We start from the raw sequence: 107,515 nt of genomic DNA on the forward strand, positions 1-107,515 counted from the left end.
AGAAGGGCAGTCCCGGAGACCCCTTCCCACTGAGGCTCCGCCTGTGGGAGTTGAAATCATTTAACCCTTTCTAGTGGATTTTTTCTGCTGTCTGGGTTTGTCCTGCCCTTGTTACCGAACTGAACTTCGGTCCGCTTGCCCTCCCTGCAGCAAAGCCAACCTACTGACACCAAGTTGTGGTGAAGGAACGTAAGTGCTTACTGCAGGACCAAGCAAGGAGAATGGGCAGTTCATGCTCAAAAGACCCGAACTCCCCGATGACTTTCAGGGAAGGCTTTTTAAAGATAACATTTGGGGTGAGGGCTGCAGGTTCCCTTGAACCAAAGGGTGTATGTTTGTGTGTGTGTATGTGTGTATATGTGCATATCTGTATGTGTGTGTATTTATGTGGGTATGTATGTATTGCACATGTATGTATAGGTGTGTGTATCTGTGCATCCCTGCAAGTGTGTATTTATATGTGTATGTATATATGTGGTTTGCATGTATGTAGTGTGTGTGTGTGTGTGTGTGTGTATGTGTGTGTGTTCCCTTGAAAATCTTTTCAGGCCAGCTCCTGTTCTTCAGGTCTCAGCTTAATGGGTATTTCCTCAAAGAGGATCTCCCTGACCACCTTATTTGAGCTGGCTGCTTCCACTCCCCAGTTTCTCTCCACTTAGCTCTTACCACAATTTGTGATTGTTTTATTTACTTCTTAGTTCTCTTTTTTTTTTTTTTTGTGGTACGCGGGCCTCTCACTGTTGTGGCCTCTCCCGTTGTGGAGCACAGGCTCCGGATGCGCAGGCTCAGCGGCCATGGCTCACGGGCCCAGCCGCTCCGCGGCATGTGGGATCCTCCCGGACCGGAGCACGAACCCGTGTCCCCTGCATCGGCAGGCGGACTGTCAACCACTGCGCCACCAGGGAAGCCCTACTTCTTAGTTCTCTTGCTGCAGGAGACCTGCCTGAAGGCAGGCCTTGTGCCAATCCTGTTCACTGTTGAATGCTTAGCACTAACGACAGCACCTCAAACGAAGTGGGCATTAATTTACTCAACAAATAAGGACAGAATTCCCTGCCTTCCTGGAGCATTGGAATGAAAGAATGAGTAATGTATTACTCTCAGTTTGATAATGTAAACTCAAATTGCTGGTAGCCAATGACTTAATATATTTATGAATCCATAGATTTTTTTTCCCTTACCATCGATGATCACTGAGGTAAAAGAGAGTGGCTCTGAGAAAGACTCAGAATTTATTGAGAATAGTTAACAAGATATACACAGGGTTGGAAAAACCTGGAAAGGAGCTCATATTTGCTTGGCAACCTGTAGGATAAACTCCAATTTTGTGCTTTCCTAGAGCACAATGCTGGGATGAAGACGAAGATTTCCCCTGAGAGTTCAGCCTACCACTATGAAATGTGCCTGCTCTGTGGACTTGCCCACAGCTGGATTCCAGAGAAGTCTCCCAAAGTACTCTGTGAAGTTGATTAGATTCTCACTCAATGTCGAACTGCTGGAACCTGTTCAGTAGCATTGCTGAGCTAAGACAATTATTCTGAGAAAGGGGGCTTCAGAAGTGAGCAGTGAAGTGAAACACGAACCCTGAAGGAGTTCCATCAACTCGATTCACAACTCACGGGTGGAGAGCCAGGGGGAAATGAACAGAAGTAGGAAAGGCAGCCTTTTTATAGCCTGTGTGTGAGTGAAAGGAACCAAAGCCAGGAAGATGGACCTTGAGGGGACTCAATCCCTACGAACCAGCAATGAGGGATACGCTCTCTGAAGCTGTGCTTCTTGACGGCCCTGCATAACAAACGGGCCTTACTCGTGATTACAGCCTAAGGCCATTTCAGTGACCATCTGCCCCCTGCTTTACGGAGTAGGATTTGCTATCAGAACATGGCTCAGTCCTTCTTACTTCATTGGCATGTTTCCTGGCTCTATAAGGTTTAGTGCAGCCCTTTGAGTAAATAGGTCCTTCTAGTTTATCAGCCTTTGCCAGTGGTTTTTAACTAGTGGTGGGCTTGCCCTTCAGGAGACAGCTGGCGATGTCTGAAGACAGTTCCGGTTGTCACAGCTGAGAGAGTGCTCCTGGCATCTGACAGGTAGAGGCCAAGGACCCTGCTAAACATTCTCCAATGCACAGGACAGCACCCACAGCAAAGAGTTATCTGGCCCAAAATGTCAATAGTGCCAAGGTTACCCTGGGTTATCCTAAAGCCGGAAGTTTTCTTGCAGGGAAATGCATCACTGTAACTGGAAAATGGGTACAACAGCTAGTATTTCATCTTCTTGACTAGAATACTTTTTTTTTTCAGTTGTAGGGAAGATTTTCTTTCAATTTAATAAAGAGAGGTAAGATTGACTAGAAATACCCCATATTTAAGTATATTTTCAGGAATGTCCTTTGGCATTTTTGATACTCCTAGATCTTCCTGATAAGTAAAGGGTTGATAATAGGAAAGCAGCTTTGGGTTTGGACCTGTGAAATTTGAATTAACTTAAACCTTATAAAGGAATCACGAAGTCTCTTGGAAGCTGTGCTTTGTTTTCTCGGGGAATGGGGGGTAGGAGAGTAGCAGGTGTATAGATCTTTTAATGCATTTTCCAGTAGAAATTATGCTATAAATGGTGATATCCCAGGTTAATCTCTAAGGGTTGTCTTAACCCACAGAACAGAAGTGTGCTGGTGATGCAGTGATGGCAGTCTTACTGACTATTGTGTGTAAGATGGTTTCTGAGGAAACGGATTCTGAGCTGCAGCTCAAGCGTCCGTCCAGTAGCTAGAGGTGATTTCAGAGGATGGTAGATGCTACTAAACTCTGGGGCCACCTGGAGCTGGGCACATTGCTGCCTCAATGCAACCAGGATTCTGTCAACAAGGAAGAAAGGAGAGGTTAGGTAGGAAACCAGCATTGCCTGCCATGGCGACGTCTGTTGTGTGTGGGTTGGCAGTTAGGCTTGGAATTTTAGTTCGACCGTTTCCTGTCTTTCTGGCCTTGGGGAACTTGCTGAACCTCTTTGAAAGTCTTTCTACATTTATCAACTGGAGATGATATTAATATCATGGTGGAGATTAAATGACAGTAAATACCTGGAACACAGAAGCTTAATACATGTCAAATTTTCCCCCTCCGACTGCAAACTTTCTTATCAATACTTGGTTGATACCACCTCACATCTTTAAGGCATGTCAGTATTTGCCCAAGTTTGTGGTCAGCTCTAGCCACATGGTTAAAACTACTGCCAATGTAGAACCTTCTAGGATTGATGGAACAAGCTCATAACTTTGGGAACCAGTGAGCTATCAAAAAGCCTGGAGCGTTGCAAGCAACCACTGAACAAGGACAATGAAACTGGTCCTGGTGGCTCTGGTGTCTTTAAGGTCATCATGGCATGGAGAGCTAAGGGAAGCTTGGCGCAGCTGGAGGCTGTGACATCGTCTCTCCATGACTGACACCTACCATCCTCCACACACTGCTGAGTTGATGTTGAAAGAGATGAACTGAAACAGGGTGGGACTGACACCACGAGCTCACTCATCCTTCTCTATCTTTTCAGGATTTCTTTGATCCAAGTTAAGTCCCGCAGACATCATCTTGGAGAAGCAGGGACCTTGGAGGAGTTCATGGAAGGCCACCAACCGTAAGTTTTTGCTTGTAGACATCTGTGATGCTTCCCTCAGGAAGTCTATTTATAGGAGAGAATGACAGAAGAGCAGTTATGTGATTACAAGACTATATTATGTGAGTAGATTGGGGATCTGGAGACATCTGGCTCTGAAAGGCCACAAACCAACCTGGACTCCCCAGAGGCTGTGTTTTTCTCTTGTTGGAGAGTTTCTTTCTTTAATTAAAAAAAAGTGTTTTTTTGGCCCAACCAGGGATCGAACCCAGGCCCTCAGTGGGGAAAGTGCGGAGTCCTAACCACTGGACCACCAGGGACTTCCCTCTCCCATTTACTTTTGGAAGGAACAGTGGCATGGGCTCAATATTGCTCCATCTCAGGTGTCTTTGAGACAGGAGGGCTTAGTCTGAGTCCTGGTCAGTTAGGATCATATTGATGGGATGGGGTTGATACTGCGGGAGGGGCTCCAGACTTGGACTCTGCAGATCTGTGTTTGCATTACTCTATGGCCTTGGGCAAGTTGTTGAACTTCTTGCTCTTCTTTCCCTCATCTGGAGACAAGAGGGTTGGACCAGGTGGTCCGTAAGGTCCCCATCAAGCTTGGCAACAGGGACTTCCCACTGCATCACTTTGGAGTCATCAGACATGTATCACTCAGCTGCAAATGCAGGGAAGTGTGGGGTAAATGGAGTGGGGACTGTGCTTAGAAAAACATCGTTGTTTTTGCTTCAGTTTAAATTCTGGGACACTAAGTTAAAATGGCAAAGAGCTTGACCCAGTCTCCTTTTGTGTAACCCCCTCCGAGACAGTTAGGGGGGCCAGCATGACAAATGAAAAGAAGATGTATAGGGTTTGGAGTCAGAAAAATTTGAGTTTGCATATCAGGTCTACCATTCAGTGGGCAGAAGGTAAACAAATTCTCTGAGCCTTAGTTCACTTACCTGCAAAATTGGAATAATAACACCTACAGCATGGGATTGTCCCCAAGTCAATACAATAATGTGTTTAAAGTATTTTGCACACAGGAGATGCTTGAAAAGGGTTAATATTATTATCCTCTTATTATTAATGTTATTATTAGCTGTTGGGTTATGTTTATTCTGAGGAGTTCTAATAGATGCCCAAGTGAGCTGAGCCCTGAGCCAGCTCTGGGGCTGTTTCTCTCAATTCCTGGGCCCTACCTGGCTTCCTGGTTTGGTGTTGGGAAGACCTAAAACTGACCGGGCCAACTCTACATCCTTTTGGTTCACTATCTACTCTCCCAACTCCTCCCACCATGATGATTAAAACATAAATTAATCCTACGGTCTCTCAAGCAGATATTTGCTTCCTTACAGCAAAAAAAAAAAAAAAAAAAAAAAAAAGTCCCTTTATCGGCCTTAAATGGTATGCTTTGAAATGTTGGCAAGATGCTATTGTTTGAATAGTCTTATGTCCTCCTTATGTACAATGTCTTATGCCTCCCTTCCTGGGGCAGAAAGCAATATCACACCGGCTTCTCTCAGCTGGGGAATGAGCTGGCGTTTTACAAGTCCTTTGATTAAAAGTTTTCGATGGTGGTCTACAAACCTGCAGAAAATGAGCCCTAAGGCAAACCAGTGGAAGTGGCTTGTTGTTCAGCGGCTATACCTTGGGACAGAGCTGGCTTGCTCCTTTGTCAGAAGAACAGCCCTGAAAAGAATGCCTTTCTCTAAAAATAGGACAGTTGGAGGCATAGCTGCACCAGCAGATAGTCTTCCCAGCGGCTTTGGGACAGGCCAGCTGATAAGGCTTTCTGCTCCGGGTGCCCCAGATTACTCACAGCTGTTTTCTAGACCAAAGGGCGCTGGGGATGCTGGCCTCACGCCACACGTCAGGTGCTCTTCATCACACACTACCCGGGAGGCAGCCGTCGGCTTCATCAGCTATGGAGCCTTGCCCGCCCTCTAGAAGGGATGAGGAAGGGTTGGCAACCTGAACAGTAGGCACATTCCAAAACCCAGCAACCTCTCTGTTTTACTTTATATGTACATATTTTTTTCTTTTTTACTTCAATCAAAAGTTGGGCTGCCCTTCCATTAGAAGTTGGGAGATGGTATAACGCGGTGGTTAAAGGGGTGCGCTCTGGAACCAAACTCCTGGATTTGAAGCCTGTGTTTTATTTGGTTTTCTAATTAATACACTGTATTTTTTTTTTTAATACACTGTATTTTTAAGAGCCGTTTTAGGTTCACAGAAAAACTGAGCAGAAAGTACAGAGAGTTCTTATCTACCCTGCCGCCCGCAACCTCCCCCATTATGGACATCCTACACCACAGTGTATATTTGTTACAATCAATGGACTCACATTCACACATCATTCTCACCCAAAGTCCATAGTCCAACTGGGGTTCACTCTTGGTGTTGTACATTCTTTGGGTTTGGACAATGTATAATGACATGTATCTCCTGCTGTAGCATCGTACAGAGTAGTTGCACTGCCCTAAAATCCTCTGAGTTCTGCCTATTCATTTCTCCTTCTCGCATGATAGGCAACCACTGATCTTTTTATTGTCTCCGTAGTTTTGCCTTTTATGTCATATAGTTGGAATCATGCAGTATGTAGCCTTTTCAGATTGTCTTCTTTCACTTAATAATATGCTGTTAAGTTTCTTCCATGCCTTGTCATGGCTTGATAGCTCATTTCTCTTTAGCGCCGACTAATACTCTATTGTCTGCACGTACCACAATTTACCCATTCACCTACTGAAGGACATCTTGGTTACTTCCAAGTTTGGGCAGTTATTTATAAATATCTGTGTGCAGGTTTTTGTGTGTATATAGGTTTGAGTAAACGTCAGGGAACATGATTGCTGGACTACATGGGAAGAAAATGCTTAGTTTTGTCAAAAACTACCAAACTGTCTTCTAAAGTAGCAATAACATTTTGCATTCTCACTAGCAATGAATGAGAGTTCCTGTTTCTCCACATCCTTGCCAGCATTTGGTATTGTCAGTGTTGTGGATTTTTGAAGGCTTAGATGATCTGAGGCAAGTTACTAAACCTCTCTGCCTTGGTTTCCTAATTTGTGAAACCCGGAAAACAGTAGCAGCTGCATTATTGGGTTTTCGTGAGGATTAATTAAAGTAACCCATGTAAGGCATGTAGGACTGGGCTGGCCTATGTAAATTCTCAATAACCATTAGCTGTGTTGTTTGGATCAGGTTGGATTTCTGTTCTAAAAAGCACTTGAGATTCTTGGGCACAAAATGATGTTTAGGTTAGGGGTGGATTCCACAAAGCTATTTTAATAATAAGAGTCAACCGCATGCCATTCACCATGCTGAGGACTTCATATACCATCTCATTTGAATATTACAGAGTAGATACCAGCATTGCTCTCCATTTTCAGATGTGGAAATTACCACCTAGAGAGGTTGAATTAACTTAGCTAAGGTCACCCAGCTCAGAAGTAGAGTTGGGACTTGAACCTGAGTTTATACAGTACCAAAATCCAGCACTTAGCCCCTTGCGACACTGTCCCTAACCTGGCGTCCCTGCCACCTTGCACCTTTGGTTTGGAAATTTAGATTTACAGGGTTACAGTCTTCCCAAACCATTCTCTAGTTAAGCATTAAGCCAGGCCCACGTGTTAGAATTAATTGCACCCCAAACTTGACACATTAACATGATCATATTGAAGTCCAGGTCAACTGGTTTGTTCTGCTGAGGGCTCAGCCAGTCTCTGGTCTTTGCACATGCTGCTCCGTGCTTCCCCCACCTCTTCATCTGGCTAGCTTCCACTCTCCCCTCAGGTCTTGTCTTAGACATTACTTCCTACAGTGAGACTTCTGGGTTAGGTGCACTCCTTTGCTGCCTTAGCACCCTCTCTTTTCCCTATTGTAGCTCTTGTCACCCTGTATTATAGTTTTATGTCTGGCTCCACGAGTGCAGATACCCTATGGGTCTTGCTCACTGACGTATGCCCAGCCCACATGACGTGGACTTAATGAGTATTAGTGGAATGAAAGACTGAATGAATGCAAGGGGCTGGTGTTGGGCTGCAGTATGAGTTTGGTGTATTCTTACAGGCCCAGTCTCTGGGGTTGTCAGCCCTGACACCCGACTGCAGAAATTCACAATGGTGTTTGACTTAGGATCATCCAGCTTCTGGGTCCCTTCGTCCTATTGCTTCAGCAAGGCATGCAGTAAGGAATGACATGGATAGGGGAGTTGTAGCACTTGAGTAGACTCTTGGGCAATGAAGTCCTTTTCCCCAACTCACTTACTCTGCAACAAGGCATGGGCCCCAGATGGGCTTAACACAGTCTCTGGTCTCTATGTTCTTCAGGGGTGTCCCACAATGACCTTCCCAGGGTCTCACCTCGGGGTAAATCAGTTGGTACTTGATGGTTTGGCCATATTGGTTGTTAAAAGGTAAACTGATATTTCCATATCAGCTGGTAAAGAACCCTTTCCCAGAGGCTGCTAAGTATTCTTTCCATTGCTCCAGTTTCCCTGCCCCTGTCCTAGGACCCCTCACCTCCCCACAATCCAGGAAACAAGGTGGTAACACCTGGTACAACAGGAAGCTCCCAAGACCCTGTTTCAGCTCCATGGCTGGCACCATATTGCTTCAGTCTGAGTCTTTACATCATTTGAGTATTACCCCTGGTATGGTCCGTCTGTATTCTTGGGAAATGGCACAGGAAGGAGGGGAGAGAGGTGAGGGGAGCAAGAGAGAACTCAGGCAGTGTCTCTGCTCCGCTGGCACTTGCACAGAGCTAAGAGGATGCAGGAATTTGGACATGCCAGGTGAATGACTAGTTGTTTACATGTGGTGTCCAGCTACCCACTGCACAGACAGCTGCTCTACACCCTCCTTCACTAGCTCTCTGTAGAAGATTTCGAGAACAACAGCCACCATACACTGAGGTCTTTCTGTGTGCTCAGTACTCAACTAAATGGCTATTTACTTTTCCTGACAACTCTGTGAGTATGAACAATTATTATCCTCATTTTCCAGATGAGGAAACAGGTCTGAGAGGTTAAGTTGGCACCCAGGTCACGGAGCTAGTAAGTGACAAAGTTGGGAGTCTGACTCTGGAGGCCCCGCAGGGACTGCATTCATAGGGAGTATCTTAGTTCTAAGGTAGAGGCACAGAGGCTTCTGGTGAGGGGAAGGCGCTTTTCAAGAAACAGTGCAGAAAAATGGAACAGGTTCATGAGAAGGCTGCCACAGAACCATGTCACTATGGTGGCCAGAGGAAAACTTCCCAAGAATCCTAGGTCCTGTGGATGGCTGCCCTGGGGCTCTCCATGGTCTGAGCCTCTGTGCTGACAGAAGTGAGTCAGCTCCAGTCCCCAGAGTTCCCTCTGGGACACCTCCCCTGAGGGCAGTGCATTCAGAAGACTGAACCTGTGACCTGTCCTGAGGTTTCATGCTCAGTCTCCATAGCAACCCTGGCTCTCTGGGTGGTGCCCCAGGGCAGGCTAGGGTATTACAGAGCTCCTGGCTGGGAGCTCTAGGTCAGACTCTTGCTGGATGTCCAAGTAAATACCTGTTGCTTTGAGTAAAAAATGTGAAACTCACATCTAAGAACAGAAAATTCTTGAAGGAAAAAAAATCTTAAAGAATATTCTTCAGGGAATTCCCTGGAAGTCCAGTGGTTACGACTCAGCACTTTCACTGCAGGGGCCCGGGTTCTGTGCCTTGTTGGGGAGCTAAGGTCCTGCAAGCTCTGCAGCACGGCCAAAAAACAAAAACAAAAATTCAAACCTTTTGGGACTTCCCTGGTGGCACAGTGGTTAAGAATCTGCCTGCCAATGCAGGGGACACGGGTTTGATCCCTGGTCCAGGAAGATCCCACATGCTGCGGAGCAACTAAGCCCGTGCACCACAATTACTGAGCCTGTACTCTAGAGCCTGCGAGCCACAACTACTGAGCCTGTGTGCCGCAACTACTGAAGCTGCGTGCTGCAACTACTGAAGCCTGCATACCTAGAGCCCGTGCTCCGCAACAAGAGAAGCCACTGCAGTGAGAAACCTGCGCACTGCAACGAAGAGTAGCCCCTGCTCACCGCGACTAGAGAGAAATCCCGCATGCAGCAACGAAGACCCAACGCAGCCAAAAAATAAATAAATAAATGTTAAAAAAAAGAATATTCTTCAATGAAGAATTTATATTATACCTTGCTCATAATTAAGGGAAAAAAAGATGAAAAGGAGAAAAAAAAAGATTGAAAGAAAGCATTTTTAAAGTGCTGATATGGTTTTTATAATAGGCAATTTATTTTTCTTTCCAATTTTTCCAAAATATGTAATGTGTTTACTTTTAAATGAAAAACATAGATATTTAAATTCCCCCTTAAGTTCTAGGATGGCTTATGTCTTTCTTTAGGAGTTAGAAAGGGATAGATGCCCAGGAGGAGACCAGCCAACCTCCTCCGCCCTTGGTGACTTTTAGTAAATCACCTGATTGCTTTGATCAATTTCTCCTTTGTAAAACGGGGAAAACAGTAGAATAGTAGGACTTCATAAGATTAGGATGAGCAGGGAATGGGTTAATCTGGGTAATTTTTATTAGGTCTGGCTCATGGTAAATGCTCCTGGTAAGTGTCAGTTATTCTGATCACTGGCTAACTAGCTCATGGTGTTAGTTATTCTCATAATCGTCAGTGTTATTATGACCACCAGAGGGCACTCCTGGCTCTGGGAGTCTGCCTGGGGATACGGTGTTTCATGGGACACCAGGATTCCAGTGTTGTGTGCCTGTCCTAGGTAGGTAGATGTGAGAAGAAAGCACACAGATGCCCCTTCCTCCCTTGTTGATCTCTAAGTTTCCGGCCATGTGCTGAGAAAGCAATCAGCTTTAGAGTTGGAAGGGCTGACCTTCTCTAGCAGTGGTGGAAACTGACTATGTCGTCACTTCCAGAAATGCACATGGCATTCAGATCTTTCCTCTAGAGTTCCCACAGACAAGGAGGGCAGACGTTTTCCCTTCAGTACCTGACAGGGACCTCCTGGGGATGGTGAGGGTGGATGGCGGGAAGGTGAGCGGGCCTGACAGAGGGAAGTTAGGTGTGGTGGACAGAGGAGAGGCCCATATTCTCTGTTTTACAGGTTGCTGGCTCTGGGAGGCCACATGGAAAGAGGGTAGAATCCCCGATTAGTTAAATTCCTAGGCAATTTCATGCAATAACGTGGCTTCATTCTCTGTGAGTTGGTGACTCCACGACCTCTCTCCAGCCCTGAGCTCTCTTCTAAGCTCCAGACTTGTCTGTCTATCCAGTTGTCTATTTGATTGTCTTCTTGGATGGGGTTTAATATACATGAAATAAAACTGTTCCTCCTGACTATTAACAGCAAGTACCAACTACTACTGCAACAAAAACAAAACAAAGAGTGAGCCTGTATTCTCAAAATGTCATTCATTTACTAAACAAGTACTCCTTGAGTGTCCACCCAGTGCCAGACAGTGGACTCGTCTCTGGGGGGGGTGGGCGGGTAGAGCAGTGAACACAACAGACGCACCCCCCCCATCACCGGGCTACATGAAGAGAAGCCGAGTGTCTATGGCAAGGAAGCTGACTATGCTGCTCTGCTGTGCACTGGTGAAGAGCAAAGCACACAAAAATATGAGGAGTGTTGCGCTCGCTTCTGGGCACACATTTGAGTAGAGCCATTGTGAAATTATGACACATCCAGCAGAGAGAGATCAGGATGTGAAGGGACTCAAGATCATGAGATGCAAAGAACAATTTGGGTCTTGGTTTGGCAAGATTTGGTCTCAAGAAAACACTGTGTGTGTGTGTGTGTGTGTGTGTGTGTGTGCGCGCGCGCGCGCGTGCTCTGGGAGCTTGTATAGATGCACCATAATGGCGTTCTTCAAATGTCTGAGGCTAGTCCCGAGTGTGGAGAAGGATGGACTACTTAGGTATGGACTCAGAGGCAGACTGAGAACCAGTGGGATCTGGTTGCAGCTTTCCTTCCAGGGTGGAGAAGGCCATTTCCCGAGTGTGACGTTCCAGCGTACAGTGGCTCGCTTTGCGGAGGTGAATTGTCTTTCCCTTGAGGGATTCGGCTAGATGAATCTTGGCAGGGATATTATAGGGAGAATTCTATCACACAGTGGGGCACCGAACTAGGTGATGCCAAGATTTCCTTTCCACCCCAAGGTTCTGGGAACTGGCAGATCAATGGCATAGAGACCCAACATGAATGCATTCACTGTCACCAGCCTGGTGCCAGCGGGCTATCAGCAGCCTCTGAGGTCTGTTCCTTGGTGTCCTGCAGATGAAGAGACTCTCTATTCAATAATGTCCCATTGATTCAAAAAGAGAGGAGCAGCTAGATCTGAGGGGCCCCAAGATATGATGAGGCTGAAGCCCCCAGCTCGGCTCAGACTGGGGCATTAGGCTTCTTTTGCTGCAGCCTTGCCTTCTCTGTCCCCATCCTGATCTACCTCCCTCACCTGGCTAACATCCCCAGGCACCGGCTCACCCAGGACGGGAAGGAGCTTGTTCAGTCACCTCCTTGATCTCAGATAACACACTCATCTTTATTGCATTTTCCCTCCTGATAAGCCTCTTAGCTGCCGATTTCTTGGTTGTTCTCTTTGGTAAACAATGTATTTGGGGCTTCCCTGGTGGCGCAGTGGTTGAGAGTCCACCTGCCAATGCAGGGGACACGGATTCGAGCTCTGGTCTGGGAAGATCCCACATGCTGCAGAGCAACTAAGCCCGTGTGCCACAACTGGTGAGCCTGCACTCTAGAGCCCTCGAGCCACAACTACTGAGCCCGCATGCCACAACTACTGACGCCTGCGCTCTAGAGCCCACGAGCCACAACTACTGAGCCCGCGCACCACAACTACTGAAGCCCACGCGCCTAGTGCCTGTGCTCCACAACAAGAGAAGCCACCGCAATGAGAAGCTCATGCACTGCAACAAAGAGTAGCCCCCGCTCGCCGCAAGTAGAGAAAGCCCGCACACAGCAATGAAGACCAAACGCAGCCAATAAATAAATAAATAACAAAAAAACCAACCTATATGGAAGAGATTTTAAATGTTAACAGAGATTTTAAGAAATAAGTGTGTGAGACGGGCTGTCCTCAGCCCCAGTCTGGTGACGCCCCTGGGATTACTGAGGCTGTGTGGGCCTGCTGTTCAGTGTAAGGAGGGTCCAGGCCACCCACAGCCCTGGGGGCACTGGGTGGGCCTGGGAGGTTGTATGGGACACCCTTTCCCCATTTTGGGCTGCTAGGGAATGCCCCTGCTTTCATTCCTCTCTGTGGCCTTTGCCTTTGCAAGTGGAGTTTGCTATATGCTGTTTTATCAAATGGGCTTAAGGCAGAAAATTTAAGAAATTATGTACCTAGATCTTTGACTCAGCAAGAGTCATTTTTGTGCTTCGGGGAAGAAACCTTAAACATTCTCAAATCTTACTTTTGTTCTAAAGTCAAGCCCATTTCTTTAAATAACAATAAAGATAGTTAACAATTATTGGGCCATAACTTTGCACCAGACCCTGAATTAATTGCTTTAAATAAAGTATTTCATTTAATTGTAAAAACAACCCGATGAGGAAGGTACTGGCATGAATGTCATTTTACAATTGATGAAATTAGGGCTAAGGCACATTGAGTAGCTTGACCAGGTTGCACAGTTAGTAAGTGTCTGAGCCTGACTAGAACCCGCTACCCCAGTTCTTAATCACCATGCTATTTAATAACATGATGATATAATAATGAGAGCAAACATTCATCAAGTGCTTACTATATGATAGGCAATGTACTATGAGTTTTGTATGTACTAACTCATTTAATACTCACAATAATAGGGATTACTATTATCCCCATTTTATCTGTGAGGAAACCAAGTCACAACAAGGTTAGGTAACTTCACAGATAGTGGTGGATCTGGGATTTGAACCCATGTAATCTGAGTCCAAAAGCTCACATTCTTACTCTCTATGTTCTCTTCTTAACACAGGTTGATTAGGCCACATTTGAAGTTTAGTTTTATCAGTGGAACATAAAGTAAAAACAAGAGCTCACTCTGTTTTCTGCACCCTTGGTATAGTGTGGACCACAAAAGACGAATAACTTACTTAACCTTTACCACTGACCAACAGAAGTGCACCCTGTCTACTGAACACCACATCAGAAAGGTGTGAGCGTGGTACCCAGCCAGCCTCGTGTTGTGGATGCAGGGTGGCTGTGATGCCCACATGACCCACGTCTGCTCTTTTTGATTCCAGGAGGCCCTGAGGCATGGGATTGTGTGTATCCGCAGCTTTCACGTTCTAGATGTCACCACCAACTCTGGATGGCTCTGGATCTTAGGAGCTGTGTTTATATCAGAATTGTACTACATGTTTGATGGGGTACCAACAGGGTGGGGTTTGCAAGAGCTGTGCATGGGGGTGGCATCGACCCCCTTGGCCTTGGGTAGTGGGTGAGGAAGCTTCCAGAACCGCCCTGGTGGCTGTGGGGCTGACCCCCATAGAGGCTGATGGGACAGAGGGAGAGGGTCACTTCTAATCTGACGCTGGGCTTTCTACTCTTTGTTCTCAAACTCCTCAGGGCTCTTCCCGCAGGCTCTCTGAGTATCCCTTAGAGTATATTCTGAGGAAAGCGACCCTGGACTTGGTGTTGGCTAAAATACAAGCCAATGCCCTTCTGGGAAAGCACTACGAACAGGGGAGTGTTCTTCTCTCTTGTATTTGGTGCTTCTCCGGACATCCGGTCTTTTATCAGTTTCCTTTATGGCTTTTAGAGGTTTTATTTCCCAGGCAGTGAGTGGGTTTGATCTACTTCCCCGCCATCACTTGCCCCTACTCCAGCAGGCTTTACCAACTATGGCTTAGCTGTTTCTTCTTCTCCCACTTACTGACTTGCCCTTTTCCCTAGGAGAGTGAAGTCGGCTTTTAAAAATTACACATCCTCTCCCCTCCCCTCCCTGTGGAGCAGCCCCTGTTATTCAGTGCTCCGTGCCACTTGCTCTGGAGCTGACCTCAGAGTGACTGATGGGTCCTGAGGTCGATGGCTGGAAATAGCAGGAGGGCTCCAGGCTGCCTCTGCCCATAGACAGTGACAACCAGCCTGCTGGTGACTATGACCAGCAGCTGCAGCTACGCAAACCCCAGTGGAGAGGCTCAGGTTTCTCCAGTGGGAATGACACAGAAATGACATGCTGTTCTTGGGTCATCTGGGATGTGACAGCCCTACAAGGCCTGCTGCCAGTGGGGCCTGTCAAGCAAGGTTGGTTAGTGTCATGAGTCCCTGTATCTCAAATGATCTGCACTGTTGTTGAGCCAGGGAGAATACTGAGACTGTACAGTTCTCCTGGAGACACAGGTCAGAAAAGAAATGAATGCAGGTTTAACATGTCTGATTGGCAGCGTGGGGCTGCTGGGGTCTATAGCAATCCGTAGAAAGATGCTCTGAGATTATTGGCTTTGCATCTTCTTATTCTTTCCCTCTTTTCACAGTTTAGGGAACTCACAGTGGTTGAGGTCTCCATGGAGCTGGTGATGCTTTAATAAAAGAGTTGCACTCTCAACTTACCCACCAGGGCCAAATAGGCAATGCAACTGATTGAAGTGGGCCTAGCATAGGGCAATGGGGAGTGGTGGAGACTGTGGTAAATTGGAGAATCCTGGCCAAGCAAGAGCTATCCGAAAGTCAGACTCAAACCACCAACCACCACTTTCCCACCACAGACCAAAGCTGTGAGTCTAATTTTGTCTCAGACTGCTAAGTAAAGGAGCTTATTAGTAAACATTAGTCCACTTAATGTAAAAAAAAAAAAAGACAAAAAACCAGATTCAATAAAATTACTTTGTTTCTACTGGTGCACTTTCTCTTCATGGAAACTGGTACTTCCAGGATGCCCCAGTATAAACACTTGGGTAATGAACATGTCACGTAACCTTACACAGAGTTTAGGCCCTTAAGTCAGCAAACGAGAACACTGGCAGAGTGAAAATTACCGTTGAAAATCTCTTAAGGAGGTTACACGGCAGGCACTTTATTAGTACTTTTTCAGGAAGTCCACATGCCTGGATGCTAAATGTTGTTGGAAGTCTTTCTGTTGAACAGCAGATGAAATGGTTGGCTTGTGTTTAGGAGCCAAGTTGTTTGGGAACTTCTAGTGCTGTGCCTTTAAGCACCGGAGTCACTCTCAGCACATTGGAATTGGGGCTGATCGAGTGGGCTTTACATCTTGCATTTCCCACTCGCTCTGAGGGCTGTGTTCCCTGGGGAGAGGGTGAAAGTAAGGGGGGGTCTTTCCTTTATGTGTGTACACAGTGCTTCTCTTTCCTTTGCCAAGCTCACTTGGTTGAATTCATATGGGTCACACACATTCAATATGATTTCAGCATTCGGAAGGATACACGTGTACACCTCACATGTGCGCAGAGAAGAAGGAATTGGCAGTCTTGCACTGTATCCATACACTTGTTTCAGGCTTTGACTAGTGGCAAAATACAATCCTAGATTGTAGACAAGAGTTTAAGCTTGTTTCAGTGAAGGCAGGGATCATGCAGGCAGGTTTGATTGCAGGGAAGGTGTTTACAGAGAAATAGACTCTGGGGTTGGGCTATTCTTTAGGGAAACAATGTATTTGCCTCATAGTTTATGTACAGACCTGATTTTGCATCCTTCCTCTGCCCATTAACAGCTCTGTGACACGAGTACACTATTTCACTTCCCTGGACCTCAGTTACCTTATCTGTAAAACGAGCATAGAGACACCTCACAGTTTGTTAAGAGAACTAGATATGATAATGTACGTACAGCATTTAAACCGTAGCATTTGGCGCATAATAGGTGTTCAATAAAAGCTGGCTCCCAATGTTACCCACTAGTCTCTGAAGGCTGTCAGTGGGGCTGCTCGAGTGGTTATGGCAATTGACTGCTCAACTACATACAGAAATTTCTGTCCTCCCCTAGTTCATTGTTTTTTGGATGCAGAATAGGGTAGTAGAATCAGCAATGCACCTTAGAGACCTGGGTTGAAATCCCAGATTGAAATTTTAACTGTTGTGAAACCCTTGGCAAGTTATTTAACTTCTCTATTTCTTCCTACACAATGGGTAGTAGTACCTTGTGAGGGTTGATTGAAATGATGTATGTGAAACACGAGGTGCACCCCAAGTACCCAACAGGTGTTAATTCTCCTCTCGCTCGCCCCACTCCCCTTTTTGTTTCTTTCTGCCACTTGGGTCCATTCTCTTAATATTCATCGTGAACGTCTCTTCCTTCCTCCCTGTGTATAGAATCTTCAGAAATGTTATTGGAACCAGCCTTTGAGAGGGACCTTAAATCACTTAGTCCAACCACTCATTTCAGAGCTGAACAGGATGAAGTCCCAAGGTCTGAGTAACTTGACTGAGTCCACACAGCTAAGGTTGTGGTCGCATTTGACTGAGATTTTCAGTTTTCCTAACTTTAGATCCAGGTCTAATTTGGTTTATTCATTCATTCATTTTTTTCTTTATTTCAGGCATTCATTCAGCTAAGGTTTTTTTTGTTTTGTTTTGTTTTGTTTGAGTCATTTCAGACACTGTTGTAAGCACGGGGATACACTGGTTGAATAAGACAGTGAATGGAGCTTACATCCCAGTGGGCAGGGCATGGCTGCCTCCTAGGACAGGTCAGCATACGCCCCGTTTCCACTCTGCCTACGAGACTGACCTCTCACAGCTAAACCCGAACCTTCTTCCTTGGTATATAGCCTCTGAACGGGGACCAGGGGAGGCAAACTTATGTCGAAGGCAGGTGAATGTGTCATTTAGGAACTGGCCTGTGTTCTCACATTCTTTCATGATGAAAGTAATCAGAATCCACTTTTACTGGCAAAAAATATGACTGATCCTTTGTTCGAAGGTGTTTTCTAATCTTGAAAAGTGCTTTTCCCTTTGGAGTTTGTAGGGTCCCCTGACCATGTGTATGAATAACAAGCTTATCATTAGTGTCAAGGATGCTGCCCATTTTGGAAAGCTTTGCTTCTTGAGGAATAATGAGAAGGTGAGATTAGTTCTTTTCTGAAACCATCTGCAACTGTCTCAAGCATGGCAGCTGATTCCTAAGGACAGGGCCTGGGTAGCAGTAAATACCTGACATCCACCATCTTTGAGCACAGCCTGGTACAGGAGAGTAAAGACAGACTGTGGGAAAGTCCCAAAGGCCCAGGGCAGTCTCAGCCAGTGAGACAAGTGACGCTGGCCTCCTAGCATAGCACCTCCTCCTCTCCGATCCCGGGCCCTAAATATAGTTTGGTCGTGGACTCCACCACTGTGGATTCGATCCTGCCTCCTTCTGAGTGTGGAAGGGTTCCAGACTATCCCTGTGACACCATCACCTTTTCTTCTTTAACAAGAGCACCTTATGTATCAAGCTTTACTCTTGCAGTTTAATCTCAGCCTGATCAAAGAGATGGCTTATTTTTAGTGGGCTTTTGTGCAGAGGTGTGTCGGAAGAGTTTACACACTCCAGGCACCAAAGGGGAAAAATCACCAGTTGAAAGATAACAAGAGGGGGATGCATTTAGGAGAAAACTTTATTTAGTGGGGAGGAGCATGAGTTTTATGAGGTTAAGGGTCGGCTTTCTTTTTTCCCATTCATACCACGCTATCTTTCAGTTCTCTCCATTGCTATTTTGTTTCAAACCAGTGCCTCTGATTTACAGGAAATATGTAGAACTTATTAGATGTGATTGTTTAGTAGGGAGTATTGGGGGGAAATTGGCTCACTCTATGGAGAAAAATAAACCAGATCCCTACCTAACATTATAAAGATAACAGAGGGCTTCCCTGGTGGCATAGTGGTTGAGAGTCCGCCTGTCGATGCAGGGGACACAAGTTCATGCCCCGGGCCGGGCACATCCCACATGCCGCGGAGCGGCTGGGCCCGTGAGCCATGGCCGTGGAGCCTGCGTGTCTGGAGCCTGTGCTCCGCAACAGGAGAGGCCACAGCAGTGAGAGGCCCGCGTACCGCAAAAAAAAAAAGAGATAACAGAAAAAAGGGTGGGAGAATATTGTGACATGATGTGGAGAAAGATTTCAAACAACTTTCAAAAACGTAAAACAAAAAAAAGGATGAACTTGATTATATCAAAGTTAAGGATTTCACAGCAAACGATACCATGGACGCTTTTAACAGACACACAAAAAACTGGAAAAGACTATTGCAACGTCCAAAATTAACAAGGGTCTGCTGTCGTTCTGGAATATAAAAGGGACTCCCAAAAACAAACAAGAAAGATATAGAATCCCCGTTAGATAAAAGGGCAAGGAATTTGAAAAGTCAGTTTTCAGAAGAGGAGTCCCCAAAGAATGAACAAGTATATGAAGAGATACTTGATGTCATTAATAAATCAAATAACTGTCATGCAGTAACCAGTAATGTATAATTGGCAGGTAAATGTCAGTTAAACAGCAAGTAGGTGCCACTTTACACTTGTTAGACTGGAAAAATTAGAAAGCTAGGTGATGCCAGGCATGTGGTGGGGAAGGGGCAGTGGAGATACGATGTGCAGTTGGTGGGGGGCTGCCACTCGGTGCCGTTATTCTGGAGCGCCATCTGGCAATAGCGGTGAGGTTAAATATATTCCCACCCTGTGACCCAGTGACTCTGCTCATGGGTTTACACCCCAAAGAAACTCCTACGGGGCCATAAAGGAATGCCTCTGAGGTGCTTACTGTGGAGGGTGGGGGGTGGAGGCAACCTGGGGAGTGGATAAGTCAGCTCCCAGACATCTTAGAATGTGCAGGACTTAGAAGCAATGGATGAGACGTACACAGGGAACTTGGGAGGATCTTAAAACATGGTATGGAGTGAAAAACAAACCAACAAAGAAACAGATGAAGCCTACAGTATAAACATTTACAGAAGTTAAGAACCCTTGCACATAAAACAGTAACACACCTTTTGTAAGACTGCAAATAAAGGGCTTTACATTAAACAAACTAAAATGGTTGGGAGGGGGAACAAGATTGGGGATGAAAGGAAGCAAACAGACATACAAACAAGCAAACCAGCTGAACTTCAGAGGGCATTTTGATATTTACCTAGACCTGCAGAAGAGAGTGACAGATGGGTGAGGAGGGTGAGACGGATGGATCGCCCACCCACCCAGTTTTAGCTGAAACTGTAGTTGCTAATGTTTCATGAATGATTATGAATAAAAGTCCAACTGGTGACATCATCCAGAACTGCACTAGTCCTCTGATGTTAGCCTCCTGGAAGTGCTGGAGAATGCATGAGGTGGAGGAATCCGTGAGTTTGCTTGGCCCATGGGGAGCACGTATACTGATCCTACCCATTTTAACTATTTTCTACTGAAAAATAAAGTACCAGATTATCCGTCTAGAAGATACGGTTTATTTCTTTGGTCCTAAGTAAGACATATATAAAGGCCAAAGCTGGATCAGGTGTCTATCCATGGTCTAGCAGTTTATTGGCACAAACCCTTGCATAATATTTGGCAAAATCTATTGTCGTCACCCTTTATATAAGCTACATTCTCAGAAAATTATAGTCATGCTAGCAATGGTGTTTAATTCACCTTACTGGTAAGAGCCATCCAAGGAATTCTCTAAGGGTGAAACTCAGGGTTTCCATCCAGTTTTTCGGGATTTAACATATCAGATCCTTTAGCATCGAGGGAGGAATGGTGATTAGTTCATAGCTTGTACACAGAATAAGAATTTCACCAGTTGCTGGGTTCATCTGTTCTCTTTTAGTTCTATTTCTTTCTCTGGATTATCTCTCTTCATTAATCTCCTTGGTGGTTGTCTCATTTACACCTTCCTGTTGACCTAAGTCAGATTTCCCAATCTCATTATTTTTGGGCTCCACAGTTGTTGTGCCTGTCTGTCCTGTGCATTGCAGGATGTTTAGCAACATCCCTGGCCTCTTTCCACTAGATGCCAGTAACGCTCCCCAGTGTGACAACCCAGAATGTCTCCAGACATTGCCAAATGTTTCCTGGGTACAAAAGTGCCTCAGGTTAATAACCATTAACTAGACAAAGAACTTGGAACACATCAGCACTTCTGTACAAAAGGTATTTTAGAAATGTTCTTATCCTCTTTCAGGAGACAAGATACAGCATTCCTTTTGCTGCTTCTGTTATGTAAATATCTAAAACTAGAAGTTCAGAAAAGATGGTTCCAGGGAACCATCTGGCCAAATCTACTTGTGGTGAAAGGAAGAGTTGGGCCCATTTTCTGAACTAATTCAGAAACAAAACACAAAAACTGACTCTCCACACAGAGTTAACAGGGTACTTAGGGCAAATGTGTTTTTTGTGCCTCTGTTTTCCAGGGTAATTGCTTCCGTTTTCTTTTTGCCACATCTAGGGTTCTCTAAGATTTGCAATAGGAGAACAATTCTGGTATTCTTGAATTGGTTCCTTTGACTCAATAGCCACTGCCATAAATACTGTCTTAAAAATTAGGGTTCACAGAACTAAGAAACACAGAAAGCATGTGAGGGGACTTCCCTGGTGACACAGCGGTTAAGAATCCACCTGCCAATGCAGGGGACATGGGTTCGAACTCTGGTCCGGGAAGATCCCACATGCCGCGGAGCAACTAAGCCCGTGCACCACAACTACTGAGCCTGTGCTCTAGAGCCTGTGAGCCACAACTACTGAGCCCACGAGCCACAACTACTGAGCCCGTGTGCCACAAATACTGAAACCTGGGCTCCTAGAGCCTGTGCTCCGCAACAAGAGAAGCCACCACATGAGAAGTCCACACACTGCAACGAAGAGTAACCCCCGCTTGCTGCAACTAGAGAAAGCCCGCGCGCAGCAACGAAGACACAACACAGCCAAAAATAAAGAAATAAATAAATTTATGAAAAAAGGAAAGAAAGCATGTGAAAGGATTGAGGATCTACCTGAGAGTATTCCATAAGACAAAATGAGGAAGATCCTTGCTTATTCCTATTGATACCACAGCACTTCAGAAAATGACTGATGTTGATCATATAGATGATGATTGTGAAGAGGAAAAGGAATTAGATTCTAAACTGGCTCCTGCTTAGGAATTTTTTACAGTTGTAGTTATTATTCCCCCTTAACTGATATAGGACCAGGTTTAGGGAGATTAGATGCCATAAGAGGGTCCTCCAACTGCAAACCAGAGGTGCTAAATCCTCTAGAATTATAGTGGAAAGAACAAAGGCAATTGATTTTTTTTCTAGTTCCATATTTTGATTGAGGAGATTGATACGTAAAATGGGTAAGGAGCAGAATTTATCACCATGATGATGAGGCCGGCTTTTGTGGGGAGTGAAGGTTTGAGAAAAATGCTGGAGAAAAGGAAGATGTGGTAGACATTGGGAAGCATATGAAACAAAACAAAAATAGAAGCCCAAAGAGAAATGGCAAGCTTTCTGAATGAAAGAGCTCAGCAGCCTGGAGAACAGGGGATCCCGATAAGCAAATTACTCAAGTGGAAAGGGAGAAAAGAATGCCTTTTCTCTGCAGTTCGTGGTGAATCCACGGGGGCATCAATTCCCAGTCGGGCCAGTCACCCACACAGTGCTGCCTGGGGCTCCCCGCCTTTTCACATAAACTCCCTCAGCTCCTCATGCGGCCAGTGAGGTGGGGCAGAGAAGAGCCCATTTCACAGATAAGGATAGGAGAGATAGAGGAGGGGGCCTTGTTCAAGTTCACAAAGCCACTCAGAGGGAAGTCACACACCGGGTTTCTCATCCTCATTCCATCACACCACATGGCTGCCTGGGCTCAGCAGACTTTATGATAAGAAGGTCTTAGAACAATGAATGAGGATTGAATCAATTTCTCTGGAGAAGGAGGAAGCTAGAGGGGAAACACTAAATAAGAGGGGTGTATAGTTAAGTGAGTCTTTTCTTTAAACTAATGGTAAATTATATATTTCTCCATTCTATTGAAAATATGTTTTCCAAAGCTTAGCTGAACTGGGCTGCAATGGATGCCTGGAGCTGTGGAGGCGATGCCCCAAGAAATAGACGGTACCGTTAAAGAGGGGAGAGAGTAACCTTTGTTCTGGAGGGGCAGTCATCCCTAAATTCTTGGATGACAGAGAAAAAGCTCCTGGGCTTTTATCTTTGCTGACCTGGGGATCCTGGCATCAGGGCAGAGTCATCATCTCTGGAGAAAAGAGAGAGAATGCAGTAAGTAGGGCTTGGCCTCATTGCACCTCTGGCTTGTGGATTATGTTTAATGCAGAGCAGAGATGAGCCTGTTCTTGGAATGGATGAGCCCAAACGACTAAGCCGCTGGACGTTGTGACCATTCATCCACCGGGTGGAAGTTTCCAGAACTCAGGAGAAGATGGGCTAGGCAGGCAATACAATCAGTCACAGGAGAAGAAATCATTTTGTTTTTGCAACTTCAGTCTGCATTGGGTAAAAACTCATGTAAGAGTGAAGAGAGAATTTCTTCATCTGATCTGGGCAACTGCTGGCTTGAATTTATAGCTGAATTCCACCACCTGGGCTCATTGAATGAGCCATTATTCAGTTTTCAGTGCAAGGAGGAAATAGAGGCCACCTCAAATTTTGATGAAATATTGAGGAAATTAAATAATTCTTTGGACAAAGATGCATAAGGGATGGAGGGAAGCAGAGATAAATGAACTCTCCTGGTCCTCCACAAAATGTATGATTCTATTTGTGTATAATATATCACTTTGGATTTAGGAACACAAATTGATTATATTTCAAAAGCAGCTAAGTAGAAACTTATTTGAATTTGAGCAATAGATAAAGCCAAAGAGAAGAGAATAGAAGATTTAAGTTGAAACATCCAAGAAAATAGCGTTAGGAGGCTGGGAGAAGGTTAGGGTTCCTGCGTTTTAGCAGCGTTGCATTGGGGCCTGATTGCATAGTCCATATATAATGCTCCAGGAACATGGGTGCCTTTTCCAGGTGCTAGCACTATTGACCAACACAGAGAACCATCAACGTAGAGCATTTCTTCCAACATTATTACCTTTTAGTCCTTTGAGAAAAATTAGTTCAAGAAAATGTCATTGCTGTCATGTAGCTGGGATGGCCCAGTTGGATGCAATGTCTTGTAAAAATGTGCTAATGTTATAGCACATGATAACATTGCATAATGAGAAGAGCTGGGGAAGGAAGGAGAGGGTTCTGCTAACTTTCATCTGTCAGAAAAATGAAGAGGACCATGGCTAGGCTTCAAGTTGGAGCACTGCCCTCCTGTACACATGCATATAAGGTCCAGGTGGACTTAAGCAGGGAGGACCCAGAAAGGCCTCCAAGGCTGGAGAGACTTAGGCCTGGCTCCCGTGGGGCATCCTCCGGAATTCTGGGCAAATTGCTGGTAGATTCAGGGCCCTACAGAGAGCACAGCATTGTCGAAGTGCACTGGACAAGAGTGTGGGCTCTCGAGTCAGATAAACCTGGGCTTGAACCCAAGCCCTGCCACTTCCTAGCTATGTGATTTTAGTCAAATTACTTCTCTAAAGCCTCTGTTTTCTTCATCTTTAAAATGGAGATAGTGACTTCCCCGGTGGTCCAGTGGTTAAGACTCTGCGCTTCCACTGCAGGGGGGTGTGGGTTTGATCCCAGTCGGGGAACTAAGATCCCACCTGCCGCGCGGCCAAAAAGAAAAATAATAATAATAAAGAAAGCATTGGTCTGCTAAGGTATATTATTTGGATAAAAGAATAACAACTAACATTGAGAAATGAAAGACTCTTTTAAAAAATAATAAAGTAAAATAGAGATAATAGTGTATCAATTCATAGGATTCCTGCGAGGATTGGTGGGATTATCTGTTTTTACGCGCTATTGTGAACACTCAGTAAGTGGTAGCAATTAGGGCTAGTTTGTTTTTGAGCTCGTAGTCAAGCTTCATCATATGACAGAAATAGTGAGAGCAGCACTCATTAGCATGGCCTTCCAGTTAAAGTTGGGAGCTGCCAACAAACAGCCACCCAGGAACTCCTTGGAGGAAGTTAGTCAATGTCCCATCCCCATCATACAGTCCTGGACCCCCTTAACCTCCCAGCTCCAATACCCTACTTCATCCCAAACAACCTGGCAGACACAGTAACTGGTCCCATGTCATGACACGATGGGGATTTTTCTTTAAGAGTCTGAGTGAAACAGTTTGAAACCTTGTTATTTGGTTCCATAGCATTTGGTTATGCAGGTCTCATGCCCTCGTGGCTTCTCCGGTGTTCAAGACCTAAGAGTGGAGGCAGAGAGAGACGGTCACGGCTGAGAGGGCATGGGGGACACAGCAGGTCCCATGCCCCTTCCCTCGAGGCTGGGAGGAGCCCGGCTGCATTTACTGACACTTTGATCGCTCTGTAGGAGGCTTTGCCAATGCCTCGTGCTTTTAAAACTGTGGCAAGAAGTAAGCCACAGAGTTGGCAGGAGAAAATGTTACAGCCTGAAAGGTGGGATGGATGAGAATCACCGGAGAAGGAGCAAGACTAGGGGGACGAGAAGAACAATAGGATGAGGGAATAAAGGGGGAAGAGAGAAAAATGAAGTCCGGGAGGTCGGAGGTCGGAAAGGAAATTGAAGGGAGATGGAGCTTCCTGATGCTGATGAGGCTTAAGAATTAGGAAAGATAAGAGTTATAGAAAGTGGGGTGAGATGGTTAGAAAGCCTCAAACAAGGAATCAGCGTTAGGAAGGGGCTTTTGAGGCATCGTATGATCCATCTGCCTGTCTTTATAACTGAAGCAAAGAAGAAAGGGAAAAAAAAAAAAGGGAAGAGAGAATCCTTTGTTTCTCTATTGGCAAAACTGGGGGATTGGACCATGATCTATAAAGCCCTTTGCAAAGCTAACAATCTATGAATTTATAAGGCGTATATATTTATATATTTAAGGTTCCTTATTTGGTTAAGATACCTCACTGTGGTCTGCGTAACTTCCATGAAAGTCACTTTGTAGTGGGTGGCGTGAATGTGTTTGATTTTCTCAGGTCTCAAAAAGTCAGGATCATAATGCCCTTCAAAGTTTTAAGTAGCTTATACGGTATGATCATTTAAAAAAAAAAATTGACCAGCCCCCAGGTATGTTCTGGAACTAATACTTGAACTTTTGGGAAAGTAAGAATCTAGGCTAGAGCCAGGTCCTAGAACTTTCTGGCCTTCCTTTGGGTGACTCCTCCGTTTGCTCGTGGTTAAACTCTATGATATCCGTTTCCTTGGTGTCCAGGTTTTCCATTAAATACAGCACATCAGGAGAGACTCGAGAACCAGCCACAATGTTGATTCCACCGGTCTCTGAGGATGTTTCTGTGTCAAGTAAAGGAACTGGCTCAGGGCTCACGGGATCCAGACTTAGGCCTGCCAGGGAGGTGCGGCTGGACTCCACCAACCTCGGGAGGCTCCACCTTTCTGGGGACTTGTCACTCTCATGAGGGTCCTCCTCAGAGGCAAACTGGAGGAGGTTTCTCTCAGCTTTGGCTGGAACAGTCTGGAAACTGGGGTCCCTAGAAGGTGCCCCTTTCTCTGAGGGGAATGGGACTGACCCCACAGGGTCCTCCTGCTGCCCAGTCCTGCTCGGCTGAACCCCAGTGAAGTCAGAGCTCTGGATAGAGGCAGTGGAGTCGTGGTGGTCGTCCTCTGCCCTGGACACTGCCGCTTCGGCTGCTGTGACCAGTACCTCAGGGACCCGCGGCGGTTTGGTGGGGTAGCCCCTCACACTGGACGGTGGAGTCAGGCTGGCCTGTCGGAGGGTGGGCAGCTCTCCCAGGCTGGCGTGCAGCTTGGGGCTCCCCTCTGGGGTGCAGGGGTGCTTCCAGGTGGCTGAGGCATGGTGGGGACTTCTCGAGGGCACGTGCAGCAGGTCCCTGGCTGGGCTGAGGTCGCCCGGGGGTAAGAACGTGGAGCTGTCGCTGGCCTGTCTCCTGTAGCTTCTCCTCCTGGGGCTGGAGGTGCGTTCGTGGGTGCTCAGGAACCTCTTGACTCTTCCAATCATGGAGCGGCGATGGCCATGCTTCTCGTAATCCCACAGCCAGTCCTCGCCAGGCAGGTCGGACCCCGACAGGCTGAAACACACAAGGACAAAATGCAGGCAGAGCAGCTTCAGGGGCCTAACTTTGTGTTGGGGCCAGAGGCTCAAAGGTAAGGACTGAGTTCGGTATTTTCACATTACAGATTTTGAAAGGGAAGAGGGAGGGGGACTTTAACTGGAGATAATCTAGCAGAGGTTCTCAAACTTTTGGGTCACTGGACCCTTTTAAACTTCTAAAAAATTACTGAGTACCCTGGCGAGATTTGTTTATGTGGTTATAGCTATTGCTAGTTACTGTGTGAGAAATGATGACTGAGGAATATGAAAAAGCACAAGAATGTGCAAGCACTCATTCCATTAACTAAGTGATGACATCACTACCTAGCCTCTGGAAAATTCTACCGTACCCTCACAAAAGGACAAGAGTGAAAAAGGCAGATAAGTTTCATGTTATTATGAAAATAGTTTTGACCTTAAGGACTTGGGTCTTGGGGTCTTGGTTCTTGGGGATTTCCAGAGGTCCCCAGCCCATATTTTGAGAATCACTGATCTAGAGACTTAGATGTTAAAAAAAAAAAAAAGATATAGTATGTGTTCTTTCTCCCTTGTTACAGGTGAACTAAAGTCATGTTTTCCCAGGACCCATATAACCCCCCAAAACAATGGATCACAGCTAAATTCAAGACAGTCCAAACAACAGCTAACATTTGCTGACTATGCACCTTCCATGTATTAATTCATTCAATTATCACAGTAATCGTGTATGTTAGTATCATTATTATTCACATTCTGCAGGTGAGGAAACTGAGGCCCTGAGAGATTCATTAAGGCTATGTAGCTAGTGAGGGCTAAACCCAGAAGTCTGATTCCAGAGCCTTTGTTCTTAATCTCTTCTATATAAAGTCTGCTACGTAGATGTCAAGAGATGAGGTAGAGCCCGGGAGCAAAATAATGTGTAAAATACAGTCCTTGCCCAGAGGTCATTTGCTGACATTCCTGGTCCATGCTTTGCACTTCTGTACTTGTGGGAAAGAGTACATCCATGAAGGTGATGTGGACTCGCAATGCACTTGGGCTCCGCTGGTGACTAAGTCTGATGGATTTGTTGTTGCTAAGAATATCCTGCTGAATTTTTAACATTTGAGACATAAAACAAATAATCCTCCCATTTTTAATCTTCTCCTTCAAGGCTGAAATAAAAGGATAACTGAGAAAACAGTAAGGGATATTGGTTAGTAAGGCAGGCTCCTGCCTCAGATTCTGTGGTTATTTGTCTCACATCCCTGTGGATATACAGTCTTAACGAAGTTCCAAGAGAAAATGCTTAAAGCCCTGCCCGTGATCAGGCCAGCCTAGTCCAGTGTTCGCACTGACATCCATGGTGACAAGATGCTTTAACCAGGTGCATTTTATGGGACATAAAGGGAAAACTTGGAACAGCGTAATATTGGTGTAACCTGAAAGGGCAAAGTGAGCAGCCAAAGAAAACGTTGTTCCTCCATGTGTATGAATAAAAGATGGATGATTGAGATGATTAACTGGCTAAATGTCCTGGGATAGCATTCGATTACAACCTTGTGCTGTTATTCTAAAGCCTCGGCAGTGCCCTTGGCTACCAGATAGCCTTCTGGCCCACCTTCCACTGTTCACGGCTCGGATTCTGTTACATTGACTTGAGAAACGCAGACTCATGCTTCAGCAGCCTTGGTGGCGCTGCTTGGTGCATTTCATTAGGTCAGATCTCCAGTCACACTTCAGGAACCCATTTCTTTACGGAGGACACCAGAGCAGTTGGTCACTAAGATTGCTGTGCCGGATGTGCTCTGGGAATCCGAGGTGGAGCTGGCAGTGTCTCTTTATAGGACAGGCTTCTGTCCTCCATTTGGGATCTTCACTTTTTATTTGGGATTTGCCTTCCTTAATTACTCTTTAAGCCACACAACCTTGTAAGAATGACAAAATCTTCTAGGAAAAAAATGTTTGTATTATGGTTACTTCAAAACTTCGTGAACCCTAAGGAAAAAACTTTCTAACTATGCACTGATGTAGTGGATATGTACACTCAACTGAGGCAAAGGATTAAGGCCTTGGGTCACACACTGGAGAAAAACAAACCAGTTGCAGAGAGCAAACAGGCCAGTGCTCTTGCTGATGTTCTACTGATTCACCCACCGACGTCGGGCAGGACTGCCCATGAGGTCCTATTGCACCTTCCTGCCTCTGAGACTGTGGTGTGGACGCATGAGATTTATCCACATAGCCAGCTAAATGCATTGAGCATCTGCCATGAACACATTTGTTGCATTAAGTTCTGTATAACATAGTTTAGAAGGAGGAAGAAGGCGTATATAAATAGCTAAATTGGGGGCAAAGTAAGTTGTTGAGCTGGTCTTTGACACTGCAAAGGAAACAGATAAGCAGAGAAGGGACAGAATATTGCAGGTGGAAGAAGTGACTTGAGAAAATTAGCAGGGAACTTCAGGTGTTTGTGAGGAATGGGAAATACTTGGATTAGTGTACAGAATAGTGAGTGTCAGGCATAAAACTGGTAGCCTTGGACTGCGTCATGAAGAGTCTTATATACCAGGTAGAGGGATTAGGGCCTTCCCCCAGAGGCAGTGGGCAGCTGTGGGTTGTCTTTGCGAGCGGAGGGCATAACTAGAATTGTGTCATTTGGTAGTCGTGTCCAAGTGGGAAAAGCTACATGGAAAGCAACACTGTTGAATGTTCTCATCCAGAAATGCTTTGGATAAGAAACATGACTTGGGAACTTTCTTTCTTTCTTTTTTTTCAATAAATAAATAAATAAACATTTTTAAAGGGTTATTAAGAAATAAGGCAAATAAAATGAATATTGATAGGAATGAAGCAAAGAGGAAAATGAGAGGAGAAAAGGACTTCCCTGGCGGTCCCGTGGCCAAGACTCCACTGTTCCACTGCAGGGGGCATGGGCTCAATCCTTGGTCGGGATCCCGCATCCCACATCCCACATGACGTGTGGCACGGCAAAAAAACAAAACAAAACAAAAATCAGGGGGCTAGCAACCTGGGAGAAGGCGGACGTGAGTCCCAGAACCAGCTCTGGAGATTCTGCTTGGCCATGAAAGTTTTTAAAGGGGAAAAAGGGGAGGTAATCTTAATGACTTGGGAACTTTCCACACCATTAGTCAGAAAGACCCATTAGTGGGTCTTTGGAAGAACACTTTGTGGTCTGTGATCTGGGGGGGCAGTTTTCTGAATCTCATGCTGGAGTGATGAAGAAAGTCCTCCAGCTCTTCACGCTATCAAAGTGCAGAAGTGAAACTCCCCAGCGTGACAGACCTAATGACCTTTCTTCCAAATGTTTCTGTGATGGAGGTTTCATTGCCAACACACAAGACCCATCTCCTTTCTCTGGTTCCTAATATTACAGCAGAAACTGAGGTTTGAGGACAAAATGGTTTAAGGCTGAAAACATGCAGAATAGAATACATTAAAGATTATTTTTTTCCCAGTTGAAAGGATGTATCTTTTAGGTCCTTTGAGACTTTCTGCTCCTCCTTATTTGATTTTTATTTTATTTTATTATATTTTAAAGGGAACTTTATTATTTTTATTTATTTATTTTTGGCTGCATTGGGTCTTCATTGCTGCATGTGGGCTTCTCTAGTTGCAGCAAGCAGGGGCCACTCTTCGTTGTGGTGCGCGGGCTTCTCATTGCAGTGGCTTCTCTTGTTGTGGAGCACGGGCTCTAGGCGCGCGGGCTTTAGTAGTTGTGGCACGAGGGCTCAGTAGTTGTGGTGCACGGGCTTAGTTGCTCTGTGGCATGTGGGATCTTCCCGGGCCAGGGATTGAACCCGTGTCCTCTGCATTGGCAGGTGGGTTCTTAACCACTGTGCCACCAGGGAAGCCCCTTATTTGATTTTTAAAGACCTTTAGTATAGGATTAGTACAATCCTGAGGCCCAAATATAACACCACTTAAAATGCCCCAAAACAATTATAGCAGAAACATTGTATGATAGAATGTAATAACCCTCATTATATTGCTATATTTTAGAGAAGATCAGCTGAAAAACCTAGGTCTGATGTTCTGGAATTCACTCAGACTGAGATAGGCAGGTAATTAGAGACCGGAGGATGTGCATGGAAAGTGCCATGCAGCCATTAGTGTCCAGCAGGTGGAATTTGAGAATTGCCTCTGTGGTGAGGAGAATGATTTATTTCGGGGGCTTGCAGAGCCAGGTTTACTGCTGCCTAGGCTGACCCCAGCTGTATGACCTTCGGAGAGTCACTTAGCCTCCCTGTGGCTTAGCATCATACTTGAGTACAACAATACTTACTTTACCTGCTTTGCAAGGGTGTTTGGAAGTTCAAAAGGAATAATATACATGGAAACGCTTTGAAAAGTAGACGATATAAAAAGGACTCTGTCAATGACTGGCACCCTTTCAGAGATGGTTTCCAAATCATCATCGACTACGCATGGTTAGAGGAAATAATAGTGTCTGTCCAAAAGTCACTCCCTTTTCTCCTTCAAGCGTGTCCTTTAAAAATGCTGCTACATCTCGAAGCTGCCACCTAACAATTAACATGTTGGAAGGGATGACAACAACAGTTGTTTATTGATGAGACTAGGGTACTGAGTAGGTGGAGGGGAAATATAGGATGGGAGGAAGCTGGGTTTTTTGAGAGAAAGAAGATAAGACCAGTCAGGTGGTGGCACAATATACATCATCAATGCAGAAAAAGTGAGAATGAGAAAGGTTGTGGCACGTATTGGGCTATTTGTGAAAGGGAGGAGAAGTGTACGTGGCCGGAGAGAGAATAGATTATGTTAAGCTCGGCGGGCTAGTTGGTTCTAGTTGAGTCTGGAAGGAGGCAGAGCATGCATTATTTCTACAGGTCAAATCGATGTCAGGATTGGGATGTGTTCTGATTTCAATCTCAAGTGTTAAAAAAAGACCCCCAATTTTCAAGATGCCTATTGAGCACCTACAAACGGTCAACCCCTCAGTCTCCCTTGCCAATGACTAATGTCTGAGGGCTCCAGCAGCTGTGATTTAATTAAGGCCTCTTGAAAAGATGCTTGGATGCTCAGGGGTGCAGAAGAATACTTGTCACCTCCTGTTACCATAACAAAGAGGCAGGACACAGGACTGTGGAAGATGGCTGTAATGTATTTTTTTCAAAGCAAGCTTTTTGCAAAGGAAACCCCTTCTCATTAGTGTGATCAAGTAACTATAGAGCTTCAAAGACTGAAGAATAAAACTAGATGATCCTTGTCTTTCCTTCTCTGTGGCCACTTTTAAAGTGGAATTTTGACAATTTAAATTCCAATGATAGGTCATTTTAACAGAACTGAAATGAGGAATTTAGGAAAATGATCCTTAATACGATGAATTCTACTTCTCACATCAGATTTATTGTTTTCAAATTGCTTGTGTACTCAAAGTCAGGCCGCTGCCTTGGAGGAAGCCAGTAATTGCCTGAAAATCCGTCGGGGCAGAGGCACATGTGCAGGAACCTTTATTCATGGACAAAGCAAAATGTACTCTTCAAACCCATTAGAGGCACACACTGTAATTGTTAACCTTCTGCACTACAGAATCACCGTCAAAGCTGTAGCCAGGGATTTATAAAATGAGTAAATAACCCTCATGCTAAGCTGGGAGGGGCGGGCTGAGTGTTGTGAGAAAACTCCAGTGGACAGAACGTTGTATCCACCCAGCAACACTCCCCCCCGAGCCCCTTCCCCCAGCGCCCTGCCCCACTGGCTAGGAAAGAGTTTCAAGCTGTGGAGCATCAGTGGAGGTTGTTGAGGCCAGAGAGCTGGACACCACCTACCCGCTGCCTCTCTGTTGCCTCTCTGATAGTTTGGACCAAGGATTATGGCAAATCTGGTTAAAGAACAAGCATATCTAGCCTCACATTACCATTAGTCTCACCTGGCCTCCATTGGCTGTCACAAAAAGAAATTGTGGCCCAAAGTTAAAGTCCCCACCTTTCCGTACTCTTGTATCCTATGAGAGTTTTGTTAGAAAAGGAAAGTAAGCCATCTATACCTCTCATACCACTTAGAAGGTGAAAACTAAGCACCAGTGGTGACCCCATGCCGGTAAATGAAAGAATCCCTGAGCAAGTTCTAAAATTATGAACTTAATGCACATTCATCTCCTTGGGAGTTTCCATCTCTCCTTTCCCTTCTGGTACATTAAGTGAAAATCAATGTTCCAAGAATACGTTTTTGTAGAAGTTAGTGATTCACAATTTGAGATATTTTTGGCTGTTTATGGCACAAGCATGCAATAGTGTGTGTGTGTGTGTGTGTGTATATATATATATATAATCAGACTATGTTTTTTCTTGTAAAGTTAAAATATTTGAATATAGTTGGCTAAGAAGGGATTACTGAATAAAACATCCATCTAGAAATATATTTAACCACACTTTAATAAAGTCTTTGCTTGCTTCAAAATGTATTTTGATATATTTGAAGTATTATATCACTAAGAATACTTCTGACTCTACTGTAAAATCCTAAATGCTTTGTGCACATTAAATACATATACGTTTCACTGCAAAAAAAGTACTGTATTATTTCTACATATTCTTAGGACCTTGGGAATGAAGATAGATACGTAAAAGTCATTATTTCTGGGTATGTGGTTGTAGTTTCACAGAACCAAATAAATCTTAACTTCCTCAACTCCTAACCAGGAGGAACTCTTACAAAAATTTGAATATTACTCCTCTTTGTTAAGTGGATCCTTAATTCACATACCCATTCCTTAAGATCACTACCAACGTGAGGAAATTTTGACATATTTGAACCATGGCAGAAAGGCCAATAATACAACAGTGTTTTATGAACTGGACTGCAGTCAGCAGTTTAGGTTGCCAGGCTGAGAGCCTGCCTTTAGATTAGCAGGGCAGAGTGAGCACAGTCCCACGAAGACACCCCTCACGACACACTCAAGTGATCTATTTCATAAGCAGCTGCAGACTCTCTCCTCCAGAATTTCGAATCCTTTAGCTGTTATGGATGGATATTTCGTTAGGGTTTTTCCTATGCCTTTAAGGAATTATTGCTGTTTGGATTTCCAAGACAGGATTTAAAGGGAGTTATGAGACTTCAGGTCTTTAATTTCCATGTGTTCCATTCCTCGGAGCCTTAAAAATCTGTGCTAATGGATAATTCCAAGTATTTAAAAAATAATAAGAATTTTGGAGAGAACTCATGATATTATAATGTGAAGACAAGCATTCTACCTCAAGCTAGCTGTGGTAGGCTGGGCCGGGACCTCATTTAAAAAAAAATTTATTTTCAGCAATGTTGGCTTGCATTTGAGCATTCTAGGTTTGTTTTGGTTAAGTGAGGTTTATCAAGCATAAGTGTCCACTGTTTCCCAAAGAAGACCTTTTTCATTTTAGGGCTTGTGCATGTTTTCCTGATAGGCAACTTCTGGACAACCCTTCTTCTGGCTGCTTATGAGTGTTTTCTTAATCTTGGTTACTAGTGTCTCCATGGTTAAGCTAATGAAAAGATTCCTTAATTAAAATAGCAGATCAGAAAGCATTCTATATTATGACAAAGAACAAACTAAAGAGCTTCAACTGAAATTATCTCAGGTGTGGTAATGGGAACAGAGTTCAAATAGGAAAGATTCCTTTTCATTGTTCAGTTAATTCATAGGATGGTTTATTAAATGGAGATTAGTAGTTTATTACAATAATTAACATGGTTTATTAAATGCTTAAGACGAGTATATCTATGAAAGCATTTCTATTCTGGGTGCTCAGTTCAGATTTTCAACTGGCCTTTTTTCATTCAAAGTGGTCATTCTGAAACTGATTTTGTCTAATTGAGTGCTTTTTATTTATTTATTTTGGCCACACCATGTGGCACGTGGGATCTTAGTTCCCCCATCAGGGATTGAACCCATGCCAGCTGAAGTGGAAGGACGAAGTCCTAACCACTGGACCGCCAGGGAATTCCCTGAAGTTGATTTTTAACATGCCACATACAAAGATTGGGAGATGGAACTTCAGCATTGGTTTGGTGTTAGAAATGATAAAATGCTGTTTTAAAACAGAAACTTTTGGTCTTAGATTCAACAGAGAAAGATGGGCTTTGTTAGTTATAACTTCCTTCGGATTAAGACATGATGATGCTTGGGTGTGGTGAGAACATTGGTTCCGATTCACTAGCTGAACAGGCACCATCTCCCCATCGCCCTTTACAACATCCATCTTCAGCTCCCTCCCTCCAGCTCAGGCTCTGAGGCCTCCTCTCTCCCTGCCACCCCCGCCCCATGTCTTCTTTAGGCCCTTCTCTGTCAATTCCTCTGGCTCCTGTGTCTTCCCTCTCCTCCAGGAAGCTCCTTTCACTCTGCCTGTCCTTTTTTGTTCCTTTCTCAGAGCAACAAGAGTTATCAATTTATTTCTTCATTACATCTTGCTTCATCTTATAAAGGATTTGAGGTAGCTTATACAAATAAACACAATGCAATAATATATAAAATTAGGCTAAGATGATAGAGCTAGAATAAGGAACACTAACAAGATGAGACCAAAAGAAACATGCCAAAAAATCTCACAGACTGACTAAAGGTGGTCTACAACTTGGGTTTTCAGCTTTCAGCAGCCAAAATGAAAAGACCCTCCTCAATTATAAAATTCACAGTCTGTAAGAGAAATAGTGTAAGAGTTACCCAGAAGAGGCAAAACTTTCTTTTTTCCCACAGATGTCTGAGATAAATTTTCCCCCGTAGGACCTCTGATAAAAGGGATGCTAAGTCATACAGTGGACAGAACTACAGTAAATACCACAGGGAGTCTTAATGGGTCTGTCCAGACAAGACCGGGGCATAACGGTAAAGTGAAATTCAGTAGAGATGGTTAAAGTAATTCCAAGGATTGGTGGTAGGGTGGGGAGGGCAGGTTCCTCTTTCCCTCTAAACATGCTTAAGGTGTTCCCATCCTAAAATGTTATAAAACAAATAAAAAATATGACATTACCCTCGACTATGTCTCATTGGATACTGTCTGGTCTATCTCTTCCCCCCAGTCCAGACTTCTCAAAAAAATAGTACATGGATAATTAATGAGTTAAGGAATTATTGTGACTTTTTGGTCTTTTTTTTTTTTTAAGGCATGAAAATGGTATTGTGCTTATATTTGCTTCACAATGGTTCAGTGGTGGGTACTGTAAAGGTGGGTGGGAAGATAGGTGACACCAGGTTGGCCATGACTTGATAGTTGAAAGTGGGTGATGGCTACGTGAGGTTCATTATAGTTTGTCCTCTACTTCTGTATATGTTTGAATTTTTCCATTATAAAATTATTTTGAAAACAGTTTTCGTTGGCAATCTTGATCTCCTTGCCTCCCAATTTAGCTTCTGCTCAGCACTCTCACTTAAGTCTCCAATGACCTTAAAATGCAAACTCCTATGGTGTTTTACAGACTTTATGTTGAAACTTCCACCCTCGGTCTCTATGACAGGGCATTCTCTGGGTTATTCTCCTGCACCTGTAGTGATCATTCCTGCTCTCTCTCAAGGACTCCTTTTCCTCTGAGCACCCTTTAAGTGACAGTGTTCTACCCTTTGTATTTTGTCCTACTCACTTGACACAGTTCCTGGGTGCTCCCACCCACTCTTTTTTTTGCGGTACGCGGGCCTCTCACTGTCGTGGCCTCTCCCGTTGCGGAGCACAGGCTCCAGACGCGCAGGCTCAGCGGCCATGGCTCACGGGCCCAGCCGCTCCGCGGCATGTGGGATCCTCCCGGACCGGGGCACGAACCCATGTCCCCTGCATCGGCAGGCGGACTCTCAACCACTGCGCCACCAGGGAAGCCCGCACCCACTCTTCAGGTTGTAACACACCCATGTACTGATAGCAGTCAAATGCATCCCCCTGCCTAGACTTTGTCTCTGTGCACCCTGCCCGCTGGCCACCTCCATGTGAATTGCCCACAGATGGCTCAAAGGCAACCCACGCAAAAGGAAGCTCATCATCTTTCCCTTTCAGCAGCTCCTCCTTGCTACTCCCTATCATCCTTGGTTCATTACCAACCACCCCGTCATACTTCACTCCTTCTCCTTTCTCGAATCTGTCCCTTCTGCCATCTCCACTGTCCGCATCCCTGGAAGCGCCACCCTAGTCTGGCCCTTATCCTCTCCCGTCTAAACTATACTAAGGGCCTGCTCACTGGCTCTCTGGCTCTGGTCTTATCCCCAGGCATCCATCTTTTAGCCAGCTGCTAGGACAACCTGCCTAAAACACAAATGTGACCATGTCATTTAATAGCTTTGGAAAAAGGCTGAAACTCTTTACTCAGGCTATAAAGTCCCCCATAATCCCCCCTTACCTCCTCCTCCAGATTCATTTCTTGGCTTTTCTGCTTGCATATCAAATTGTTACTCTAATAGAAGCACAGAGTAGAAAGACAGTTGCCAGGGGCTAGGAGGTTGGGGGAAATAGGGAGAAAATAGGTAAAAAGGTACAAACTTTCAGCTATAAAATGAATAGGGTTTGAGAAACTAATTAAAACATGGTGATTGTAGTTGATAACACTATTGCATAATTGGAATTTGCTAAAAGAGAACTTAAATGTTCTCACCAAAAAAAAAAAAAAAAGATAAATATGTAAGGTGATGGATGTGTTAATTAACTAGATGGGGGAATCCTTTCACAATGTATACATATATCAAATCACCACAATGTGTACTTTAATTATCTTATAATTTTATATGTCAACTATACCTCAAAAAAGCTGAAAATTTTAAAAATTGTCACTTTGAATACACTATCATTCCTTTCTGTCTTTGCTCATATGGCCTGGAATGTACCTTCTGCTGAATCCCCTCACTCTTGTGTGCTAGCTCTAAATTCATTCTTTTTTTTTGCGGTACGCGGGCCTCTCACTGCTGTGGCCTCTCCCGTCGCGGAGCACAGGCTCCGGACATTCAGGCTCAGCGGCCATGGCTCACAGGCCCAGCCGCTCCGCGGCATGCAGTATCTTCCTGGACCGGGGCACAAACCCGTGTCCCCTGCATCGACAGGTGGACTCTCAACCACTGCGCCACCAGGGAAGCCCCTAAATTCATTCTTAAAGATGCACATTAGACTCCCCAACTCTAAGGGCCTTCTTTGATTCACCAGACCCTGTGAAGTGTACCTTCACTGTGTTCCCGTAAGACTCTCAGCGTTTCTCTATTGCTGCATTTACCACATTGTATTGTGACTTGTCTCCTCATTATGTCTGTGAGCTTAAAAGGCGTGTTTTTTTGTTTGTTTGTTTTTGCCTGTCTGTAGCATCTGGCATAGAACCTACCATATACTAGGCCCTAAAAGAAAATATTGCCTGAATAAATGAATGAGTACGTTCCACATGTGAAGATACAAGGAAAAACGTGATAATTTAAATTTGCACTTGAGATAAAAATGAGAGGGGGGAATTACTTTATTTCAGTAATGTATATTTGGTAAATGTATAGAAAATAGGGCAATATTTTGGCCATGTTCCTGAATATAGAGAACAAAAGAATTGTCTCCAAGGAATTCCCTTTTTATATGGAAATGAGTAGTGTGCTGAATGTGAAAGAATGTAGGAGGCAGCGTAATTTCTCAGGTTGCCCTTGGATAGTACTTTTGCTCAGTTATTGAAGGGCATTGCCTCGGTTTTGGAATTTCTGGGTCATGGGAATTGTGATTACAAACCTGAAACATTGATATGAAAAGATGAGGCAAATCTGATTTCTGAATTAAATATGCTGGGAACATATGTTCTAAATAGAATAAGAAAATAAAAAAACTCATCCAGGAAAGGATTTTTCATGTGCATCAAGCAGCAAACACTGAAATGTTTGCATCCATACCATGTTGACACCTAGTGTTCATCCTAATGCAAAGAACTCATTGGCTCAGTCATCGTCAACCACCTGTGCTACAGTAATCCTTACTTCTACCTTCCCTTTTCCCTGAGCCTCTTTCAGATTGTTTACTTGGTATTGATGTCGTATTTGAGTGAACAATTCAATGCTTAGGGAATTAGCTTTTAAGATTTTAGAGGACATCTATTGTTTCTGCCAGCCCAGAAAACCATTCACCCTTCTCCTGGTAATAGCACCGTCATATTTCTTAAGGTATCATTTACTCCGTATGGCTGGTTGGGGCTGACCACACTCCTTGGTCCAAAGATGGATGCACGAACCAACCTTAGCTAATCAAAATATTGTGTCTTCCTGTTGATAGTTATTAGTTCAGGAATGGGCATGTTAGCCAAGCCCAGCCAATCATAATAAATCCAGTACTTTAGTTTTAAGAGTTAGAAAGGAGGTGTGCTCTTTCCATAGGATTTGCTGAGAAGATAGGTTGGACATCTGGAGCTGCTGGCTGCCATCTTGCCTTTCTGCTGTCAGGAGGGGAGAGCCTCCTGAAACCTGAGCCAGTGGAGAGAAAAGTAGAACTGAGGGACAGGGAGGGCAATGCGGGTCTTGGTGACATATCTGAGCCTCTGGATCCAGTCACACCCAAAGCTAGACTACTTTCTGAATGTGACCCAAGAAACCCCTTGTTGCTTAAGTTAGTTTGAGTTGGTTTTCTGTCATAGGCAACCAGAAACATCTTGTCTAATAGCACAATCATTGAAAGAATCGACACTGATGGATCAGAGGGCATTCCTGTGAATGCTGGCTTCCAAAAGCCTGAATTCCTGCAGTGACCTTTCCTGGACTGTGAGGCTCCCCTTTAGGGTCCTCATTCATGCAGAAAATCAAGATCAAGTGAGCTTTTGCCTAGTTGTTTCTTTGATCAATTGGTTCTAGCAGAGTCCAGTTAAACGTCTCAGAAAAGCCTCCCCTAATAGACCCTGGCCTTTGCCTGTGCCTGGTCCATCCTGCTAGTAAATAGGCCATCTTAACTACAGGATTCTCTCTGACAACTGGTAACTTTTTGCTCCATTCTTTTTTTTTTTTTTAAAGTAGGTGATGAGTCTTTATTTATTTTTAAAAATCATAGACCTGTTTATTTTCACTAACATTTTGTGACTCTAGAACTAGAACATTTACTTCTTTTTTTAAAATTTATTTATTTTGGCTGAGTTGGGTCTTCATTGCAGTGCGCGGGCTTTTCATTGCAGTGGCTTCTCTTGTTGCAGAGTACGGGCTCTAGGCGTGCAGGCTTCAGTAGTTGTGGCACGCAGGCTCAGGAGTTGTGGCTCGCGGGCTCTAGAGCTCAGGCTCAGTAGTTGTGGCACACGGGCTTAGTTGCTCCGCGACATGTGGGATCTTTCCGGACCAGGGCTAGAACCCGTGTCCCCTACATTAGCAGGAGGATTCTTAACCACTGTGCCACCAGGAAAGTCCCTTCTTTCTTTTTAAATAATTTTTATTTTTTAGGCCGTGCCGTGCGCATGTGGGATCCTGGTTCCCTGACCGGGGATCAAACCCGTGCCCCCTGCATTGGAAACGTGGAGTCTCAACCACTGGCCCACCCGGAAAGTCCCTTTTGCTCCATTCTTAAACACCCTACCTCCTGGTTTCCTCTCAAGCATTTTATTTTCTTTCCCAAATTTCCAAGGTTAGTTTAATATGAAAAATAGCTTAGATTTGTTTAATCTTTCTGTGCCTCAGTTTGACATCCACAAATAAGAAATCTGTACTAGTTGATAATAATGCTCTACATTTATATCTAGAGTGTTTTTATGCTTACCATCTAGTTTAATCTTCCCAGTAATCATTTGGGTTATATATTTTCTCCAAGGTCTTGTAAATTCCTAATGCATGTTTCTGTATTTAGAAATAGGAGAAATATGTATTTTAATTCTTTCTAAAGAACATGGACACTTGCAAAGGAATGTAAAATTATGATTAGGATGAATATGTAGATCAAGATAAAAATCTTGAGGACCAAAATAAATTATCATTTTAACCATCATGCAAAAACAATTCAATGGACATTAGAAATGGAGAACAAGTGGTACTTGCAGTCCAAATAGAGTCATTACGATGATTCCCCGGCCCTATCAATGGTGCTGGTCTCTTTTCTTTTACAAGGCAAATCTTCAGATACTTTGCATTAATTAATGATGGGAGTGGAGGGGAAGTTTAAAGCTTACTCAGTGATCTAAAAACAAACTCACAGAAAAACCTCTCCTATTAATTTTCAAAATTGAGAGGGTTGCCAGATATCCATGAAACTGCCACTGCAGAATATATTGGGTTGGTCAAAAAGTTCCTTTGGTTTTTAAGTAAAAATAAAAGACACATTTTTCATTTTCACCAAGATCTTTATTGGACAACGTATTCACCCTTTTATTCCGCTACCTTCTGCCATTTTTCACGTAACTTCATAATTCCATCTTCCCCAAACTTTTTATCTTTTTGAGCATAGAACTGTTCCAGGTGCCTTTTACAGTCTTCCAGGGTATTGAAATTTTTTCCATTAAGAGAATTTTGTAAAGACCGAACTAAATGGAAATCCGAAGGTGCAATGTCTGGTGAATACGGTGGATGAATCAGAACTTCCCAGCCAAGCTGTGACAGTTTTTGCCTGGTCATCAAAGAAACATGCGGTCTTGCATTATCCTGATGGAAGATTATGCGTTTTCTGTTGACTAATTCCTGATGCTTTTTGTCGAGTGCCACTTTCAGTTGGTCTAATTGGGAGCAGTACTTGTTGGAATTAATCATTTGGTTTTCCGGAAGGAGCTCATAATAGAGGGCTCCCTCCCAATCCCACTATATACACAGCGTCACCTTCTTGGGATGAAGACCGGCCTTTGGTGTGGTTGTTGGTGGTTCATTTCACCTGCCCCACGATGTCTTCTGTTCCACATTATTGTACAGTATCCATTTTTCATCGCCCGTCACAATTTGTTTTAAAAATGGAACATTTTCGTTACATTTAAGTAGAGAATCACACACGGAAATACGGTCAAGAGGTTTTTTTCGCTTAACTTATGTGGGACCCAAACATCAAAGCGATTAACAACCAAGCTGGTGCAAATGATTTTCAACACTTGATTTGGATAATTTGAGTATGTGGGCTATCTCCCGCGTGGTATAACATCGATTCCTCTCAGTTAGTGTCTCGATTTGATTGCTATCAACTTCAACTGGTTTACCCGACTGTGGAGCATCGTCCAGCGAGAAATCTCCAGCACGAAACTTCGCAAACCACTTTTGACACGTTTGATCAGTCACAGCACCTTCTCCATACACTGCACAAATCTTTTTTTGCGTTTCAGTTACGTTTTTGCCTTTCTTGAAATAATAAAGCATAATATGCCGAAAATGCTGCTTTTTTCCTTCCATCTTCAATATTAAAATGGCTATACAAAATTTCACCAATTTCGGTAAGTATTTTTTAAATGCACACTGATATGACAGCTGTCACAATACAACCTAACAAAATTGTTTTGAATGAGGACTAAAGACAACTAAGCGCTACTAGAGCCATCTTACGGAAAAAACCGAACGAATGTTTTTGCCAACCCAATATTACAAAAGGCTGAGAACGTTTTTGCCAACCCAATATTACAAAAGGCTGAGAAGTGCACAGCAGGAAATTACTGTTTATGGAAACTGAGCAGTCTGCTGGGGTAGGGATGAGTACCTTGGTCTGGAGGAGGTCCTGGACAGGAGGGCCCAGGCTTAGCAGGCATCTAGAAGCCGAAGTAAGGAGTAGGCAACCTTCACCAAGCTGTGCTTTGAGGGCAGCAAGGTGAGCGTCCCGGCTCCTGCATCATCTCATTATTTGCCACAATTCCTGAGATTCCACTTTCAGTCATCTTTTTCTTTGGGTCTTGAAGAGGTTTCAGCCTCAGAGGTTATTTTGGAGGAGCACCCCAAACCATTATTTTTGAGGATTTGGAGACATTGAGCTAAAAGTAAAGCCTTATAGGGATAGGATTGAAGCTAGATATTCTCATACTAGTATTAAAAACAAGACAACAGGCCCAAAGTAGAGTCACTTATGCTAAGCCCCATGTCACCAAACGGAGACATCGTTTCGGTTCTTCCAGAAGTGGAATCTTAAACCAATCAATCAGGATTTGCCTGATCAGCACTGCTTAGGTAGTCTGCCTTCTAGACCCCTGCCATCTCCTATAGGAAAGTGACCTTGTAATAACCAACCCACTTTTTTGCCTGGTGTAACAGCCTTTTTCCTGCCCATTTCTGCCTAGACAAGTCTTTCGCTTGTATGGCCCCTTGAAGCTCCTTTCTGTTTGCTAGATTGGATGCTGCCCAATTCATGAATTGTTGAATAAAGCAGTAAGATCTTTAAAATTTACTCAGTTGAATTTTGATTTTTAACAGTAGAGAAAGAGGAGGGCTGAACTGTATTGGGGGAAGAGAAAGAAGGTCACAGGTGGCAACTTTAGACACGATCTCACTTCACAAATCTGCTTAGAACTGACCTCAGGGAAGAACGAACCATAGTTTTGCCAAAAAGTTATAAGAGAAACTCCGTAGAAGTTTTTCTTTTTTCTGTAATTTTTTGGAGGGGCTCTTTTTACTTTTCTAAATTTGTCCATACTCTTCTCTTTAAGTTACTTGGAAACTGTAGCATCTGCCTTCAGCAAATATACTTAAACTTCCCCCACATTCACACATTTCTCCAAAATCAGATACATTATCAGATTTAATAAAATTATTCAAGAACTGCATGATTTACTGCAGGCCTCAGCCCCTTTATTTAAAGCTCATAGTACATAGGGACAGATTGTTATGTTAAAACAACTGAACAGACACTGGCTTGTATACTAAACAAGTCAGTTTGATCAAAATATAATCTTAGAGAACACTTTTGATAAAATTTATCTTAAGGCTTGCTTGTCTCAGAATAGTCTAACACAGTGCCTACACATGGTATATACTCAACAAATACTTGTTAAGATGCATTTCATTATGATAGTTATAATTAAATAATAAACAACTGTATAATTAAAATATAATTAAAATAGTATAATTAAAATAGTAAACTACTATTAAATTATATAAATTAAATTAAACTATAAATTAATTAAATTAAACTATATAAATTAAAATAGTAAACTACTCTTCAAGTTGGAAGGAAAGACAGAGGATAGTTTCATAACTACTGGAAAATTTGCTGTGGTATAAAAGCAAGGTACAATGCAAATTACCTCAAAACACTCATACACACACACCATATTTAAATCAGAAACTACAGTCTCTTTAATTTCTCACTCTCTTGGACATATTAATTATGTCTGAAAATTTGAAAAGGCTACCATTGTAAGATATTAATAATTGAGAGTTCTTATGAAAGTAACTTCAGGACCACATCACAAAAAGATCAGAACAGTGACTTCTCTTCTAAATATTGATGATTTTTAAAAATGCGCTTACCCCATTTCAACTGTTGACCCCAGAAATGAGGGTATGCAGTAGTCAGCAGCTGCCAGTGTATACGGTGGTCGAGCAGCAGAATCGTCCCAGTAAATGTCCTTCTTCATTTTGGGTAAGCTCATGTGCATTTCATCCACGGCTAAAAGGGAGACCTAAAATCATCATTACAGTGTTAGAATAATTCAGATGTGAATTGTATTTATAAAGAAAGAATAAGTTTAGTGGGTGCTGGGGTTTGGAATGGGATAGAACACAGTGTGAATGAGTGAATATACAAATGTCTCTAGTTCATATTTGCTTCAACCAGTGCTGCTACAGAGAGTTATACATGTCGTTCACTGCATAAGAGCACTTGGCAATGGGGATAAGTGGAGCCATAAAACTGCCCAGACTAGATTCATCAAGCCGCATACCCCAGAGTGGAGTGCATCTTATCTGGAGACAGGAGAGACACCTTTTTCTTCTTTGCTCAAAGTTTTCTAATTGTCTAGTGGCTCTCCTGACAGCAACCACATAATCCCAGATATTGCAGGAAGCTGAAGATTTCAATATCCCATTTCATTGATTCCATAAACATATTTATACTTGATATCATTTCTTATGTGCCCTGAATTTTTGTTTGTTTGTTTAGAAAAATATATCAACAAGCCTATACTGTTTAGGGTTATAGTGGTCTTCTCCTTTTGACTTTGACAAACTGATGCATGAATAAATTATTAATCCTCTGGAAATCTAATTTTTACAAAGAGTGAGTGGTGTAGGCATTACACTTCCTCCTCAACAGGCTGACAATGTGATTGTTAGAGGTCAATACAGAGGTCGTGACCTGCCAGTTGACCTGTGAGCTGGACGAGAGTACTCGGAGGCTCCTCTCCCCTGTCCTTGGAATGTACATTCTGCCCACTGTTCCCACAGTGGGAGCTGTTTCAAGGACACAACCTTGAGAGAGTAATGTGCTGTTGAGACCATCTGGACTGAATACATGACTGAACCCCAGTAAGGCCTCTATATCAAATTTTAGGATTCTGGCAGGTAGATGTGGAGGTCTACTTGTCTTGTATCCACTGAAGACAAGCCTCTTAATTAAGTTCCTAGCTTGTTAAACCTGCGATCTACCAATCTGCCATCTACCAATCTGGAGCGGTCTGCCTTGCCCTGTGTGTACTGGGGCCAGTTTGTGAACCAACAGCAAAATGTTTTAACTTGTGTAAGAACTGAGTAAGGGCTTGAAACAGATGAGCAAGTTGAAGCCCTTTTCTCAGCCTGTAGTTCTCAGGGAAGAGAATGGGTTGAGGAGTCTTGCCTAAAAGCAAAATTCTCTCATGCTGCGTCTTCATGAAAAATCTCTCTGAAATAATGCTTCAGGGTAAAGGCTCTGGGGTCCATTTGGCGTGATTGAGGGAGATTTGAGACACAGGCTGGTGTGACCCATGTTTCCAGTGTCCAGCTGCTGGACATCTGACTGCAGGAACCTACACGATGTGAGTTGGGAACTGTGTGGCTGCCACTTTATGTCATTGTTAATTTTTTTAGGTGGCAATAGGAAACAGATTAAAGAATGAATTAAAATATTGGTCTGTACTGAGATGGAAGTGGCTATGTAAAGTTAGTAAAGAAACCTACAAAGAAAACTGGCTTGAAATTGTATTTAAAAGGGACTAAATTGGGCTTCCCTGGTGGCGCAGTTGGTGAGAGTCCGCCTGCCGATGCAGGGGACACGGGTTCGTGCCCCGGTACGGGAAGATCCCACATGCCACGGAGCGGCTAGGCCCGTGAGCCATGACTGCTGAGCCTGCGCGTCCGGAGCCTGTGCTCCGCAATGGGAGAGGCCACAACAGTGAGAGGCCCACGTACCGCAAAAAAAAAAAAAAAAAAAAAAAGGGGACTAAATTTTACTGGAACTGAGATCCAGGACCCGTGACCTCGAAACAACATACTGAATAGCCAAACCTCTTTTGTTTGTGGCTAACGCACTCAAGTTCAGGGGCCGGCATTCAGAGTCTGTTTAGATTATTAATGTTTGTAAAGGAATGAAAAACTCCTCTAACCTGCAGATTTCTGTCAATGCACCAGTTAGTTTCAAAGTCATCATCATCTTCTCCAAAAGGGTTGATAAGTTGCTCAGCTACCTGCAATTGAGAACATAGAATAAGTCCACTGTGATGCTGTGAAGACTAAGAGTGAAGGTTGAAGAGGATTCCTGTTTCACTGTTTGCTTTCTTGGGTCACCTTTCATAATAGGAAGCCTAGAGCGGAGTGGGTTGTTCTGCAGATGCAGATATTTATCAGCCAGTGAGAATGGACTCAGACCGTGAGTCATGCACCTGCAGAGTCTGCTCTCCAAAGACTCTGTCTATTCAGCTGGTGACAATGCAGGCCCCAACTAGGAGAAGCCATGGGCTGTTTAGGAGCCAAATGACTGATTCTCAGGTACAAATCAGCCAGCAAATATCAAAAAGGCATTGTGATAGGCACTGTGCTAGGCACTTTGAGGGGTACGTAGCCTGTGCTCTGAAAGAATTTACAAAGGGCCAGGTGATGAGATAAAATGTAAATGTGGGCAAGGTTAAAGAGCAAAGAAAGACTTCACAAAATAATACAAGGAGATTTCATAATTATTGGACATAACTGCTAAATGAATGAGTCACAGAGCTAGTAAGTCATAAAGCTGGAATTTTTCTTACTTAGTTTTACCTTAAAGGCTTTATGGCTATCTAGTAAGTTACTTTGAAGTTAAGTAACTTCTTATCATATATCTTCTAACAGTTGGTAAGTATTAGATGTTCTTACCATGTTCCTGAACTGAATACCTTTCTTGATGAGAGATTTATATGCCAAATATGTCTCACCTGTTAGTCTCTATTTTCATTAATTCCCTTTGATTTTTATTACCTGGACACGTGTGTGTGTGTGTGTGTGTGTGTGTGTGTGTGTGTGTGTGTGTGTGTGTGTGTGTGTGTGTGTGTGTGTGTGTGTGTGTGTGTGTGTGTGGTTTTACATTGGGCCTAGATGTAAAAAACTTACAAGTGTATAAAACAAAGGCACCATTGATTAGTTGAGTTCCTAGATTCTGAGACTATTTGGTAGAAAATCTACCTACTTTTTTTTAGGATTTAAGTCTAACCACTACATCAAAATCACCTGGAGAGCTTTTAAAGAAAATTGATGCCTGGGTCCGCACCCCACCCCCCTCCGAGATTCTGATTTAATGGGTGTGAGGTTGAGCCCAGGCATCATTATTGAGTAGAGCTCCCAGGAGTTTTTGATGTGTGGCCATTGTTGACAACCACTGACTTAGAGAAGGACATCCCTTTGTTCTAAGGGACAGCCTGTGGCAGGGCCCATGCTCCTGGATCAGTCACAGCAATATCCATTGTCAGAGTCCTTCATTGCAAGTTCCAAGGGGCTGTCTACCTTTCTTGTCGGGGGTTTTCCTTAAATTAAATGGGCCACTGGATGGGTCCTGAAAATATTTTTGTTACATCCAGAATTTCACTTTTATGGGATCCATCCTGCATATAGTATTAGAGTCTACATTTAACTACAAAAATGATATCCATGTTTCTGAATTGACTGTGTCACAAAAGTATCCTTTACTCACTTGGAGGCTCCATTTCCAGCAAACAACTGAGTAATACACCATTCATAAGATTAAGATGGGTTTTCACACTTTGAAAAGATTTATAAATATTAGAATTGTCAAGACAAAACTGTTTAGAAACTGAGATCCAGTCCACTGGGTGGGAAAACTCCCTTCTCTTAGGGTTACCTGTCTCTTAATAGGGCTAAGATTGTCTTTTCATATTTTGCCTTCAAAATATTTTATAAAGGAAAAGACTGTTAATATTTTAGAGAGCACTTCAGAAGGCAGGAACTGCTGGCTCTTCCTTCCAGGCTGGCTAAACATCTCATGTGGACACAAAGTGAAAAATAAAAAGCTCAGCACAACTCAGGGGAAAGGACAATAGAAGACCAGAGTGATTGAGTGTTTGGGCCAATTGTGGTGAGTTTGTGTTTATAGAAGTAGAGTCTACTTTTTTCTCTAATGGGAAATGAGAGCTATTAGTTTCTATTACTCTTTCTCTGTCTTAAATGGGTAAAAATAATTGAGTCACTGTCATCTGGTTAAAACTGTTTTTGCCATTTGTAAAGGAAATGCCTTTACTCTTTGGAGGATAACTTCAAGTGCTAACATATTTATTTTTCCTGGTTAAAATTCAAACCAATGAAAGTAAAGGCATCTGCAGAGAAAATGCTTCCACAACCTGGAAGGCCTCGACGATGCACTGTGGCAGTTTGGAAGGTCAAACATTTGAAATTCTATTTTATTAAAATTATCTTCAAACTGTCTTTAGATTTCAGTTAACTTAATGAAGCCATTGTCTTTGATCTTTTTCTGTCACATACAAAAGAGATGGAAGAATCAGGCCTCTGACACTTCTACATACATCTGGGGTTGGGGGAAGATGGTAGTGGGAACAAATAAAATTCTACACTGATGATTGGACTAGTTGTTTTCACTGCTCTGACCTGTTTTTAATTTCCTGGCAAACCAAATATTGTCATTAATCCTGGGGTTTCTGGTTTTGATTCCGATGAATTCCTTTGAATCTCAGTTCTGGTTTTGAAAATAGAATGCATTTAATGTTGTGGCACAGCTAGTAGGATTTCAGGGGATAGAAGCTAACTATCTACAGAGCTGAGCAGAACCAAGATAATAATATAATATTAATGCTTAAGTCTGAGATACAAGGCTTCTTATTTACTCTCTTTTACTCTGCTTAGTTGCTTGTTGTGGTATAAAGTATCAATGCAGGTACACTTATTACTTTAATTAAATTATTGTAATCCTAATGCGAGCACACAAAGACTTAAAACAATCAGTGGCCATAAAAGAGTAGCGTCTGCATAAATGAGCTGCTTCAGACCCCTACAGTACAGTACTCACCACATCCCTGCCACTTTAATGCCCGGTTGAAAAGTAATAACATCTCCGAGCTATTAAGTGTTAAATCTACCTTTGACTCACTCATGAATGAGTGATTCAGTAAGGGATCAGTGTGCAGAGTCTGGAACATGACAGAGATTACAGAGCAGGTCTCAGGCACTAAGTCTGTTGGCTACCTTGAGCCATCCTGCATAGAAGAAGAATTGTAGGAGAGTAAAGATCGGAATGTAAAGATCTAAGTCATGCCCTGAGTAGCCTTTGGTGGGATCCAAAAACTGGCGTCCAATCAGGCACGCAAAGAAGAAGGTATAGACAGCTAGCGTGACAACCTGAAACAGAGAGAAACCCGAGTGAGAGCACAGCGCTGGCTGCCCGAGAGAGACAGCATGCCAAAGTGGGCAAGTAGAAAGAAAAATCACATGCCAAGGATTTGATACCTGGGTGTAGACCAGCGGAATCCCAACCCAGTCATAACCAAATAAGAGGCTGCACCAGGAGCGAAATCGGTTCATTTCCTAAGCCAGAAACAAATTAAACATGATTTACTAAGGTGATGGGTGTGGTAATAAATATTTACTGGGATTCAGAATATGGCCATGACTTTTAGGAATACACCTGTAAAATGATGAGAGAGACTTTGAAAGGCTAGAAACTGGTTCTGAAATCCACTCCAAAAGGAAAATTTTGAAAATGACAAGCTATCAACATAATTCAACAATGTGCAAAAGGGATTAAGTATAGTTGGACATTTAAAAAAGTATTAAGATAAATCAGGACTATATAGAAATATCCCCTACTCTGTTGAATTCATAATTTCCAACATATATATTGGCCCCAAGTGGTGGTAGGAAGGCAGTGGTTAATATTTTAAATAAATCATTTCTAAATTATGTGGAGAGCAGATTATTTTTTGTTTCCTCGATTGCTTTTGAAAACATACTTACTGTAGATCTTAGAAAAAAGAACTAAATACATCCTAAACCGTTCCCCCAACAAATGAAGACTTTAGAATGCTTCTATTGACAGAAAATCTATCCCTGTTTAAAGCAGGAAGGACTGGGATCCATTGATTTCTTTTTTCTCTATTGAACACAAGTTATTATTTAAGACTGGGAGAAAGAGTATACGTTAAATTGGGAGCTATTTTTTTTTTTTTTTTTTTTTGGGGTACGCGGGCCTCTCACCGTTGCGGCCTCTCCCGTTGCGGAGCACAGGCTCCAGACGCGCAGGCTCAGCGGCCATGGCTCACGGGCCCAGCCACTCCACGGCATGTGGGATCCTCCCAGACCGGGACACGAACCCGTGTCCCCTGCATCGGCAGGCGGACTCTCAACCACTGCGCCACCAGGGAAGCCCGGGAGCTATTTTTAAATCATTCACTCCTTTTAGCCTAATCGAGGCAGGAGACTGTCATGACACAAATCTCTCTAGCCCTTCTATAAATTCGTTTCTCAAATGAATTCAGGATTATTTCATTTAATGAAAACATGGTTTTGTTTCCTGGAGCATCTGGAAAGCTGGGTTAACCTTGGGATATTCCTATTTTGGGGAACTGACTAGGGGGGATTATTTCTACTCCAGATTTGGTCTGGGATCCTGGAGCTAGGGATGGCAAATATGCCTTGAGGGTGCCAGATCCTTCCGAGCCCTGGCAGACATTGCTGATCAATCAAAGAACATTTTCTTACAGAGCCTATTACAAAGCCTACTTCTGTGTAAAACAGAGCCTCTAAGCAACCACCTGCAGTCAATCTGAGTTAAACTGTGTACTATTCTCCTCCTGCATTTGAGGGTTCTGATACTAGCCCAGTCTTTCTGGTTCCTTTGGAACCAGGATTGAACAAATTGGACTCGTCCAGGTCCAACCTATTGCATCCAGGTCCCTGTTGGTCTCTGATTAGCATCTTTTACTGACAGTTTACTATGTACTTACAGTCATCAATGATTGCAGATCAACACTGTCTCTGATTCTACCTTCCTTCCGGGCTTTAGCTGCAAGATTTCCAAACCAGATGAATGGAACCCAGTATTTCAGATGAGGAGATTTGAGGTGTTCAAATAATTTTCTTTCATCTGCTGTCATAAAACCTTTACACAAAATAAAAATAGCTAGATTATACAGACTTGGTTTAGCGCTAATATATTACCCTATATATTTCAGTGTCTACTATGTGAGCAAATAATGGGGGATATTCAAGAAATATAAAATAAAGGTTCCTGTCTCAAGTAGTTTTTACTTGTATCAGAGATAAGGAATGTGTACTCACGAGCGCGCGTGCACACATGCACACGCACACACACGTTATATATCGGTATAGGAGGCAATGCATGTGAGCAATCCCTAACAGAGGCGGCCAGTAGGAAGTGAGGTGACATTAAATGTGGAGTAGGACATCTGGGGAAGGTCTCTTCTTTAGGTTTTGGTTTATTCATCTAAAATTGGGAACAAGAATACTTAGAATTGTTTGGATTAAAAGAATAAAACGTGATAATGTATACAAAACACTTAGTACAGTGCCGAACATGTGAATCGCATAACATTTCATCCTGACCCCTCCTTTCAAACTCCTAATTAACCAGGACTTCTTCTTTGAAGCCTTCCTTGATTCCTTCCTTCTCCTTCCCCGGGGATTTCTCCCCTTCAAAGCTCCACCACGGTGCTTTCTCTTGCCTTGTATTATGATAATGTTAGACACAAATGTTTCCCCTGCTAAGACCCTTTGGAAGGGCAAAGAGCATATTATCTTCCTAGTCCCCACAGCATTTCGCATATACTTTTTACAAATTTTATTATTTATTTTATTTTTGGCTGCATTGGGTCTTTGTTGCTGTGCGCGGGCTTTCTCTAGTTGCAGTGAGCGGGGACTACTCTTCATTGCGGTGCGCGGACTTCTCATTGCAGTGGCTTCTCTTGCTGTGGAGCACGGGCTCTATGCACGCCAGCTTCAGTAGTTGTGGCACATGGGCTTCAGTAGGTGTGGCTCACAGGCTCTAGAGCACAGGCTCAGTAGCTGTGGCACATGGGCTTAGTTGCTCTGTGGCACGTGGGATCTTCCTGGACCAGGACTCGAACCCATGTTTCCTGCATTGGCAGGCGGATTCTTAACCACTGGGCCACCAGGCAAGTCCCATTCTTTCTAATGGCTGCATTCTAGTTAACTGTGTACAGTATTTTATATAAGTAGTTCTCTTTTGAATAGAGTTTTAAGTTGTTTTAATTTTCTTGCTACTAAAAATAATGCTGCAGTGACTATCCTTGTACTTACCACCTTGACTTTTTTTTTTTAAGGATTATATAGGGGCATGAGGAATCATTTTCTTTTATTTATTTATTTATTTATTTTTTGGCTTCATCGGGTCAGTTGTGGTACGCGGGATCTTTCATTGTGGCACACAGGCTCAGTAGTTGTGGCGCGAGGGCTTAGTTGCCCCACGGCATGTGAGATCTTAGTTCCCTGACCAGGGATCGGACCCGTATCCCCTGCATTGGAAGGCAGATTCTTAACCACTGGACCACCAGGAAAGTCCCCCCACCTTGACTTTTTAAGTGGACTTTTAAATGTTCAGTATGATTTAGTATAAATGTTTTCTGAATTAAAGCTTGTTTCTAAAACTGATTTTTGTTAGATATGAATTTGAGTTACTTTTGATTGAGAAATGCAATCATTTGCTTATGAAATTCTAACACATTCAGATGAAAATCAACTTTTGCCCTAATGTGACACAGTTTGTATCCTTAACCATCTGTAATCGGTTTATGAATCTGGTTTTCCTGCTTAAAGTAATCCTCCCTCCTTACCATGCAGACTGAGTTTTATTTAAGAGGTGTTGCTATAACAGAGAAGAACTCAAAGGAGAAGTGAGATATGCCATTTTGAAAGTCACTGACCCATAGAGCTTTGGAGTTACCTAGATCCTTGATGTGATCCAGGCCGGTGCTTTGAGAATATGGTCCACAGGTCGTGGGTGTCTGAATCACTTGTGACACCTATTATATATGGAGAGGGCTAGGCTCTACCATCACCTGCTAAACCAGACTCAATAGGGCAGGAATTCTTGACCCAGTGTTGCACCTTTGCCTTATCCTGAGTGCCTTTTAGAAAATACCAGTGCCTTCACCTTATCCCTTGAGATTCTGATTCAATTGGTCTAGAGTGAGGTCCAGGTATAAGCATCCTTTTAATCTTCCTGGGTAATTTAATGAAATTGGGTCCAGGCATTTACATGTTTACCAAGCTCTGCAGGAAATTCTGACCTACAGCAATGTTCAAAAATCACTGCCCCACTGAATGAAGATTCTGTTTATTCAGTATTTGAAATAAACAGAGTAACAACTACAGAACCAATATTTACCAACAAGAGGCTAGTTTTAGATAAAACTCAGGTTATTTATATTAGCTCTGAAGGGGTCTGCCCATGCCTGGGGAATTGGACTCTCTCTGGTGGTCAAAGAATGAGTCTGAGAATTCTTGTCTTGTTTCTCAGTGCATTTCAAAGTTGTTGCATGATCTAGATAATCTGTTTGGTTTTTTTTTAAGACTTGCAGAGTATGATTAAATCTGATGATAAGAAGTTAATAGATGAACTTGACCTGTCTTGGCTCTGTGCTTGAAGACTTGCAACCCTTCACCTTTTCCCTGGAAGACTATTCTCAGACATTTCATATCAATTGTCTAACAGTTATAGTCTTGGGATTCATAGTGCAGTTTCCAAAAATGCCTGCATTTATATACTGGCTGCAATCTCTGTCATTTGACCAAAGAATAACTTTACCTCTGGTTATTTTTTATTCAGGAATATGGATCAACTTATGCTGGCAAGTCCTTTCTTGGCTTCTTAGCAAAAAGTAAATATGCAGAGTGAGGGTTAATTTAATGCGAACCCTAAAGCGAGAGTTAGGTAACCTCCCTCCAGTCCCTGCTGTGTAGCACACCCACTGATTGGAAAGGGACATGTAGAGCTAGGAAAGCAGGTGGGGGGGGGTTAAATGTTCAGCCCAAATTTATTGCGTACTTTACTAGGTGCTGTGAAAGATGAACTAGACATTATTGTATCCTCCAAGAGTGTACAGGCAGAATAATTTTTGTTATTTCCTGCAGGGTTACACATCTTATCCAAAGTAACCCCATCTTTGGAAATTGAGTTGTTGGTCCATTGAAAGGAAAGTCTAGATTGTTAATCAAATCAATTCAAAGAGCATTTGTTATTACATGGAATGTTATCCTCATCAGCGCCTCAGGCCATTTTAACCAGAGACTGATGATATATTCAGAATGTGGTCATTATCCTCATCTCTAAGGCTGTGTTAACCACAGGTATTGATTTGCTACAGTTTGGCTGCACCATCAGTTGGCTGGTCCTCACACTACCCTGTCTCCTTCACATGTCTGTCTTCATGCCACGCTCCCTCAGACCCTATCCACACCCTGACGTTGCTATTTTATTCAATATCTTGCCATTACATTTGCCTTGAATTTCTCTTGCTATCTTTTTTCCTTCTGGTTTTCTGGCTAGTTCAGCTCTGCTCAGCAATTTTCATATTGCATATCCCGAAGAACCCTTTCTAATATTTCAAATCAGAGTAAAAAAAAAAAAATATATATATATATATATATATACACACACACACACACATATACACACACACAAACATACACACACACATATATGTTTGTATTTACTTGTGTCTTGAATTGTGGCTTGATGGAGTAGGATCTGCTACTTTAAGGCAAAATTTTATTGCCTTCAAACTGAAGGACCAGTTAAGTCCATTAATAAACAATATTCCGGTAATCGCAGATTCAGTTGAAACTGAGGCAGATGTCTTTTGCCTTTAAAGCAGAGTGCGTACATGAGGCTCTGTTAGGAGAAGAGCTAAAAGCTCTGCTTCTCAAAACTTTTAGGCAGGATGGGTTTATTGCCAGTTCTTTCTGAAAGAGAAAGTTGTGCATTCAGCATCTGAGCCCTTCTCAGAGAGGACTTTTTCAGGCACATTGCAACAAGCCTGGCTCATTTTCCTCTCTGTACTTTCCAAATGAATGGAATGAAGCCACCAGATTCAACTGCAGCCATTCTTTAAATTCAGTGGTTGACATTTAGAAATCCCTGTCAACCGGGAAAATCAAAGTGAGGCAAAATGGGATTCAGAGAGAGATGGAATCACACTGTGAAGGCATTGTGGAGGGCAGTATTGAGATATATATATATTTTTTTAACCATGAACTATAGTAAGATATATTTGTGGTTCCCAAAACAGTTATTGGCTCTTCTGTGTGAGGTGCTCTCTGATATTTTCTGTTCTGTTCCATTCCATTCCATAAAAAATGCTGGCTCAAAGCCATTAAAATGATTTAAGAGCCCAATAATAAGTTACAACCCACAGTTTGAAAAGCTTGAAATAGGATATGGTTGATTAAAATCAGTTTCTGGGTTAGCAATGCTGAACGGAGACAGAGAAACTCCTCTATTTTCCTAATGAGTCAAACACGAGTGAAACATCTCTAGTCAGCCGTATTCCTGTCTCTAAATTAGTATCCTGTTTGGTAGTTCACTGCCTTCTACACATGACGCACAGGAAATATCATTCACAAAATCAGTGCTCTTAACTCCTGGCCTGTCCAGGTGGCCCAGAATTCCATTTGCTTTGGGTAAATAGATCTGAGGCAATTTGCAGATAAAGTTAGAGGAGTTAATAGATGCACTGTGGTGCAGTGGTTCCTAGACTTTGCTGCACATTAGGATGGTCTGAGGAGCTTAAAAACTCCTGATGCCCAGGTTGCACCGTACACCTATTGAATCCTAATGTCTGGGGGTGTGAGCCACCATCAGTATTTTTAAAAGATCCCTAGCGACTCCATCTTGTAACAAAGTTTGGGAACAACTGCACCTAGTACAGAGTCACACAGCAAGCTGGCCATTTTAGCATCCTTGTTCTGGCTCAAACATAGTGCTTCTGGGGAGCTTGTTTAGAAGTGGATTTCTGGGTCCCAAGCCCCAGAGATTCAGATTTCATAGGCTGTCTGGGAACCTGCAATTTAAATAAACACCCTGATAATTCAATGAATGTGGTGGTCTATGATCATCCTTTGAGAAGCATTGATTGGCAAGCCATGATTTAGCTCCTAAAACAGAGCTGTGGTGAACCTTCAAACAGTGGGCGGAGACTGCCCATCCATGGCACTAATGCAAGGAGGTGTGTACTTTCTCTCCCATGAAGAGCCAGTGCGCATAGGTGAGTCAAGTTGCACTCACAAGACGACATTCAGTCTGTTCTGGGCTCATCACATGAGACTATAGGGGTAACTGACTCAGCCTGTAAAAGTTCAGCCAACAGAGGAAAAACTGGCACAGCCATGAATACCACCATCCCCTTGATCATCTCTCCTGTAACACAGAGCAGTGAGAGATTTCAGAGACCAGGGAACCCCAGTAGCACAGAATGCATCAGGAAAAACGTGAACAGCAGATCACAGGGCAGAAAGTCAATATTATACAAAATCCATTCGATTTTACTTAGCGAGAGAAGATTAGAGATTAAATGATCTAAGTGTGGGGCTAGCCTTCCAGACAGTGCATCTAAAGTTAGAACTTTTATCTCAACAGTCACTTGACAATTGGGAGCTCGTTCGGTTGTATTTATGCCTGTTAACTGTATGTCACTAAGAATCCTGATGGGGTCTCCACAGGCTCTCTCTCGTCAGGGCAGAAGCTCAAGGAACTTCATGTTAAGATTCCAGGCCTTTAAGAAAACAAAACAGTGTCCTTTCCTTAAAATTTACTGTCTTTTAACCACTCTTACAGGCTACCAAGCACAGAAGGAAACTATTTTAGAGAAATAGAAATGCAATGGAGTGATGTGAAGTTCAGCTGTAAATATATTTATGCTTGTCTCTGAAAGTGATTCAGAGAAGGAAACACTTGTAGTAATCTTTACTGATCCTCGAGGACAGGGACCTCGCTTTCAGCTGTGCTCCAGTGCTCAGCACAATGCCTAGCGTACCGTATACACTGAGTAAATCTTTGTTAAATGAGCAAAAGCATGACAGATTTAGTAACAGATTTAGTAACGTTTCTTTTAGAGGAATGCATATAATTTCCCATTTCCTTTTTTTGTGCTTCTGGTGAAGGATTTTGAAGGAAAATGTTTTCTCTCCTGATCACTGTGAAACCCCAGAAAAAATGTTTTGATTCAGTCTCATACCATAACGTAAGCACCCAATTAAGGCCATCACTTAAATTGGCAAAGATCTGGAATTGTGCACACGACTTGACTTAGAATGAGTGACATCTTCCAAGGCAGGTGATTGAAACGACTGGCATTTTCCAGGGCAGGCTTGTAGCCAAGAGGGAAAATAACAGAGACTCCTGGGTTCCAGCTCCTCTGCGAAGTAACTGTTTGATAACAGACCAGTTCAGGGAATTTCCAGCAGAATACACATTATTTTGCATTCAGCTGTTACATTTCTATTTTCATGGGAGCATAAATAAAGAAATTTTAATTTGAGAAATGTAACCTGTAACATCAAAGCATATGTATTTCCCAGAATAATGTAACTTGAGTGTCCAGCTTAACAGCAAGGAATGTCAGGGACCGGCGGGTAAGTGACCTAGCTCACAAGCTGTAGTCAAGCAATGGCCAGATGCTTCAGAAGGAGGTGCTGACCTTCATTCTCTCCATCCTCTCACTGTTTTAGTCCTGCTAGTCCTGAATCTTTGTGACAGGGACCCTCCCTGAAGCAATACAAAGAGTTTGGAAGGCAACTCCCATTGCCTTAAAGCCCCCTGTTTCTCAGAGTGTGATCCAGGGACCCCCTTCCTCAAAGTCTCCAGAGTCTTGTTAAACACACTCATTCCTGGACCCCAGCCTAGACCTACTGAATCAGAATCTCTGGGGGTGGTGTCTTCGGATCTGCGTTTTTAGCAGTATTGATTTTTTATTTATTTTTTTTGCGGTACGTGGGCTTCTCACTGTTGTGGCCTCTCCCGTTGCGGAGCACAGGCTCCGGACGCGCAGGCTCAGCGGCCATGGCTCACGGGCCCAGGCGCTCCACGGCATGTGGGATCTTCCCGGACCGGGGCGCGAACCTGTGTCCCCTGCATCGGCAGGCGGACTCTCAACCACTGCGCCACCAGGGAAGCCCCTAGCAGTATTGAGTTTTTAACACTATCTAAAGTGCACTGAAGTTTGAGAACATGTACTTTCCCAGACAGGTGGGTTTATGTAGGGAGTCACCTGACAAGAGGTTTTTTTTGCACCCTCAGCATTGCCTCCTGCCTTTGCCCCTACACTTTTGGGGCCGCTGTGCTTTACCACCAGCCCTCTCTGCCCTCAGGCGGAGCAGGTGCCCTGGCTCTGGGCTCAGGGCACCTGCCAAACATTTCCCGCCATCCCTGAACTTCCTGTTCTTCCCAGAAACGTTGGCACAGGCCAAGGACAGACAGAGAGAGGTGGAGACACGTACCCAGTTGGGAGAGCTTGGAAACTGACCCCACGTGCAGAATGAGTCAGCCTTCTCTGCTGGGGAGCGGGAAGTCTGGTAAGTCTGTGCGGCCAGCCGACAGAGAGTCTGTGCCCATCCATGTGGGTGGCCATGAGGCAGACCAGGAAGGACCCTGCCTGTGAATCATGGCCCCCAGCTTGGAAGGCAGTGGCTCAGAACCTTTGTCCCACCACCTAGCATGCAAACCTTGTGTTCCTGTTGGGCACATGCTGGTCCACTACCCCTTCTTCTGCCTTTCAAGAAAACACTTGGGGGTGAAAGAGAGTAGTAGAGACCTTTACACTGCAATCATCAGTGATGGCCCCAGAGGGCACCTGCCAAGGCTTCAGCCCCCTCCTGTCGCCCTCAGTACTCTTCCTCCTTCAGACACGGCACAAAAACTGACCAAAAACTTGAAGTGAGAGCGATGCTCGTTGTGTCCAGGCAGGTCTAATTCAAGTCCCCTAGATGGTAGTCTCTGAGCAGACTGCTCAGAGGCTACCATCCAGAGCAGTTCTGGAGCCTCCAGCATGGTCGAAACCTTGAATTCACCCTTTTCTTAACTGTTGCAGTTTTGTTATTAGTAATGAATTATTTGACGAATGCCAAAACCTTTTACCCCGGGGGTGATAAAAAGCGTTAAAAAAATAAGCATCCCAGAAAAGACTCCTTACTTCTCAAACTGCAGTATATAAAAAGAGCAACATAAGATCATGTTTAAATGCAGGTTTTCCAGGCCTTACATACAATGGTTCTGATTCAGTAGGTCTGACGTGGGGCTCAGGAGTATGCATTTTATTTTATTATATTTATTTATTTATTAAACTTTATTTATTTATTTGTGGCTGCATTGGGTGTTCATTGCTGTGCACGGGCTTTCTCTAGTTGTGGTGAGCGGAGGTACTCTTTGTTGCGGTGCGTTGGCTTCTCATTGCGGTGGCTTAGGCTCTAGGCACTTGGGCTTCAGTATTTGTGGCTTGCGGGCTCCAGAGTGCAGGCTCAGTAGTTGTGGTGCATGGGCTTAGTTGCTCCACGGCATGTGGGATCTTCCCGGACCAGGGCTCGAACCCATGTCCTCTGCATTGGCAGGCAGATTCTTAACCACTGCGCTACCAGGGAAGTCCCAGGAGTATGCATTTTAAATAAACAACTCAAGTTATTCAAGATGTAAAGGGCCCATGGGTTTGTGGATCACACCTTGATACATACTCAAGTAAATGCACCTCAAGGAGCAAATGATTCTCCTATGCCCTTGGAATGGTTGGGGGTACTGGTGGTACGGGAGAGAGGAGTACTTGAGTGTTCCAAATGCCTTGGAAAGGGGGAAAGTGTCGATGCAAGTACTGACCGGTGTTTGTGTAAGTTTGATAGGGAGTGAGTGTCGGTATTATGAAAAGTGCACCTAAAGGAAATGAACTCAGATCATTCCCCCATTCATTTCGCCGTTTCTACTTGCCCCTCAGACCTGAGCACAACTCAGGCCTTGCTGAGCTCACGTCTAACCAGAGGCCCTAAAGGCCTCTCTGTCACCAGCCACCCCCTCTGCTTTTAATATGATGGTGACGCTGAGAGGATAGATTCGCTCTGAGAATTGGGCCTGGAGTCTGATTCCTGTCAGAATGCGCTTTCTTCTTTCCAAGAATGTGTCAGGACTACAGAAATGTCACCTTTCTTCATCCAAGTAAACTTTAGCTGTCACTCATCCATTTGGAATGGGCCAAACGTTTCTCGTTTGTTTTTATGACTTTTTTCATAGGTCGAAATTCTTATCACATTTGATCCTTTAGACATTAGGGTAAGCAAAATAAGTTATCAAGTGGCATTTTAAACTTGGTCATTCTGATGCAGTATTCCACTTTTAAATTTGGAGGAAGGGTGGCAGTTAATTTTATTTTAAGTTCCGACTGGTTTTACATCATAATATACCTGTACATTTCCCAAGCCCTTTGTACCCTTCATCTGAATCTGTAACCGACTCCTTGCTCCCCATTACTTTCTCACATCTTGCTCTGTAGCCCTAACAACGGCCTCTACACTCCTCCTTCCTTATTTCCACCTTACCTTTCACAGTCTCCTGGTCATAGGGGATCAAGAAGACCTAGGATGTCATATCAAATGAGTCTTCTAAAGTGACCAAAGGACTATGTTATGCTGTTGTGCTAGATGATTTCATTATTAATAGCAAGAACTCATGTCACACCATGTGCCGGGTACTGCTCTAGACACTGCAAGTATTAACTTATTTAATCATCACAACAAGCCTATGAGGTATATGAGGTAAAAGGTATTATAAATCACTCTAAACTCACTCTATGAATGAGGGAACTGAAGCATTAGAAAGGTAAAGTAACTCAGACAAGGTCATGTAGCCGGTACGCGATAGAGAAGGATTTGAACTCTGTGTTCTGAGTCACTCTCTACGTCGCCATCTGAGAAGACAAAACCAAATCAAACAAAAGCCCCCAAACCTCCAAAAACAAACAAAACATGCTACTCTTAAATATATATATATATTTTCAAGGACATTTCAGAAAAGGAGACTGGATAAAGCAACCTAATTCGAGACTGTACTCAATATAAAGGCAGAATCATCTCGTGGTTCCTATATCTACTATATATTCATTTATACATTCCAACATACTCTCAGATGGATCAAAGACAACCCAGCACAAAACCCCATTTTTATTCTGTACGTGCCAACAATGATCTCATTTAATCCTCATCCCCTTGAAGGCTGGTTTAACAGCTTCTTTGCTAAGTATTAACACACCAAAGAGAACCATTCTTCAAACGTGATTTGTTCTCAGCATCCTGTGTCCAGAAGCCCAAGTACAAAACTGCATCTACTCTGAGGAACAGGAGAGACAACAGACCCCCACTAAAGCAGCCTTTTACTGCCACCTCTCAGGCTCTGCCTAGATGAAAAGCCGCATTTCTGGTTCCTACCAGAATCTTCTGTGTTTGGTAGGTGCGGGGGAAAGGATTAAGTTAGGAGTTCTGAGCCTGAATTGAAATTTTGGCTCTCCCACTAATGAGCTATGTGATCCAGGACAGGTAATAACCTCTCTGAATCTCTCATGGTTTTTTTGAGGTCCATATGAAATAATATTTATGAAAGTGCATAAACTGTAAAGTGCTAGAAAATGTAAGGTGATATTACAGAAGGTTTGAATGAATATGATAATTATTATATTATGGACCATGTGACTGTTTACAACTTAATTTGAGGTTGACTGTCTGCTGTTTCCTTTGCTCTGCCCCCCAAGTAAACTGCTTGAGGGCTGGAACCATGACATTCATTTTTACCTCTTAAGACTGTTTCTGGCACATGATAGGTAATCAGTAAATGTTTCTTGAATGAATGAATAAATAAAAGGCATTTTCCAAGGAACTTTGAAAGTTCTGATCGAGGTCAAGAGGAGACCCATGGAAGGAAAAGTCATTTACAGTACCTGCTTCAACCACATGGTCCATTGTCGGAAACCTTTTGTACACGGCCGTGCTCACCGAGCGGAAGATGAGCAGGGATGTGAGGTTGACGTAGCGCATCAGTGTCCTCCTGAGCAGGCGCCCGTGCTCGTCACTTCCGTGAACACTGCTGGAGATGAGGAACATCAGCCTGTCTGGCCAGGGCAGATTCACAAACTGGTTCCACCATCGGTTCACCACCAGAGTGACATAAAACCCTGTAGAGTAACAGGAAATTGTAAAGCAATTTCTTACTGTAGACATATTGTTGACACTGATGCTTTCAGCAGAATTTTAGTTTTTTTTAGGGATCGGGGTGTAAAAAATATGTTGTTATCCATATCTGATGATTTTGCCCTCCAGAAAAAAAATGTAATTTGTGCCTCGCAATGCTGTAGCACCCAGTAAGTGGCTATTAGAACTCAAATATTGATGGCAAAAATGGAGAGTTAGTGAAAAGAAAGCCGAATTGTCCAAGAGCAGATTATTACCTCAAACTTGTTGGTTGTTAATTTAACAAAAGCAGCCTTGAAGGTAAACCTTATGGATGATTCTGGTTCTATTGCAAGCAGTGACTTTTCAGGCATGCCTCTCAGCTTGGAAACACTCCCATGCAGAGTCATTGGTGTTATCCTAACGGAGACAGCTGTGTGGCTGCATTCTGCATGTGACCTATACTTACCAAGCACAAAGGTTACTGGAATTTGTTCAGCATATCTGTCACAGTAAATTGATAATTTTTCAAAGTAACGTTTTTGGGCTCCTGTAAGTAACAATCTGGAGCAAAAATAAAATGCACAGCCCTTTATGATATTATACTTCTGCACCTGCTTTGCAAGTGACATTCAGTGCAAACAATTAAGCGAAAATAACCTCAATTTTTTTTTTTAAGGAGCAGTAACTTTTTCTTTTCTACCTAAGCTGATGTATCTCAAAACCTTTTTAACTGCTGAATGTTTTAAGTACTAACGTTTTTAGTACATAAATGTTGTTGGTCATTACACAGTGGGACATAATAACCATTTTATTTTTAAATACTTCATATTTAAAAATTTTTTATATGATTAATGCATTGGATTTAGAGCAAAATACTTCATAAAAGAGTCCATTTTCCAATTATTCATCATATGTACTTAAAAAAAGAATGCCTTAAGTGGATGATACTTATTAAGTAATTATTGAATAATAACCCTGGATTCGACATCCTGATCTTACTTTTTCATGAATATGCTACTTAGTACATTCTTAATTATACATGTTGTACTTCAAGGGATGTTATAACTGTTTTTTTTTGGTTTTTTTTGTTTTTTTTTTGTTTTTGCAATACGCGGGCCTCTCACTGCTGTGGCCTCTCCCGTTGTGGAGCACAGGCTCCGGACGCGCAGGCTCAGCGGCCATGGCCCACGGGCCCAGCCGCTCCACGGCATGTGGGATCTTCCTGGACCAGGGCACGAACCCGTGTCCCCTGCATCGGCAGGCGGACTCTCAACCATTGCGCCACCAGGGAAGCCCTATAACTGTTTATTTTAAAGCCTACAGTTATTTAAGGGACTTCCCTGGTGGTCAAGTGGTTGAGATTTTGCCTTGTAATGCATGGGATATGGGGTCGATCCCTGGTCAGGGAGCTAAGATCCCACATGCCTTGGGGCCAAAACACCAAAACATAAAACAGAAGCAATATTGTAACAAATTCAATAAAGACTTTAAAAATGGTCCACATCAAAAAAAAAAAAATCTTAAAAAACATTTTCAAAATAAAAAAATTAAAAATATACATTTAAAATATAAAACAACACAGATTTAACAATTAGTAGTGAAATTTTTATAATTATGTTTAGTGGGTTTTTATTTCTATAGTATACATATAAAAATTTATATTATGGATCTGACACAAACCCATTTTCTGGTATTGTTAAACATAAATCCATTTAATGAAGCTATTATTGGTATTTATGTTGCAAGGAGGAGATTCAGAATCAGAAGAACTATCTCAAGGCAGGTTAATAATAATGATCAAAATCCAGAAAGAAAACACAGATCAATTTGAATAAATGAATGAATGCAGCTTTTCCAAGGGAGGAAGGAATCCCTTGAAAACACTCATCATAGCCTGTGTCAGAGGCCTATTTGGGTCAGTAGAACTTTGAAGAAGGACACAGAGAGATAATGAGGTGACAGTGAGCCACCGACCAGACTGCAGATGAAGACCTGGGAGCTGGTGCTGACCAAGAAGGTGTGTGGGTGCAGGGTGGGCTTGGAGTTCCTGCCTCAGCTTGGAAGAGGTGTCAGAAATTCTGAAATCAAGAAAAGCTGACAAGAGAGGCATCACCTGGTGGACAGGCCTATCAAGGTCATGCTGATGACAAGTTACAGCTAGAATGGTTTCTGGTACTCAAATAAAAATGATCAGGGCTTCCCTGGTGGCGCAGTGGTTGAGAGTCCGCCTGCCGATGCAGGGGACACGGGTTCGTGCCCCGGTCCGGGAGGATCCCACATGCCGTGGAGCGGCTGGGCCCGTGGGCCATGGCCGCTGGGCCTGCGCGTCTGGAGCCTGTGCTCCGCAACGGGAGAGGCCGCAGCGGTGAGAGGCCTGCGTAACGCCAAAAAAAAAAAAAAAGATCAGAGAGAATTTAAACGTGGAGAGCACAGACCGTAGGGTTTAACAGAGCCAGGTTTGAATCCCAGATCTGCCACTTAACAGATTTGGATTTGAGCATATTTTTAAATCAGTCTGAGTCTCAGTTTTCTCATTTGTAAATGGGGATAATTAATACCTATTGATATGTATCAGGAATGTTATGAGAATTAAAGAATATATGATATATAAAACCACTTAGCATATGTTGTCACACTTAATCAATAATAAAGTGGTTGTTACTATTAATAGTTGGCCAAAGGAAAAAATATTTAGCTGATAGACACATAGAAATTTTACTAGCTAGAAAGCACCACAGCGAGTATTTTGTCAAATCCATCCCCAAATAAAAAGAGGTATAGGGCTTCCCTGGTGGCGCAGTGGTTGGGAGTCCGCCTGCCGATGCGGGGGACGCAGGTTCATGCCCCGGTCCGGGAGGATCCCACATGCGGAGCAGCTGGGCCCGTGGGCCATGGCCGCTGGGCCTGCGCGTCCGGAGCCTGTGCTCCGCAGTGGGGGAGGCCACAGCAGTGGGAGGCCCACATAATGCAAAAAAAAAGAGGTATAATCAAACTAGTGAATTCTGGTTCTGTCTTATGATTTTTTTGCTAGGTATAACTATTTGCTTATAACAGGATTAAAAAACTTAGCATCATTAGTAGACATGAGAATGAAACTATGTCTGTATTTGTCTACAGATATGTCTGACTTTCTCGACAGATTCAACCTGTAGTTCTTGGTAGAGCTTTGATCAACATATAAGGGTCTATTTTAAAAAACTTTTACATTTGAACTTTAAAAAATGAAAAATGGCTTGAACTAATGATTATTGTTATAAATGTAAGCCCTCTTTGGTCTTTAGAAAACATATGTGCATACAATTTTGTGGGGTATAAATAAGATATTGGAGTCAAAGTTAAGGCCCCATGGAGCATTTCTGGCTACAATGCAACTGTTCTAAGAGCTATTCTATTCTAAGAGGCAGTAGCAGCAATAAATTCACATTAGTAAAAATAAACTAATTATCCTGAAACGTCATGTGTCTTCCACCATTTCATATTCTGAAGGAGTAGGTGACACATAAATAAATCATCAAAATAATACCGTATTTAGAAGACAAATCTGAAAAATTATTAGAGGTTTTTAATAAAACTTTCCTTGTAAAGATATTTTGCCAAAATGTATACCAATATATACAGTTGTTTGGAACTGTAGTTTTGATATGGAGCAAAGTAACTCTTCCTATTCTACTTTTGGTCATTATCAGCTATAGCCAAATTAAGGTCCCTCTTCTTCACATGGTGTCCTGTCGCTGCAAGGAAGAATGTAGGTGAAAACAATGATACACAAATTTATCCATTGTATGCAGAAGAAAAAGAACAAACTGATGAACACAGTAAAGGTGGAAATACAGCCTCAAAAACCTTTAGCTTTTCTATTTTAAGTTTTAACTTTCCCCAGAGAAGAAATGTATGCAATCAATATTAATTTAAAAAACTAATAAAGCTTCCCTTTTATAATACTGATAAAATTTTATTAAAACTATAATTTTTAGTTATAAAAGTATTTCTTGGACATGATGTTACTCATATTTCCTGTCAATTTGACAGGCAAAGTTTGTGAGGTTATGAAGAATAAACGTCTTTTATGAATATAATGTGCCCTGAACTCAGAAGATATAAAGAAAATAAATTAGTTTTCGGACCTTTTCTTTAATTGAGATATTGGTAAAGTTGGGGGCACCAACTTGGATAAGATTTCGTCATTCCAGGAAAGAGGAAGGAAAGTTGCCTGATACACACTATTCACGAACATGTTAACTATGTAGGTAGTCGCTGCAAGCTGTCAAATCAGAAACTCCAACTATGAATAACATAGTTCAGAGAAGCACAAATAATTATTTGTCTGTGGACTTTGCCATTCAAAATCATCACTTAGTGAGGTTCTAGGTATAAATCTTTCATTTTACGCCTATAGCAAAATTCTTGAAGCACAACTAATACCTCATCATGACCAATTAAAGTGGGGCTGGAATGAGAGCCACCTGAACATGACGGTTAGAGTCTATTTAACACCCTAAAAATGGTTAGGTGTGGATTAAAATACCCAGTCCTGGGGAGAAGTAGGCAACAGAGGATCATGCAAAGGAGGAGGTTACATAATGCAAAAAGGGCTTGGATTTTTGAGACTGTATTCATATATGCTATCTAATGGCCATTTAAGGACACATGCAAAGGAAAGTACCTGTACATAAAACTTATTGCTGTGTAAAGTACAGCAAAAACAATAAATTCCCTGTATAGTAGTTTGTAGATGCTGCCTCTCCACTTGAGGAGTAACCTATGAAATCCAAAAAAAGTCGCATTTGCTACTTTACTGGAGTAAGTGACAGTCATCTTGGATAGTTTTTCTTTTTTTTTCTAGAAGAGCAAGAAGACAACACACAAGTAAAAAGCAATGTTTAAGACAGCGCATAAATCTGTATCTCAAAAGAAACCCTAACCAGCAGCCAGTCAACCATCTCTACTTTTTGCCTTTCTCAGCTTGAACAATTTGGAATTTGGAGATAACCACCAACTCAGTGCTAAATCTTTTAGTAGAAAAAGGGAAGAAAGGAGTGTCTGGAAAAAGAAATATTAGAAATCTTAAGCTTGCCTTCATTTCTAAATATTTTGAGATTATATAGCCATTACTCAATAAATATTTGAATGACTAAACGAGATATATGAGAGATGGTGTATTATGATCTGTCATATATTTTCTGAATCCATGGGAAGATCTAAGGTATTGATATGCCATATTAATTGACCTTTTCAAAAGCAGTGGTCAAACTTATTGTTTGGGGCTTTATTTGCTAAAATGTGTAAAGAGGTATTTACTTCACCCTTAAATTTCCTAAAAGAAAGTTATGGCTCTCTTAGAAATCAGGAGAAGCCAGCCCCTTGTGGGAATTTAATTGATGGGTTACTTTTGGTTGTTTTAATTTATGTCTCTCTAGTGGAGCTCTGAGTGCATAGTTAGCAATCTGTGCACTTCACAAGGTAGACAAAACGTCGGGCCACAGTGATACTAAGTAAGGTGCATTTTCCCATTGAAAAGTCCCACATAAAATGCTTAGGGATGGGGCACCTTCTGTTTGGAGCTGAAAAAATGAGGCCATTATTTAGGACTCTTTCCACCTGGACTGTTCCATGGATGTGGGTGGGTTGAGAACTGGGGCCCAAAGCCTAGTTTTTAGTGGATTCTCTGGAATTCCATTGCTCTTCACCAAGACACTAAACATTCAGGTTTTGAGAAGATGCCCCAAAGCTAATCTTTGTTTGAAAATCCTGCTCCACAGCTTTCTAACACAAAGCATACACGGAGAACATGAAATTTCTTTGAAACCTTTTGCTTTCAAAAGGATCTATGAGGAGTCTTATAGAGCTACTTAGACTGAAATGATCGAGTTTTTAGGTAGAACTGTACTAGACATAAGTAATAAATCCTATAGCAGATTTCTTATACAAAGTAGCCTACAGCACACATTTTATCATAAACAAGGACATTTTCTGTCTTTATTTAGAGGTAGAGAAAAAACCCAATTCTCATTTGCCTAGTTTCCCTAAAAAAAAAGAAAAGAAAAAAAAGTGAAACTCTGGAACTATATTCTGGAGCGGTATTTTTTTTTTTCTAATCACCAGCCTAAGGCTTCAACTACTGATGTTAACAAAGAAACCAGAGATTTTTTTGGCAAAAGTAGGTATCATTACGAAAGGTTGGGACTCAGGCCACAAAAGCAGTTTCATTTTTCCATTTTCACTTTGTCTCTTTGTCTCTTTGTCTAATGTGAATACAGCCAAAACTGGGAGAGGAGCATAATAAATTAAACCATTTCATAATTTGTTCTCACGGGCACTGGACTTTTGAATAACAGTCCTTAAATAACTCTCTTTCCTTTAACAGTTCACCCTTCTGGTACAGCTCTGTCAGAAAAACCAAGATCACATCGAGTAGAGGTCAGAGGTAAAACGCATAGGTATACTCTGTGCACTAACCTATTTGTTTGGTTTGGAGTCTCCGACAGGAAAGACAATCTCCAGGCTCCCCCTGCAGAGGTGCCTTCGGGTCGGTGTTGTACTCTCGGCTCACCCTTCGCTCATGCGGAGTCTGGAGAACTGTTTATGCCAATTTGTCCACTGGTGACGGTGATAGCCGGGAACAAACAGGAGCAACAGCTGCTGATGTGGTTTTTTTCTCATCTATAATTATAACTCCACCTGTTGCCCAAAGCACCACTTTGAATGAGAAGTCGGAGGTAATGTGAAGGAGCTTGGGTCACCTAAGTCTGTTATTTTCATTTTGACTCTCCCCTGGGATCAAGGGAGAAAGAGCCATTTGCCCCTAAAGTGCTCTGAAGAGGCTCCGCCAGCCAAAAACAGGGAATTGGGACAGTCTGTGTGTGCTTAAAACAAGAATAAATTCTTGTGAAGCCTTAAACTGGGGCAGACAAGAACATAAACAGGATTTTCATTCATTTGAGAGGTACTGAGAATGCTCTACCATTAAAAACAATAAGCGTGAGAAAAAACCCAGGCCCAACTGGAAAGGACCCAGAGAAAGGATCACTGAAGAGTCTTAAGGCCAGGAGAGTGCCATCATAGTGCTGACCACTAGGGACTCACCATTTCTCAGTTTCTGCCTCATTGGCTCCTTATTAACCAGGATGGCTGAGAAGTTAGAGGCCTGCAATGTGAGTCACAAGAGAGTCTAGAATGGGCTTTCTGCTGAGATGGAAGTAGGCTCGTGCAGCAGTCCCAGAAGACTTGCACAAGAAGAGTTTCAGACAACAGAAAATAATCCTAAGCGACTGTGCAGTGGGTTTCCATTGAAAGTGATTTTTGCTGGATTTGGAGGACGTAAAGTTGTAAGCATTGAATCTTTGAATGAGATTCATCCATCTGAAGATGGCAGAGGAGTAAGACATGGAGATCACTTTCCTCCCCACAAATACATCAAAAATACATCTACACTCCTACTGAATGCTGGCAGAAGACCTCAGACTTCCCAAAAGGCAAGAAACTCCCCATGTACCTGTCCGAGTGGCTGACAGCGTCTTGGTGCTCTGGCCAGGTGTCAGGCCTGAGCCTCTGAGGTGGGAGAGCCGAGTTCAGGACACTGGTCCACCAGAGACCTCCCGGCTCCATGTAATATCAAATGGCAAGAGGTCTCCCAGAGATCTCCATCTCAACACTAAGACCCAGATCCACTCAACGGCCATCAAGCCCCAGTGCTGGACACCCCATACCAAATAACTAGCAAGACAGGAACACAACCCCACTCATTAGCAGAGAGGGTGCCTAAAATCATACTAAGTTCACAGACACCCCAAAACACACCACTAGACGTGGTCCTGTCCACCAGAAAGACAAGATACAGCCTCATCCATCAGAAAACAGGCACCAGTCCCCTCCAACAGGAAGCCTACACAACCCACTGAACCAACCTTACCCACTGGGGGCAGACACCAAAAAAAATGGGAAGTACAAACCTGCAGCCTGTGAAAAGGAAACCCCAAACACAGTAAGTTAAGCAAAATGAGAAGACAGAGAAATATGCAGCAGATGAAGCAGCAAGGTTAAAACCCACCAGACCAAACAAATGAAGAGGAAATAGGCAGCCTACCTGAAAAAGAATTCAGAGTAATGATAGTAAAGATGATCCAAAATCTTGGAAATAGAATGGAGAAAATACAAGAAACGTTTAACAAGGACCTAGAAAAACTAAAGAGCAAACAAACAGTGATGAACAACACAGTAAATGAAATTAAAAAATTCTCTAGAAGGAATCAATAGCAGAATAACTGAGGCAGAAGAAAGGATAAGTGACCTGTAAGATAAAATAGTGGCGATAACTACCACAGAGCAGAATAAAGAAAAAAGAATGAAAAGAATTGAGGACAGTCTCAGAGACCTCTGGGACAACATTAAATGCACTAACATTCAAACTATAGGGGTCTCAGAAGAAGAAGAGTAAAAGAAAGGGACTGAGAAAATATTTGAAGAGATTATAGTTGAAAACTTCCCTAATATGGAAAAGGAAATAGTCAATCAAGTCCAGGTCTTCCAAAATATAACAGAGGGAGGAACACTCCCAAACTCATTCTATGAGGCCACCATCACCCTGATACCAAAACCAGACAAAGATGTCACAAAAAAAGAAAACTACAAGCCAATATCACTGATGAACACAGATGAAAAAATCCTCAACACAATACTAGCAAACAGAATCCAATAGCACAATAAAAGGATCATACACCATGATCAAGTAGGGTTTATCCCAGGAACGCAAGGATTCTTCAGTATATGCAAATCAGTCAGTGTGATACACCATATTAACAAATTGAAGGAGAAAAACCATATGATCATCTGAATAGATGCAGGAAAAACTTTTGACAAAATTCAACACCCATTTATGATAAAAATCCTCCAGAAAGGAGGCATAGAGGGAACTTACCTCAACGTAATAAAGGCCGTATATGACAAACCCACAGCCAACATTGTTCTCAGTTGTGAAAAACTGAAACCATTTCCACTAAGATCAGGAACAAGACAAGGTTGCCCAGTCTCACCCCTATTATTCAACATAGTTTTGGAAGCTTTAGCCACAGCAGTCAGAGAAGAAAAAGAAATAAAAGGAATCCAAATTGGAAAAGAAGAAGTAAAACTGTCACTCTTTGCAGATGTCATGATATTATACATAGAGAATCCTAGAGATGCTACCAGAAAACTACTAGAGCTAATCAATGAATTTGGTAAAGTAGCAGGATACAAAATTAATGCAGAGAAATCTCTTGCATTTCTATACACTAATGATGAAAAGTCTGAAAGAGAAATTAAAGAAACACTCCCATTTACCATTGCAACAAAAAGAATAAAATACCTAGGAATAAACCTACCTAAGGAGGCAAAAGACCTGTATGCAGAAAACTATAAGACACTGATGAAAGAAATTAAAGATGATATAAACAGATGGAGAGATATACCATGTTCTTGGATGGGAAGAATGAACACTGTGAAAATGCAGCAGTCTACAGATTCAATGGAATCCCTATCAAACTACCAATGGCATTTTTCACAGAATTAGAACAAAAAAATTCACAATTTGTATGGAAACACAAAAGACGCCGAATAGCCAAAGCAATCTTGAGAAAGAAAAACAGAGCTGGAGGAATCAGGCTCTCTGACTTCAGACTATACTACAAAGCTACAGTAATCAAGACAGTATGATACTGGCACAAAAACAGAAATACAGATCAATGGAACAGAAGAGAAAGCCCAGAGATAAACCCATGCACATATGGTCAACTTATCTTTGATAAAGGAGACAAGAATATACAATGGAGAAAAGACAGCCTCTTCAACAAGTGGTGCTGGGAAAACTGGACAGCTACATGTAAAAGAATGAAATTAGAACACTTCCTAATACCATACACAAAAATAAACTCAAAATGGATTAAAGACATAAATGTAAGGCCAGACAATATAAAACTCTTAGAGGAAAACATAGGAAGAACACTCTACGACATAAATTACAGCAAGATCCTTTTTGACCCACCTCCTAGGGAAATGGAAATAAAAACAAAAATAAACAAATGGGACCTAATGAAACTTAAAATCTTTTGCACAGCAAAGGAAACCATAAACAAGACGAAAAGACAACCCTCAAGATGGGAGAAAATATTTGCAAATGAAGCAACTGATAAAGGATTAATCTCCAAAATATATAAGCAGCACATGCAGCTCAATATCAAAGAAACAAACAACCTAATAAAAAAAATGGGCAGAAGACCTAAATAGACATTTCTCCAAAGAAGATATACAGATTGCCAACAAACACATGAAAGGATGCTCAACATCACTAATCAGTAGAGAAATGCAAATCAAAACTACAATGAGATATCACCTCACACCGGTCAGAACAGCCATCATCAAAAAGTGTACAGACAATAAATGCTGGAGAGGGTCTGGAGATAAGGGAACCCTCTTGCACTGTTGGTGGGAATGTAAATAGATAGAGCCACTATGGAGAACAGTATGGAGTTCCTTAAAAAACTAAAAATAGAACTACCATATGAGCCAGCAATCTCACTACTAGGCATATACCCTGAGAAAACCATGATTCAAAAAGAGTCATGTATCACGATGTTCTTTGCAGCACTATTCACAATAGCCAGGAGATGGAAGCAGCCTAAGTGTCCTTTGACAGATGAATGGATAAAGAAGATGTGGCACATATATACAATGGAATATTACTCAGCCATAAAGAGAAATGAAATTGATTTATTTGTGGTGAGGTGGATGGACCTCGAGTCAGTCATACAGAGTGAAGTAAGTCAGAAAGAGGAAAACAAATACAATATGCTAACACATATATAAGGAATCAAAAAAAAATGTTCTGAAGAACATAGGGACTGGACAGGAATAAAGATGCAGACGTAGAGAATGGACTTGGGGACAGGGGGACGGGGAAGGGTAAGCTGGGATGGAGTGAGAGAGTGGTAAGGACATATATACACTACCAAATGTAAAATAGATAGCTAGTGGGAAGCACCTAGAGGCATGGGATAGGGCTGGTGGGAGGGAGATGCAAGAGGGAGGGGATATGGGGATATACATATATGTATAGCTGATTCACTTTGTGATACAGCAGAAACTAACACACCATTGTAAAGCAATTATACTCCAATAAATACGTTAAAAAACAGCAACAAGCATGTATGTTTGATTGCGGTGTGTGTGTGTGCTTGTGTGTATGTGAAGAAGAGCGTAGACAATTACTACATGTGATGGCATACAGTAGTGGAAACTTATAACACACTGATTCGTTACATGTGTCATCCTTCCACGGTCAGCTAGAAACATGCTTAGTTATTCAAAACGTTTTCTCTTAGTTTTATTGTGCTTCCATACTTTCCTTCTTGAAAGAGAGAGTTCATCAGCATTCTTTAAATAATGCAGTAAATAATTTCGGGGTCAATTCCCAGAAGATTTCCAACCTTCTAAAGTAACGTGTGCGCTAAGTGCTGTGCCTTAAGCTTAAATAAAGTGACTATTAAAAATAAGAAAAAAGATGCTTATTCTAAAATTGAAAGTAAATACATTTGAAATTTTTTCTGTAGTATCTTAAGTTTTATATGTACTTGACTGGTTTCTTTATCAAACTATAAGTACCTTAGAGCAAAAATAGAGTTGTCGGTGTCTGATTTCTTGCCCCTATCCCTGTACATAGCTCCAGCACAGAGCCCTGTGCATACTGGATATTGAATATCTATTTCTCATCTGATTATCACCTTGTCACTATGATACTTCTGTTAGTACCTTTGGGGGAGTTTGTGAACATTTTAAAAGCGTATCTACACTGCTGCACGTTTTATATTTGGGTTGCCATGAGAAGTGGCTGGATAGACCCAATGTTACATTTAGAAAGGTTTGCAAGGCTGATCAATGCTGTAGAGTTTGAGCAAATCTAAACCCAAGTGCTTATGAAATAGAAATGTTGGAGCTATTTAAAAACAATCTTGCTCTTGGGTGTCTTACTGGATGTGTGGTGGCCCTGAAACGTGGCATGATTCCCGGCAGTTATGACTGCATACCTGGGGGAATCGGCTTCCTCTATGGGGCTCCGTTGGCTGGTCCCACTTTTAAGCAGGGTTAATTACATTCATCTTTCCTATTGGACAGTTTTGAGGAATGACTAAGTAATAGTTGAATTAGCATTCTAAAATGCAAATTAGTCGATAATGATTGGATTGAATGAACAAACTCCCATTGCTGGGCTCTGAGTCTGTTGGCTATTTCTAATAGGTACTGAGATGCCATTCAGAAATTAATTCATTAGAGGGGACAAGCCAGTACAGCCAATTTCAAGTATCCGACAAATACCAAATTTCAAAGTTAACTGTTCATATGAATTTTTGAAGAAAACTTTAGTTTCTTGTTTAAAATAGACATCTTTTTTCCCCCAGATTCTAAAGGTAATGTGTATTAAAAAATAAAATGTAAAACAACATATAAAGAACAGAGTGGTACTCTATCATGCCACCCTAGAGAGGTGATACTCATTTAGCATAAAGTTCATCTTTTTAGGCTTTTGTAGAAGATATTTTAAATCCTATAATTAATAGCAAACAATATAAGAGACACGCAATGTCAGGGCTCTATGAAATAACTATACCAGCCATATTTTCTTTTGAAAGCAAGTATCAAGTTTTCCAGTCCTGGCCACTATGATTTTCAACAGCCCTGATAAACACATTTGTCTTTGATTCCAGTAAACCTCCAGTGACAGGACAATTCACAAAAAAGAGTAACTGATCATTTCTAAGTGATGGAAATGCTGATATTCATCCATAGATGTCAAGATAAATCACCCTTTGTTCCTTAAGGAAACAAAAAGCAAGTTTAGGTAGGCAACACCACTTCCTAAAGGAGAGCCAGCTATTCATTTCCATTGATGTGAAAAATCTTTTGCCAAATTTCTCTTGAGCACTTGGTTGAACATAGTCTTGTGTATGTGAAACTTTGCATTCAAATAGTAAGCAAATGCTAGAAATTGTTTTATTTTGGAGGCTTTGATTCTGACTCTAAGACTTTTGGACATTACTAAATGGGGAATAAGAAATCAGTAAACATTTTTGAACAGGCAAAGGGCTTGACAAAAATCTGTGTTGCAGAAAGGTGAGTCTATGAGATGGGAATGTGCTGGATTTGAGTGGGCGGGGATTATAGGAAGGGAATCAGTTTGAAGGTTATTATGGTTGTTCTGGTATGAACTGGGGTGGTTGGCAAGTGGAATGCAGAGGAAGGATGGTATGAGAAAACCCAGAGGCAAACTACCACTGGAGGAGAAGGAAAGGAGGGAGATGGGGGAGGGAGAGGAGGAGGAGGAAAGAGAAGTCTGATATGACTCTTGCTTTGTCCTTTGAGCCCATTTGCACATGAAGAGCAAAACCTACAGAATATGATTTCAGATTTGTTCAGGTGACATGGTTCTTTGCAGGGCACCATGTAATTTTGATGTGTTTTATTTGATCTTGCAAATAAGAACATTTTTATCAGCAAAAATGGATGGAAACTAAAATCACAAGTAGGAGCTCATGTGTCTATAAAAATCAAGTTGAATTGAATGTGATTGGCTGAGCCTCAGTTTTTCTGCTATTGCTTCTGGTACTTATTCACTTTGCTATGTGCTGGATCTGTCTAGAAAAAGACAGTGGTTAGTGCTAAAGATTCAAGAAAAATTCATAGAGCAAGCTTTCAATTGAGAACATTCATTCATCAGTTTTTTTCAACAGCAGAATACCTTGGTTCAGTTGGCTTGAGAATCATTCACAGTGATATTTTTTTCCCTAAAACTAAATTTTTATTGGCTTAGTGGAACTGTGAGCTTCTTGAGAACTCGTGCCTTACTCTTTCTTATTTTTTTCCTATTTACTGGATACCATGATGGATGCAATAGCTGCATAACAGGCAGCTGCTTGGGATAAACCATGTGTCAATCTAGGTGCGGAGGTTTCTGATACATGTTCTTGGAGACAGAACTCTGCCAAAAAATCAAACTGAAGTGGGTTTGATTTGTTTTTCTTTTTCAATTAATTTTTTTCTCTTTGATTTCAGGGAAGAAACAGTGAACTCCTAAGACTAGAAAGACTATTGAGTTTTATTACAGATGAAGATCTAAACTCATACACTGGTTATTTTAGGAGTCATCATTACTTTCCTTACACAGAGTAATTGCCAACTCAACAAAACAGAAATGCATTAGTTCACATTCTGAAGGTTATCTTTTCCTAATGGAAGGTACAGAAACTGTTCTATTTTAGGGATGAAAGCCTAGAGTCTAGAGAATTGTTACTACAGTGCTTAAAGTGTATCCTGTACTTTATAATCAATGATATTTCTCAAATGGATGGTACCGCTTAGCTCAGGCACATTCCAGATGGATAAAGAAAAAATTGCAAGATAAGACCAATTAAAAATCAGTTTAATTTCATAAGAAAAGGCATGCAAATCCAAGTATATTGTTTATTCCAAACAGCTGTGAAATTCTGTTACTTCGCCACCATAATGGTGGAAGATGGCCATTCTGGAAATTATATTACTGTGTAAGTAAAGGGAAGATATAGAGATATGGGGAAAAAACTATGCATAAATGCTTGAACAATTATAAAGCACCTTTGCTTGTGTGATAAAATGCATGTGAAACTGAAAAACAACTGTTGGTTCTGGTTCTCCGATATGGCAGATTGTACGTTCTGAAGACATTTTTCGTTTCTTAACACATACTAGCTCCTTAATAATGTTACTGCTGGAAAAGGTCGTAGATTTGGAGTAAGAGAGTGAAGGAGAAACTCAGCTTTTGCTCCACATAATTTTGTCTTGTTAGAACAACATCCATGTTTTCATATTTAATCATATGCAATAAAAAATCTTATGTGATGCCACTTCCAAATTTATACCTCCAGCCCAGATTTTCACCCAGCTCCAGACCTATTCTTGATACTCTCCTAAACATCTTAAGCCCAACATGCCCAAAGCTGACCTCCTCATTTTTTCCCTAAAACACGCTCCTCCTGCCACCTTTTATCTCAACTGGTGAAAATTCCTTCCTTCCAAAAGGTCAAAAGCCTTGGAGTCGTCCTCAGCTCCTCCCTTTCTTCATACCATAGTCCACTCTGTCAGTAAGTCCCGTTGGCTGCACCTTCCAAAACTACTCAGCATCTGTCACCTCACTCTCTCCTCTCACATCCCTGTCTCCACTCCTCTCACCTCATCAGGGCAGCAGATCCTTCTCCCATCTTATTCTAGCAGGAGGTCTCCTCGCCTCTCTATTTGCCCCCTTCAGTCTCTTCTGACAAAAAGGTGGAGTGAAAGGCAAGTCAGGTGAATCATGTCACACCTCTGCTAAAACCCCTCCCTGGCTCCCTCCTTCTCTCAGCTTAAAGCCCAAGTTCTTAAGCAGTCCAAGGTCTGTCACGACTTGCTCCCATTTGCTTTCTGATCTCGTTTCCTATTACTCTCACCTCTCCTATGGACCCTCTCCAGCCACACTTGCCTCCTCTCCTTCCTTGAACACACCAGGCATGGTCCCACCTGAAAGCCTTAGTCACAGCTGGTCTTCCTCCAGGTATCTGAGGGAATGGCTCCCGCACCTCTTCCAAGTCTTTGGTCAAACATCGTCTCAGGGTGCTGATCTCTCTACTAAAAGCTGCATCCTGGCCCTGCACACCTCCCTCCCTCCTGATCCCCCTTCTTACCCTGCTCAACTATTGCTTTTTATCCACACCACTTACCTCCCTTGACTATACCATATAATTCACACATTTATTGTGTTTATTGTCTATCTATCCCTACTAAACCGAAGGTTTCATGAGGGCATGAAGCTGTATTATTTACTGATGATAATAAAGTGCCACCAGTAGTCCTAGTTCAATTAATATTTATTGAATGAATAAATTTAAAAAGAGGCTAGACAGTATTCCACTTTTTCTCGCAATTGTAAATGTCATGAGGACAGATTCCATGACTATTTAAAAAAATTTTTTTTAATTGACGTATAGTTAATTTACAATGTTGTGTCAGTTATATATATATATATATATATATATATATATATATATATATATATATATATATATATATATATATAATTCTCCAGTATGGTTTATTATTGGATATAGTTCCCTGTGCTATAGGGTAGGACCTTATTGTTTATCTATTTTATATATAGTAGTTTGTATCTGCTAATCGCAAACTCCTAATTTATCCCTTTCCCCCTTTGTTAACCATAAGTTTGTTTTCTATGTCTGTGAATCTGTTTCTGTTTTGTAAATAAGCTCATTTGTATCATATTTTAGATTATACATATAAGTGATATCATATGATATTTGTCTTTCTCTTTCTGACTTACTTCACTTAATATGATAATCTCTAGGTCCATCCATGTTGCTGCAGATGGCATTATTTCATTTTTTTTTTAACATCTTTATTGGAGTATAATTGCTTTATAATGCTGTGTTAGTTTCTGCTGAATAACAAAGTGAATCAGCAATATGTATACATATATCCCCATATCTCCTCCATCTTGTGTATCCCTCCCACCCTCCGTTATCCCACCCCTCTAGGTCACAAAGTACCGAGCTGATCTCCCTGTGGAATGCAGCCGCTTCCCACTAGCTGTCTGTTTTACATTTTGTACTGTATATATTTCAATGCTACTCTCTCAGTTCGTCCCAGCTTACCCTTGCCCCTCCCTGTGTGCTCAAGTCCATTCTCTACATCTGCATCTTTATTTCTGTCCTACCCCAGGTTCATCAAACCATTTTTCCTTTTTTTTTTTTTTAGATTCCATATATATGTGTTAGCATATGGTATTTGTTTTTCTCTTTCTGACTTACTTCACTCTGTATGACTGACTCAAGGTCCATCCACCTCACTACAAATAACTCAATTTCATTTCTATCTATGGCTGAGTAATATTCCATTGTATATATGTGCCACATCTTCTTTATCCATTCATCTGTTGATGGACACTTAGGCTGTTTCCATGTCCTGGCTATTGTAAATAGAGCTGCAATGAACATTGTGGTACATGACTCTTTTTGAATTATGGTTTTCTCAGGGTATATGCCCAGTAGTGGGATTGCTGGGTCGTATGGTAGTTCTATTTTTAGTTTTTTAAGGACCCTCCATACTGTTCTCCACAGTGGCTGTATCAATTTACATTCCCACCAACAGTGCAAGAGGGTTCCCTTTTCTCCACACCCTCTCCAGCATTTATTGTCTGTAGACTTTTTGATGATGGCTGTTCTGACCGGTGTGAGGTGATATCTCATTGTAGTTTTGATTTGCATTTCTCTACTGATTAGTGATGTTGAGCATCCTTTTGTTTGTTTGCTGGCAATTTGTATATCTTCTTTGGAGAAATGTCTATTTAGGTCTTCTGCCCATTTTTTTTATTAGGTTGTTTGTTTCTTTGATATTGAGCTGCATGTGCTGCTTATATAATTTGGAGATTAATCCTTTGTCGGTTGCTTCATTTGCAAATATTTTCTCCTATCCTGAGGGTTGTCTTTTCGTCTTGTTTATGGTTTCCTTTGCTGTGCAAAAGCTTTTAAGTTTCATTAGGTCCCATTTGTTTATTTTTGTTTTTATTTCCATTTCTCTAGGAGGTGGGTCAAAAAGATTCTTGCTGTGATTTATGTCGTAGAGTGTTCTTCCTATGTTTTCCTCTAAGAGTTTTATATTGTCTGGCCTTACATTTATGTCTTTAATCCATTTTGAGTTTATTTTTGTGTATGGTATTAGGAAGTGTTCTAATTTCATTCTTTTACATGTAGCTGTCCAGTTTTCCCAGCACCACTTGTTGAAGAGGCTGTCTTTTCTCCATTGTATATTCTTGTCTCTTTTATCAAAGATAAGTTGACCATATGTGCGTGGGTTTATCTCTGGGTTTTCCCTTCTGTTCCATTGATCTATATTTCTGTTTTTGTGCCAGTATCATACTGTCTTGATTACTGTAGCTTTGTAGTATAGTCTGAAGTCAGAGAGCCTGATTCCTCCAGCTCTGTTTTTCTTTCTCAAGATTGCTTTGGCTATTCGGCGTCTTTTGTGTTTCCATACAAATTGTGAAATTTTTTGTTCTAATTCTGTGAAAAATGCCATTGATAGTTTGATAGGGATTCCATTGAATCTGTAGATTGCTTTGAGTATTATAGTCATTTTCATAATGTTGATTCTTCCCATCCAAGAACATGATACATCTCTCCATCTGTTTGTATCATCTTTAATTTCTTTCATCAGTGTCTTATAGTTTTCTGCATACAGGTCTTTTGCCTCCTTAGGTAGGTTTATTCCTAGGTATTTTATTCTTTTTGTTGCAATGGTAAATGGGAGTGTTTCCTTAATTTCTCTTTCAGATTTTTCATCATTAGTGTATAGGAATGCAAGAGATTTCTCTGCATTAATTTTGTATCCTGCTATTTTACCAAATTCATTGATTAGCTCTAGTAATTTTCTAGTAGCATCTTTAGGAATCTCTATGTATAGTATCATGTCATCTGCAAACAGTGGCAGCTTTACTTCTTTTCCAGTTTGGATTCCTTTTATTTCTTTTACTTCTCTGACTGCTGTGGCTAAAGCTTCCAAAACTATGTTGAATAATAGGAGTGAGAGTGGGCAACCTTGTCTTGTTCCTGATCTTAATGGAAATGGTTTCAGTTTTTCACCATTGTGAACAATGTTGGCTGTGGGTTTGTCATATATGGTCTTTATTAAGTTGAGGTAAGTTTCCTCTATGCCTCCTTTCTGGAGGATTTTTATCATAAATGGGTGTTGAATTTTGTCCAAAGCTTTTTCTGCATCTATTGAGATGATCATATGGTTTTTATCCTTCAGTTTGTTAATATGGTGTATCACATTGATTGATTTGTGTGTATTGAAGAATCCTTGCATTCCTTGGATAAACCCCAGTTGATCATGTTGTATGATCCTTTTATTGTGCTGTTGGATTCTGTTTGCTAGTATTTTGTTGAGGATTTTTTCATCTGTGTTCATCAGTGATATTGGCCTGTAGTTTTCTTTTTTTGTGACATCTTTGTCTGGTTTTGGTATCAGGGTGATGGTGGCCTCATAGAATGAGTTTGGGAGTGTTCCTCCCTCTACTATATTTTGGAAGAGTTTGAGAAGGATAGGTGTTATCTCTTCTCTAAATGTTTGATAGAATTTGCCTGTGAAGCCATCTGGTCCTGGGCTTTTGTTTTTTGGAAGATTTTTAATCACAGTTTCAATTTCAGTGCTTGTGACTGGTCTGTTTATATTTTCTATTTCTCCCTGGTTCAGTCTCAGAAGGTTGTGCTTTTCTAAGAATTTGTCCATTTCTTCCAGGTTGTCCATTTTATTGGCATATACTTGCTTGTAGTAATTTCTCATGATCCTTTGTATTTCTGCAGTGTCAGTTGTTACTTCTCCTTTTTCATTTCTAATTCTGTTGATTTAAGTCTTCTCCCCTTTTTTCTTCATGATTCTGGCTAATAGTTTATCAATTTTGTTTATCTTCTCAAAAACCAGCTTTTAGTTTTATTGATCTTTGCTATCGTTTCCTTCATTTCTTTTTCATTTATTTTTGATCTGATCTTTATGATTTCTTTCCTTCTGCTAACTTTGGGTTTTTTTTGTTCTTCTTTCTCTAATTGCTTTAGGTTTAAGGTTAGGTTGTTTATTTGAGAGATTTCTTGTTTCTCAAGGTAGGATTATATTGCTATATACTTCCCTCTTAGAACTACTTTTGCTGCATCCCATAGGTTTTGGGTCATCGTGTTTTCATTGTCATTTGTTTCTAGGTGTTTTTTGATTTCCTCTTTGGTTTCTTCAGTGATCTCTTGGTTATTTAGTAGTGTATTGTTTAGCCTCCATGTGTTTGTATTTTTCACAGATTTTTTCCTGTAATTGATATCTAGTCTCATAGAGCTGTGGTCGGAAAAGATACTTGATACGATTTCAATTTTCTTAAATATACCAAGGCTTGATTTGTGACCCAAGGTATGATCTATCCTGGAGAATGTTCCATGAGCACTTGAGAAGTATGTGTATTCTGTTGTTTTTGTATGGAATGACCTATAAATATTAATTAAGTCCATCTTGTTTAATGTGTCATTTAAAGCTTGTGTTTCCTTATTTATTTTCATTTTAGATGATCTGTCCATTGGTGAAAGTGGGGTGTTAAAGCCCCCTACTATGATTGTATTACTGTCGATTTCCCCTTTTATGGCTGTTAGCATTTGCCTTATGTATTGAGGTGCTCCTATGTTGGGTGCATAAATATTTATAATTGTTACATCTCCTTCTTGGATTGATCCCTTGATCATTATGTAGTGTCCTTCTTTGTGTCTTGTAATAGTCTTTATTTTAAAGTCTATTTTGTCTGATATAATAATTGCTACTCCAGCTTTCTTTTGATTTCCATTTGCATGGAATATCTTTTTCCATCCCCTCACTTTCAGTCTGTATGTGTCCCTAGGTCTGAAGTCTCTTGTAGACAGCATATATATGGGTCTTGTTTTTGTATCCATTCAGCCATTCTACGTCTTTTGGTTGGTGCATTTAATCCATTTACATTTAAGGTAATTATTGATACACATGTTCCTGTTACCATTTTCTTAATTGTTTTGGGTTTGTTTTTGTAGGTCTTTTCCTTCTCTTGTGTTTCCTGCCTAGAGAAGTTCCTTTAGCATTGGTTGTAAAGCTGGTTTGGTGGTGCTGAATTCTCTTAACTTTTGATTGTCTGTAAAGGTTTTAATTTCTCTGTCAAATCTGAATGAGATCCTTACTGGGTAGAGTAATCTTGGTTGTAGGTTTTTCCCTTTCATCACTTTAAATATGTCCTGCCACTCCCTCCTGGTTTGCAGAGTTTCTGCTGAAAGATCAGCTGTTAACGTTATGGAGATTCTGTTGTATGTTATTTGTTGCTTTTCCCTTGCTGCTTTTAATATTTTTTCTTTGTATTTAATTTTTGATAGTTTGATTAATCTGTGTCTTGGCATGTTTCTCCTGGAATTTATCCTGTATGGGACTCTCTGTGCTTCTCGGACTTGATTGACTATTTCCTTTCCCATGTTAAGGAAGGTTTCAACTATAATCTCTTCAAATATTTTCTCAGACCCTTTCTTTTCCTCTTCTTCTGGGACCCCTATAATTCGAATGTTGGTGCGTTTAATGTTGTCCCAGACATCTCTGAGACTGTCCTCAATTCTTTTCATTCTTTTTTCTTTATTCTGCTCTGTGGTAGTTATTTCCACTATTTTATCTTCCAGGTCACTTATCCGTTCTTCTACCTCAGTTATTCTGCTATTGATTCATTCCAGAGAATTTTTAATTTCATTTATTGTGTTGTTCATCATTGTATGTTTGCTCTTTAGTTCTTCTAGGTCCTTGTTAAACATTTCTTGCATTTTCTCCATTCTATTTCCAAGATTTTGGATCATCTTTACTATCATTACTCTGAATTCTTTTTCAGGTAGACTGCCTATTTCCTCTTCATTTGTTTGGTCTCGTGGGTTTTAACCTTGCTGCTTCATCTGCTGCATATTTCTCTGTCTTCCCATTTTGCATAACTTACTGTGTTTGGGGTCTCCTTTTCGCAGGCTGCAGGTTCATAGTTCCCATTTTTTTTGGTGTCTGCCCCCAGTGGGTAAGGTTGGCTCAGCCGCTTGTGTAGGCTTCCTGGTGGAGGGGACTGGTGCCTGTGTTCTGGTGGGTGGGGCTGGATCTTGTCTTTGGTGGGCAGGGCTGCATCCAGTGGTGTGTTTTGGGGGGGTCTGTGAACTTAGTATGATTTTAAGCAGCCTCTCTCCTAATGGGTGGGGTTGTGTTCCTGTCTTGCTAATTGTTTGGCATGGGGTGTCCAGCAGTGGAGCTTGCTGGCCATTGGGTGGAGCTGGGTCTTAGCAATGAGATGCAGATCTCTGGGAGAGCTCTCATCAATTGTTATAGATCAGGCTGGGAGTTCTCTGGTGGTCCAATGTCCTGAACTCTGCTCTCCCACCTCAGGGGCTCAGGCCTGACATCAGGCCGGAGCACCAAGACCCTGTCAGCCACATGGCTCAGAAGAAAAGGGAGAAAAAAAAGAAAGAAAATAAATACAAATAAAATACAATAATTAAAATTTTAAAAATTATTAAAATAAAATAAAATGAAAAAGTAATTAAAAAAAAGAAGAGAGCAACCCAACCAATAAACAAATCCACCAATGATAACAAGCGCTAAAATCTATACTAAGATAAACATAAAAATCAGAAACAAGTCAGTCTCAGACAGCAAACCCCAAGTCTACAGTTGCTCCCAAAATCCACTGCCTCAATTTTGGGTTGATTCGTTGTCTATTCAGGTATTCCACAGATGCAGGGTACCTCAAGTTGCCTGTGGGGATTTAATCCACTACTCCTGAGGCTGCATGGAGAAATTTCCCTTTCTCTTCTTTGTTCACAGAGCTCTTGGGGTTCAGCTTTGGTTTTTGCCCCACCTCTGCCTGTAGGTTGCCCTCAGGCTTCTGTTCCCACCCAGACAGGATGGGGTTAAAGCATCAGCTGATTAGGGGGCTCTCGCTCACTCAGGCTGTGGGGAGGGAGGGGTATGGAATGTGGGGTGAGCCTGTGGCGGCAGAGGCCAGCCTGACCTTGCAACAGCCTGCGGCACGCCATGCATTCTCCCAGGGAAGTTGTCCCTGGATCACAGGACCGTGGCAGTGGCAGGCTGCACAGGCTCCCGGGGTGGGGGGTAGGGGTCACGTGTGGAGAGTGACCTGTGCTCGCACACAGGACTGTTGGTGGCTGCAGCAGCAGCGTTAGTGTTTCATGCCTGTCTCTGGTGTCCGAGGTGATAGCTATGGCTTGCGCCTGTCTCTGGAGCTCATTTAGGTGGTGCTCTGAATCCCCTCTCCTTGCTCACCCCGAAACAATAGTCTCTTCCCTCTTAGGCAGGTCCAGAGTTTTTCCCGGACTCCCTCCCGGCTAGCTGTGGTGCACTAGCCCCCTTCAGGCTGTGTTCACGGAGTCAACCCCAGTCCTCTCCCTGGGATCTGACCTCTGAGGCCGGAGCCCAGGTGAGCAGACAAGCCTCTCGGGCTGGTGAGTGCTGGTTGGCACCAATCCTCTGTGTGGGAATCTCTCCGCTTTGCCCTCTGCACCCCTGTTGCTGCGCTCTTCTCCGTGGCTCCAAAGCTTCCACCGCAGCCACCCCCCGTCTCTACCTGCGAAGGGGCTTCCTAGTGCATGGAAACTTTTCCTCCCTCACAGTTCCCTCCCAGAGGTGCAGGTCCTGTCCCTATTCTTTTGTCTCTGTTTTTCCTTTTGCCCTACCCAGGTATGTGGGGAGTTTCTTGCCTTTTGGGAAGTCTGAGGTCTTCTGCCAGCATTCAGTAGGTGATCTGTAGGAGTTGTTCTACATGTAGATGTATTTTTGATGTATTTGTGGGGAGGAAGGTGATCTCCACGTCTTACTCCTCCACCATCTTGAAGGTCTCTCCTATTTCATCCTTTTTTATGGCTAATATTCCATTGTGTATATATACCACACCTTCTTTATCCATTCATTTGTCAATGGACATTTAGGTTGCTTCCGTGTCTTGGCTATTGTAAATGACACTGCTTTGAACATTGTGGAGCATGTATCTTTTCGAATTAGAGTTTTCTCTGGATATATGTCCAGGAGTGGGATTGCTGGATCATATGACAACCCTATTTTTAGTTTTTTAAGGAACCTCCATACTGTTTTCCATAGTGGCTGCACCAATTTACTTTCCCACCAACAGTGCAAGAGGGTTCCCTTTTCTCCACACCCTCTCCAGCATTTGTTATTTGTAGACTTTTTAATGATGGCCATTCTGACCCGTGTGAGGTGATCCTCACTGTAGTTTTGATTTGCATTTCTCTAACAATTTGTGATGTTGAGCATCTTTTCATGTTCCTGCTGGCCATCTGTATGTCTTCTTTGGAGAAATGTCTATTCAGTTGTTCTGCCCATTTTTTGATTGGGTTGCTTGTTTTTGTTTTGTTTGTTTGTTATTGAGTTGTACAAGCTGTTGGTATATTGTGGAAACTAAGCCCTTGTTGGTCACATCATTTGCAAATGTTTTCTCCAGTCTGTGGGTTGCCATGACTCTTTTGTTAATTGCTTTATATCCAATGTCCAGAAAAGTGTCTGGCATCTAGTAGGCACTTAATAAATATTTGTGGAGTGAATAAGTGAACATATATTTTTATTCAGATGTTTAGCCCATATTTTTCATATACATGGTTTTTATAGAATTAAAAAAAGACAATATTTTTCCTGCAGAGGTATAGGTTTTACAGTATTCCAGAATGCTAAAGACAGATTTCATTTAGGGACCCCTGAGTACTGACTTTGCATTCTCTTTATACTGTGGAATGCTACCTCTCTGCATTCTGTGTGGTCACCTGTCTTCTGAGTTTCTGTATCCTTAGCTAACTACTCAGAACTTAGAGTAGGGATGAGAATGATATCTTCTATGTGACCCATTTGGAACAGTGCCTCTCACCTTCTTTTTTTTTTAACTGACCTCAAGGAGATTCAGTTGAGGATACCACTGCACACTAAAAAGCAATAAGGGTAGAGGCAGCAATAACTTGATTCCTTCTACTTCCTGTTGACCACTTCATAGCATCATCTGGTCCAGGCATGGACTGAATGCTAACTTAGCTAGTGACAAATACATTAAACACCCCTTAAGATAACAGTGAAATGAAAGGATGACTACAGTAAATGTTCTTTGATGATGATCTAGCTGGTGGTGATATCATTCTTGTGGCTCATAAGGTGCCTTGGGGTTCTTGACCTTGAAGATCCTTCTGGACTAGGAGATATGATTCCTGGTGAAGATTAAATTATAAAAGCCCTTTAGTGGAATTTTCATGACTAAATCCCAATGGTAGAGCAGTAGTACATGAGATATGTGGATATTCAGATCCACTGTTAAAGTGATATCTCAGGGAACATTCTGATATATTTCAATATTTCTGTGACATAAAAACGGAAGTAAATTGAGAATTAAGTGTATCTTCTCTATTCACTCCTTACCACCCCCTACATACCCTCATAGTTTTGGGATGACTCATGATTCTTATCCTGTTTTTCACACAGAGTCAAAATTAGATTAAATTAAAAACACAAGGGCTTCCCTGGTGGCGCAGTGGTTGAGAGTCCATCTGCCGATGCAGGGGACACAGGTTCGTGCCCTGGTCCTGGAAGATCCCACATGCCATGGAGCGGCTGGGCCCGTGAGCCATGGCCGCTGGGCCGGCGCGTCCGGAGCCTGTGCTACACAATGGGAGAGGCCACAACAGTGAGAGGCCCACATATCCCCCCTCCCAAAAAAAAACAATAAAAAACACAAAAATGGGTTGCATAAAAGCACACTCAGGACTCAGCTTCTACTAGACCTCATGGAATCCCATTTCCACCTGAAGTATGAGGAATCCACCCTGAAGAATGCCTCTAGTAATATGAAAATACATATGTACCAAGTTATTAAATGCAGAATTATTTTAAATTGCAAAATGTTGGAAAAAACCTAAATGCCCATACTTAAGCAAGTGGTTGAATAAACCATGGTGATCCACAAAATTCACCTACTATTGCAGGTGCAAAAGAAATAACAATCTTTGTGAATTGATATGGAGTGATTTCCAGCATGTATTGGGTAAAAAAACCAAAATACAAAAGCATATTTATGGCAAATTAAGCATATGGAAAGATGATCAACATCATTAGTCATTAGGAAAATGTAAATCAAAACCACAATGAGATACCACATTACACCCACTAGGATGGCTGTAATTTAAAAAACAAACAAATACACACAATAACAAACGCTGGTAGGCATGTGGAGAGCTTGGAACCCTCATCCACTGCTGGTGGGAAAGTAAAGTGATGCAGCTACTGTGGAAAATAGTTTGGTGGTTCCTCAAAAAATTAAAAATACCATACAATCCAGCAATTCTACTCCTAGGTGTCTATTCCAACATATTAAAATAGATATTCAAATACTTGTCCATGAATATTCACAGTAGCACTATTCACAATAGCCAAAAGGTGGAAACAACTGAAATGTTCTCAACTGATGGATAGATAAAGAAAATGTGGTATATCCACATAATGGAATATTATTCAGCCATAAAAAGAAATGAAGTACTGATACATGCTACAATGTGGATGAACCTCAAAAACATTATGCTAAGTGAAAGAAGCCAGATACAAAATGTCACACATATTGTATGATTGCATTTATGTTAAGCATTCAGAATAGGTAAATCCCTAGAGACAGAAAGCAGATTAGTCATTTCTGGGGACCGTGGGGTGGGGGAAATGAGGAGTAACTTTTCAATGGTATGGGGATTCCTTTTGGGGTGATGGAAATGTTGTGGAATAAAATAGAGATGGTGGTTTTACAACATGTGAATATACTAAATACCAGTGAATTTAACACTTTAAAATGATTTATTTCATATTATGAGAATTGTACTTCAATAACAACATCAAAAGAAGAGTTGCTATAACGTGCCCCCTTTCATGAAAGACACAAGGAGAGGTAACAAAATATACATGTATCTGTTCATCTGTGCAAAAGAAACTAAGCAGGATTAAACCTAATGAGACTATTTACTGAGGGATGGGACGGGAGTGCAGTGGAAAGAGTAAGGAAGTGGGAATGGGGTAGTAGGGGTGGGGGAGTGACATTTACCTGATATTCTTTTTTTGTATGGCTCTCACTCTTAGAACCGAAATACCCCCAAAATAAATAATTAAAATCAACCAGAATGGGGGGCGGAGCCCAAATTAGAATACAAAGAGTAACAAATGGATACAATTGTATTACCAACGGACATCATGACCATACTAAAGAAGTTGCGGAAAATCCAACTAAGTTTGGAAAACAGTATTTTGACCTTACATTGTAAGACTAAAGACAGAACTGTGCACAAATATTAGACTCTAGTTAGTAAAAATTTTCCTGCAGTGATATGGGTCAGGAATTCTGAAACTACTTGACGTGTGTACTAGGATTGAGCAAATAGGTAATAGGCTTCTTGCCAAAATGATTGATTCCAAGGAAAATATAAGATGACCCTGAACATTTTATGGTGTCAGAAGGTCAGGAAGTACTAAAAAATTATGGGGTATATGAAAATGATACAGGAACCAATTTGAAGGAACTCCTGATATTACGATTTATGGCCTTCAGGGGCAGGATACAAACAACCCATGGTAACCAAGCAGGGGAATCAGGTTAACAAATGGTCCAATCTTACTCCCATTCTGCCTTCCAAGCTCATGGCAGGGCCTCCCATTGGCTGCACCCAACCAGAAGCTAGAGGTCAAGGGAGCCCAGTGATGCAGTTTAAACATATCCACCTCGGGGGTCCAGAGCAGAGTGGAGAAGTTTAGAGAATGGGAGGAAAAAAGAAAAGGTATCTAACACTGAGATCGGCTAGTCTAGCCCTCTCATTTTGCAGGTGTTTAAAATAAGCCTTGACAAGGGAAAAGATTTATCCGAGATCACTATAAAGGGCAATGTGATAGAGCTGAAACCCCATTAGTCTGCATTTTGGAAGACCTAGGTTCTAGTCTTGATTTGGCCACTGCACTGGGCTGCAGTTTACATATCTATGAATAAAGGAGGTGGACTAAAGCACTGGCCTTCAAACTGGGCTACACACAACCCTGAGCACACATGAGAGTTTCCAGGGGGTAAAGGGACATGGATAGTTTTAAGTGAATCATTTTCCAGACTCACAACTTCCTAATGTATATTCTCTCCTAAAATTACCTGCTTTCCCTTTCATAATAGTCCTCTCGCTTGACAAAAGAAAAGTCTTCCTCTCACCCATCTCAAATATTACTGTGGTGCGCTACTCCAGGATGTGAAAATCCAGGGTCACCAAACATAGCAACATTTTGAAAATGCATAGCTTTTGAGGCAGATTCCTGTGACAGCAAACCAGAGAGGTTCAGTGAAGTAATACCGAAGGGGCAGCCCTTACTGTTGGCAAATGTGCATTCATACATAGTCTTTCTGAGAAGGGTTTGAATCTCATAAATGAAGTTTCACATTTTAAACATAAGGTTGAAAGTGGGTCTTTGTCCCTGAAGGAGGAAAGAAGATTCTAATCCTACTCAAATGATGAGCAGTTTGAGCTCTTCCAGGAACTGGTCGTGCCACATACCAGGCTGACTGGTTCAACCACAGATGATAATATGCAATTACCTCTACCTCTTACACACATCGTCTCATTCTTATTTTATTTTATTTATTTTGGCTGCGTTGGGTCTTTGTTGCTGCACACGGGCTTTCTCTAGTTGCGGCGAGCGGGGGCTACTCTTTATTGTGGTGCGCGGGCTTCTCATTGCGGTGGCTTCTCTTGTTGCAGAGCATGGGCTCTAGGCGCGTGGGCTTCAGTAGTCGAGGCACTCGGGCTCAGTAGTTGTGTCGCATGGGCTTAGTTGCTCCGCGGCATGTGGGATCTTCCGGGACCGGAGCTCGAACCCATGTCCCCTGCATTGGCAGGCGGTTCTTAATCATTGTGCCACCAGGGAAGTCCCCATCGTCTTATTCTTGTATGGCGCTCTGTGTCTTCACAGAAAAACCAGTTCATGGTGAGCTAGATGGAACCAGGAACTTCCAAGACCACTTGTCACTTGCTTTGAATCCGCCTAAACTTGGACACAGGAATTGCCACGCTTGGTCAGCCTTATGATTTATCTTATCCTGTTGTCTGCTTGGAGAGCATCAGTGATCTCTTTGATGCCAACTTTACGGTTAATAATTTCCAAATTTCTATTAGTTGCCAATTGTGATTCTGCCTTCCTTACATTTCTCTAAATAACTCCTCCAATTCCTGAAAATACTATTATGGTTTTGTTAAGATGACAGCATGCTTGCTATAACAATTCAAACAATTCAGAGTGTGTAAAAAGGAAGGACAAGAATATCCCAAATGCCACCAATCAACAATAACCATTAACATTTGGTCTTTCCAGAGCCATTCCATGTCTCAACACACATGCATATTATTTTCCATAAGTGAGACGATCTTATATGGTGCTGTGTGGTAATCAGCTCTTTAACTGAACAATATGCTGTGACATGTATGTTGCCTATCACACGTTTTATGTATGTGTCGACACTCCCTTACTGAAGTCCATTTAGATCGTTTCCAGTTTTTTACTTTCAAACAGTGCATATTTCTTTTCATGTTTCTATAAATTGGTCTTTGCATTATTTTTGGATCATAAGACCTTTGAGAATCTAATGAGAGCTATGCGTCACCTCCCTCGCAAAATGCACATATTCATATACCTCATTTTGACTTTGATTTTTTTTTGTGGTTCATAGATAAGCCCCCTGAAGTCCATCCTTGGCCTTGCTAAGGCTCCATGGACCCCAAGTTAAGAATACCTACTTTAGGGTTAATCCCAAGATGTGAATTTTTAATAGCCTTTAAATTTATTTATATTAATGTATCACTTGCTGTGCAAAGTACTTGTGTGTCCCTCTGTCTGTTTTAATTGGGTCCACCCTCCAGTCTATGTCCAACTCTGGAGGTTTGGTGACATTATAAATAATCAAATCACATAAATTTCCATTGACTGCCATAGGGGCTAAAGGGATTTTGAGAACAAAACAACACATTCCACCTTATTTTATAGGCTTTAAGGAAGTTTCATAAATAAAAACGTTTCACAGGTTAAAAAAGGGAAAAAAATGTATCTGAGTATTTGATTCCTTCATTCAAGAAGTAGATATTGAGTAGCAGCCATGCACTGAGCTTGGTGCTAGGAGCTAGGGATACAAATATGAATAAGACTCCATCTCTGCCTTTAAGGGATTCACTGTCTAGATGGGGAGACAGACATATAGAAAAGCCATTGTCAGGTAGGGAGAGATTACATTCTATATATACAAAGGTGTGAAATAGCACAGACCCAGGGAACTTTGGGGGTCAGTTTTCAGAGGGTCTCGGTCAGGAGAAATGATCCGTCCTCTCTGATGTATATTAGCAAACCTGATCCCTTCCCATGGCCCATTCTCCAGCCCCACCCATCTGAATCTTCTTCCCTTTTCTCTACACAATATTTATTTTACTTCTCAGGGAGACTCAATACTAACTTGAAACTCAGTGAGCTCTAGGATGGCTGAAATGAATCTAGGAAGCCAAATGGTACAAGAAATACTCACGTTACATCCAGGCTGTTTGATGATAACATTCACTTCAGCAAATTTGCAAATATAGATGTCCTAGCAATTAAATCCCTCCAGCAGATGAAAAGTTGGAGAAACCACAGGTCAAGTTTACATATATAGATAAGTCGATTGCTTGCTGTCCAATGGAGTGTGTACTTATTGTAAACACAAAGCAACAGGCTACCTAAGAAGCTTATTTTTGTGTTTTTAGCCATACTTTATACCTCTCAGTTCAGACTTAACAGTTCAGTACCCTTAGAAATAAACTATTTCATTTGTCTCCTCTACAGCCCAGGGATCTCTTAGCAGCTTGATTTCCTTTTGAGGTGAACTTACCTATCTGCTGGCTTTCATGCCATTTTAGTCCTCTATCTATATCCCTTCCTCTCATTTCCCCCCATGTCTGTATTTTTCCTCTTTCCTCGCTGACCACCATCTCCTCTTTCTCTAGGCTTCTCACACGTGGATTGCCACTCACTGGCAATTCTTCTAGATCTCCACATTTGCAGCCATCTCCAGTGCCTGCTTACTTGTCTCCCTGAGTCAGGCCGGGATTCCTAGGAGCCGGCAGGAGACCATCCCTCCGCTAAGGTCTTCCCCTACATTTGGAAAATAGGAGGAAGAAGATGAGTGTAATTGTTTCCCTTAATGTCATATTTATTAAGGACAGTGCTTATAAAAATATTGAAGTTATAGTGACCTTGCCTAGGGTTTTGATGTATGGTTGTTCTCAGGATAAAGATTGATTTGTTAAAAAAAAGTGTTTGTGTGCATGTGCACTTTTCATTCAAAATGAAAGTGTATGTTGATGCACAAAATATGTGTTTCATACATTTATTATTTACAAATAGGAGTCACAGGCATCTGAATCAAGCATTAAGCCTATTGAGAATAGGGCTAAGTGGTAATTAAATAGCACAAAGGAGGATGACTGCAACATCTGTCAGTATCTCTGTCGATCCTGTAGGTTAGTGACCGTCTCTTTTCCAAGATTTCATGGTAAAAAGAAAACTATTTAAAAATTTCTGCAATGTTTCTTGCCCATTCAATGTTCATAAAAATCTTTATATGTTAGTGTCTAATGTTACTCAATTTTGTTTTTGGTGCAAAATATAACTTACTTCCCTTAACTTTCTGTATTTCACTGATGTGAAAACACTTTGTATTGTGTTTTTCAAATCTGGTTCACACCTAGAGCCAGGGATCCTTTTAAGGTTTGAACAGCATCTTATGTTATGCTTTCGTAATTTGTATAAAGTCTCTGTTTTCTCATCAGTAAAAGGGGGATCACAGTAGGGTTGTCACAGGTCACAGGGTTCTAATGAGTTTAAATGAAATTAATACATATAATGACAGCAACAACTCCCATTACTCGAATATCTTCCATGTACCAGGCACCACTTACCTCATTTACTCTTCCCCACAACTCTGGGTGGTAAGTACTATTGTCATCACAGCCCTGTTTTTTTGCTTTTATTTTTAACACATGAGGAAACTGAGAGCACTGAGTATTTGAGTAATGTCCCCAGGCTACAAGGTGGCAAATGGCAAAGCTGGGAGTAAAACGCAGGCAGATGGATTTCAGAGGCTGCACTCTTATTCACTGTGCTATACTAACTTTCAGATAAAATAGTACCTAAAAGAACTAGGCTGAAGATAGGTAGGAATTTTTATAAAAATTGAAAACGATAATGAAGAGCGTGTGAATATTTTTGTTACTGATGTTCAGTATAGTCTGGCTAAGACATCTCTAATACTTGATAGATGCTATTTCAGTAAATGTTTTAGGTCCTTGGCTTCCTTGTTTTCCTGAATGCTTTTAAACATGTGACTTCAGGTTAAAGGCACGTTAATGGAAAGAACATGAGGTTCTGAATCAGAAAGGGTTGGACTCCTTACCAGTCGTGTGGTCCTGAGCAAGTTACCTGTCTGTCTGAACCCCTGTTTTCTTATCTGCAAGGATGGCAATAACGTCTGCTTCAGTTTCTATTGCAGCAGGCAGAAAGGATTAAATATTCAAACACAGAACAATCAGGGAACTAAGACTGTGAATACAGAGTATGACACACTGACCAGGGCTGAGAGCAGTGCCTTAGCTGCCTCCCTGGGTCAGAATTTTATCAATTCTCAATGTGGTTGGAAATTAATATCAAGATCTCACTGAATTTCACAATTTTGTTGCTTAAATACTTATGTTTAAAATTTTCTATATAGAAAATTGTATATTATTCTCATTCCATAACCCATGAAATAATTCTTAGTGTATCTTTTTGTTATTTTTATTAAGTCTGAACATAAAGAAGTTTTTAAAGGTATGCTATACATATTTCTGATTTGTGATTTTAGTAAAAATTCTGGTGAGCAAATGATGTGAACAAACAATTCATGGAATAGAATATACAATTAGTTATCCAGGATAAGAGAAACAGCTAAGCCTCTCTAGAAATCAAAGAAATGCAAAACACAAAACATATATCATGTTTTACATATGAAAATATTCTGTGCTGCTGAGGGTCATATTCATTTTTGAATATGGATAAATATTTATAAGCTGGATAAAAACCTGTTGGACAGCATTTTGAAATATGTGACAAGAATCTTAAATATGTTCATATATTTTAAGATAATTTCAGTTTCTGGAATCTAGCTTCAAAAAATAACATGAAGTACAGAAAAATCTTTTAGTACAAAGTGTTCATTGTGGCATTGTTTATAAGAAGAAGTTGGAAACAACCTAAATGCCCTACAAGCTGGGAATAGTTAAGGAAACAAGATGTTCTCCACATAATAGATTAATGTACAGTTGCTTAAAGTTATGCTTATAAGTAATTTTTAATGACACGGGAAATACATGGAATATAATTTAAGTGAAAAGCAGGATACGTTTTATATGTATAATAGTATGATCACAACTAAGTAAAAAAAAGTCATATAGATATAAATATTTGGAAATAAATATACCAGAATGCTAATCATAGCTACTTGGGAGGTGGTGATTGTGGCTGATTTGTTTTCCGGCTTCTAACTTTTCTATATTTTCACTTTTTTTCACAACGAGTATATGTTATTTTACAATATTAAAATATGAGTAAGAATTTCGTTGCTAGGGTGGGCAGCAGTATCTAATCCAGCATGATGCCTGACAAGGCAGAGTCCTGTCTGATGTGATCCATGTTACGCTGCACCACGGGGTTTGTGTGGGATTTAAATATTCTACTACATGTAACTGGCCGGTGTAGATTACTATCTAGTACGAAACTGTTTTAGAAAATTTAAATTTTACACTTTTACATAAGAGATGGGAAGGTGCATCATGAAAGGGTTTTTATTTACATTTCCAAAGCATTCACAAATTTCCCTAACTCGCTAGCTTTCCTATGCATCCTATAGCATGCAACTTCTCAGGAATATTTTCTTTTCCTGTGACATAGGATACATTTGTAGATACTGGCACCTTTATCAGATGCAGACTAAGAAAGAACAACAAACGTTAATTCAGTCAGTTGTTTTTTTAAAAAAAGTTTTCACCTTTTATTGGGGGGTGATAAGTAGGGTCCTGGTTTATACCTGTTGTCCTGGCATAATTATTAATACACAGTGCCCTCTTTTTCTCTCCAAATTGCTCTGGTTTAGACAATAAGTTATATGGTCACCCTAGTAATATCAGATATGGGGGGGAGGGAAGAGTGGTACTGTCTGGATGCTGACTCTTGGAGTGGAGGGGTGTGTGGGAGAGGGACAGCTGGCTCTCGACAGCCAGCACACAGGAGGAGCCAGAAACCGTACTCGAAGGGGCAGAAAGTAGCCCGTTGCCAATGAACACTGGCCCACGGGCCGTATTACTTAGTCTAATTAGTCGTATATCTATTACTCGATACTGATTCTGACAGCATTGGTTCTACCTGAAGGTGGAACAGAAAATCTATCTAGTTGATTTAAGATAGCAAAGACACGTGCCTTAGAATCTTTTTCCATCAGCCCACTCTGGTGCCTGGCATTTCTACCATTAGAGTTGTAATAAAATGTTATCAAAATAATTCAAATTTTCATCTGGAGAGAACAGCACAAAGGAGAGGGACGCAGCATGGTTCAGGGGCTGGAAGGATTCCCATACCATCTGCTCTTCCCAGCTGCACGACCCTGGGCAAACAATTCACTTTTCTGAGGTTTAGTCTAAAAAGAGGGAGACAAAACCTGCCCTGCCCTATCTCTGGAGGTAGTAGGGTGAACAAAATGGTCACTGTATGTGAAAATGCTCTGTTAATACAAAAGCACTCTGCAAATGTCAGAGACCCTTAGTATTATGAACTTAGTAAATGAGGTAACACATTAGTTTGAGCTAATAGCACCACCTTGGAATGCAGTAAGCATATTTTGGGGAAAAAGACACAAATTGGGTAAATTCTGATGGGTGGTTACAAGGAGGAGAGAGAGAACTGGAGCAGGCTGGCTGATCATCTGAGCCATCTGGAGAGCTTTTTAGAAACAAAACAAAACAAAACAGCAACAGATTAGCGGACTCCATCACAAGACCTTGAGATTCAGCTGACCAGACACACAGCCCCAAGTAAGTAGTTGGGCTTTTGGGGCGGGGAAGCTGCGAAGCATGGTGCAAAAGGGGCCAGACGGGGCTAGAGAGTGATGGGGGGAGAAAACAACAGAACTCTGCTGCTAACAAGTTTTTTTCAGAGCTAGCCTTGCTAAGAAACTAAGGGCTAAAATGAATTTCTGAAATTTTTGGTTACTGTCCTTCCAACCCACTCCCCCCCAGTTCTAGAATATAAACGCCATGTGGGTGGGGATTTTTGTCCCTTTGCTTCACTGCTGAATCTCAAGCACTTAGAATATTTCCTGCCACATTGTACCAGGATAATAAAAATTGCATATATGAAAATCATTTGCCTGTATCGACCGTTTTTCCCGCTTGTGTCTGTAAGTTAAAGTTGACTAAGTTTTGTTATTGCAGTTCTGGAGCTACTAAAGGGGAGGGTTGTCAGACCGGGTTTAGGACAAGGGCCTTGATCTAGGTCACGAAATGATAGCTCTCACTTGGGGTAACTGCTGCTTCCAGCACCCACCTGAACTCTTTGTTTGTGACTCATCTATTTCCGTTGTCTTAATATCTTATTTATACTCTTCTTTTCAAGTATTTACTATGATTACTGTACCAAAACCAGAATTCTTTTAAAAGTTGTTTTTAATTGGTTATATCTAGAAAAATATGGAAACAGGAGTCTGATCTTTTAATTTTCACTGCAGTTTGCTGCTACCCTGTAGACAGTGCAATATGATATGATTTAAATAATGCAGCTTGGTGATTATTGTTAACTTTACTGAGAGCCTTAAGCTTTTTGGATGAGAAGTGATTTGGATTTTCTTGTGTGTACCTTACCTTCTCTGTTATTTTATAACCTCCCACTGGATGTATAATATGTAAATTACAGATTGAGGTGAATGGAGTTTGTCAGTTCAATTCAAGAAATGTTTGTTGACCTCCTACAATGTGTAGGTGCCATGTTAGGAGCTGAGGACATGAAGGTAAATAAGACAAATATAACTTTTCATGATACCCTGTATCTGATGGTAATATATATAGTACATTACATATTATTATGTATATAAAGTCAGACATACACACACGCACATACATATACATATAAAGAGTCACCCCAGGATGGTTTGAAGGCAACTAACAGAATATACAATTTAAAGTGTCTTAAACACTGAGCACATTTTTTTTTTTTTAATAAATTTATTTATTTATTTATTTATGCTGTGTTGGGTCTTCGTTTCTGTGTGAGGGCTTTCTCTAGTTGTGGCGAGCGGGAGCTACTCTTCATCGCGGTGCATGGGCCTCTTACTATCGTGGCCTCTCTTGCCACGGAGCACAGGCTCCAGACGCGCAGGCTCAGTAGCTGTGGCTCACGGGCTCAGTTGCTCTGCGGCATGTGGGATCTTCCCACACCAGGGCTCGAACCCGTGTCCCCTGCATTAGCAGGCAGATTCTCAACCACTGCGCCACCAGGGAAGCCCTGAGCACATTTTTTATCTCACAAACCAAGAATTTTGGGGGTCGGAGTCTTCACTGTTGCTTAATACACGACCTTCATGATATCATGGCTCTGATCTGCTTTTCTGCACTTTTTTTGGCTTGTCCCTCATGCTCCCAAGGTGACAAGGGGAACAACTGGAAGGGTGAATACAAATAGAACTGTTGTCTGCCAGCAGGGAGGAAGTGTGTGTATTTGTGTGTGTCAGGGGTGGCTGTGTGTGAGTGGGGGAAGTGTGTGATTAACTGTCACACAGATTAAAAATTTTAAGAATATTATAGACTAATTTTGCCTGAGAAATACAATGATTTATTGCCTGCAAAGGAGTAAAGCAGGGGAGCATATGCTAGGCTTGTTAATATGGCATGGTCTTATGGTATTAACTTACTGTTTAGATAAATACATAAAGGTAATACATATTTATTAAAAAACGTAAGCAAAGGCGAACTACTGTTTAAGGTCTGAGGTGTATCCTTCTCATATTTCTATGCATTTACAAGCAAAGAGTTAGGTCTACGCATGTGTAATACATTCACTACAAATGTATATAGAGCCTCAATATCTAGTTTGCTCGTGGTTTTGGCTTGGGTCCTCTAGACTGGAGAAGCAGAGGCAAGGATTAACATGTGGCCTCTTTACTTGGGAAATGCAAGCTGAAGATGGTGAGGGTGAGGAAACAGTGGAAGTGAGGTAAGAAAGATGCAAAGCAGTGTGATGTGATGTGTCACTGCTCTGGCCACATTTCACAATAGGCCTGGTAAAGACATAGCAGGTGAGCAGAAGGTGTGTCTGGAAGGGCTGCAAGAAGAAATCACACTTCAGAGTGGTCCACTGCAGAGAGGGAGGGGAGGGAATTTTTCTGCTCAAATGCCTCCTGCCTTTCACTTCCGATTAGCCAAGTTTCACCTCATAGCAGAGTAACTCTCCATATTTTCAGCCCTTGACAGCCACCCAGGAAGCCAATTCCTATGCTTCACAGTGTGGCATTTCAAGTGATGACTTGATGTTGATAGGACTCAGTGTGTGGGAAGCAAGGGCTACGCAGGCCCAAAGTTCCAACTTGAACTCCAGCCATCTCAGGGAGCTCAGCAAAGGCAATGATTGTGGTCAGGGTGTAATAAGGGTGTTGAGGTTCCCTTCAGAAAAAAAGAGGCAGTAGAGGAAATCTGAGAATGTGCACAAAGATTGCATCCAGTAACTTGCTTTGCAAAATGGAAATGTTGCAAAAATGGAAAATCTGTAAAAATGGAATCGTATACACATTGTTCTGATATTTGTTTTGTTAAAAAAAAGTAGCCATTTTTCCCTGCCAGGATTTTGAGACGAAACTCATTCTTTTAAACAAATGCCTAAGATTCCAGAGAATGGATATGCCATAATTTATTTTGCCATTTCCTTATGAGGGACATTCAAGCTGTCCCCAGTTTCCCACATGATAGTAATTATCTTTAAGGAGCATGTACAGTCTTTCTGCAGGACAAATCTAAAGTGTTAAAAGTAATTTGAAACGAAAGATCTTATTTGAAATCAGTCTCCACACTTGTCTGGAGCTTTACTGATCTGATCCTTGCGGCTGCATTAATTATGTCCCATTGCGTTTTGCACAGGGTCTGGCAGTTCTGGGCTTATGCCCCTGACTGGGATCTGCTGGGTTTTCAAATGGAGGTCTACAACACTGATAAGGCATGCTACTCTACAGGTGACTCCTAGCCCTGAGCGGAGATTACTTTCCATTTTTGCATATGCACAAAGCCTTTCCATCTGAGTTATCTTGTCAGTGAATAAATGTCTTGAATAAATACAGAAATGAAATTCCATGCATTCTGACTTTGCCCAGCCTGGGTTTCCCTACCTCTATTATTTAGGCAGATATAACTAGTCAGGCAATAGCCTAGGGGTGAGAACATGAGGAGGATACTGTGCATTCCCTAACATTGGGCTTGAAGTGTTCATTGATACGAAAAACACCACCTCGTGGGAAATTTTACATGTCTCCTACATCAGAAAACACCTTGGGTTTTAGGTATGTTTTAGAGGAAAACTGTTTTACCTTATATGTATATTTTTAATCTTGTAAATGCTTTGACATCTTGACAGTTTTGAAGGTAATGACCCCTTATGGGAAGCAACAGGGACTCCATCTGCTTCTCCTCTTTTCTAGGACAGCTCGTCCTCTTCACTGTCCAGTGCACTGCTATAGCTTCTGATCTCTCTGGTACCCTTCCCCCACTTTCCCTTAAATGGTTAACTATGGCATTTCTGAAATCTTCAATTTTCTTGACCTTAATAAGCACATCACTTTAAGAGTCAGCTAACACCTTTAAACAGTAGATTTTATTGTGTTATAGAATATGAAATATTCTTTATTCTTGGGCACTTTTGATTTCTTTCTCGGAGAAGCTTAATAACATAGACCTGCTGTAAAATAAAAATCAAAATATGCCTGAAACTATGTAAAATACTGATCAGACAAAGTAGGAAAGACAAAATTATTATTATTTTTAAATATTTATTTATTATCTTTTTATTGATGTATAGTTGATTTAATATAATAGAATATTATATTCGTTTCTGATATACAGCACACTGATACAGTATTTTTACAGATTATACTGCTTTAAAGGTTATTACAAAATAATGGCTATAATTCCCTGTGAAGTACAATATATCCTTGTTGCTTATCTATTTTATACATAGTAGTTTGTTTCTCTTAATCCCGTACTCCTACATGCTCCTCCTCCCCTTCCCTCTCCCCACAGGTAACCACTAGCTTTGTTTTCTATATCTGTGAGTCTGCTTCTGTTTTGCTATATACATTCATTTGTATTATTTTTTAGATTACATGTATAAGTGATATCACTTTCTCTGTCTGACTTATTTCACTAAACATAATATTCTCTAGGTCCATCCACATTGCTGCAGATGGCAGAATTTCATTCTTTTTTATGGCTGAGTAATATTCCATTGTATATATGTAACACATCTTTATCCATTCATCCGTTGATGGATACTTGAGTTGCTTCCATATCTTGGCTATTGTAAATAGCACTTCTATGAACACACGAGTGCTTGTATCTTTTCAAATTAGTGTTTTTATTTTTTTACAGATATATACTTAGGAGTAGAGTTGCTGGATCATATGGTAGTTCTATTTTTAGTTTTTTGAGGAACCTCCATCCTGTTTTCCAGAGTGGCTGCACCAATTTACATTCCTACCAACAGTGTACAAGGGTTCCCTTTTCTCCACATCCTTGCCAACATTTGTTATTTGTAGACTTTTTGATGATAGCCATTCTTACAGGTGTGAGGTTATATCTCATTATTGTTTTAATTTGTATTTCTCTAACAATTAGTAATGTTGAGCATCTTTCCACGTGTCTGTTAGCCTCTGTATGTCTCCTTTGGAATATGTCTATTCAAGTCTTTTGCCCAATTTCTGATAGGGTTGATTTTTTTATATTGAGTTGTATGAGCTGTTTATATATTTTGGATATTAACCCCTTGTTGGTCATAGAATTTGCAAATATTTCTCCCATTCAGTAGGTTGTCTTTTCATCTTGTTGATGGTTTCCTTTGCTGCACAAAAGCTTTTAAGTTTAATTAGGTCCTATTTGTTTATTTTTGCTTTTATTTTTACTTTTATTTTTTTTTTTGCCTTAGGTAACAGATCCAAAAAAATATGGCTATCATTTATGTCAAAGAGTGTTCTTCTAGGAGTTTTATGGTTTGGGGTCTTACATTTGGGTCTTACATTTAGGTCTTTAATACATTTCTAGTTTATTTTTGTATATTGTGTGACAAAATGTTCTAATCTCATTCTTTTACACGTAGTTGTCCAGCACCATCTATTGAAGAGACTGTCTTTTCTCCATTGTATATTCTTGCCCTCTTTGTTATATTAATTGACCTTAGTGAATGGGTTTATTTCTGGGCCCTCTATTTTGTTCCATTGATCTATGTGTCTGTTTTTGTGCCAGCACTATGCTGTCAGGATTACTGTGGCTTTGTAGTATAGTCTGAAGTCAGGAAGGGTGATACCTCCAGCTTTGTTCTTTTTTTCTCAAGATTTCTGTGGCAATTCAGGCTCTTTGTGGTTCTATATAAACTTTAGGATTATTTGTTCTAGTTCTGTGAACAATATCATGGGTATTTTGATAGGGATTGCATTAAATCTATAAATTTCTTTGGGTAGTATGGCCATTTTAATATTAATTCTTCAAATCCAAGAGCGTGGGGTGTCTTTGCATTTCTTTGTATCCTCTTCAATTTTGTACATCAGGTTTTATAGTTTTCAGAGTATAGGTCTTACACCTCCTTGGTTAAGTTTATTCCTAGGTATTTTATTCTTTTTGATGTGATTTTAAATGGGAATTTTTTTGCTTTCTCTTTCTGATAATTTCTTGTGTATACAAAAACAATAGATTTCTGTATACTAATATTGTATCCTGCAACTTTAATGAATTAATTTATTACTTCTAATAGTTATTTGGTGGAGACTTTAGGGTTTTCTATGTGTAGTATCATGTTATCTGCAAATAGTGACAGTTTTACTTCTTCCCTTCCAATTTGGATACCTTTTATTTCTTTCTCTTGTCAGATTGCTATGGCTAGGACTTCCAATGCTATGTTAAATAGAAGTGGTGAGATTGGGCATCCTTGTCTTCTTCCTGAATTTAGAGGAAGACTGTCAACTTTTCACTGCTGACTATGAGGTAAGCTGTGGGTTTGTTGTAAGTGGCCTTTGTTATGTTGAGATATGTTCCCTCTATACCAATTCTGATGAGAGTTTTTATAATTAATCGGTGTTGGATTTTGTCAAATGCTTCTTCTGTATCTATTGAGATGATCATGTGATTTTTATACTTCCTTTAGTTAATGTGGTGTATCACATTGATTGATTTGCGAATATTGAACCACCCTGGCATCCCTGGAATAATTCATGGTGTATGATCCTTTTTATATATTGTTGGATTTGATTTGCCAATATTTTGTTGAGGATTTTTGCATCTATATTCATAGAAGATATTGGTCTGTAATTTTCTTTTATTGTAGTGTCTTTGTCTGGCTTTGGTATCAGGGTAATAGTACTTTTGTAGAATGAATTTTGGAGTTCCATCCTCTTCAATTTTTTGGGATAGTTTGAGAAAGATATGTATTAGCTCTTTTTTATATGCTTGGTAGAATTCCCCTGTGAAACTGTCCAGTCCTGAAATTTTGTTTGCTAGGAGTTTTTTTTTTTTTTTTTTCAAATTACAAATTCAATTTCACTACTAGTGATCGGTCTGTTCAAATTGTCTGTTTCTTCTTGATTCAGTCATGGCACTTTGTGTGTTTCTAGAAATTTGTCCATTTCTTCTAAGTTGCCCAATTTGTTAACTGTACATAGTATTCTCTTGTGATTTTTTTCTTTGTGTACAGACCTTATTTGTTAAAATACCATTACATTATGCCTCAGGACAAGAGCAAAGACCATCCTCTGCAGAAACTTAGGAATTATGTACAGAATTTTACAGGACAGAGGACAACACTTTAGCTGAAGCCTGTCTGCTGACCAGAGAAGGGTGTTCTGAGTGGACTCAGCAAAGAAAAGGAAATCAGGCAGGGAAGGTAAGGTGCCCATCTGAATCAAATTTCAGCTGCCATCAGGGCAAGTCTTGTGATGGTCACAGATTGGAGGCTTCGTTTTTTGGAAGGTTTGAGTACAGCACAAGAGTTCCATGTGTCTTTATGGCTACACCCCAGGCTGAGGTCAATGTCACTCAAATTCCTGGCCAGCCAAACTCTGGCAGCAAAGAGTCCCAAACTGAGGATCAAGTTCCTCCGAAAGTCATTCCTATTGGTAGCGAAGTGGTAGACGCCCTGAAGCCGATCTCCCACATTGTCTGGAATTTTGGGAGCTTCATTTGCCGAGCCTTGCAGCGGTCAGGCCAACCCCACTGGAAGCCATAGTAACACCTCCGCTCTCATGATTTTTTGTATCTCTGTGTTATTGGTTGTTACTTCTCTTTCATTTCTTGTTCTGTTTATGCAGGTCATCTCTCTTTTCTTCTTGGTAAGCCTGGCTAAAGGTTTATCAATTTTGTTTATCTTTTTAAAAAAACAGCTCTTGGTTTCATGTATCTTTTCTATTGTATTTTCGTCTCTATTTTATTTATTTCCTCTCTAATGTTTATGATTTCCTTCCATCTGCAGACTTTGGGCTTTGTTAATTCTTCTTTTGCTAATTCCTTTAGGTGGTAGTTTAAGTTATTTATTTGAGATTTTTCTTGTTTCTTGAGGAAGGCCTGTATTGCCATAAACTTCCCTCTTAGAACTGCTTTTACTGCATTCCACAGATTTTGGAAAGTTGTGTTTCCATTTTCATTCGTCTCAAGGTATTTTTCGATTTCCTCTTTGCTTTTTCATTGACCCACTGGGTTTTATTCGCGTGTTGTTTATTTTCCACGTTTGTGCTTTTCCCGTTTTTCTTTCTGCAATTGATTTAGTTTTATACTGTTGTGAAAAAATGCCTTATATAATTTCTATCCTTTCAAATTCGTTGTGACTTGTTTTGTGACCTAGTGTGTGATGCATCATGGAGAATGTTCCAGGTGTACCTGAAAGGAATGTGTATTCTGCTGGTTTTGGATGTAATGTCCTGTAGATATCTACTAAGTTTAACTGGTCTATTGTGTCATTTAATATAATACCACTGTTGCCTTATTGAATTTCTGCCTGGATGATATATCCATTGTTGTAAGTGGGGTGTTAAAGTCCTCTCCTATTATTGTCAGCTTCTCCCTTTATGTCTGTTAATATTTGCTTTATATATTTAGATGCTCCTGTATTTGGTGCATATATGTTAATGAGTGTAATATACTCTTCTTTTATTGATGGCTTTATCATTATGTAATGCCCTTCTTTGTCTTTTGGTATAGTCTTTGTTTTAAAGTCTATTTTGTCTGATATGAGTATTGCTACTTCCGCTTTCTTGTTTTTTCCATTTGTGTGAAATATCTTTTCCCATCCTTTCACTTTCAGTCTGTGTGTGTCTTTAAGTCTGAAGTGAGTATCTTGGAGGCAGCATACAGATGGGTCTTTTTTATCCAATCAGCCATCCTATGTCTTTTGATTGGACCAATTAGTCCATTAACATTTAAAGTAATTATTGATAGTTATGTACTAATTGCCATTTTATTACTTGTTTTCTGGTTGTTTTTGTAGTTCTTCTCTGTTATTTCTTCCTTTTGTTTCTCCCCTTGTGAATTGATGATTTTCTTTTGCAATATGCTTGAGTAACTTCCTTTTTGTTTTTTGTGTATCTGTGTAGGTTCTCACCAGATGTCCTCTTTATTTCTTTGGAATAGTGATGTTCCTATTTTATGGATAATGAGGCACTCATATGAGTGTGGCCTGAATTCTCTCCTGGTAATATTCAAAATTACTGATTTTTTAGGATAATATAAAAAGAGTCCTTCAAAATTATTTAGTCACTATTAATAAAAATGCACATGTAGCCTACAAAAACTAGGGATGACTCACAACTTTTGGCTAGGCCTTACTCAAAGCCTCATAATCACAATATGATGGAAATTTCAAGACCCCCAAGACACAGACTAATTAAGAGTTTATATTGTTCATTTACTCTTTATAAAGTATTATGGTAAGCAATACTCAGATATTTCTTACACTGCTCCCACATCATTGCCTCAAGGTCAGATTCTATAATTATCTGAGTCATCTGGGCCTTGAGCTGGCATTGCTGGCTCAAGCAATTGGTGACAGATGCCCATTCCTTGCAGCCAAAAGTGTCTGCCTGTCTGGCAACATTTATCTCACATGGGAATGATGTCAGAGTATTTCTCGTCCTGAAAGATATTTACCTAAAGCAAAAACTCGTTGATTAATTTTGATTATGTTAGTGACAATACTGTTATGTATGCAGCTGAACAATTCCTCAGATGTCTGGACTGTATTCAATAAGTATATCCTGAATTTCTACTCCAAATTTATGTTACTGATAGTTGCTATCAGCCTGAATTTCAGCAGTTTCATGAAAGGAAGCTATGTGGACAGAAATTTAGGACAATTTTGTGATTCATATGCCACTTCTCAAATTCTAATTGTGCCTTTTTTGATAACACAGTTTCCTTTTGGGTCTGTGAAATTAAATTCCTTTTATAACCAAGCTGCACAGATAGGAGAGATGCTTGGTAATCCAAACACATCTTGAGGTTTGCACATCAAAAGCAGCTGCAGAAACTTAAAGTATGGTTCATATTCATCAAAATATGTATATTCTGAAATTTGGACTTTATTTCTACCAAAATAGTACAGCAACTCCTCAAATCTATAATTCCATTAAGCTCAGAGAAGTTGCCATGAGCTCAACTTACATGGCTGGTTTGAGCCAGAGATCTTCACTTCCTGAAACAAAAGCCATTCCTTTCCCCTGTGGTTTCAAGCTCAGTACATTCAGATGTTTCATCAGACCAGAAAGAAAGCACAATCTCTTGGGTCCCTGCATGTTGAGCAAGTTGGGCCTCTGAGAGCCCTTTCATTCACCAAAGTCCTTGACCTCAAAACAACTCTTTAACAAGTTCCCATAACCTAGCCTTCTGATTTCATTAAAATAAACCCCAACTGTACACACTGCTTTGTCTTTGTCCAGTTTGGTGATGGTTAAGAACACAGGCACAAAACATATTGACAACCATGGTAACTTCCTTTTTTACACCAGGAAAAGAATATTTCTTGTACAGCTCAAGTCACAAATTTGCCTGATGAATGATGCAAGGAGCATCAGACTTCTCCTTTGTCTTGAATTAGTATCAAAGCATCCCTACCCCCTCTTTCATTTACAGGTACCCCACCTATAAAAGACATCCATGTTTATACCAGACTTCTCAAATTCCTTAGTGGCAGAGACAGCCCTTGAAAAGGTCTGTGTTCTAGCTAATCAGGGTCAGTTAGGTCACCTACTTTATAGCATTCCAGTCCATACATTTGGCACGTGGACTGTACATTTTAAATTTAAAATAAAATAAATATTTTTACATTGTTGTTTAAGTGTGTGTGTGTGTGTGTGTGTGTGTGTGTGTGACAGTGGTTTTCAAACTTTTTTTTGTTTAATACATCTGGAAGTTCAATATGTGAAGGAAATAAAAGAGAAGCCAGTTGTACTAAAAGGGGGCTGAGACACAAAATCCCCAGGCCTGTTTGAAGCCCAT

At 41.4% G+C, this 107,515-nt stretch overlaps 1 protein-coding gene across 12 annotated transcripts; it reads right to left on the reverse strand.

The window, feature by feature from the left end:
• Positions 1-3,202: 3,202 nt before the first annotated feature.
• On the reverse strand, positions 3,203-68,615 carry BEST3 (bestrophin 3). 12 transcript variants are annotated; one of them, XM_082666618.1, is made up of 11 exons: positions 68,499-68,614; positions 66,706-66,881; positions 62,509-62,603; positions 61,811-62,044; positions 50,813-50,967; positions 49,317-49,394; positions 49,056-49,208; positions 45,980-46,060; positions 43,932-44,083; positions 42,172-42,220; positions 41,852-41,887 (listed from the first exon to the last, which is right to left on the reverse strand). In XM_082666618.1, the coding sequence occupies exons 2-11, from the start codon at positions 66,855-66,857 to the stop codon at positions 41,879-41,881; spliced, it is 1,158 nt and encodes a 385-aa protein (XP_082522744.1). In that variant the 5' UTR covers positions 66,858-66,881; positions 68,499-68,614; the 3' UTR covers positions 41,852-41,878. The 12 variants fall into 12 exon arrangements, with proteins under 12 accessions (XP_082522743.1, XP_082522745.1, XP_082522746.1 ...); XM_082666617.1 differs by lacking the exons at positions 41,852-41,887; positions 42,172-42,220 and adding an exon at positions 3,203-3,672; XM_082666619.1 differs by lacking the exons at positions 41,852-41,887; positions 42,172-42,220 and adding an exon at positions 18,038-26,606.
• Positions 68,616-107,515: the final 38,900 nt, after the last annotated feature.

This window comes from Grampus griseus, assembly GCF_964374135.1.
Source record: "Grampus griseus genome assembly, chromosome: 11".
Taxonomy (NCBI): domain Eukaryota; kingdom Metazoa; phylum Chordata; class Mammalia; order Artiodactyla; family Delphinidae; genus Grampus; species Grampus griseus.

Excerpts from the sequence above, each read along its gene's own strand:
- BEST3 (XM_082666615.1), bottom strand. The coding sequence starts at position 66,857 with ATGACTGTCACTTACTCCAGTAAAGTAGCAAATGCGACTTTTTTTGGA. Across the intron at positions 62,045-62,508 it reads TCCAGTAACCTTTGTGCTTG|GGTTTTATGTCACTCTGGTG; the intron begins GTAAGTATAGGT and ends GTTACTCTACAG. Across the intron at positions 46,061-49,055 it reads TCTATGCAGGATGGCTCAAG|GTAGCTGAGCAACTTATCAA; the intron begins GTAGCCAACAGA and ends TCTCAATTGCAG.